Consider the following 142,014-nt stretch of genomic DNA (forward strand, 5'->3'; position numbering starts at 1 on the left):
TAGTGGTAATTGCTGCATCAAAACACTAGTTTCCAAAAAGCCAGCCTGGTTTTCATTCTTGTCTTGCTGGTTACCTATGAGAAACTTGACTGCTGGGTTCCTGAGTTTTTGAAGATGGGACTCAGCACATATAATTGTTAAGTCAGAAAACTCTCCAAGAGATTTATTTCTGCACTATCAAAGGATCTACTGTGCTGAACACAGCACGGAATAACAGAGCCATGCCTTGCCCTAAGAACATATAGGCTAAATAAACAAGTTGAGGGAGGAAAACAGGAGCCTAGAAAGGTGAAGGTTTCAAGGGGAGTGGTAGCATTTGTGTCTTCCAGGGCAGGGACTGGTGTCCCAAAACGCAGTACTCACTTGTTTCCTTATAAGCTATTTTACCAGCACTATCTGCAGCAAAGAACACACCGAAACCTAGATCTCGCAGACTAAATGAGGAAAGCATGGAAAGGGTCTATAACCCCACCAAGTAGTAAGAGAACCAAAAATACCCCCAAATCAACCACAGTGCCACTCACCAAAATACTCATCAGCAGAGAATATGGGTCTCTCAGTAACATTTGCCAGCCAGAAGACACAAGAGACAAGCAAAATGCACGATTTCCAAACAGGATGTCAGTTTAAATGGGCAAGCACTTTTGGCTTTGAATCTGAAGACTCAAACAAAACCATCCAGATAAAACTAACTTCTATCAATGGCCAGCTAGTGCCATGGGTAAGGCACAACTCTGCACATCCCTGGCTTTGAGCCAGCCCTTGCTGGTACCCGTAGAGTTCCATAAGGAACAGAACGCACTGCTCTTTGCAGGAATGGGACAACAGCTATCCAAATGCCTTTGATAACAAGCATCCTTCAGCGACTGAGACTAATGCAATAAAGAGAATTGAATTTTGGCATAAAAAACCCCAGAGGAATGACATGATGTATTGGCAAAATTTTAATTATATGATGCCAAAAAGGCAGCTTAAAAGAGTTAGGCCTTTATTAATCTGGTCACAGTGATGCTGCACTTCAAAACAGGCTTAACACCTGCTAATTTCATTTCAGTGCTGCTGAAGCTGAGTCAGCTCACAAAGTCTCTTCTCCATCAGGCACGTTCAGAGCACCAAAGATATTCCTTGTCTTCCTGAGAATGTTTTCCTCTTTAGTAAGGACACTAGGGAGGAAGGGGGGGGAGGGAGAAAGAATGACCCCCTCCCTCCTTTAAGCCTGTAAATAGCCTGTGCAGATAGAACTGACTGAGGGGAAAGAGGATAAGAACCATCACAGTATTCATGGAAATCCCTTAGATAAGGGCTATTATATTCGCGGCACTGGTGGAAGTAAAGGAGTATTTTCCTTCCCCTTACAAATGGGGATTTGAGACAGACTGAGCGAGTTTGCAGAGTCAGAGAAGGTCAGGGAGAATCAGAATAGACCCAGTCCCTGGTTTCTGCTGCTGCATCCTCTCATGGCCCTCTACCCCCTGTTAACCGGTTATCTCCTCCTTGTTTCTCCATATACCTTTGCCCTGCCCTTTACTCTGGGGAGGACAAAACTGATCTCTGGATTGCTGCAGTGAAAGCAAGCTCCTGCTATCCAGGAAGCTTAGCTAGAAACAGGGTAAAAGCTAGCATGTAAACTCAGCAGTGCTGAAGCATCCCAGCCAGTTGTTCCTACACAAAATTATCTCAGGAAGGCAACCTTTCCAGTGGGACTGGGCAACAAAGTCGATTCCTTTCTTGTGGATAAACTGGTGAATGGGAATTGAAAGTTCCATTCATTAATCTCTGATTTTACTGGAAACCCAAGCAGCCCAGCACACAGGAGTTCGTTTCCCTACCCATTTTGCATGCATATACTTCTCAATTGCATGTCTCTTTCATGTTCTTAACACAGTATATGCCAGTGTGCATGCGTGCCGTACAACACTGTCAGTGCTCTTATCCCAGGATGCATTATGTGACTTGCAGAACAACTGTGGCTCAGATGCAGAGCTGGCCTGGAGCTGCCTGGGCTCATTAGCAGAGGTACAGCATTGCTGGAACCTGACTCTATAGTTGGCCTTGCAAGACCATCCTGTCCCTGCAAGCAAGTCAGTAGTTCCTGCTCACTACTGAGAAGCCATTCTACATTAGCTCCGCTGCTTACAGAGTTCCAGTTATCCATGTTCATGAAAAGTTGAGGTGTCAGTAACTTGCCAAAGGACTTGAGGCAGATTCTACATTAAAAAGCCTGTGGCAGGCCAAATTCTTTATTTTCTTATTACTTTCATCCTGTTTCAAGACAATTTCCATCTAATGATGAGAACACAGTCACATTTTTATAACAGAAGCCATTCTGCATCCTCAATGACAACATTTGCTGTCAGTGGAAATTATAATCCTGAACCTGCGCAATAGCTCAATGGTTAATAACACAGCATACACCCCATTCTCCATGATAAAAAGGTGTACTAATAGAAAGAAGCACTGCAAACCAACCATAATATACTGAAACAGGACTGACTTTACCAGGATTGGCACTTACTACAGGCTTATATGGTTCATTTCCATGGTACAAAAGACAACTATGAAGTGAGTGGAAATGTAATATGGAAGAACATAACTGGGCTTGCTGGGTAGAGACAGGTGGTCATTGATGAAAAGTACCAGTAAGAAACAAAGCTTGGATTGAGTTCTGAGTGTCACCAAGGTAAAGCAGTGTGATTGTGAGAGCAAAGAAAACACTAGATGTTTACCATCCAAAGGGCTGACTTGAAGCAAGTGTGTCAAGGGATAACGTTTTTGGATCCTGCCACAATTCTTGCCAGGCAGGTGGAATTTTAACAGTCTCATGTCTAACTGAGGTCCAGAGTTTGCAAAGTACCTGATTCTGATTAATTACTTGTTTTTCTCCAGCCCAGCACCTTTGTGCTTATCACACATTGCTTTGTTCTTCAGAAACAGTTTGCTTCTGCCCCGAGTAGAGGAACCGACTGACCTTCTCATATCAGCACCATTTCAAGCATCAAACCAAGAAACTTCCATGTTCTAGGCAAAGACCTCCACTTTGTCTTTCTGGTGCCATTCCATTCAAACGAGTTAAGTGACAGTTCTCCACCCCTGCATGAATCCCCAGTTTACACCTCTGTGAGGCACAGAGCCCAAGGCAGTCTGCCTGGCTGCCAAGCACCTGGAGTATGCGGAGGAGACACACTGGGAATAAAGTCATTTCTATGAGTGAGACATTGAGTCCTTTGTCCTGGGGCTTGCAGATGCTCTTCTACCAGCCAGGGGCCCTAAGCTAGGGAAGGGTACTTACAGCAAATACTCAGGGCATCTGAAAGACACTAGCTACTATAGACCAAGCAACACTTCACTGCCAATTGCTCCCTACAAGAAACTCTCACGCAATCACAGCAAATCTGGGGAAAGATTTACTTCTCCCCAGTGTTTTCCCACCCCAAAGTCCTGCTCTTACACCAGTATAAACCACTACAGATTACTATGAACTCTACCAAGAGAAAACTACCATAAAGACAAACCTCAATATTTTAGAGGTGCAGAGTATTGGGAAAGACGCCACAAGAAATCCCTTTCTCATTTCAGGTGTAAAGCAAGTCCTTCATAAATGTGCCTCACTGCAGTGAGAGACAGCTTACAGTGACAGTGGGATGCAGCAGACACAAAAGGCCAAGCACTTTCATACCTCAGAATCAGACATCTCTCATCCTCCATTCAACATTTGTTATTTCGAGCACTCTCTGCTCAAGAGGCGGTGAACTCTTCCAAAACTCACTAGGTACCTGTTCACCAAGAGCTGCTAAGTACTGTTATAAGCTCACTCACACCCAGAGCAATCAGTATTTCATAAGCAGTGCATCAAAGTTCAAGAAGAATAATTATGGCAAAAACCCAGTAGAAGCATAACAAAAAATTTCCAGTAACAAATGAATCATCTTGATCGTTAAATATACATATATCACCATAAATCACTAAACTTCTTATGCCCAAAAGAACCCACAAGCACTAAGTTTTACAGAGAATGATATGCAATCATAACAAAAACCAAGCATACAGGTCTGCTGTTCTTAGCAATCCATAAAGAACAAGAGAGCCTCAGCCCACATTTACCTTTCCAAGGACACAGATTTGCTTCCCAGAGCGCTCACAGGAGCATAGGAGCAAACAGTGAGAAAAGAATCCCACTTGATCTCACCCACTTCAAAAGCCACACTGCCAGTGAAAACATTCAGCCCCAAATTAGCCCCAAGACTGCTGCTTACTTGTGACTGAGAAACCACTCACATTGCAGAAGAGCATCAAAAAAACCCATAATGCAGTAATAAGATAGGAAAACCCTGTCAAACACACATTAAGCTGCAGCCCCTTAACTAATAGCTCACTAGAGCACAGCTATGAAGCATCTGGAGGGGGTACACTGTAGGATGGAGGGGGCACTGCACAGCTGGCACTGATTCAGGGCTCTTCATCAGCTAAAAGGCTGTTCCCCATCTACCACCAGCTGCTGTGGAGGGAGATGGAGCAACCCAGGTGAGGGGCTATTTACACCTGGAGCAGCTTACCGAATTAGCAGCTCTAAGAGGCAAAACATAACCCCTCTTTAGATCCAGCAACGTGGAGAGGGGGTTTTGCTCCACAGGTGATGCTTCTGGGGTCTCTGCGTGTGTCTTGCTGTGCTATAGAGTAATTAGACAAGCTAAAACTGCGGCACAGCAGCTGACCTGATTTCCAACACCAGCTTGATCCTTGGTGTCTTATGAACAGCAGTGCGCCAGCCTGAGCTGCAGGACAGCACAGGCGAGGCGCAGAGATAAAGCACAAGCGCTATGGCAGCCGCATGCATTCCTTTGGGAGATTTTCCTTTAGTCTCTCTAAGAAAAGATGAGATGTGAATGAGTCTCCCTTCAGTGCTGTGGATCTGCCTGGGAGGATCCCTGGAAGAAGAACACTGATCTCTCTAGGGGAAGATTCCTATTTCCAAGTGACATTTAAAGACCACATGGCCCCTTTGTATTCTCCATACAACAGCTAAGCGATAATATTAACGCTTTGAATTTGCACTTCCCACCAGCAGTCTTAGCATCCTTGGCAAACATTTCAAGTGGGATTTTCCAGAGCAGCTGTAGGAATTGGAAGTGTAAATCACAGATCTGTAGTGCTTTAAAAGAAATTGCACTCTTTAACATTAACTTCCTCCTTGTGGTGCTTCTGTGCCTTTGGTGTTATCAGGGCCAGCATTCTCCACGGTGGTAAAAATGCGTGCCTAAAATTAGGAACCAGATTTAGGCACCTAAATCTATATCTAACTCAATAAAAGTGACTTGTTTGTTGGGGATTTCTTCATAGCATTGTTGTGTTCCAAGAGAAAATCCTTTTCTTTACAAGGTGATTTAAAATCTGCACCTTTTCAAGCCTGAGGGTGAGCTTTATCCGTCAGCAATAAGAAGAAACATCCCTAAATAAATCTGCTTTTTTGTTTCCAGAGCTACTCAAGGACACTTGGTGCCTCCATCAGCCCCTTTGCACTAACCATGACAGCTCTAAAATTAAAAGCACAAGTGGAGAAGCAAAGCTTGGTGCAGAAACCTGGAGCAAACCCAGCTAGGACTGGGTCTGTGTACAGAGCAGCAGGATGTGTTTTAAGCAGGTGGCTGTGCACTGAAAACTGAATCTATGATTTAGACCAGACAGTAGGGAAAAAATGTTCATTATGAGGGTACTGAGGCGCTGGCACAGGGTGCCCAGAGAAGCTGTGGCTGCCCCATCCCTGGCAGTGTTCAAGACCAGGTTGGACACAGGGGCTTGGAGCACCCTGCTCCAGTGGAAGGTGTCCCTGCCCGTGGCAGTTTGGAACTGGATGAGCTTTAAGGTCCCTTCCAAACCAATCTGTGATTCTATGAAGAGGTAAGAGCCTGAGCCCCAGCTCTTGCAGGCTGCTGGGTTAGGGAAAGGGCTACACAAGCACCAAGTGATGCTTTAGCTTGCACCAGGTTGTCTCCCCTACCCACTGGATCCTGACCACTGAATGACTGCTCAAGAGGAAACTGCTGGTACAGGGACATGAGTTTTGGTGCTCAGGTCTCCCTCTTAGAATGTGCTGTCAGTGCTATCGCCCTGAGGGGTGTTCTGCTCTGTCTCTTCCCGCTGTTACAATACCTAAGGTCACTGTGGACATCTCTCAGCCACCACTGTGGCTGGCAGGCACAGAGCAATGCTAATTCATCACTGAATTCAGAGGCAGTGAGCTGCTGGCTTCCTGCAGTCCTCCCTGCGATGACCACAGGTACAATCTTTGCTGGAGAAATGCTGATTCACCATGTACCAGAGGCAGCGGCTGCTCTGCTGCATGTGAGCTCTGCAGATCTCAGCTCATCAGAGCTGGGAGCTGTGGTGAGAGCCAGACCTTTGTCAGGCTAATTCATATATTTTGTCAGCATGCTGGAAGGGAGCCGTTGGATGTATTTGCAGCTCATGTCAAAACACCACACGTTATTCTGATCCCAGCACTTACGTTCTAAAACGCTTTAAATCTGCTTTCAGATTTGATAGGTTTAAATAAGAACTGTTTACATGTACAGCACCATGGCGACAGCAACATAGAAATACAGACCAGAGGGAAAACACCCACCAGTGCATCAAACTCTGTGTAGAATACACCCACCATTAACATAGCTGAATTAATCAGAAGAGTCTGGATGTCTTGTGACTACCGTTTCAGTCTATAACAGAAGACATGATGATATATTCCCATGACTAACACCTTACCCATTTTAAGTTCTCTGCCCAGTTCATCGACATCCACCATACAATTAACCCCAGAGAATGTGAATCAGTCTCTTCCTCCAGCACCAGTTCTCCAACATCATCCCCCCCCATGATAAGCACATCTCTGACCACTGGTGTTACAACCCGAACTAGAGCCCAGATGAGGGGATAATGCTTTCTCATGATGTGCTATTGAGACCACCAAGGAACCCCAATCTGCTGGCTGGCCCCACTTTGCTGGCTGTTCCCATTGCTCTTTACTGAGGTCTCTTGGCCCTCATTCAGGAATAGACTCTGGTCCAGATAAACCATTCCATCAACCCTGGTCCTCTTTCTTGAAGGACTGTTGACCATGCTTTCACATGAGTGGAGCTCTCTGTACTCCAGTAACACAAACAACACAAGTACATTCACTTTATAGCATGAACATTTGCAAAACATAAATAAATATCCTCAAGATTTTCCCAGGCATCAAAGCAAAAACTTACTTTCAGGAGAGTTCTATTTTAAAAGATGAGAAACCCAGGAAAACAAGTAAAGCAGAAAAGCATTGCTCCGCACAGACAATTTTTATTGAGCTCTGAAAGCAAATTGGCTGCTCTAGTACACTGCAATACTTTAATATTAAAGTCTGGTAAGAGGATCAAGAATGCAACATCCGTCTTTCTCCCACTACCATTTATTACCTCCGGGGCTGCAGACTACAGTTCTACTACTTGGATCTTAGCTATTGAAGTCACAGTCCCTGAGGGCTGTAAAAAGTTGCTGCTGTCAAATGTGAATCAGTCTTCTTCATAAAAATGACATGGTTTGACATGCAGGGATAATACTGTAAGGTAACTACCACGGAGGTTTCATGCTTGGATATGTTCAAAAAGATGTTTCTCTTTATCCCTGACCACAAATACTTGTTGATGGTTTTTTGTCAGCTGTTTGAAAGCCTTAAAGAACTGCTATTACTGCTGGGGTCTGCTCCTTGGCTGAACTTTTCATTAACCTTTGATCGTTCTCTGGAGCATTTTTTACTGAGAACTGAAGAGTTTCAAGTGCTACAATGCGTTTGTATGTGGAGGGGGAAGAAGAGGCGGTGGAGATTTTTATAGACATACATTACATCTTGCATAAATATAGACCCGAGCCTTATAGAACACAAACGAGTTCTTCTATTTTTAAGATTTTGCAAATTCAGATGTGAGAATAGAGAGGATTTATTGCCCCCTGTTAAATAACTTCTCATCTAGCCTGCTCAGGGAAAAAAACAGGTATAGTTTAAAGGGATTTGACATCCCTGTACTGAGGGCGGTGTGGAGGTATCCTATGCAGGCACCCTGGAGACATCACGGCCTCCCTGTGGTGGTGCACAGTGGGGTCTGAATAGAGCCTGGTATGAGAAGGTGGAGGTGCTGGATGACTTCAAGCACTGCTGCAGTCTATGGGGACTTCAGTGATGCAGCAGTCTGCTGGTTAGTTTGAAAGGGCATGGAGATACCAAAGGGGCTCCCCTGCTCCCTTTGGCTCCCAGGTAGTTTATCCTCTCTCACCATGGCAAGATGTTTTTCTTTCCCATGTCTTGCCTTGCTCTGCCTGCATGATTTCACCTCCAGCAAAAGCCTGTCCTGTCCATGCTGGACTTGCAGATAGAGAAGCTCAGGAAACAGCAGATTTGATGATGCCGCTTTCCAGCCTTAGCTGAACTTTGCAGATGCGACTGGTAATGCAAATATAACTTACCCAGGCTCTTGTTCTCTGCTGAGGTGATGAGCACCAGCAAGGCTTTGTTCCTCCACAAAATCACATGTTCTCAAACAGCTAAAGTTGCATACACACCTAAATAGCCACCAACCTGCGGTTTGGAAACCATGGGTGAGATGCACTTGCTGTGCCCTGTGGTTGGTAAGATGGGCCATGAGCTTCCCAGTGACCCTGTCTGACAGCAGCAGCACAAAACAGTGTCACAGACCTGCAGCTTTTTGGCATTAACCCCAGAACACTGGATGTGGGGTCATTTGTGGGGTGTAACAGCTCATCAGAGCACTGTGCATGCAAATACCCGTTGTGATAAGCGTTACCGTTTGTTCTGCTCCTTTGTAAGTTCCACTTAAAGTATTCTCTCCAAAGCAAACACACCCCACTAGCATTTGTTCAGGGGTGGTTTTATGCGTTTATTTCTTTTCCTGTGATATCCCAGTCTTCACCAAGCCCTCCACAAGTCATTTTTAGCATCCCTCTTCCTCCCAACAGCCATCCTGTCTAACAGCTTGCACATGTTCACTGGTTTAAAGGGAATGGTAAATTCACAAGCTGGCAGCTGCACCGAATTTTCAGGAATGCAGAGCAGCTGTGGTCATGATTCTTCCCACTCCCTCCTGTTTTGCCAAGGCAGGTTAATTGCTTCTTCATGCAAGCTGTCACCCTGCTTCCAGAAATACTGTGGCTTCAGTGGATGCTGGGAGCTGTAGTCTTTAGGGAGGTTTGTGTTTGCAAGGAGGATGCGAGACTGCAGCTCGGCTTTGAAGGCTCCCCCAGATTTGTATTTTAGATGCTCGTGTTTTGTTTCATTCAATGGGTTTCTCTGCACCAAGGATATAAATCTGTACATGTGGCTATGAGTACAGGAGCGTAATGAATTTAAAATGCCTGAAAATAAACATGGCTCTTCTGTTCACAGCAGCTCTGCTGTTTCCAAAGAGGATTAAATAAATAACAGCATGTTACTTAATCATAGCAAAATGTGGAAGCTGAATTGATTTGGGGATTTAAGGATGTTAATTTTGTTTGGGGAAATGCCTAAAGAGAGCACTATTAGAGATGAATAAATGGTTCTGGTTTCTGGCTGGCTGCTTGAGAAATGTATAAAGGTTTCAGGTCAGGTATTTCTCTGCTTGCTGTCTTTGATTTGGGCAGTCAGTATTCAGCAGAAATGGCCATTAACAGCATCTGAAGATGCAGTTACAAGGACACATTCCCCTTCTCTGTGCCAGGAGTTGATGCTCCCCTCTGCTATGCTGAGGCATTTGATTTTAGGGTGCTGGTTTTAATCTACATGGGTCAAATTCATGGGGCAGCCCCACACACAGGTACATGTGTGGGGCTGGGGGATGGAAACTGTAGATGTGGGAAGAAACAAGTCAGGAAAGTGGGAATGTCTTAGAGAGACTTGGATGCTAGAGAAAATGCTTGAGTAACTGCAGCCAAAGATTATTTTTGATGGGAAAAGGGATCTATTTTAATGATGTATTTGATATGAAAGGGCACGGTGCTTCAGTGCGTAGCTTGCAATAAGAGGAAAGCAGAAATGACAGCTGAGGCTTCGCAATGTTAGAAATAGGCTTTCAGACTCTAAGACAAGAAAAACCAACACTGAAGGACAAATTCATGGCTAGAATAATAGACGTGTGGGTTTGGGGGGACATGCTTGAAATAAGCTTCTCTTGACAGCTTCTATATTTGTCTCCTGCTGCCTACTTTTTATGCAGCATCCCCACCCCCACAAACTCCTCTGCTCAAGGTAGAGCTGGAGGTTTAACTAATTCCTCAAAGCCCAGCTAAATTGTCTCGGGAATTATCATTGCAAGTGCACACACCGTGCTGCAGAGCAAGAGACGGACACCGCGGTACAACTTGGGCTCGTTGCGGTAGGAAGAAGAGATTGTGGGGTGCTAAGGATGTTAAGAACTAAAATACAAAGAGAGTTGCTCACAAAAGGTAGAAAAGCTTTTTTGGTCACTGGCAAAAAAAAAAAACCAACTTGAATTCGGGGAAGGAATAGCAGAAATAGGAAACAAGTTCCAGAATCTGAGCTGGCTCTATCAGAACACTGTTACCTATATTTATATGTGGGAGGGAGAGGAAGACATATAATATATATGTGTGTGTTTATGTATGTATTTGGAGTTGCTTGGCTACTCAGACAGTTTGACAGCCAGGCACAGCTTGGCATCGTGTGCCTTTGGGAGGTAGGCAGGATGTGCAAAACAGGACAAGCATTTAGTGGCCATGGAAGAGGAGAATTTCTTCCCTGCCTGGCACTCTTCCACAGGTTCCCCCAAACATATGTCACGCTGCTCTGTGTCACCATGAACCCCAGAAATTAAGCGCTGGTAGCCCTTTGTAGTACACTCCATCTTCTATTTTCTTTGGTTATGCTTCTCTCTTCGTTTTATCCCATCACACCCTGGGGACATTGTTAGTGCTCAAAGCCACTTAACCTTCCCTGTCTTAGGAGTGACCTAGCTATATTTGAGCTCTCTTTTCTTTACACCTTGGCCAGTCTTGCCCATTTAACTCTCCCCTTACATAGATTAGAAGAAATTGCACCAGCATGGATTTCTTTCACTAAGCTTTTGGTTTCTTTGCAATGTATTTTCTCTCCAAGAGCTGTCCATCTGCCTTTACTTGCTGAACCCTTAGGTTCAGGTTACTGACTTTCTAGACGCATCTCTTCATGAACTAAATGATTTCCACAATTAAGTAGCATACCATTCCAGATTTAAACATACCAACACGTTCCTCGCATGTTGTGGCCTTTTTAAGGAATGAAGAGTTTAATTTCCATATAACCACACAAAACTTTGTAAAGAAACTGTCATTTCCTACAATTTCACAAAGTTGAAGGGGTAGAAAAACTACCAGCATGACTGCTGAATAAATGACTGTACAAATAAAACAACTCAAGCGTACGACACACTCGACTTTCATCTTCCTCTGGAATGTGATAGACAGATTTCCATTTATATTTCTTCACTCTCTGCACTCACTATAATATTTGCATACCTGTGCACAACATTTTCAGACTACCATATTTCTTCTCTTGCAAAGACTCACATTTATTTCTGATACTGTGAGACCTTTAGCTAGTTCGGGATCAAGGACTAAGTATTTCAAGCTATTTCTTTTGTCTAACATATGGATCAGAATACAAGAGAAAAACTCTAAAAATGCAAGGAACTCCACCGTAGTTGGAATTACTCGAGGTTTGCTTTCCTTTCCTACATATCCCAAGGACACAGAGCCAGTGAACCCAATGCAAATGCACTGTTTCTAACAAAAGGTTTTACTGTAGCAGTGGCTATTTACAGCCAGGAGAATATATTTGGCTGCTCTTTCTGCTGCCCCCTCTGGTTTCCTATGACTCCAAGGAGTCTGTCCACATTGTGTTGTCAAAGCAGAGACAGTGTTTGTGCACAGGCAGCCAAACTACTTAAGGTTCATTTTGGTCTTCCCACTCTCTAGGATTACCCATATGCTTGTGATGGGTTTTTATGTCAGACAAACGTGAACATGATGCTGCAGCCTGTGGCAGGAAGGAGACAGAAACTGCCTGAAACACCAGTGTCCTTTAAGGACAGCACGCTAGCAGGGAGCTGGGTATGCTGTGGTATCTTCCCAAGCAAAGAACTGTATGTGCAAGAAAACACTTCGCTTTCATAGTATTTAATTTGGGGTTTAGCTCTTCCTGTGTATGCTGCTCCATTTTCATGTTAGTGGAGATGAGTTAGTGCAATAGGCTCTGCTTCCAGAGCTGAGAACAAGGAGCTCTAAGCTGATGCTTCATTCCTGGGGGACACAACGAGCCCCTGGGGACACCTTACCCGTGTGGTGGAAAGCATGACTGTGCCTGAGGACGGGTGGTGTCAGCTGTAATCTTTGTGGCAGACCTTTGAGTGATGTCTTCCTTAAAACCAACCTAGGAAGTGAGTGTTTGAAGATGAAGCTTAGATACTTTCACAGGCTTGATGATGTAGGGCTATTTCTGTACACCTTTATGTTAGGAAACCCTGAAAATATCTCGTCTTCTAAAACAACCCTCTTTCTTATATAACTCCTGCTCCAAATATATTCTTGAGCCTTTCAAGAACAGCAACCTAACGGCAACCAAAGCTAATGGAAAGCAAGCACATCAGCTGAGCTTCTGCTGCGGTAGGTAATTTTATATATTGGCTCACTGAATAATAAAGTGAAATAAATTAGTTCCTATCAAATGTTTCCTGAATGCATTTCAGACGGAGCTTATTGTTATTTATTCTTCTGTTGGATTGCGTTTGTAAAAGCTTACGCTGTTTTGAGAGTGTGTTATGTGACTGGAATAGATTAAATGGCGAAGCCATGAATTGGGAACGAAGCCAGCAAGTCATTAATTAAGGAGCTGCATGGTTTGCAGTCAGAAGCACCTAAAATCAGTTACTGAATTCTTCCAGTGGCAGAGGTGTCACTGTTTGTATGTCACCAGATTAGGGTTGCCCTTGGAGCACAGGATGGCCTAGGGCAGTAAACCCCTGTGGTGGATGTGCAGCCCTTTGCACACGGGGTATAGGATCCAGAGCACCATTGCCACTGAGCAATACGGGGTACATGCAGGAGTGCTGCCACAGGGAAATGCCATGTCCAGGGCTACCTGCAGGATTCATTCTCCTGTTTGGTCTCAACTTCTCCCACCCCATGAGACTACAGGACACAGAGGAAAGCTACACTGCAAAGTATCAGCTTTCTGCTTCTATCTTGACATGACGTTATCTCCCTATAGGGCATGCAGTATTCTTTGCATTCTATCTGCAGTGCCAAGTCTGCATTCCTAGCCACATCTAATGGCCCCCACTGCAGAAATAGCTGATATGGAGATGGGGAAGAAAATGACACAGCAGCTGTACTTTAAAACTAAAAGCATTTCAGATGCTCTAGGTCTTATTTCATGATGGGACTTTTCTGGCCTCTCTAAAAAAGACTTGTGTAATGCAGTCAAGAGAAAGGTGCCTGCCTAGTACAGTTGGCTTTTTCTGTGTCACTACACTTGTAACCCTTTTGACTGCACTATCAAAGTGGGGCTTATATCATTTCAACGGCAATAGAATTATGTATTTAAATTATACTTCTTATTTCATTACCATTTGAAATATGTACAGTTACTCAGCCAATTTGCATTTGAAAATGATGGAGCTGAAGATTCACTGGAGAACAACAGCTGCTCAAACAAACGAAAAGCATTTTCTTCTTTTATTTACCCTGGAACAGTAAGTGCCGATACAACATCTGGTCCTCTATGAGATCTTTGCTTCTTACCCAGCTTCCAGCTGGAATGACTGAGAGTCACTGTGATCTATCGACCTTCCTTGAGGTCTCCAGCGATGCCACCCAAAACATAACAAAGCATCCTAGCTGGATGCCTTTCATGCTAACCTCTGAATCAATACACTTCCAAGATCTTTATTGGGCTTTCATGCACTGCCAAAAGACTGTGTTCCAGTGGTTCTCTCAGTCCTTGTGTTGCATATCCTTTGGAGCATTCTACATTATAAATCATTTTAGTTTTCATTCTATTTCATGTTCCCCTTGTGTAATAATCAGGAACGTGGGAAACCATTCCTTCATATCTTCCCAAACAGAGACTGGAAAGCTCTAAGATAAAGAAAGATGGAAGACAAAGTTGGAGCTAAAGTCCTTTTGTGTCCCTGAAGTGAGGGCAGTGTGTTTGGCGGATGCTACCGTGTCCTGTCAGGAAAAGTAAGGTTACTTTGACTGCCTGAAGGTTGCACAAAGGCACCTGGATGACAGCTTCCTATAGCTGGGATATTTATTGTATGTTAAAAAAACAAAACCAACTCAATGACATGCTGAGACTTCAACATCTTACAGCAAAGGAGTGCGTTGCAAACCTTCATCTGCTCACAGAATGGACAAATCCTCCACCCACAGCTCTGAACCTGCACCCTCGAGGCACCGGCTCTTGGCAAAACACCCATGGGAGGAACAATCCCATCTCACGGGGCAGCATGGAAAACAAATGGCCTGTTATTGTGAGTGAGAACAAAGTAGGCAGAGCAGCAGGCACCTTTGTCTGCTAATTAGCACCGATGGCTAAAGCTCTTTAGAGAAGGGACTTTCCCACTGTGTGTTTGCACAGAGGGAGCTGATCCAGTGAGGGCAGCTGAATGCTGCGGTATAAATAATGAACTACACAATAAGCACTAGGAGACTGGCTCAGTTGAGGGAGAAAAAACACAGCAAACAAAGGAATTCATCATGCTAGTTAGAAATCCCGTGTCAAGACCCAGCAAAGACTCTTACCCACTTCCTCAAAGAGTCCAGATTGCAGACATTATTCTGCAGGTATAAAAAATACACAAACTTTGCAGTGTCTAGCGTCTACCCAAGGGGCAAAAAAAGCAGATTTCCTTTTCTAGCTCTATTCAGTGTCTAATACAAGCCTGACCTTTTGAAGAATTGGCTTTGCATATTCTTTCCCAGTGGCACTGATGAGTTACTGCTTGATCTCTCCTCTAGCAAGAAAAAATTAACAAAATATTTATTTCAGCAATGGTTGTGTATTAGCCAACCAGGGAACCTTGAATGTGCAGGGAAAATACTTGTGCAATAAGCCACGATAAGGGCTGTGAATACTGCCAGTGCCGCAGAGCTCTGGGCTCAGAGCCACTCTCTCCTGGCTTAGTTTGGCTCTTGCTAATGATGTAATCTGTAGTAAGGTGATCACAGGAGACACTGCTTACATTATTTAGCTTTGATTTGGGGTCAGACAGGGATTTGGTTTGCTTTCTTTATTCTTTATTTCTGCTATTTTTAAATGTAACCCATTGTTACTGGATTTTGCAGGTAAATGGCTCTCAGCACTCATGGCGCATTATTAACAGAGAGGGATGGAAACGGTGCGTTGCTCCTACACTTGAGCTACATGACCAACCCCAAGCTGCAAACTGCCTGCAACGTAAGGCAGGGATGAGCCACAGCAGCACACAAGGGCACACACTGGCATTTTGTGGAGCAGGCAGCAACACAAGCAGGGTCTCCCAATTCCTGCATAGCTCTGAGCTGGGCAGAAGCCAATGTGCCTATTTCATGCAGACAGAGAAGCCAGAACCAGGGAGGGTATGAGAGATGTCAGCTGTCCAAGAGATTGATATCTGACAGGGGGGAAGAAAAAGCTCTAAACCATCCAGCTGAAGAAGATCTGACATTATGATGGTTTGCTTTCAGAGAGCTGCAATACTGGCCACCTGTTAGTCTACATGTGGGTGCTTCCCAGTCCTGAACTGGGAGTCTCAGCACACTGAACCTGTTCTTTGTGGATGGCATTCCTATCCCTCCTTCCCTCCAGTTCAATTTACTCAGTTTAGGCACTCTCAAGCGAGATTGTGGTGATAGATGCAATCATAGCATCATGGATGTAGGGAAGCAAGAAATTCCACAAGGATATTTCCAGGAGCAAAAGACGAAGTTCAGGCTCCAAGGATGTCCCTTGTGGCCAGGTTATTGAACCAGCAAGCAGCCCTCAACACTGCTCCATGGAAAGGGCAGGCTTTATTTTCTCATATGCTTCCAGGTAAAAGGGGGGATTGAGCAAGGAAGAGATGCACAACTGAGTTGCCACAGCTTAATGACTTATCACACCTCATCTATTGGGTATTTAGATGAGTTTAATGTCATTAGGGATGTACAGCATCCAGCTTTATAGGACTCTGGAAACAGTGGTGAATCTGTAATATGAAGGACACAAGGGGTACCCCACCTTCAGTGCTTTCTTTTGTTCTTATTTCCCCTTTTATCCAAACTAGAAGTTGCTCAGAACAGGAATAGCTGTTTGCCCTTTGTGGAAGGTCCTAACACATACCTGCATTGCCATACAACCTCCCCTGTGTGCACATGCACCCAAAATGTCAAACTCATCTCCTGAGGTTGTCAGAAATAGTTATCATCATAGCCTGAGCTTTTGCGGTTGCAAATGGTAATGTTGAACCATCCAAACAGGAGATGTCATCCTGTCACCATGAATGACGGATGATGATGACTCTTTCTAGATGCCTGTAATTAATGGTAGTTTTTAACTCTGATGTGAACACCCAGAAGCCCAGTAAATGGTGAAGTCCTTTGGAAGCTGTGGCTTTCTTTTCCTCTCCCCACATCTTTACCCTGCAGGTCTTTAAGTAAATTAAAGAGATCATCAGTTGTTCCCCATAAAGCATCATAGAAGGGAAGACAAAATTCAAAGTCCCACATAAATACATGGATAAATATCAGAGCTAAGCCACAAGTCAGGGATTGGGCACACACTGTCCTTCCCTGTCAGTGTTCAGACACGAACAATGTGGGGAATGGTGCCTCAGAGTCACGTTATCTTGACAATCAGGATTGACTGCTACCAATCTCTCTTTGCCCTATGCCTCTTAATATCCTCTGCCATTCCTGTCTTATCACCTTCCTGCATCTATTTGTTAACATTTTTGCTCCCAACCTGTGGCAGTAGGTTTTCTTAGGGCAATACAATTTAATCTGTGGTGGATGCGTTGTGTCAGCAGTGGGCTCAGGTACCTGAAGAGCATGGTTAAAAATAATAACTCCCTGCTGCATATCCTGTATCACTGTTTAACTGCATGACACCGAACATCAATCAAAGAAGGATTAGACTCTCCTATTAATAGCTAAAACAGCAAAATGAACAAGATTAAGCTCTTCCAACAAAATCACGTATTTTTACTCTATGGAAATTCAAACCCAGTCTCAGCCAGAGAACAGGACAAAGCAAACCAGAGATTACCAAAAGCTCATGTTTAAACAGTTTCAGCCCAAATATTTACTGATGACAAAAATAAATAATCATCTGGTTTGCAGTGAAGAACTAGAACCTTTCATTGCAGAGGAAGCCAGGTTTGGAGCATCAAAAGAGAGAACAAACATGTCCCCTGCAGAATTCACTGTAAAGCCTTTACGTTTATTTACACGCCCGTTTGTCTTTAACCTACATTCCCCCAACAGAGGGGTGGTTTTGGGTAATAATCCTTTTCATATAGGCCAAGTCTACAAGAAACCATTTGCAATTCATTTAAAATATGGATTTTGGAAGCTGCTGTAAATCCCTTTTGCTAAGATAAAAAAAGCCCAGAGAAGAAACAGCATGCTGTTTAATCTTGGGGCTCATCAAGTCCTGGAAGTTTATTTTGACAGTTAATTTGATGTGCTTCCAGCCTACTCTGCTCGAAAAGAGCCATCATTTCTGACTTAATGCCGTGTAGGAGCATCCCAGATAGCTGCAATATCTTTTGAAGAAATATTTACAGGAGGAAAGAGCATATATTAATGTTTCCTCACTGTTCAAGCAAGGTCCTTCCAAAATCCTCAGTGCCTCCTGTGTGCCTTTTACCTGGCTCATAAGAGCTCTATCTCACTTGGGGCAAAGGCAGCCTGGGATTGCTGGTGGAAGAGTAATGGTGAATACTAAAGGTCATCACAATTTGTAGTGTGGAAATAGCTTCATTCCTGTATGTCCTCAAAGCCACAACAGCTGATCTGCCCATGGGATGGCTGTGGCCATCAGCACATGGATATGCATGGCACAGGATGCTGGTGCTGGAAACCAGGACGAGCAGCGTGTTGTTGCCCTGGGCTGATGCACAATGAGCCTAGGGTCCAGCCAACAGAAGGAGCAGCCTCTGCACTTCCATTTCACCCCTTGTTTAACTGCAATACTGACATCAAGTGATGCAGCTCAGGGACTGAGTTCCGCTGCCCAGCACTGATGTGACCATCTCTATCCTCTCTGAAGCAGGTAGCAGCTGTGGCCACAGAAAGCATGATTCTGCAGGATTTCTTGCTGAGGGTTTGCACATTTGGGTTTGGGGAGCAGAAAGGCAGCTACCTCAGAGCCCTGCAGCCCCAACTGCAGGAAGAAAAGCTCTGAGCCTGGGTGTGAGGAGGAGATCAGAGTAGCAGGGCTGGGGACATGTCCTGGTCACCACATGTGCAGCTGGCATCAGCATCCCCAAAACCTGCTTGCCTTCCTTCCCTGGGGTGGCTTTTCTAAGGTGATGCCCATTGCCCTGCAAGACACCATGACTCTCTCCTGGGGCTGAGGATGGCTCCCAGGCACTGAGCCCTCCCTGCGGTATCTCGCTGGGAGTCAGAAAACAAGGGAGGCTTTTGTGTTACAAATAACCAGAAGTAGGTCAGATCCCACAAATGCAAACAGACAGGGAGGAAAGCGCTTACAGTCCTTTACACTCATCTTTAGGAACAGCTTTCTAACAAGGGCCAAAAGCCACTGAAGGCCTGCATCAAGACATGGTTAACTGGTCCGTACCAGGGTGCTCGCAGCCCAGCATCACTTGTGAGGGGCACGGTCTCCTTGCACATACAGGCTGCTCCATCGCACTTGTGTGAGAGTCCAAAAATAAACTGCATCAGACTGCAGGAGCCAAGGTCAGACCCTTCTCTTGGTTTAACAGAGCTGCCTGCTCATATGTGATGCAGCCCATTGAACAGCCCTTAAATACAGGCATTTCTGGGCATACAGAAACAAGGCACGCACAATCTGTGGCTCATTAGCATGGTTAAAATCCAGTCAATGGCATCTTATTATCTCTCTGCCACTTGGGTCTTGAAGCCTATGGAAAGCAGGGGATTGCCTTATGGTTTAACATGGTGTGGGCTGTACCTAGTACAGCTGCAGGGAAAGGACAGGCTACCACCAGCCTGGGCTGGTGACTGGAAGCCACCATGTCCCCTGCTCCCCATCTTACTGCAGCCTCACTATTTGCTATTTACACCCATAAACCACCCATTTTATAGACAAACATTCCATAGCCTCCAAGTGCAGGCAGTGCTGCCCAGGTGGGCAAAGATGTGCAGGACAGGAAGGCAATATCAGCTGCCTCCTGCAGCTCTGCTCTTTGCAAACCAACTTTTGGTTCATTTTCTCCCTTTACAGAGAAAAATAGATGCAGAGAACAAGGGGGGCTCAAAGAAGCAGCCAGCACTAGAACCAGGGCCATTCTCCTAAAGCCCAGCCGAATGCTCTATCCCTCTACTGTGTTTTGGGGTATTTTTGGTGAACACCACGAGGTTTTGACTAGACGTGTTCTTGTCTTTCCCTTTCCATGCACAATTTCGAGGAAATCAGCCAACCATTTTCCTAGGCAAGGTTAAAAACTGTAGCACCATTTAATTAAGCTGCTGTTTTAAATACCCTCTGGTGTTTTACCAGCCTGTTGAAGACCTAGGAGCTGACAAATACTTGTCTGCAACCTCTTTCTGTATTCTGAGAGCACATTTTAATTACCACCCTCCATTCCATTTGCAGCCAGTTTACAAGCTCTCTGCCACAGTCCAGGTGAACAACAGCACTTTCTTCCCTTCAGATGATGCCAGGCACCAGTCTGGGAAGAGGGGTGAACAAAGAAGGCTCCTGGAGAGGAATAATTGAGGGCACCAAACAATTTACAGGGCAGCATCCCACAGCTTGTCTGTTCACAACAGAATAAACCCATGAACGAGCCAGATCTCCCGATACAAGGAGCTGGCTTGGTTGTATTGAGCTAAGATAATAAATAGGAGCCAAGTAACCATGTGTTAATCATGTCCCCAAGATTCTTCTCCCTCTAAGCCTTGGGGCCAAATGGTTTTATTGCCAGACTTCGACCTCCTGTTCCCAAATCACAGCAAAGCTTGAAGCACAATTGGCTGCAATTTGCAGAAGCAACCCACAAACATGGAGGATCCCAGGAGCGTACTTCACACATGCACATCATTCCTCCAGACTCCGGAGTGTCAAAGAGTTAAAAGCTGGCAGTAGGCACAGTGGTACATGAACAAGTACCACTGATTGTAGTTTTCCTCCATATGAATATCCCCATTCCACAAGCCTGGTTGAAAGTCAGTAACTGCAGTGAGAGAAGCTGAAATTCATGAAGGCAACAAAGCAGCTGTCTCCAGAGCCAGATGGGGATGATGCGTTGGTGAGGTCTGGGTCACTCTGCCTGGCAAAAACCCCAGGACAAACCCCAGGCACTTTCCAGCCTTTCAGGATCATGGAGTGAGCATCCAAGAGAGTGCTGTGACAGCAAGAGCACCAGGGGTACCCGAGAGCCAGCGTGTTTGGGAATGAGCTCCTCTTGCTTCCTCCCTTTGTTTCTGACCTTACCCATCCGTGTGGCAGGCAGCTGGAAACTCCTGCAAGGAGATTTTGCAAGGGGTGTGACAGAGACAAACCCTTCACTGGGATTAAGGCAGGGATTTTCACAGGTGAATGCAGGGCTGGAGGCAGGGCAGGGGTGGGTTTAACACTCAGCACTTGCCCTCAGTTTGCTCCTGCAAGATCAGCAAGGGCTGACACCTGCTCATCCCACAGCACAGATGTTTGATGCATTTTGGAGTCCACCTGAGTCACAGCACTCTGCAAAAGGGGTCAAATACCAAGTCTTCCAATGGCAGTACAATTGTGCTCATTTTTTACTAGTACAACTGAGATCAGAGTCAGTCCTTCCATTTACTGGTTGACTGAGGACTGGTTAACATGCCACAGCACTAAGAGCCAACCAGGAGACTTGCACTTGCCAGCTGATCCAGGCTGGCTTTCATTTTGCATCACCAGACTGTCAGCAGGGCTGTGAATCCAGCTACTGACACAATCTGCTCTAAACCATCTCATCTTCCCTATTACCATCAGCTGAGTGACCCGAATCAGAACTTCAGTGTATTCTTAACATAATGGCAGTATATACCATTAAAAAAATTGCATTTTTTCCAGTTATCTTTATGACTTAACCACAATTGCCAAGTACTTGTCTGCATTTTGGCTATTATAAAACTGCATCAGCAAATGGGAGCTCATTTGCTGCAGTGATTTGCTTTGAGCCTGATCTAACCCCAGTAAAACATCTTTCTGCTGTATCGAGATAATTTTGGATCCAGCTTTGCTGGTACCAAGCACATGTGGAGCAAAGCAGGGACATGCAGAGGCCAAAATCACACCTGACAATTCCACTAATGCTCAAAGGTTAGTTCCAAAAAAGGATTGGGGTTTTTCAGTTTAACCTTCACCATGTGCATCCTTGGGAAATTCCAAATTGGTTAATCACAGAAGCACCAAGACAAGATTTCTCATGATAAATATTCCCAAGACCACAGGCAACCCAGCAAACCCTGTCCAAATGAAGGAAAATAATTTAGGAGAGACTCCTGGCTTGCTGATTAAAACTTAACCCACACTTCCCATGACAGGCTGACATTTTTGCCTGCTCTGCAGATACTGCAATCACAGACAGCCCCTCTGGCTGCCAGTGACATTAAAGGATGAAGCTCCTGTGATTTTAGGATGAACAGGTATAATGGGATCAGCAGTCTCTGGTGTTTAGCTCTGCACAGGGGAGAAGCCCTTTGCCATGCAGAGACAGTCCAACATCCCCTTGCCCCTTCCAATATACCTGGGAAAAGCTCTGGTCTCACCCTCACTGCTGAGGGATGTAGCTATAGGAGCACAAAGCACCTCACTCACTACAGGCCAGAGGAGGGTCAGAATTCAACTCATCTTGCATTTAAGCTTCCTCCATCCACGCTGCTGAGCCTGCCTAGGAAGGATGCAAAGCCCAAATTCAGGCAGGATCGCCCTGCCTGCACTGGGGCAAGGGAGAGCCTGCAGGCATGGACCACAGAGGCAACAGCTCAGGATTGCTTTGCTAATAGCAGAGCCCCGGAGCGCAGCACCATGCAGGGAGCGGACTTTGCTTCTGAAATTCATACCTGAGAAATCTCTTTAAATATTAATGATTCCTGGGCTTTAAAAAGCTTATGCACCTTGAAATCACCCCAAACCTTTGGTACACACCAAGACCTTTTCCTATGTCAATTAAAAGCCAACCTGTTGACAATCACTAGCTCCAAATTTGCTTCAAAGAGAGCAAACTAATAACACAGGAGGAAAAGGAGCACCCCTTGCGCTCCCTACTAAACCCTGATTAGTTTTTCTTTTAACCATTATTCTCCATGCAGCACTCAGGAGTTCAGGTAGTAACATTAAAGATTCCCTGTGCCCTCAGCTTTCCCTAATTAGAATTGACAACCCTCATTTTGAGCCACAAACATAATTACCCAGTCCTCCTCACCCACTTGATGGCTGAGGTTGTTCATTGATAATTTATGAGCATTGGAGAAGATGAATAACAAAGCTGAGGCTCTGAGAAACCTCTCAGTTCCTGCCTTTGAAGTCACTAACGTGGCAGCAGCAGATGAAACTGCTCAGAGGCTGTGTACGGCCCCATCCCAATGCTATGCCATGCCACTTGCCTGTGACAGTGACATCCACAGGACTCACGGTCCCACTCCAAATGTTGGGAGAGATCAGCCTGAGCTGCTTTTCTGAAGGGTTTGCAAAAATGTTAGGGCAGATCCTCCACCAAAGTTGCTTTAGGGTACGGAAACTGAGCAGGTTTTGGCTTGGGATACCCTGGGAGGTGAAGACATCACTTGTGTCCTACCTGTAACCCAAGCAGCCCTTTGCCTACAGGTTACAGTCCCTCCAGAAGCCCTGGTTGACAGGGCTCCAGCCAAGGAGCAGCAGCCACGGTGATCAACATCACTCAATTACACTTCATTAAGCAGCAATGTGCTTCAGATCTCACCTGTGTCTGCCTGATTTCCTATACTTGCCTCGTCAAGGTCTGCGGTGGGAGGTCAGGGAGAGATCCCACACCTGCAGACTCACTCAAAGTTGGGCAGCATCATATTGGCTTTGTAAATAGGATAAAGCAAGCTTTGAGATCTCATACACACTAGCTGTGGTAGCTAGTTCAAGTTTTTCCCTGCCAAGGGTCACAGATATGCCCAGGCACAGCAAAGCATCCATTGCTCCTGGAGCTGCAGGTGCAATATAGTGCTAACGGGTCCAGTGTGCGCAAGGAGCATCAATCATGTGTAGGTGATTGGCTGAATTACTATTTACATCAGATGTGAGGGGAAGGGAAGCAGTGAGAAAAGCAATGTATTTCAGTGACTGCTGTCAGGTCTATCTAGAGAAAGCTTTTCCCAGCCTTGCTCTTAGGGAAAAGGGTAGAAACTCATTTTGGGGATTTGGAGCTCAAGTGGTACTGGAGCAGAGAGGCAAAACCTTTTTTCCAGGAAAAGCCTCTCTCTTCCCTGTGTTTAAAGATGGTGAGAACATGGGGTTGTTTTGTCTATCAACTCTTGGACAGCACAGCCTAGTGCAACTGCCAGGAATGTGGAGGCTGGGGGGGAGGAAGAGAGAACTGGAGAAGAGACTGAAGCACAGAGAGAGGTTTATTAGAAATGCACGTATAAATGGAATAGCCTGCTGAGAGCTGGGCAACATCACTGAGCAATGCAAAGTGCAGAGCAAAGCTATACTGTTCCTTTAAGGTCAAAGCTTTCTATAAATTCACAGCAAAAACAATTCAAGTGCACTCTGTTCTTCCCTGGATTTCCCCCAGACTAAATGCTGTTGTATATCTGCATCTTTAAAGAAGCTCTAACTCTCTATCTGTAAAGGGCAAAATAATCCAACATGAATGATTTGGTTCCTTCTGCTGTTTATAGGAAATTTAATACGTTCCAGTGAATATGTGTACCTGCTCATCACTCCTCTCGACTGCAAATAGCACAGATTGCCACCGCTACAAAAGGAACATTGCCTCTCCAGTGGTTATCCTCCCTGCTAAACTGCAGGAGTTAATAAATGAACACCTAACCCAGCTATTTGAGACTCCCCTCCCCAGAGCTGGCCCAACATGACCATAATGATTTCAGTTGGATTCAGCACAGACTCAAGTACCATCATTTTTTCATCCAAGCTCTGTCCACGCTCAAGGATGTGCTGGGTCCAACACCAACAAACTCAATATTGCCGCTGAAACAGAGGAGTTTGTACCCAGCAGGGAAAATAACTGCATGATTATCATTATACTTTGCAATCCCCAGAAGAAAGCCGAGAGGCAGAGAAGAGAAGCTACAAAGTTGTCAGGAATCAAGCACAATGCTCCTCTCTGTTTAGGCTAAAATCACATTGCTCTGCTCTCCATCTGGGGCCGAATAAGAATTGGTTGTTGGGATTTCCCCCTCCAGATCTGCAGGTTTCATACTGAAAGGAACGTAAAGGGAGAGATTTGAAGACGAAAAGTGAAAATATCTCATTTTAGAGATGTTAAAATAATGTTTTGACTTTCAGAAGCATCTTTTCTACAATCAGCTTTGAGAGACCAAGAAAAATTCCTGAAATATTTGGATATTGGCAAACCTTCAAGGTAAATTTCCTCGTAAAACACATCCTATCTCTTCTTCCAGCCGATATGGGGATCTTAGTCTGACCTCAGCTTGTTCCCAACCTCTGTTTCTCTTCTGCTGCTTTTTCTGCTGTCATTTTATCAATAACTTACATGAAAAATGACAAACTGCCAGAGAGCGATTAATATCTATATCCATTTCCTTCTGCATTAACAAAACACTCCATTTACAAACCAACTCTGCGTGCTAAAATCTAGACAGGTGCTTTGACTGCACCCATTCGTCACCAACCCAATGCCTGCTCAGAGAGGGAGCAGGGATGGTGCCAGTCCCCAGGGGGTCTAATCCTGAACCAGGACAGAAATCTCAGCCCCTGGAAAGGTAACAGTGAGATTAGGGGAGCTCAGCACCACCCTGAACAAGGTCTGGATGAACCAGGGCTGAGTTTTCTCTGGAGGCTGGGAAGAGCAAAGGTGGTGCAAGCACCAGGGTGTAGCTCAACACCTGATATATCTGTGCTATTGATCCTGTGCAGGAGAAACTACTGAGATCTCTATCAGAGCTGCAGAAGAGTTTACTTCTCAGCCAAAAACTGAACACAGGTAGAAAGTCACTGCAGCAGCTTTGCTTTTCCCATCAGAGCAGGAGAGGTGCAAAGGGCATTGCAGAGGTTTAGAAGGTAAACACAGAAGGGTCCTGAGGGAGTCTTGGGAAAGAGGGCTTTTCATTCAATTAAAAAGGGCACAAATCCTTGTGTGCACAACTGCTGGCACAAACTTTCATCACAGGCTTGGCATCAACACAAAACCCAGCTTTTAAGAGCCTCCCATTAAGAGCAACATGGACCGGGATTTCACCAATGCACACAAACAAGTTGCACATCTCTGCTCCCACCACGTGTATGGGCAAGAGAGCTCCTTTCTGGGATTGTGCTGCTGCTCAAACATATATTACTATACGTTAATAAAAAGTAGATAAACCCCTGAACTTAAAGCACAGTGTGGAAAATAGACAACTGGGATGCAGACATCCCCACCAAGACATCCCCTCGCTCAGGCTGTGGTCCAGGCAGTGACCTCCCCACTGCTCCTGCTGCTCTGGGCACTGAGCCACACTCTGCCCACTCTGTCACTCAGAACTTGAACTGATTATTCTAAGAGCTGTCACTGGCAGAGTTGTTGGAAAACTCCTTTATTTTTAATTCATCCCATACAGCATCTTAACAGTGTGAAACCCAAGGGACTGCTGCCCCCAGACCTCAGGGGATTCAGCAAGGGGGTCTCAAAGAGAGCAAAGCTGCTGCCACTGAGGCAGGAGTGAAACCTCAGCATCTGTTGTTCATGGATGAAAATAAGTGGGTTTGTGCTAATTAAATACATGTATTTTGTTGTGGATGCTCTTAGTGATTTTTGACTATATTCTCTCATCAACTGTGGTTTACTTTATGCTGGCGAGATGGAAGAAATGCACTTCCTTGTTTTGATCTAGTATTTACATTGCTTTTATTGTTTAAGCAGAGTACCTTAGGGTTACTTATTACTTCTGTCTCTCCAGCCTCACCAGGAAATCCCTGTCCACAGAGAAGGGCAGCTCATGAGAGCACTGAAACTCAGTGGTTGGGCAGTCCTATGGGGGAAAACCAGGACAAAAAATACATTTGTTTCCCCATACCACCTACAGTGCAAGCCCTTTGCAAAGTACCTTCTGAATCAGTTTACAACCCCACAATGAAATAAAGCATCAGCAATTGTGCTGTTTCATCCACAGGGCCATGAACCTCATTCTCATAGCGCAAGACAAGGGTGGCTGGTGAGTCAGGGAAATGGGCACAAACACCCCTCAACCCTTCTCAGAGCTGCAGATGTGGAAGGTGTGGAGAGTCTGGGGCAGATCCACCTCCTGCTCTGCCCCTTCCCAGGGGGGGCTTTTTGATTCTCCTTCCTGTACAAACCTGTTTGAGCAACACATTCCCCCTGAGGACACATTGGGCAACCTCCTCCTGACTCATGGTCTGTAGGAGTGCCCCCAACAGCATCAATCACCATGTGCAAGTGAAACACTTGTGACCAGTGACATCTGGAAACCTCACTACCACAGGAGGACCCCAGCCCTCCTCCTGAGCTGGGGAGGCCAGGACAGGTTCCCCAGACCATGGTCCATGTCATGGTGTTTGTACAGCAGCTACAGCCGAGTGTTTTAACCCAGCCTGGTCTCATTGCTAACTGGCAATGATGAACCCATCCCTCCATTGCTAACAGTCCTAGTTCTGTCCCTTCTGGGGACCCAAGCAACCCTGCTCAGACCTCAGCCTTGGAAACCATCGGTTAACCAGACCTTGCTGCCAAAAGCAGAGCAACTCAACCCTCAATTTGCATAGAGCCTCAAGTTCATTGAATTAGCATCACCCAAGGACACCAGTCTTAGCAGAAGCCTCCCACACTGCCCCTGCACCTCCAGAGCCCGTAAGGTTTGTGTGGGGGAAGAAAGCCCCACAGCACATTGGTACTGGTGCTTCAAAGGACAAGTGCAATGAATCAACACGTGGGGGTTTTGGAGAGCAAAAACCTGTTGTAAATACCTGGCATGAAGTGTGGTGTGGGGGGGAAGCAGCCCGAAGGCCACCCATTGTGGACTCCGTATCAACAGGCTCAGCCTATGTACCCAAACCCACACACCCGCACATCCCAAGATGGGGATTTCAGAAGTTAGAAAAGAAAAGAAGTTGTTGAAACTCCAACCCCAAACTGCAGGACTCATATGGTAGTTGGCACTGACAGGGTAAGAGATCCCCATGCTCCTGCCCAGGGCAGGGGGAGGTCTAGTGTGTTCCTCCAGTGGGGAGCATGTCATGACCACCCCAGTGCTGTGTGGCAGCATGGACATTAGAGCAATTTGAAGCTGTCACTTTGATGCAGTTTTGCTTTGTGGTCATAGGCCTGTCTTTCAATAGATAAATAAAAGCTGAGACTGTTTCCCTTACCCAGTGGGATTTTTTGGGCTACAGTTAGCATCAGGGAAAACTTTAAAATGCAGGAGTGGAGATCTATAGACATGGCTGTCACAAAGGGAAAACAGCTCAACCCTTAAATTACCAGCATCTTTGGCTGTTCAGTGTCAATACGAAGCCACAGAAGACACAGTGCTGGCAGTGCAGTTGTCTGTGTCCTCATAACTAAAATGGGATAAAACATGTAACACAGGTAAAACTGAACATAATGCAATCTTCACAGTTGTACTTTCCTTTAAGATCTACACAGGTTAGACTTTCTATATAATTAAATCTATAGATTGCCTTTGAATGCTTACTTTGCAATTCCTGGAGCTCTGATGAAAAGTATGCAGTTTGCAATGACAAAATTTATTGCATCTAGCACTCTATATTACAGCTGCTCTGCTAACCACAATAAACAAGATATGAAAAGCAATCACAGAGATAATGTCATGGAGAAACAAGCACCAGCTTCATCTTTAACCCTTTCACTTGCCTTTATGCTGGAAACTACAGCACCACCCAGCCCTAGGGAATTAAGGATTTTGTTTGTACAGAATAGACTCAGGGCTTTGGTTTCTTTTCCTCCATCTCTAAAGCACCAGTTTTGCTGGGAGAGCCGAGTTTCTCTCGGTCACTATGAAAAGGCAGAGCCCATGGCTGGAGATAAAACAAGTAGAGCCAATCCAGCTGCTGTGGTGGGTGTTAGCAGGGGTGATGAGGCAGGACACAACTGTCCCTGGGGGAATTAAGCTTTGCAGCGCTTCAACCCACACTTAAAACCTCATAGCTTCTGGTTTTAAGCCTCTTTCCCCAAGGCTGGAAGTAGGCCCCAAGCAGGGCTGGGACACCCCATGGCTGCTCTGGGCTCAGCCCTGCTGACCAGCAAGATGCTGTCGGCTGAGGACACGGTGATTTCATTACCAGACATTTTGCATCACAGAAGCCCGGGTTTGACCCTGGAGACTTAGAAGCATTATTTATAAGGGTGAGTTTCCACATGAAGGTCAAGTGGGGCTGTATCAGCTTCATCAGTCACAAATGGAACAATCCTTCACTACCCACATGCCCGAGAATACTTTCCCAGTCCTGCCCCCCCTCAGTCTTCTCCAGATCCAGAAAGAAACCCCCCAGGGGCCAGAGCAGCAACCAAAGACAAGAGTAGCAATGATGAAAATCTATTTCTTGCCATTCCCATTCATGCAGTGTAAACAGTGAGTCCATATTCCTTGCACCTAAGCAAATAAATAAAGCCTTGCTAAATATTAGCACACAGGAGGACGAAGAAGCAAGCAGCTGCTTGTTTTCTGCCTTACACATGAAAATCATTGGCCATTTCAATGCAGGCATGAGAAATGCTCCACAAGTGGGAATTCTCTGCTCTATTACAGCATTTTCTGCCCAAAAGTCAGTTAACCATTTCCAAACAGGGCAGAAAGAGGTACGTTATTACTCCTTTGTATATGAACAACTGATTTCCCTTCTTTCCTCCCCACTTTTCTCCAGCTTTAAGTCTGTGTCCATCCAGCGGCAAGCACAGTCCTTGTCCACACACAGAAGTACCCCAGAATAATAAGCTCCTTGTAAATGATACTGAAACTGGGCAATGGCAGAAAAAGGGGCAGCAAGGTCTTGGGTTTAAGAACAGACCAAATTGTTCCACCCTGGGTAGAAAATATACTGGAAATAAATGTAAAAATAGACCAGGGTCTGCAGTCCAAACAGAGGGTATATTTAGTGGTTGTCAATGGGAAAGAGCAGAACATTCCTGGAAAGTGTTCAAAAAGCACCCATGGAAGATTAAAAGACTTCCAAGCAGAGAGTTTTAAGGCAGGTTGCTATGGATGCTGGAAGGGTGTCAATATCTCTGACCCTCGTAACAAGATGTGGAGCCCCAAAAGGCATTTTGTCCAGGAACTGAAAGGAGGACTCCAGTTCTGGACACCTTGGAGAAACAACCAACCTAACAGGTACACAGCCCCCTGACATAGCACGGGTCCTTCAGCGCTGATGACACATAACACTGGGCACAACCAGGAGAGGGGAGACAGCCCTTTCCTGTCACAGTCAGGGAAAACACTTCTGACAGACCTTATCCAGGCTGTTCTTGAGAGCTTCTTGAGATGTGCAGTCTCATCCACATCCTCAAAGCCATCAGCAGGAAAGTGGCCTTCTATGGCAAAGGTTTGCATGGATGGCCTTACCAGAGGTACTCTAAATACTTCAGAAAGCAGCTGATTTCTCAGAACAGCAGAGACAAAGTTTTCTTCATATAGCCCAAGCAATGAAGGATCACCCACTGTAGGAAACAGCAATGAAGCCAACGTCTATAGAAGCACAGATGCCTATTTGACTGAAGTGCATCTATCCAGCACAGGAAAGCTGGAATCACTGTCACCAGGTATAGTGTTTTAGTCTATTTGTAATGTAATAGAAAAATTTCACAGAGATTTCTGCCTTATTGATTTTGCCTAATGGAACACTAGGGACACTATGTACTTCAGTCTGTGCAACACAAAGGGTGGCAGAGATCCTCCGCTCCTATTCTAGTAGACTGTCAGCATTTAATTAATCCAGGAGCTGCAGGGCAGATTCTGAGTGCAACCAAATAAAAGCTAAAGACAAAACATCCATTTATGCTCTGAATGCCCCAGTGCATTATCATAGTACTCCTAGGGCATTCAAACTGGAGGCTACAAGGCTGCACTGCTAGAAGCACTTGAACTCCCGTCAGATTTCCCCCCTTTAAGGCCTTTTGCCACGTACTCTTCCTCCTTTATAACATCAAATGCTTTCAGTAGAAGATTCTCTTTGATGCCAATTTTCTGACTCCACAGACATAGATAAGTGGTTTCTTTTATATTTGGAAGTGTAATGAAAGCACATAGCATTTCATTACCTGTGTTCACGCACAGCACAATAGAGCAGGTTCTTTGGGAGCATCCCATCGCGTGCGGATCAAGCATTTCTGGTTGTCACCAGCTCCTCTATCACTGAATACCACCACCAGACGTACACATGCATATCATCATCCTGAGCCCAAATACAGCCTGCATGGATGACGGGGGGCAGAGGAGCATGAACTTATTTTGGCTTTGCACCTATCTCATAGAATGGTTTGGGTTGGAAAGGACCTTCAAGTTCATCCAGTTCCAGCCCTGTGCCATAGGCAAGGACACCTTCCACTAGAGCAGGTTGCTCCAAGCCTCATCTAAAGTTAAAACATCTACCTTTTTAAAACATTACTTTCCTTTGGTTTTGGTTACAGGTCTCAGTACCTGTCAGTGCTACATGTTGTCAACTGTTTTGCTGCTCCAGTCTCTCCTTTTCTTCCCACCCCTGCAAATAAGTCCCATCCACAGGGATGTCACTAGTAACTATCACCTGTTTGTCTCCCTGCAGGCGAACCAGCTAAACCCTAACTTCATAATGAAAATGCTTTATAAGTTGTAACAGCTTATGAATACCAAAAAAGCAAAGCCAACACCTCCATACACTGCCAGAACACCATACAGAAGATCAGGCCAACATTTCCTAAACTGACCAGGAATTTGAGGTCCCTGGAAACTCCCTCCCAGATGCACAGAGCTCTCAGCAAGTAGCATTGATCAGAAGAACTGGATGAGCAAAACCTTAACAGGGACACTGTGTTGCTCAGATCTCCCATTTCTCTGCCTGAGGACAGAGCATATGGAAAACCATGTAAACCAAAAAGGGAGAAAAGCCCCATCACAGTACAACTTTGTTTCCAATCTCCAAGACTTGACAAGGAATATGTAATTTAGGGCATGTTCATGGCACGCTCCCCATTTAGGTGACAACAAGCCTTTTTTGGCACAAGATGCACACCAGAATTTGACACTAGTACTTGATTCACTGTGAAAAATGGGTGTTGATTGACTTGGCTCCTTCCAAACACATTGCTACCCAGAGATTAAAAGACCACATGGCGAGGATGCACGAAACTGCTGAATTTTATGGGAGCATCTCTCAGCTGCCAAGCAAAAAAGAAAGAAAGTCACTGCCTTTGCTGTTTACAAACTTGCTTGCCCCTTTCTAGGCTTTTAGAACTGGGAGGTTGAAAGGGGTTCTGGGTTTTCAGCCTTCTTTAAAATGCGGTAGGAAAACCTAAACCTACACTGCTGAAGGGAGGTCAGAAGAGGGTTGTTTTGCTATCTGCAAGCTGAGTGCTCCCTTGTCTGAGACTTGATCATCACTACATGCTCTCCAGAGAGCCTCCATGCTTCCTTGGCATTGAAACAAATGGGTCAGAATGAAGGACTCTCATACAAGAAAAGGCAGAAAACCAACACACAAACAGAGTCATTAAGAGGCTTCTGCAGTTTAAGTCCTGGGTTTGTTTTCCTCCCATTCCAGGAGGATCTTAATGGGACTTTAAGGGCCTTGCTTGGTCTAAAACATCAGCCTAAATAGTGATCTATGTACAGCAAGAGAAACTATGCTAAGGTCATCAGATGTCAATAAGAGTTCCGCCAGCAGGGTTCAAGGATGGTTGCACAACTCCTTCAAGTTGTATGTTCATTGAATGCTTTTGTGTAGACAAAGCACCCCATAGCTATGCCCAAGACATCTTGGCCAAGAAGCAGCACAGATCTTTGGCACTGTGGGAGCATGAGCCATAAACAACTGGGCCTTTGTCTCCCCCTCATTGGCTTAGAAGAGGCTGCTTGGCTTTATGCTCTGTATGAGGACAGCAAGCACCAGCATGCTTCAGAGAAGTGGGTGGACAGCTGAGACACCTCTGTCAGAGCAGACACAATGCCCAACAGGGCTGCCACCATCCTAGTTATATCATGAAACGGCAAGTTCCTGGTGTACCAATAAACCTGACACACTTTGCTGTACAACTCCTGCTGCCCATCATCAACACTGGTGGAATAAATAATGGTTAAACCAAAGCATTGGGTGCCTGATCTTTAGTTCTTACTTTAAAAGTGGATGCATGTGGCAAGTGGGGAAGTGCGTAGGAAGGTGCCCTACCCCTTAGCAAATTCTTTGCCATCCATCTGCCTTCCCTCATGTTAAATCCTGGAGTCTCCACTGGCATGCAGATAACTGGATATTGGACTGCAGCCAGTGCTGCACAAGTAAAGGCACATTCAGGCCCAAGATGTTTTCTGGCATCAGTATCAAGCTTCTTTTCTAGCAGCTAAAGATGCTTAAGGGCATTATAATAGCTGCCTGAACATCAGAGACCCTCCCATTACTATTTGATTTCTTCGTGCAGTAAGGCATGGTCAGATTCACACAAGGTTTGCAAAGGATCAGACCTGCTCTTTTCAGAGGCAGCTGGGAATACCCCTGGAAAAATGTGAAAAACACAGCATGTGTTGGGACCAGTGCCTCTCCCTCATTATTCCATGTAAATACAAGCAATCTGACCCCTCCAAAGAGACTTTGCATATCTCAGAAAATGACCATCTGTCAGGCAACAAGGGGCACTCATTATTTAAATGAAGTCTCTATTCCCCGATGCCATTTTTGTTCACATCTTGTTATAGCCGAGTCTCTCAAACACCCCATTCCCCTAGCACAGTGAGCTGAGATCACGACTTTGCCCCGCTTTCCCCAGCAGCTATCACCCATACAAAGACAACTAAAGGATGCCTTAATCTGTGGGCGAAGAGAGATCTGGACCTGCCACCCTGGGGAGTCATGCAAATCAGAAAATACACACACAAAGCCCCATAAACTGTGATTGTGTCATAGTGACTTTTAAGCATCTTATTACGAAATCTAAGTTTCCTTGGGGGGTGTGGATATGAGCAGTGGGACCACACGGAAAGCCATGCACAGGTTTGGGCTTGTAGGAGATGTCCTTGCATGCTCTGTGGGCTCCTGCTCCTCAGTATTTCCAAATAACCTCCACTGTGCTGGGGGAAAGGAGATGAGGCCACCCAAACACTGCAAGTCATCATGTGTGAACCACAGCAACACCTTGTATGCAGCTGCAGGAACGTAGGGGCAGAGGAGTCTCAGCAGAGCCTTGACTCCCCTGCGCAGCTCTGCTGCTTTCACAAGTATTTGCTGGTGAAAAAGAGAGATCCGGGATAGTTTCTCTTTCTCATTCTTGTTAATCGAGAGGCTTCCCCACCCCCCCATTCAGGTCAAAAGAATCAAGTCAACAGCTCCTCAGCTGGGCAGGATTTGCTGAACATCACTTGTCACAGGGCTGCACAGCCCCGGGAAACACGAGCGAGGAGCCATAGCAGGGATGAGGCGGCGATGCTGGCAGACCTCTGTGGCTCTGCCTCGGGCTCTCTGCAGGCAGCCCCCTCCCTGTTCCAGTCCTCAATTCCCAGCTAGACAACAGGCAATATGGAAAAGATCAATTTCTCATGGGCTGTGAATTAAAGGCTCTAACACACCCAGAAACTTCAGTGGTGTAAGTGTGGTTTGTCTTAGGAACACCCAATTCCTGCCTAGATGGTCGAGTAGGTCCAGCTTTTAAGAGGCTGCTGACTCCATCACAAAACACCATGAGATTTAGGAGGTATGACTTCCTTATGGCTTGAAAGACAGCAGGGGGAAACTCATGCCAGCCACAATTAAAAAACACTGGGGCTTGGGTGTACAACTGCACATCACTGGGAGGTACTACACGACTTAAGAACTCTTTGCTAGAGGCAAGTTGCACGGCCAGGCACTGGAAAGGATTGCAAAGTGCTCATTCTCTGCTGGGAAGTGCCCTGGGCATGCAAGCTATTTATTAAACAATAAACCCCATCAAACTGCTTTGAATATTTTATGTGAGGGGAAATGCATCAATTTCTATTATTTTTAATGAGGCAAATTGTAAACCTCTTCAGAGGAAGAGGAAAGGATCTATCTGGAGTTAAGTGTAGATTCTCCACAAGCAATCCCAGCCTGTGTTTATTCTGGGTATTGCCACATTGCAAGATGCAAAAAATAGGAATCAACAAAGCACAGCCTGTGTCAAATTGCTTTATACTCTAAAAACAAAGCCAGCAGGGAGGGGGAGCTTTAGGAATGCTGAAATGACATCAACTCTTCTCTTGATCAAAATCAAGACTGAACAAGTAGAAGGGCGTGATCTTTCCAAGTGCTGAATGCCAAGTGACCCCATACCAGGAAATTCAGAGAGCTGCATTGTAGATTGAGCCTGACTTTTATCAAGGAGAAGCAAAGAAACATGTCATGAATGCAAGGGGGTTGGCAGGAGCTGGTAACGGGTGAACATGAAGACGACTGGTCAAATGCTAGTGAAATCCCATTAACTGACTAATCAAAGATCTGGAGGGGAATGGCCTTGTAACACCTGCTGTTTGCCTCTATGGCACAGCTTTTCCATGCTGCTGAATGCTTTTGATGCTCTGCATCCTGGTCATTTGTGTGTTCGGTGTCTGGCCACAAAAGCACCCTCTGCTTGAGCTTGTTCCTGCTGCTGCTATGTTCTGCAGGGAAACAGGCAAGCAAACAATCTCTGGTACAAATTTAGGAGAGCTGGACACAAACAAACCACAGAGCTCATCTCTGGAGCACTTTTCAAAAGAAATTAGTTGAAAGTAAATCAAAGACAAATCATCCAAGGACAGCAATGGAAAAACATCATAGAAACACCAGTTCAAGCAGTCACTTCAAGAGCTGGGCAAGTATTGATAGGGGAATCGTTGTGCTTTCCCTCCGGAAGGCTTCCTTTTATCACAAGATGCTTTGCCCCAGGGCCTGCCTCTAGGAACAGGCTGTGCAGGGTACCAAGAAGCCCCAGCTGCACACACAAACAAGGCATTAGCTGGTTCCTGATGGCCCAGACTGCCCACACACTGCTTTCTATTGCACAAACAGGAACAGAACTCTAAAAACCAGAATCTTCCTTCACTGTTTTTCACTGACAGAGCCTCAGCTTAATTACTGTGCCTAGCTGGGCATCACACAGCAAAGCCAGGCACAACAAGTCCAGAGGAAAACAAAAGCAGCCAGGGAAGCTGGTGGAAAACACTGAGTGAACTGGGACAAACTTTTTAGCTGGAAAGAGGGGAATATGATGAGCTTCAAATGCACAGAGGGCTTCCCTACCAAGCTGGACCTGATTTCCATGCTTGTGATGGATCAATTGGGAAGAAATGAGCTTGAACCAGAGCAAAGAGGATGCAGAGTATCTGCTGGGGGAGAAGGTCTTCCAGCAGCTAAGGAGACCAAAACACTGGATTAAATTAGAAGATGAGGTGTCCAGCCAGGACATCATTCACAGGGCACATACAGCCCTTCCAGATTGAAACAGAGCCCCGTGCCATGGTACCAGCATGACAGCCCAGCTCTGCAAATGGGGACAAGCAAGTTCTGACATCCCACAGCACAAGAGCCACATCCACCCATCTTATGATCACCATCTACTGAGTACAGCTCCTATGTTCCTTTGGGACTGGTGGGGAATATCTGGATCAATGCATTTTTGTGTCCCTTGGGACTTGTTGCTTTCTCTTGCTTTAGCTCACATTTTAAGCAGCAGCTCTTGCCATCCCTTCACTACCAAATTGCTGGTTAAATGGAAATTCAAAGGAACACTTAAAGATTTCATCAGTGCCATTTGGACATGTGCCTTCAGGCTGTTTATCTTTAAATGAGGTGTCACATGTAATTTAGCAGCTATATTAAGTATTGTTTGTCACTTTGGCCTGCAATGCTGTGGGCAGCCCTGTATCAGCACACACCTTCATTCTTCATTAGGAAAGATAAATGAAAATGGCACCATTTTTCTGCATTAAAGTCCCAATATCTGACATGTCCATACCATCTAATGGAACAAAGCACTACGGAGTCCTAGAGCAGGTGTTTAATTTGCATGTTATTAATGACAACCACGATGAATGCTTTGCTAAATACTTATGCTGCAATAACAAGAAAAGCGCAGGGGGGTTGCACTTAAAATAGCAAACAAGGACAAAATATTGTTAAGTTCCTTTTGCTCATCAAGTGCTTCTGTTTTTAGAACAGAACTGAAGTCTTGCAGCTCCGGTATTTCGTTTTAAATTGGCTTCCCTGACTCTGACAATGCAGGCTGTGGAATAAGGTCTGAGGACCAAACCACATCTCAAACCAGGCACAATGGAACAAGCCGCAGGGACTGGGGAAGCTCAGACCAAATAGGAGGCTCCGAGTTACCACCTACAAGAGTCCTGCCCCACTCCAAATGCTTCTCTATGCAGCCACCAAATCAGGGGGACACCCTGTTTACCCCTCCCACCCAGACCACCATTCACACAAGGTGGATACTCACCCCACACAGCACCCATTTATAAGCCTAGCACAAGAATGCAAGCACTGAAACACACTGAGCTCTCCTGCAGTTCATCCCATTAAAGAACTTTCAGTATAAAGAAATACTTCCTACCTGGTATCTCCTTTGGTCAGCTGAAGAGAGCAATGGCAGCTCCACAGTCACTGCTGTCCTTCAAAACCCCAAATGAAGGCAAAACTCTTTAGTATAATCACACAACACAAACTCAACCTGACTCCAACCTCAATCACACTGCAAAGCTCCAGGTCTGGGGGTTGCCCCTCATTTATACCTGCCCATCCCAGGGCCATTGGGTGGAAGACCAGCCTCTGTAACGAGCTCATTCCAACCTTCTGAGCAGCTGAGGGTAAATTAGGTGGATCATGGCCCTTGAAGTGATTAACACAGCTGGATGCACCACCTGGACCAGGGGTATGGGGAGGACCCAATCCCCAGCAGCTCCACTCTCCCTAATGTGTCCTAGGAAAGGCTTGTCCCTCGTGAGCAGCACCTTAACCCATCGTTAACATTGCCTTTATGACAAGCCAGCTTCCTGTTCCTAGGGAGAAAACTTCAGCTGCTCCTCTGTGACAGCCGGTGCACTGCAGCCTGCGGCTGGCTGGGAACTGTTGCATTCAAGTAATTAAATAAAGTGAAAGCCTGTGTTGCCCTGCTCCTGCTGCATCGCATGTTATAGGGAAAATGGAGAAAACCCCCAACATTAATTAGTGCTGATTTAAATGAGCGTGAGTATGTTTTCAGATGGCAGCAACAAATGGCCAGCGACATGGAAGCCACTTCTCAGAAGCTGCGTTGGTGGGTGCCAATGAATGGGACTGGAGGCTCTGCAGAAAGGATGAGAAATGGGGACTGCTCAGTCTCCTAGCTCTAATGAAAACAGATCTCGTTAACACGATCAAAACCTTTGGTGTCTCCAACCTGTTTCTACCTTCAATGCTTTCAGCAACTGCCTTAATGCTCGGGAGGGTAAAAAATACATCAGCAAAAGTCCTGCTGGGCTGCAGCAGCGGCCAGATCCTCTTCACCATCTCTCACTGAGCCCCCAGCCACACACGGTACATAAGTCCTGCCACACCAGGACAGTTTCATGCACCCTCACACCCACCTCATCCCCCAAAGCTGAATGCAAATCCCCCACTGCCAAATGTGGCCAATTTGTCTGGAGCTGATTTGGTTCTTTCCCGTTTGGGAGCTGCTGTTGCTGTCGTGTTTTGAGTCCTGACATGAAGGAAGCCCTTTGGTGGGGAGGAGCAGGGGAAGGCTCCTGGCATCTCCATAGGGGTGGTGGGTGGCAATTTGTTGTCTCCTGGATGCAGGCAGGACAGACCCACTACCAGCAAGCAAATGGGCTGATCTCCATTGGTGATGGGAAAGACCAAGCTCAAGGCACTGTAGGACACTTTGCTCCACTTCTGAGGCATAGAAATTAAAGGAATTACCAGCATGATGAATTGGGCCATAATGTTAATTTACAGGCCCAGCTGTGTCTGGGTCAATGCCTGAGCTGTTGTTAGCATAAAACCTGGCAATGTTCAATAGTTCGTGCATAGCAAGACTCTTGGTGCCTCTTGAACACGAGTTCAGATTTGTATGAGTAGCTTCCTCTTCTACTGGAAGAGTTGGATGATACCGCATTTAAAGGCGCCTTCCAACCCAAACCATTCTATGATCCATAGCAGCTTTTGAAAGTACTTGTAAATACCATGGCCACGGTCAATGCTTGCATTTTCAACTTAGGGTCAGACTTTTAACTTCTGGCCAATAGCTTTGATATGTGGCTGCCTTGGGTCCTGATTTCAGCAGTGCGATAGAAATACAAGCTGCACATCTTTAAATACCTGATAAGAGCCTGATCCAGACACAATTTATGTTGCCTAAACATTGGAGTTCCTTCCAGATAAAGTGTAGTTTCTCCTTGGAGCATGAGCTGTGGAACTGGTAGGTCCCAGCGCAGTGATGGAATTCACCAATGGGTTTCTCCCTGGAGCACTGGTGTCTGGATGCTGGTGGCTGCAAGAGGCATTGGGGTTATCATCAGTAATCCACGCTACTTGGTTATCCTGGAGGAGCAAAAATAGCCTGGTAATTAATTCCACTGCTTTGGTTGTGGTTTTGCTTTTATTTCTTAGCAATAATGGATTGAGAAAAATGGAAGATAGCGCATGGGCTCTATGTAAACAACTGCTTTGCCCACCACTGCACCCGTGCTGTAATCTGCAGGCCTGTCTGCACTCTCAGAGTAAACTCTTTAAAGATTTAATCAAACAAATTAATCCCTTAACTTGCCTGCTCCCTTATAGATGTCACTCACGAGGCAGCTTATTTTCTGATTTCCCAGAGCCTGGTTTCTGCCGAGCGCCATTTGAAATGCAAGAGGCCTTACAAAATGACCAGATAAAATATTTACTCTGAAAAATGCAGTTTATATCCTGACAGTTGCTGTATACAAAATTGAGATCCATTTAAATTCCACACCATGCCACCGAGCCCTGCTAAAGGCAGGGGCTGCTCGCAGCTATTAGAGGAAGTGACGGGATTGAGCAGGATGGGGCTCTCCACCCAGCCCCTCCGCTGTCTGCTGACCTTGGCCAAGTCATTTAAACACTCTGTGCTGTTTAGTCATCTGTAAAATTAGTATTTTACTATTTACCCACCATCAGGAGATACAAATGAAGGTCACCATTTGTGAAATGCTTGGAGACCTTCCTGGGGAACAGACTTTACTCATGTCCGCTGCCTTCCAAATGACACCTTGAGCTGGATCCTGCAAACCCTGTGTCTTTAGCTCAGCCTAAAGACCCCGGTGAGTGGCTTCTGGAGGAGGGCCAGCAGCTGAGATGGGTATTTTTCAGGTCTAGGAACAAAATGCTGTTTCTTGGAAATGAAGCTGAATCACCTCTGACGTTGGTTCTGTGGTTTTTAAGTCATGATTTGACCTATCTTCCACTGCAAATAACAAAACAAATAGGCAAAACTCCTCAATGTTCATCTTTTAAGTGCAATTGAAACTGGAAAACCTTCCATGGTTCCACCAGTCACTTCCTCTGGAATCATGCCCTGCCCACACAAGCTCTGCTTGAATCCCAGATGAAAATGCCCTTGAGATGCGATGGACATGGTGGCTGCTGAGCCCTGTCATAGCTCTTACTTTCTACCCAAGTGTTCAGGATCTTCTCTGCAAAGAGCTGCTGATACCTGCTAATGGGCAGATGCAACTTCAGCTTTATAGAGGAGATTTAAATACAAATTTTGGTGCCTCAGGCTCTTTCACCCTTTACGTTAGAGCTGCACAAGAAAATGATGCTCAAAGAGAGGAGCTGGAGGCAGATGACTTGGGTCTAATGCTGTGCCCAGTTCAGCCCTCTCACCCAGCATCTCACTAGTGGGTCAAGCAAGGACTCATCCGGGTCAGATTTAGGGGCTGAAGCACATGTGGCAAAAGGAAACAATTAGGATTAACCCAAATAGAAACAAGCGTACAATGGAAGTGAGCAGGCATATGATAAAGGAAGAAAAACCACCTTCACACGACAAAGATGGGGAATGCTTGGCACTGCGCTGAGCCCAGCCTGCTGAGCATTCATTTATCTCCAGCATACATGCATAGCAAACAGGCTACTGGAGAAGCAAGTTAATAGAGCCACTGCTGTGTTCTCATTTATTGCCCCTTCTTCCATGCTTTAAAGGCAGTTGTTCCCATGCTTAAATCCTGTTGAAAGAGGGTTACATGAATACATTTTCAACCCAGCATCTGCAGAACGTGGGCAAGAATGAGAAGACTTTCTAAGTGCAGCTATCCTGAGAAACTGGTTACAGCCAAGGACAGTGGCACTGGCAAATGCCCACCCGCAACTCTCCATCACTGGAGGAGCAACAGTACCCACTGAAAAGCCTCATCCAACAAGCCGCGTGTTTAAGACCTAACCCTACAAATAGGACAGCAGTGCTGGTACAAGCAGGGGTGAAACTACTGCCCAAAGCCTCAGACCTAAGCCCCATGATGAGGTCTAATGTGGTCTCCCTGCCCCATGGCATGGGGGAGAGCCTCAGCCCTCCTCCTCATGTCTTGCCATGGTGCTGTGCCTGCAGGACGGCTGCTGGAGGGGTGCTGGGAGCATCACCAGGTCCCAGCATGGGCACCCACGGTCCCACACTGCCAGGACCATGTCTGGCCCCATGGGGCTGTTTGCAGGACCTGCTTTATCAGCAGCACTGAGCTTCCCACAGAAAATGCCATCATTAACCTGAGCTTGGCTTTGAACCAGGGCTTTAAGAGTTTATACAAGTAGCAGCTAAAAGGCATTTAATAGCACGCTGCAGCCAATAAGCAATTAATTATTTAGAATATTTTACTAAGAATAATTGCTGTTTTTAAAGAGATTTTTTTATTCCCCCGTCCTCCCTGGGGCCTCTAAATGATCTCAAGCTAGTAATAGTGAGAAAGAAAAAAAACACCAAAACACAAAACCACCTAATAGCAGCTGCCTTGAATCAGCTAAACCATGATGGAGAGGAGAAAGAGTATCTTAAATGTGGCTTCAGTGTATGGTTATTAACTGAAGCAAATACACAGCCACAGACAATAATAGGTCAGGATGGATGGGGCTTGCAGCAACCTGCTCTAGTGGAAGGTGTCCCTGCCTGTGGCAGGGGCTGGAACCGGATGAGCTTTAAGGTCCCTTCCAATGCAAACCAGGCTGGGATTCTATGATTCTATGTCTGTGATAAATGATGCTTGCAGATGAGTAGACTGGAAGCTCCAAAACTGAATTCCAGCACAGAGGCACTTCCCAGTGGTCAGGGATGAGCAGCCAAAGGCCACAGCACCAATACTCCCATTCAATGGTGCCATGAGGTTTGGATGGTGGGATGCTACAGCCCTGGGGCAGCTGGGGTGGGCAGTACCTGGAGGTTTGATGCAAGTCAGTCCATTTGGATGGAAGTGAAGGGTGATGTTCAACCCACCCACCTGGTCCTGGCCCTGCTCAGGCCAGGGCTGAGGCTTCCAGCAGCATTCAGAGGATGCTCAGCCCTACTGGGGGGAAGGTTACAAGAGAGGAGGGCTGAGAGATTTACTGCCCAAAGATTTAAGAGAGGGGTTACACTCAAGCAGGACCATCCCTGGCTTTGCTTACTTGTCTTGGAAATTCACCCTTTCACAAAGACCCAGGTGAGAAAACTCTTCCTTCAAAACACAGGTGGGAAGGAGATAGAATTACAGAATCATAGAATAGCTTGGGTTGGAAAGGACCTTAAGATCATCCAGTTCCAACCCCCCTGCCATGGGCAGGGACACCTCACACTAAACCATCTCACCCAAGGCTCTGTCCAACCTGGCTTTGAATGCTGCCAGGGATGGAGCATTCACAACCTCCCTGGGCAACCCATTCCAGTGCCTCAGCACCCTAACAGGAAAGAATTTCCTCCTTATATCCAATCTAAACTTCCCCTGTTTCAGTTTTAACCCGTTATCCCTTGTCCTATCACTACAGTCCCTAATGAAGAGTCCCTCCCCAGCATCCCTATAGGCCCCCTTCAGATACTGGAAGGCTGCTCTGAGGTCTCCACGCAGCCTTCTCTTCTCCAGGCTGAACAGCCCCAACTTCCTCAGCCTGTCTTCATATGGGAGGTGCTCCAGCCCCTGATCATCCGAGATGCTTCTGGACACAGAGGAGTCCAGAAGAGACGGGAAAACAAACCCATCACCAAAGTCTCTGTTAAAAACCACCCAAGCATTATCCAGCTGCCAGTCATTTCGCCTGGATTGCAAATGTTTCCTCTAATTAATAGTACTCTGCTCCTTGAGCATCTACTAATGACAAGCCCAGGGCAAGAGACCCGGAGCAGGGAGCTCTCTATTGATTCCTGTATTGATTTTTTATCTTTTTCCCTGTTGTTATTGTACATGCAAATGGCTGGTAAGGACTCAACGTTAAGACCACTCTCTTTAAGTGACATTTAAGAAGAAGTGATTTAATCAGAGAGCTTAATACGCTGCTTTCCACCTCAGTTTGCCCCTGCTTTGGCCGGGGGCAGGCCTGTGGCACCAGAGCAGGACAGGGCTCACACACCATTTCGCTTTATTCTCCCCCAGATTCTGAACTGGGTGGGATGAACTGGGCACCCCGGGTCTGTCCCTCACCCGTGCAAAGCTTCCATGCATGGAGGGATGAGGGAAGCAGAAAGGACTGACCCCACAGGCAGGACCCAGAGCTGAAGAAGGGCAATTTAAACCCTTGCAATGAAGCACAGAGCCCCCAGCAGTTGATACAGGGAAAAGGAAATCATTTTCACAGGACAGTGATTAGACAGGAACAACTTTCAGTCAAGTACCTTCAAACCATCGTTGGGGCTTTTTTATGGCCATAGTTTTAAACCCTCTAAAGTTATCACTCGGTTCATTTTTAACATGCATTTTTCGAATGAGTTTGAATAAGTGCATGGATTTGTTCCTTCCACTGAGCTTATTGCTGTCAGCTTGCTTTGCCTCGATAAAATAAGTGATTAAATTATTATTATCTCCTTTCTTCCCCCTTTCTTCAGTATCTTTGCTTGGGACTGGTGAATTTTGTGCTGTATTCTCCATAATGCTAGCTAAGAAGTGCAACAAGCCTCCTGCTGCCTTTTCCCCCTGTAACATACAAACAAAGCAGCCACGTACCAGCTCAACACAGAATCACACAGAACCACAGAGAGGTTTGGGTTAAAGGGACCTTAAAGCTCATCTGGTTCCTACCCCCTGCCGTGGGCAGGGACACCTTCCACTAGAGCAGCTTGCTCCAAGCCCTGCCCAGCCTGGCCTTGAGCACTGCCACGGATGGGGCAGCCACATAATGCTACTACTACTACTACTACTACTATTAACACACCGCCCAAACGATTGTGTCAACACAAATGACAAGAAGAAACCCCCCAGAAGCACCAAGTAAATCTTGTTTGAATGTTGCTAAAAGAGAAAGAGCCCTGTAAGAAATAACCAGTGTGGGTGCTGGTGGGGAGGCAGGACACCCATGAGCACTGTGCTCCTCCATCCCACGCCGCTCTGGACAGGTCAGCTGGGAAGTCAAAGGCTATAGGTTTTCCTGGGGAATTCCTGGCATTTTCTCCTCCTGCCTGGCCAGAGGCCTTTGTGAGAGCAGTATTTCCCATGGTGTTTTGGTATTTCTCTTCTGGGAACCTCCTCAGTGAGGACAGGCCTAGCAGAGTCTTCCCTATGCTATTGCCCACTGCTCAGCTGGCCATAAGGCATGGCTCAAACCACGTGTTGATCCCTGGCTTTGCACTCCAGCAAGCAATGGAACTTGCCAAATAGAAAGAGATTGTGGGGATTTGGGCAAAGTTTCGCAATGTTTTACAAATGGACTTTGCAGCTGGGAGATGGGTTATTCTTGCCATGAAAAGCAGCCTGGCTCAAGAGGTGATGGCTACACTTGACTCAGAAATGGTCCTCAGCAAACCAAGCTGCTCCATTGTAGGGTACCCTGGTACAGTGGCTAACTGAGCAGGTTGTAGCTGAGGGGAATGATCAGAGCGGGGCCAGGCCGTCCCATCTCCACCACCCTCAGGAAAAAGCACAGGGAAGGGGACAGTGAAGCCATCCAGCCTCCAGATAGAGCCCATCCAAGCTCTGACAGCCCCCGGCCCATCTCCAGCTCCTGCAGCAGGGCTGGATGCTCAGCCAGAATGAAGCAACCAAATCCCTGCCCCAGGAGAGCTTGCAAAAAGCAATGGGGTTTCTGAGCAAGGCTGTCAGGAGGTTAGTGACATTGAAAGGTCATCATCGCATGCTTTATGTTGTGATTCACTGAAGAGGTGACCCATGAGACCAGATATGAGAGGAGGGAAAGAAATAATAGAAGAAGGGACAGAGGAAAGAGGGAGCCCTTTAGAGTTTACCAGTCCCTGGAGGAAAGCTCACTTTTCCCAACTCTCTTTAAGAGATGCAGAGCTGCAAATGCGGATCATACATCACGTTTATCTGATGGCTCTCCGCGATGTCTAGACTATTGCTGGAGCTGATAGGAAGCTGGCATCACCCGAGCTCTTTGAGCCTTTCTTGCTGGCTTCTTTTAACTGGTAATAAGATTCTTTCATATCCTGCACTGCTGGAAAGTCCCGTTTGCATGCAGACAGCTGCTGTGTTTACAGACACCATCCAGGATGCAGCTAAACACGACAGCTCGCTTGGAGAGGAGCAGCAGGCATTTGTTAAAATGATCATTTCCAGAGGGACCGAAAGAGCTCTCAATGTTTCTGCTATTTTAAAGTCAAAGCCTTGTCCTTATGCGAAGGCAAAAGTCCTGCATGGAAACATGCCTTGGGATGGGAGCCATCCTTAAGGCTGAGTGACAGCCTGAAAACCAGCGGCTCCCATTAATGATAACCAGGAATACAAACGCTGAACTAATCAGACCGTTCCCTGTGAGTGGCTGAGGGTCGCTTTGAAAGCACAAGTTTGCCTTTAGCCCTGAACAAACCGAGTATCTGAAACCTTTCCTCGAAGATCTGCAGAGCTAAAATAAAAATGAAGGAGGGAGTCACATTCAAACTGCCTCCAATTGAGAACAGAGTCCCTGAGAAAGGCAGTTTGGGAGGGTTTTTTCCAAGCAGTTTTTCCCTATTATAGCATGACAGGAGCTATTGCACAGAAGAAAATGAAGGATGAGCGAGTTAATTTGAGCACAAGTTTCAAATGAAACACCGTCCCCCCCCAGATGTATGCCCTACACCTAAAGCAAACAGGAAAACTATGTTTAAGACACAAAATAAAGATGAGGGGGGAGAAAATCTTGGATGAAAGCTATCTGCATATACTGAATGAGGATGCAGATATTGCCCATGCTGCAGCCCTGATTCATCTCTCCCCATGCTCCCTCTGCCTTCTCCCAGCCCTTTCCATCAACATCGCTCTACCCACTTTAACCCAGCATTAATGTCCAAAGCAGGTTTTAATCTAAAACCAGGGTGGGATGGGAAGAGGAGCAGAGAGCATCTCTGGGCTCACAAGCTCTTTCCTCGGGAGCCTTTCCCCATGGCACAGGGCCTGTATCACCACAACGGGAATGGGGTGGTCGGTCTGTGGCTGCACAGCATCCCACTTAAAATAAACTCATCCTAAGGCACATTCCTTGGATATAGCAAAGTGCGCAGTGCCCTCTCCTGCCAGGAGCCATTGATTTTTAACCATTCCCCCTCAACAGCCTTTTTGCCCTCGTTTAAGAGATGAAAATTAATTTACGGCTTGGTTTTTGTAAGATGCTGGTCACAAACTGACACCAAAATGAATAAATTGAGCGATTTTTCCTCTCAAGCCATTCGGGCTCAGGCAGCGCCGACCACAGCATCGCAAACCCAGACCCAACCGTGACACCTAGTGGGTAAGCGGATGAACGCTACCGTTCTTTGGAGAGAAAAGAAGGTCATTTTGCCTTCCCACTCGTTCCTGCTCTCTGGCAACAACAACCCCTTACATTTGACAGCATCTCCCGTCGGGAAGGACTCCAAAGCCCCCAGGCAGCTCTAGCCCCGGAGCGTTACAGCTGGGTAGTGGCTGCTTGCAGGGATATGACCTGGCTCTGGCAGGGATGGGGGTGATACCGCAGTCAGCTGCAGCCCTTTGCTGGGTCACAGTAAGGAGGCTTCAGCTCTGTTTTCCAAGCAGTTTCCTCGTCTTCTGTGCTGCAGTCCTGCTGCAGACCCCGTATTTATGCACAAAGCATTAGGGTATGCAGACAACATTCCCGATAAGCCCCAAAGCTTTTTAAGCTCAGGTTCTTAGGGCATCAAGCCATATGTGCCTCTTCCTTCTCTGCTGGGATGTGGCAACACCTTTGTATTAAGAACAAGTATCATAAAACGGCAAACAAAGACCAAAACTTTAATTAGCTCTCAAAATCAGGTTATGGAAGTTTGCTTTTTATGATTGTGTTGCTGTTTCGCTGTGCAAAGAGATTGCTATCAACCAACACAGGACTGCTGCCAGCAGTTTAAATGAGTTCAGACTCCTGCAGTCAGTAAGCACCTGGAACCAGAGCCTGTCCCAGCCAAGACTGAGGTATCCTGGGCCTCTTTCTGCAGGTGCAGAGAGAACATTTTCCTTGTTTCCATTTATTCACCGTACTTTGCGCAGTAAATGGGTCATTCGGAGTCAAAAAAACCCAAATGGGACTTGAAAATAGACAAGTAAAGGAAACTGATTTTATTTTTAATTCAAGTGCAAGAGGAAAACAAGAGCTGAGACTATGAGATTCATCATTTAACATCATGGAAATCCAGGCTGAAAGAAAAACAGCAAGGGGAAAACCTTTCAATTCATTAATAGCAAACCAAGCTAGCAATAAATTCAAGTTTAGATACACAACGCTGACTACAAGTAGTTTTGTTAATACAAAAACCACTTCATGCTTGTTTATTGGGTTCTGGCTTCCAAACATAGCTCAAGACAAATCGTTCTGTAAAAGGTCAGACCATGAGAACTGTTTCTTTCATTACAACAAAGAGGGAGCATGGAAATTCGGTCTGGATAAAGGCGTGCAAGCAAACAGCTCGTACAAATGTACGGGCCTAACCCAGCTCATTGTAACTATAAGCTACATCAAGTTTAGCAGGGACTCTTCAGGGTGAACGTGTCATTGTCAGCAAAGAGAATGAAGATATTTTCCCAAAGCACATCTGAAATGGTGAAACCCCAGACCCATAAGTGCTAGCATCACAGACACGGCTCCGACTGCTTCCTGCTGAGCAGGGCAGCATCCTCCCAGTGCTGCTTCCCCACGTCAGGACACAATCTCCAGCCCAACTGCACGAGGGGCTCAGCAAGAGCAGGGTGAGTGCTGGTTTTCAGGTGTTCCCCCACCCAACCATGTTGGCATACACCCCATAGTGCATTTTGGGCAGCACTTGGCTGCCTGCGCACACTACACGGAGCTACTTTAACACACTGAGGTTGAGGCTGGCTTGAGGAGATGCCCTGCAAGCTTGTGCAGTTCACTTTGCTTTCTCCCTTGCTGGCAGCTGAGCCTGTCTACCACCAGGTTGAAGAGATGAAAGCACTGATAAAACCTGGCTTACAAAGCCAGAGTCCAATCATCATCAGGTTTTGTGTAATGGAAGTTATGAGCTTTTATCTCAGCAGTACCCTCAAACACTCATGTCCCTGCGGCAAACTGACATCCCCCTTGGAACAGTCGCATCTCCTCTGTCCACAGCGCCACGGACACCCTACAAATGGTGAAGCGAGGGTACCCAGTGTCTCCTCTAGAGACGATGCAGGGGAGCAGGCAGCTGGCACAGGAGCAGAACCGAGGGAGGTTGAATCCCACAGCTCGGCTGGAGGAGCTATTTCAAGCATGTTAAATTTTAACCACACATGGCAGCATCTCTACGCTCGGGGGAGAGGTCATTGCAGAGGATCACAAGCTCCATCCCAAAACAGTCCAAAATAAGAAACCATTTCTCAAAACTTCCCAGCTCCCTGCAAGCTGAGAGCCTGCAACAGAGCTCTTCCTATGCCTCGGGGCAAGAAAATACACAGCTCTTTTCACTGCTGACCTTTAAAATGTCAGGACAGCAATACAAGCTATCTACCCTGGGAAGCCGTAGGGAAGGTGGAAGGAGAATGTGGCGTATGAATAAATGTAAATCCAGAAGGGGAGGGTGAATCAACATTATATGGTGCTGTGCCTGATCAAGGGTATCATTAGGGGAGGAAGCACAGAGGAGATGAGAGTCCAGCTGTCATACACTGTTGATGTTGCTTTGATGCACTTCAAGTTCCCAACCTGGAGCTTGGTGGCCACCCTAGGAAAGAGGTTATGGGACTGTCCAAGAACCTTCGGGATGTGATTTCTGATACATCACCTGTTGTCAGTACTGGCCATGCCATAGAAAGCTACCTGAGCTGCACAAACCCTTCTGTACCTGGGTCTGCAGGACACACACCGCAGTCTCCTGCTTGAAGAAGCAGTTTTCTGTGGCAGGACCCTCTGCATCACCTTCCACTAGACTAGGTTACTCCAAGCCCCATCCAGCCTGGCCTTGAATACTTGCTAGGGACGGAGTATTCACAGCTACCTCAGGCAGTCTGTTCCAGTGCCTCACCACCCTCACAGTAAACATTTCCTTCCTTATATCTAACCTAAATCTCCCATCTCCTCAATACATTTGCTTGGTGGCTATGACCAGAGGTCTCCAATTTTCCTACATCCCACTGACATCCTTAATTTCACCCACATCATGTTGATGCAGCACTGTAACTGCCAAGGGGACCAAGAAGGTCAGGTCCTCCTATCTGCCTGCCCTCAAATGGGGACCCCTCAGCTGTCCCATTCCTTATCCTGACTTAGGGACAACAGAGCAGCTCCCTACCAGCCTCCTGCTGGGCAGCGATGCCTGCATGGATTCCTACAATAGCAGCTGCAGGTCAGCACAGCTGCTGCCTCCCTCCTTTGGGGTGGGGAGAAAACAGATTAATCAATGAAACCAAATCTGATTCATCAGAAACTACAGCCATCTGTTAGCTTATTAATAGACACAGAACCCACGTAAAGCACGGCCATTAATACTCCAGGAATATCTTTTTCTGCAGGAAAAATCTAGGTTAAGAGCAACTGCAGGGTTGGGGGTGGTGTTGGGGGTGTTTAAATCAGTTTATGACTTTACTTCTGCAAAACCAGATTTGTGGCTTTCTGCCCACCTCCCTCCAGCACAGCATCTCACCCGCAGAAGTCTGAAGCCTTATGCACTGTTTAAACATAGTCCTCACCCCAGACTTTCTTTAGAAGCTCATTTTCACTCTCGTACCATGAGACTGAACAGGTGGGGGGCGGGGAGAGGAAACAATTTTGCAGCTTATTTTAAACCATCTCCATAATTTTTAAGATATGCATTTACACTGCGTGCATCGCTTGCTCTTCCTTACTTATAATCAAGCTATTTCTGTGCCGCGCTTGATTCTCTTGTGAGAGCAGGCAGCTAAAATAAACACTCTGTATTTATCCACATCAAATAGTTTTTTCCCAAGAGGAACTGAAGTACCGCTGATGTGGCCTATTTTTCCTTAACCTCCAGCTTTTTGTCCTTGAAGGATCGTGACCAGAGGAGCCGGCCTCCCTCGCCTGCAGCGCTGCGATTTGCTCTCCAGAGCAGACACAGAGGATGCACAAGGCACACAGTCAGCCATTTCACATTCATGTCATTTTTCTCACGCCTGACCAGCTCGATGTAGGGCAGCCAAACCAGCTGGAACACGTCTCGTTGTTAATGCGTGCGAAGGAGAACACAGGGAGCCCTGTCCTTGCAGCCAAAGTGGGTGCCGTGTGCCCCCAGGACAGGGCTGCAGGATTCACTGCCCCAGCCCAGGAATGAAAGCAGTCAGGCTATCAAATGGGCCACCTACAGAGGTCAGGCAAACTACACTGAACAGCCCGGGTGCAGGAAAGCAATAGTAGCTCCCAGAGATGAGAACCCAGCCATGACGATAGAGGCGAGCGGGCAGCAGAGGGGAGCAGCAGCTCAAGACCTCAACCTGCTGTGTACAGAAAGCAAAGCTGGAGGCTGAAACAAGATCCGGGCTCCAGCAAAATGGACGATTTCCAAGTATTTGGAAAGCTTCAAGCAGCTGTGGGGAGGAAGAACGCTCTCATAGCCCGTGAGCAGGCTGAGCGAGACGGACACGAAAACAAGGTCTCCTCCAGAACACAAAAGGCATCGAGGCTTTGACAGAGCCTGGAGGGCACGGGTGGCACTGGCCGGGCACGCTCTGCAGGCTCCCACTGCTAAACATGTTTGAGGAAAGTCCTCCTTCAAGATACCTAACAAGCCTTGCCCACCCAGAAGACTCCCAAGGCACCACCGCAGCTGTAAGTCATGTTTTGCGGGATCAGGAAAACACAGGACACGTCCCCATGGACAACAGCCACAGTGACCTGCCAGCAAACCCAACCTCCCTACAGCAGCACCTGGCAAAGCTGAAGATGCTGATGTCCACGCAGAAGGCCGAGTATGAATCCAAGATTGCAAGGTAAAGGATCTGTAAAACTATGAGCCTTCAGGGGAGGCATCTCTTCCTGTCGAGTGCGGGGTCCTTAGCCACAAGCAGGGGGTGTGGATGCTGCTGCAGTCAAAGCCTCCATATAACACTGTGAATGTCACTGGAATCCAGCGTTACCGGATTAGATTAGCAGTTACTCAGTTATTTGAATTCATTTTCATGTGAAGTGCTTGAGAAACTCCAGAGCATCTATGAGAGGTTTTTTCTGCAGGGCAGAGCAAAGTGCCTTGAAAAGCCTCTGGTCTGTTGTGTGTTCTTCCCTTTTGCCTTAATCCAATACTGAGCATTTCTCTAGGGCAGAACACGCAGGCTGCTCAGCAGCGTTCGCACTAAGTCATTATTCTTTCCAAATTGCAAGTCATGAATTTAAACAGCTCTGAGGAAAGCGCTCATAAGTATTCTCCCACTTTCTAATCTTAGCAATTGAACAGAGATTTAGCCATTGCGTGTTACCGAAGCAAAAAGGGCAGCAATGTTTCCGAGCTCCACTTTCCTAATAGCGCTGCTTTTTTAGTGTGCAATTAAAAGGAATGAACATTATAATATTGTTCATTAGCTGCAAGTTACAAATACGTCATGCGAATTGACATAAAGCAAGATACATCAACATGCATCGCTAAAACAGATGGCAAGTGGGTACTGTTGAATTACACTTCGCCATGAATATTGTGTAAAGAAAAAAAGATCCATTTTAGCTTTAATTACTTGAAGTATTCCTCAATTTCTTCTTAGTAAAGGAACTCAAGGAACTTTTCCCAGGTTTTTAGTCTTTCTATTGTCTATTTGCCGTATTCTGCTTATATTTTCCATTGCAGTTCAAGGGGACTGCAATATAAGCAATATCCTAAGTGTTCCCTAAAATATGTTGCGTTGCCTTTGCCTTTTGACTACTGTAGTATTCCACTACAAAAACAACCAACCCCGAAACTGACTCCTTTGGCTATATGGTATTTATATATATTATAAATCAGGATAACTAAAAAAGGCAGCTTTTATTTTAATACATAACACCATAAACTGGAAAAGAACCAGGGATGCCAACGTTTGTATTTATGGGAACGTATGTTAAAAAGGACTGCTTTAAAAAAGCTTTATTAAGAAAGAGGAGGGGGAAAGAGCCTGTAATTTACAGTGTGTGTCTTCCCAACAGCCTGGAGCAGCGGAACAGGGAGCTGCAGTCAGAGATTAAGGGTATGCATTCGAAACTGGGACAGCAGCGCAAGTGGTACAGTCTTGTGGAGATGAAAATGCGAAATGCGGAGAGAGCAAAGGAAGATGCAGAGAAAAGAAATGAAATGCTCCAGAAAGAGATGGAAGAGTTTTTTGAAACCTTCGGGGAAATCAACAGGTGGAAATGAGCAGGGGTGTGCTCAGTTTGACGTGGAGCTGAGCTGTAGAGAGGCCACCTCCTGATTTCAGCAGACTCCCCCGTTCCAAAGGCGATATAAGAAACCCAACAGCAAAAACTAGGCTGCCGATTATAAAGTGAGCAGTTGATACAAACTCATTCGGATCCTGACTCCCTCTGCTCCACCCTGCTAATGCCAGGGATCCTTTCTCTTAGCACTGGAAAAATCTTTCAGATGCTTCGCACTACCAGCTCTCAAGCCAGCCCATGTCTTGTGCTGGGGAAGGACTCATCATAGATGTTTTTCATCTAGCCTCAAGCCTTGTACTCGTGCGCTCAATGCCCAAGCGACTGAGTGGTTTTAATCAAGGGATGTTGTGCCTGCTGGAGTATGTTCTATCAGCTGCCTCAAGGTCCCATAGGTAATACGTGGGCTACAATAATGCTGAGCTCATACCTGCATCCTTAAGTCAGCTGGTTTAGAGACAAGTACAGAGGAACAATGGGACACCACAGCTGCATCTCCCCCTTGCACTTTGACGTGGTCCTGTGCCCATGATGCAGAGCTGTTGTGCCATTCCTGTGCTCTCACTGAAGGGATGTTAATTTACGGATGAGAAGGGCTCTTACAAAGCCATTTGTTCCTCTGGATTATAATAAGCTTCCTACAGGACTCCCATAGGAACACATTAGTTTTAAAACTGCCACTGGCAGGCTCCCTCCCTCCCATCCCCCAGAGGTACCTTTCTCCACATGAGAAACATGTTAACTATTTTGATACCAGCATTAATGACACATATACAGGTAAATATTAATCAAATAACCACTGTTCTTTTATGCCACTGCAGAACTTTAACATGAGCCATGGTACCAGTACACTTTAACCTGTCTTGTAGTTAAAATTGGACTTTATATGAGAATAATGCATGGTTCATTATTTGCTCTTCATTCAGATTAAATGCAAGAGTGGCCATGTACTTGATAACTCAGTGTATCACTAAAACAGCTCATGATGAATAAGCAGAAACCACACAGATGTGTTTCTTCTTCCACAGAGAAGAGCAAGCAGCTTGTTTTAAGATCAAATAGGAGTGAATCAAAAGGCCAGGCTTACCCCAGGAGGCTCCTGGAGGGAAGCAGCGCTTCCCTATTCCATGCCCAGGGCAATGCTGCAGCTCCTTCACTCAGAAAGACATGCTGGCCAACCACTTCCATGCACTGCGGGGTTTCCACACGTGCATCACTGAACCATAATGTGTTTCTTTGCCACCTTACCTTCACACCAAGTAATGGAGAATTCTAGGCACTCATATTCTTCCCATTTCTTTTTTTCCCCCCACTTTTTTAATTCATCTAATTAATGAAAAAAGTCTGTCTTCATGAGTCCCACTTGCCTCAAAAATTATTTGAGGTCTTGTTTAATCAGTTCCATCCCTCCTTACCTTTTTTCACCTGTCCTGTCAACTCCAAGTACTATACATAATATATATATATAGGAAATTTATATAGGAAATCCAAAGAAAAGGTATGGCTTAAGGCAAGAAATGTACTTGGATAATGCTTTGTAAAGTACTTTCCTGCACACACGTCATCATCCTGCTTCTTTGTTCTTTTTTGTTCACTATTTAATGAATCAAATCTTCCTCTCCAGCTGAAGAAGCAACCTGAAAGCCACCCTATCAATCACCAAATACAGGGGAGCTTTGCGATCTCCTAGGCATCCCTGCTCCATCCAGCTCATCTGTTGCAATGCCCCATACAAAGAGAGAAAACTTCCACATTCTCCACACAAGAAATACCAATGCTGCTGCAAAAACTTTATCAGACTGTCACAGGTGAGGCTTTTACAATGCCAAAGGCTGGCTGAGAGCCTTCACCCTGCATCTAGACAGGCAGCTATGTGACCCCTTCCTTTAATGGTACAAAACCTCCCTCAAAAGCAATTTGATCAAAGCTTTGTAAAGGGCCTGGAAACCTCATCACTGTCTCTGCAAGAGTATTCACCTCTTCCTCAAAGTGAGTACAATGGAACTATGTTTTCCAAGTTACACATACTCCTGCCGTGTTCACTGAGAATGAAATGAAACACAACATTGTCTGAGCAGAAGGTGAAGAGAAAATTCTTCCAAAGTATGTGTGTATGTGTGTGTACATATATATATATATATGTATGTGTGTGTGTGTGTGTGTATATACATACATATATAGCCAGTAGCTCACCTGAAACTTGCAACAAGTCTGACAATCTGATGCTGACGCTATTGAAGCACATGGATGGGAATACTGATCTGCCAGTATTACCAAGCAAGCTTCTGTCACTTAAAACCCCCAAAATTTCAAAACACACTTGCCAGTAAACCCAGATGCTGTTCATGTCTCCAGATGTTCCAGGAGAAAGCAGCTTCAACCACCTCTTAAAGCTGTTCTTCATTCCCTTGTCATACCGATGCTTACTTTATGGTTAAATGGAAGCTAAAGTGGTAACTGAGACTTTATGGTTTAGGATAACAACGAGCACACACCATTTTGGGTAGAGAAAGCATTCCAATTCAACACAGGAAGAATCAAGAAAAAGAGAACATAACTACAGTAAATAAGAGAGACTGCTCACGTTTTTGAAGTGTACATATTTATTTGTCATTTTACAGTGGCTTTAGTACGGTTTTACGATAAGGTTTTTGGAGGAAAAAAAACCCACAAAGCTTCAGAATGAGGCTGAAGTAGAACTTCAGAACTAGTTATTGACAGTTTTCCTGAAGAAATTCTAGTTTCCTTGAAGAAAATCAATCAAAAAAACCAAGGAAGCACAAAACTGCTGTTGATAAAAATAAAAACCAACTCAAAACACTTTCTAGTCATCCTGAAAATAAAATCCAGCATCAGACAAAATAGCCACTGCATTGAAAGGAACATGTTCCTATTGCACAAGCATCAAGAATGAGATATGACAATCAAAGCCTAATTTCATAGGCAAAAGAGGCCACATGTATCTATATAATTAGACTTCAAAGCACATCTTTCTTCTGAAATTATATACCATACTGTAACTTATATTAAGGCCATAAAATCAGAACACTGTAATAAGTGATAGGGCTTGATGCTACTTTTTGTGACATTTGGTAAACAGAACGTGGGAAAGGGAGGCCAAAACGAGCCATAGAAAGCATTCCAAAGGGACTTAAAACTTGAAGGCATCTCAAAAGAAACTCTCAAAGAACTGATTTTTGGAGGGGGGGGGTATTTTGAATCATTAGATAAAACTGGATTTCATAACAAATGACTCAAGGAGCCTATTCTACTCTTTAATAGCATGTGTTCTGGAGTACACTATAGAATCATAGAATATATTCTCTGGAATTAACATTTGGATTCGTATGAAAACAGGTAATTATTTCTATTTGTTATTCCCTCTTCAAAATAGATGAAAATTTATATAATCTTTATACATTATCTTAATGACCTGGTAAGGCTTCACTGCACTGAGTTAACTGCACACAGGTATCTGTGACTTGCTTTTAATTAGGTATCTTGATTACACTAAGCTACTAAAACCACATGGGGAACCCAACACATCATGTAACTTCAAGAAAAGGACAGTGATGCTTTGCTATCTTTTCTGTGTTCATTTTATTAGTGTACACAACACTTGAAAGCAATAGCTCCAAAGAAGCAGCAACTACCATGGACGTTTAAACATTTTACTTGAGGAAAATCTGGGAATCTGATGAAGCTGAAAATGCACATTGGTTCGTTTTTATAAAGTTTGGCTTGCCACCACTTAAGAAAATATAGGTATCAAAAATGGACAAATACACTGCTAGCCATCTGTTACATCTTCTTTTAAAAAATTAGCACCGATTTAAGCATCTGAATTCATAGAAAAACTATGTGACAAGCTTGGGTTCTCAAAAAAGATCTTCCCCATTAGAAGACAACACATTAGCATATGCTCACAGGTATTAAATTCACTTTGTTATCAGTAACAAATAGGACTGTTTCAGGTAGCGAACATAAAATGCTGCTCTTACCCGATTACATTCTTCTCTGCTTTTGTTACCCTAAGAAACTACAGAGTGCTGAGCTACAGAAACAAATACACAGGGATTTGCTTAAGTACACCCTAGAAAGCATCAGGGTTTTGGACTAGCATTTCAAAGCAGGGACAATGTCTTTCTGTGGTATATTCATACAGCATCTACTGCAGTGGAGTCCTAATAAACAGCTGTTCTGGTCTCACCACAGCAGATACAACTACCTTATGATGTGTAGCTATAGGTAATAAAAAGCTTTTTGTTGAGGAAAAGAATCCCAGTGCTCATAGCTATAGGAACTCGCTATAGGAACACACACTGTTGTAACTTTGTTGTTTCTTTATCTAACAAATGGTTAGGTAGTCACATTGCAATTCAAGTCACCTACGGGCGTTTGAGTCCAAGATGTTTCTCAAATGATCTCTTCCTGTGTGTTAAATTTTGGACCATTAAAAAGATTTCTCATTTCAAATCTCTGAAAACAGATTTATATTTAAAGGAACACACTGATCAAATCCATCAGAATAGCAAAGATGGCAACCAAAATTTAAACACATGAAACTTTCATGTCATTCCTTTTTACATTATAAACTGGCTGTATTTAGAAGAATCCTAAAGTGCTTCAAACCCAGCAATTAATAGAAGTTGATTTCTTCTGTGCAAAACTGCAAGCACCTTTCCATAAAACAAACAGCAGCATCAAGGAATAAAAACCTTAAAGAGTTACATGGATTTTCTCTATTTTGTTTTGAAGTCCTGGACCAAAATAATTTGCCATATTTTCAATAACAAATTGCAGAAGAGTGCATTTTATTAGTTTAATTTCATACTGGACTTGTTATACACATACTGTTTGAAATAGCGGACCCAGGGAAATTTATAGCCACAAAGCAACATTGTGTGGGATTGAAATCCCGCAACTAAACTTTTAGCTACAAAAATAGTCATTTTATAGAACACAAACAGATACGATGGTTATCTCCCCACTTTCCTCCAACACGAATATGAGAAAAGATGGTTTGCTTAAAACATTAGTTTAGCTCCAGACATTCTTAGCATGCAGAGTGGGCAAAAAATAAAACTGATCTGAGAAGTCGTGTAATAAGCTTTTAGAACATCACTATCACTCATGGAATAGACAATCTAAAATATATGTAAAATAATAAGCCAGAATACATTTTTTCTGTCATATTTCAACATCTTAAAAAAAAATAAAACCAAAAGACACTCTGGAAAAGCAAAGAAATCACTAGATTCATCTATAGGAACTCAAGTCCAAATTCTGCATCTGGGTGCTGGCATCCCTAGATCAAAGCCAGTTTTGAGCAGGAATTCCACAATACACCTCCCAGGAAAGAATTTGGTTCCCAGTATATGGTATCACTAAGTTTAGCATCAAGCCCTGATAGAATCCATATGACATATGTAGAATATACAGACAAAGGCTGTTCAGCATTTACCCCCCACCATGCTTAAACTTCCACTTCAAGTGTCACAGTTCAAATGAAACACTCCACACAAACTGTATTGCTGCAAGACTGAACCCGTACTCCAAACCAGGATTATGTTCAGGAAAGATTTGTCTGCACTTTAACATCTCAACTTCCAGCACACGTGAAAATAGAGGACTGCACTTCTGCCAATAGAAGGGTCATCCACTCTCTTCTTGGAGACTTGGGATGTCAGCTGTATTTTGAACGTCTAAATGCTACTTAATTGATAAAATCAGGATTTAAAGCCAAATAAATCTAAAAAGGAAACCAACTTTCCTTTAGGAAAGGAAAATTGAACATATGGAATCACTTTGGTTTTCCTTAATTAATTTTGAATAAACACATATGCTCTGTTAGGTCTTAAAAAAGAGACAACGAAAACCTCCAGAGCCCTCTGGTTCCTTACAGCTTTTGAAACTTACCAACTAACTAGTTGATTTCTAGTTAAGGTTGAGTTTATTTTGACAAGGAAATGCAAACGGAAACATTACAAAACTTCCAAGGCTGTTTGCAAACAGTAGTTTCCAGTCACTGACTAGTTTATTTTGTGTGATTCATGCAGACAAAGCCTTAATTTTAACATTCACTTCTCACCTTTTTCAATATAAAACTGAATTTGCCATATCACAGTATTTCCTCAAATCACACTTACAGGCTGCTTATCAGAGTTCAAAATGCCAAGCTTTTCTTTCTAAAGGTCGTAGGTTTTTGAGGAAAAATGATATGAGCACAGATGAAACGAACTGTTTAAAACATACTCCATTTCTGCAATGCCATTCAGCTACTCAGTGTTCAGACATCTAACAATGTTTCTGGTAACTAATCTGATTGATAGCCATAGATCCCTCTTTCTTTCAGGTGAGCAGTTAAGATTACAGATTGTATCTATTTTGACCACCACTTATTTTTGGTCTGATTTCATCAACTGTTTATGTATACCGCAGTAGTGTTAACACTATACAAAGTCTCTCAAAGAAAAGTAACATTCATTTTTACGAAACTGAGCAGGTGTCTTTATATATATATGCATACACACACTCACATAGTCTTAATCTTTAAATACATATAAATATTTATAAATGCCAAAGTGCAAAAAAAATGGTCAATTGCATCACTTAACATACATGATTTTAGTATTAGGAATAAAAGTGATTCTATTGCACACCAAACTCTCATCTTTTAAACCCTTGTCAAGTTACACGTGCACTTTGCTCTCCATCAATGAAGCTCTCACGGCATTGACGACCATATCACAAACGTGGCACTGAACTTAATCTGCAGTCAGGAATACAACTAGATGCATATAATCGGCATGCAGTGCATTCAGAATCTATATGTGCACACTGAAATAGCATGGGAGCTTTAGCTTGCATCTATTCTGCATGCGTTTTTCCGAATATAACCTGCATATGTGTCTTCTTGAGATCAGTGTTCATACAGGTATTAGCAATTTGATGTTGGTTTATATTGGAATCAAAATCCACAATATTCACAGACATTTCATGCATACTCTGAAGGCAGCAACATTTTTGTAAAACTTGGAAGCTTCAATGTATGCCATAGCAAGATGATGTTAAAAAAATAAGGTATGAGACAGCTTATCTACAAGAAGATTTACAAAGAAACTCAGTTAATCTCTGGGGTCTTCTTTTTCAAGAGCACATATACTAACAGTATGCTCTAGGAGGTCAGATACCAGTTCAAATCATGGAGATAGGGCAGTTGTGTTAAACATTAAATGACATTTTGAATCACAGAATAATTTAGGTTGGAAGAGTCCTGGAGGTCATCTGGTCCAACCCTCATAGTTTTGAGCAGACCAAAGCCAATAGAAAAAATTCAACCCTAAATATCTACAATCTTTGTTGCGTTAAGCCTTCTAAAGCAGTAACTGTTAAAATGAACATAGCACAGTGCAACTTCAGTTGAAAAAGATAAGAATGTGGAAAAATGAAATCCAAGGAAGTTACTTGCATAGTGGATCACTACTGTTCATTTTGAATTGGTCTTTAGTAATTTTAACTAACACAAATAACAAGGATTAAAAAGATGCTAAAGAACAGCAACCTGTACTGTTCTGTTATATGGTAAATAGCTATTTTTAAATGTAGGTTGTTTTTCTTCCAGTGACAAAAGTGCACTAAAAATATTTCACATATATTGTCAGTATCCAAAAATAAAAGTATCCATAGGTTTAAAACCAAACAACAAGGAAAAAACCCAAGCCCTAATATCCTGCAACTCATTTAAATAGAATTTTAAAAATCCAAGATTCCAGATGACAATTCTGAATTTAATGTTAAGAAATGTTGGTTCATTTTGGGTTTTTTTTTTTAACCTTCTGGGACAGTAAAACCTTAATATTTTTGCTAGAGCAAATTTAGCTATTAAAAAGTGGTACAATTTTAACATAAAAGTAATATTGCATAAAGAGAAATCGATGCTTTTCAAATTATAAGGTCAGAAACAACAGCGAGTTTTCTTTTACAAGAGAAATATGCCAGTAATGCAGTGGCTGGCTGGGCCAGTATATTTTATAAGTCCTATTTATATATTCAAGTCAAGAGTATCTTGATCAACAGCTAAATATAGTGCCTTTAAGAAAGTGGTGTTTTACCTCATCTTGTACATCTCTATTACTCTTATAGCGATATAGTTTAGTCTCACATGCATGCACACACACACACGATCCTTTAGCAAAGTTTCACACCTGTGCACTCCCAAGTGAACGTGCACAGATTCACAGGAGTGCAGTATAAAGCAATTTAAGCCCTAGTCTACTACAAATACATTTTCTAATTCAACATATTATGCAGTGTAACAGGCAACATTTGTATTATCTGGTTCTGAAAACTGTACTGATAAGCCTGTATTGAAGCAGCAAATACTCTCAATCTCCTCTTCTCTGACACTGTATTTAGAAAATATGTACTAAATATGTTTTCATCTCCCAGTACAAACAGAAAGTTGTTCCTAAGGCCAGAATAGAGCTAAACTCTGTTAACTAAATACTTAATTTACAAGTGACTCAAAACTACTGCATTTTTTTCTTTAATTACTTACTAGACAGAATGGACCCATTAAAAAAATGGAACACATTTATGCAGCTCTTTTTGAGGCTGCAAGTCTCTCCAATTCATCTGTCCTTTTATCAGTTTGCAGTGAATGAAGAGCATCACAGATAAAATTTCCTTTTCTGTTTGTTTTTGGTAAAGGACCAGTATCACAATCTAGAAAATACAGAACATTTTAGCACTCTCTCCTCTTCTAAACAGGCACTGCTTCACAGATAAGTCACTCATCCTTCCTTAACGTTTAATTAAGCCACTGTATCTTCCACCCATATTTAAAGAACTGAAAAGTTAGACACACATGCTCACAGGTGAAATACAAAGTAATGGCTATATTCTTTACACTTCACGTTTATCTCTTCTACAAGAAGATAGACAGAATTGGAAAGTGAAGCTAGAAAGGGCTCAATAAAATAAAAAGTGCTACGTGGAAGAATATCTACCCTTTAAACACGGAACTGACAGCATTCAATGTGTGAGATCACACTTACATACAACGCTCCAGTCGTTAAATAAAGCAAACTGCCACAGTCACACGTTAAAACAAACTTCATCGAGACTATACATTCAAAAAACCTCTAATGAGCAATACTGTACTAAAATGTAAACAACCATTGTGTCACAGAAGCCTGCTGGTTGGGACTGAAGATTCATGAATCCACTTAGGAGGAGTTATTGGCTAAAAGTCTATTATAACTGCTCACCTGAAATAGGCTGAAACAAACAAAAGCCTATAATAGAGTCTAAATTTAAAATCTTTTGTTCTTTAAACATTGATTTGCTTTCATTCTACAACATTAAGCAGGCAATTTCATAACAACTGAGTAAAAAAAAAAACAGGCATTACTTTAGCAGAACATGCAGAACATGGAGTTTTTCTACTTGGTTCCATTAACTTACAAGCAATTCAGGCCCAATGGAAGCAAGAGATCTTTTCCAAAGTCAAGTCTGCAATCCTGGCTGATCATCGACATCCTTCGAGGGGTCCTGTCAAGGCATCGAGGCTGCTGTCTGTATCGGAGGCCAATGTTTGCTCTGTTGACATGGATGAAATGTCATTGATAGATGATGACTGGGAAGGACTGGTGTTGCTATTCACTGCTGCATCTGTGCTAAGTAAACCAAACATAATAAAATCTGAGGCAAGACAATATTGCAGACACAAATAACATCACTTTCTCCACAGAAATCCTTAGAAAAAGAAAGAAAGCGTAGAAAAGAAAGCATTTAGTAGTCAAAACTAAAAGTGAGCATTAAGAGAAGAGATATTTATGCTTCTCCCTTTCTGGAGAGGAAGGCAGGGGTAGGTGGGGGGCGGCAATGTATAACATGAACAGCAGCAAACATCAAGGATTCAATCATGAGCATAAATACTTTGCACTATCAATTATTTTAAAGGAGCCCCAGTGACGTTTAAGCCTGCATGAAAGGGATTTATTCATGCAGAGCCATAGAATAAGCATTCAGTGTAAAAGGTATCTATGCTGCAACAAGTGACGTAGCATGGTATTGATTATTTCATTTGATGACGGCCCTCTGGGGAGAAAGCAGCTCAGGGTCTTGGGACACAGGACTCCTTAAAGTTTTCCTGTAACTTACTTCGTAACAATGGAAAACTACTGCACATGGAACTCCAAAGGATCTCAAAGAATCTTGAGCAATGAAACTTTTGCCTACCTGGATTATTAAGCAGGATATCTTCATTCACTAGTGCAACAGATCAGCACTATGCATGATAGTTACGGGAGAACTACAGAAACAATGACTAACCTGAGGGCTGATCTTTTACCACACCATTCTTGCTCCTTTCTTCCCAATCCATTACTTCTTTGTATATTAATTCTTACATGAGAAGGGTGGGAAGAATGAGAGAAAAAGAGAGAAAACATACTGTAAGGTCACGGAGGATTTGTACACAATTCACATATGTACAAAGGTCAATGAAATGGTTAAGGGTCAGTCTGAAAGGACAACTGTGCAAGTATTTATTTTCACTTTTGTTTTTTTAAAGGCCTACAGCATCAGATAATTCTATGGATTTTCTTTATGCATGACAGAAAGACATTAAGCATGTACCAAAAATCAACATATTTTATAAACAGCTGTCCACTTAAAAATAGGTACCATCCCACCCCAATACTTTAGGTGTATCTATGATGCACTGATATTAAGTGGGGCAAAAAAAAGTCATATTTGGATTTTCAAAAGTCCATACAGACTTCCTTAATTTGCAGTAACATGATTTACAAATGGATTCAATCAGAGTTAAAGAAACATTTTAATTTTCCACGTTGCATTAACCCAAATAATCTGAAGTATACCTGCACAGACATGCTCTAAAGAAAATATAAGCCAGAATCAATACTGAGATTTATAATGCTATTTCACAAAATCAAGCAGCTTTCAAAGTAGTCAAAGATATCTATTGCTTTTGGTCCTCTGATGGTAGCTGCTTAAAATTTAAACTGCCTCACCACTTAATGTATTTGACTACCACTATAAGGTGAATTGATTTCAATGCCACAATGCCGTGTGTTCTTTTGTTAAAGTCAACAGTTTAACCTATTTGATCAATAAATATGCATTGAGAGAAAAAAAGAAATCAAACAAAGCCACACACACCAAAAAAGCTCTTCTATTTAAGACTTCTAAAACAAATGAATTTGTAAATACTGTCAAGAGATACGGCTTAAATAATGCAGTGAGAAGAGAAGCATGTTGCTATCACAGGATTTTCTATCAAGGAAAAAGAAGTGTTGAGATTACAAATGAGAAGCATAAAAGATGAAAACTGTGGCATTTTATTGAGCACATGTACTGCAAGCCATGCACTGATAATACAACTTCTTACAATAAATGTAATTTGACATAGTTTTTTTTTACCTTTCCATTCTTCAATTGCATGTTCTCTTTCTTCCAATTGCGCATCATAAATTTGAGGTGGAGGCTACAAAGAGAAGAAAGTCTATAGAGTATCTACCACATGAGGTTAACACAACCAATCATAAATAAAACAGCTAAAAATGACAGCTTTCTTAGCATTTTGTTACCTTCATCTCTGGCAGTCTAGACTCTATACCTCACATTCATTTTGAGAGTCCAGAATTTGCTTTTATGTCCTGCTGCCACTGAAAGGCTGCTTAAAAGCACAACTAAAACTACACTCATTTTAACGCTTTATGGGGCCTTAGAGAAAGACCCCTTTTTGAAAAGCCTAGATTGCCATCACATAGGCAACTCCTTCTGTAAAGTAAAAGGAACTATAAACAACCGCTTTCAAAATGAAATCAGCTGCACTCCAGCAGCTGTTCTTAAGGTGATTCTGCCCCTAATGTTGATCTGAAGGCTTTATGTGCGGCTTCTGCTAGCCAAAGAATGAGTTCAAAGCATGCACCTAACTAAAACTAAACTTCAAAGTTATTAAACCGGTATCTTAAAAGTTATTTTAAATGGAAACTTACAGCTTCTGCTTCAGCTGGATCATACCAGACAGTAATATAAGGATGACGTAAGGCTTCATCTACGGAAATTCTCTTGTCTGGATCTACTACAAGCATTTTTGATAATAAATCTCTAGCTTGGCTGGCTAGAAAGTAAAAATGAAAAGAACATACACATAAAAGAGCTGTAGAGTTTAACATCTGCCATAGGAAATGAATACTAGGAACATAAGACATGCATGTCAGATTTCACTGTGAAAGTAGACCCACAAATCCTAACTTCCTTATACAGCTATGTATTTTTTGCTATTATCCAAAATAAACCCAGCAACTGAGACCAACTAAATTCAATTTTGAACAGTTCTGCTGTTACACGGGTCACAGTTTATTTAGCACTAATTACTGAACATAAACCACACTAAATGTATTTTTTTTTAAAGCTTATTAAAAATATCGTGGTACAGAAATGATCTGATCAGATTTCTGTATCAAATTAGTTTTTCTTTTAGAAGTGTTACTGAGGGATAACTGGCTACTCATTGTCGGAGTGGCACTTCACTGATGTGTCTTTGTTGTTTGAATGACCACTGTACTAATAAAATAGGCTATAACAAGTTATTTTATGTATAAATAAATATTTGACCATCTAGAAAATATAAGGTGTTTTTTTCTCATTGTATCAGTAATCATCTGAAGTCAAAGTATAGCCAAACTAACTTATACATACACATCAACTAGAAAAAGATAGTTACAAATAATCTCCATAATAGAGGACATTTAAGCAACGGATGTTTTTCAATAGACTAGAATTAAGAGAATTAAACAGAATACTGAGAACAGGGAATAGTTCTGTATTTAACAACTACTACTAAGATTTCAGGACACGTCATAGGGAACAGAAGTAATGGAGCTTCTTATATTGACACCTATTGCAATAAACATTTTATATTAGTTTTGGTTGTTTATTAAGTGTACTGCAGAGATTTTAAATTAACATCTTAAAAAGAAAAAGTTACAAAAAATCTTGCCTTACTTTTCAACTTATCACGATCAGATTCTGATGGAAATATCCAGTCTGGGAAGAGCTCTTCAAATTTAATACCGGGATATTTTGGCCTGTTTTCCACATAATTCCTCACTGTAGGCTGTAGTTTTTTCATAAAGTCTGCTGATGGTGTGCCTAATTGTTCAATAACTTTATTCCATTGATCAATATCTGCACCATATCTTTAGGAAAATCAGCTGAAGAATTTGAAGTCTGCACTATACAAAAATATCACTTACAGAAATCTGAAAAGTTAATGGAAACTCGAACAAAGGACACAAACATGAACTTCATTCTAGCATCAACAGTATTCCGAGCTGCCATGCAAAAAGCTAGATTGACATTAAAAAAAGTTAAGATTCGCATTTCATAATATTAAGGACAAGCCAGAAATGCTGCACAACGCATTATGCCCAAGTATCTTTTCCTCATTATTATCTATTGGCTAGTATTGAAAGCAATACTTTCTTTGAGTCTAAAATCAGCTTTACTTGGCAATTGTATCCATAGCAAAGGAGAAGGACAGGAAAGAAAGGCTGCTCTGAATCTTCAAAGTACAACATGATACCATCAACAGTGAAGATTCTTGAAAGTATGGAAAAATACATGAAAAAGACCCTAAAGCAAACAAATACATCCCATTCAAAGTAAGGAATTTTGTGCTCGTCTCCTAAGGAAATGAGGCTTCGGGTACTAGCAGTTTTGGGGCTTTGGTTGGATGCTTGAGGAATTGTGCCTTATGTTTCTTCTGGACTGCCCCTTCTCCTGCTTTCAAGTGAGGGCATTTCTCCTAGACACAGTGACATGGGTTACAGAGATACCACAGGCTGCTCTGAATAAGCCTCATTGAGGTAACAAAGCTCATTTATCACACTCAGAAGACACTGCAGTTAATATTCCTGATACTGAAGTTTACTCAGATTTACATTTTTTCCTGATAAAAAGAATGTGCAATTCCAGCAGAGTCTAACCATCTAACCGCCGACCTTGCAAAATGTCCTAGCTAAATTCATGATCAACCCATCCATTCTCACAGACAGATTTTGTAATGAAACAGTAAGTTTGCTGCACTTTGAATTAAGATGTATTATAAAAACACCGAGGTACTTTTATTTCAGTTAGTGTGCCAAGAATTCAGCTAGAAATATACATAGACTCAATGCCTCTGGTTAAGACTTTAGGCTTCTGATATGAAGATTGAAAATTTGCTATTGAATACATTCCAATGGAAAAACTGTATTCAAATAAAAATTAAGAAGTCAATACTGTTAACTCACATGCTAAAACAAAGCACATACAAAGGAAATTTTAACATACAACAGGAAATTTTGTTCCTAGCTGGAAAAATGGTTTCTGCAAGATCTCCACCAATCTAGATTCAAGAAGCTGCTTTTTCTTTGAGTAACAGCACTCAAACTGAGTCTACTCTACTGTAGCCTCAGGGCACAGAAGGGAGGGAAGGAAAACTTAATGACCTATCCCACTTCAGTAATAAAAACAGGGGAAAAAATGTCTCAGTTGGATTGCTTAAAATGCTTTACAGATATTGAGAGCTGAAATAAAATAAAATAAAAACAAACCCTCAATGTAGGATTGGACTTGAAATAAGTTAAGCCTTTTATCAGAAACTCAAATGGGAGAAAACGTAATTTCCATGTAAAGCAGGCAGCACATGCTGTATGAATAACCTTACAACCTGCAGACAAACTGTCCTAGTGACCTCGGGGTCAAAGGTAAAGAGAATTTTAGCCCATGCCAAGTATATCTGCCTACTTTCAGGGACTCTGGAAGAAAAGTTGAAAACAGAGACCTTGTTACAATCACAATAAAACATGATCGTCCTCAAGTAAGCATGAGTACCCCCTCAAGCTTTTTGCATGAGTCAAGCAAATAGTTTCCTTCACCATCTGGTCAGAAAGAGCATTAAAACCACACTGGTGCTGCTAGGTTTCCATTATTTCATCCTAGGTAACTACATTGCCTGGTTTTCTGTTTGTTATTTCTAGTGCAACAGCCACTGCCAGTAACCGAGGTCCCCACACTACCAGTCAGGAGCAGTTCCAGTGCATCCATCATGCTGGCTATGCAGAGCACTTCACTCCACCCAGAGCACTGCTCTAAGTACCTTGACAATCCTGTAGACCCTATGGGAAAATACATGCTGAACTTGATTCCCTGCTGTAAATCCCCAAATACTAAGTCAGTTTTCAATTGAAGCTTAACAAGAATACACACACCCACAAAAAGCAACGCTTCATGGCTGTTTACACCAGCATTGCCCACAAACCACTCCGTCAACAAAACCCTGCAGCTGAAGGTAAAAGAAAATGACAATCTGACTGAAGCAGTTATCATTCAGGAGAAGTTTCAACAACAGTTATCAGTATTTCACATTAAAGAGAACTGAAAGTCTTACAAGAAGTAAAAACCACTGTAAGCACAGCTATGCACTTTGATAAGATACCAGGGGAGAAGACTCCTTGAAACACAGACTGGTGGAACTTCAGTGACCTCTGGAAAACCACAGATATAACTTGCTTAGTCAACAAGTATGGACAAAATTTCCTTCATTTATTCATGAATAACTCAAAATAGCTCATGCTGACATGCAGGTGACAGACATATAACATCCATGAAGAATTGTGTTAGGTTGGTCTGAAGGCTTCAAAAGGTAAAACAATAAGTATAGAAAGGAAGAAAGGTGGAAAACAAAAAAGACTTATTTAACAATTAATCATTTGTATTACTAAATAATGCATGATCAGCTGCTGAAGATTAGTGTCATGAAATTTAGCATTGAAATTGAAAGCCCTCCTCTATAAGATACACTGATACCTGTGAACACATACTTGGTATCTTTAGTGATGGACTCAACTTCTTGCTGATGAGCAAAAATACAGTGTCCTCAAAATCTTGGACCACAAGGAGCTGTAGCGTTGTATGACCTACAGGCATAACTGGCAGTCGTGCTTTAATTATATCATCTGGATTCTATTTATTTGCTCATCAATTCAGAACATCTAGTCCTACCACACTACTACTTTGTAAGACAGTATTTATAAAAGATGAAATCGGTTTTACTCCAAGTTTTAGAATTGGAATTTTAGAATGAGTCAAATGTTTGTAATGTTTCTAGGGAAAGATTTTGAAATATATCAAAACTTTCAAAGAACATTTACTTTAGTAAATGATCACTTCTGTTTACTTAAATCAGAGTATAGACTTGTCTGAGATACCGAATCTCTAAGGCATGAAAACATAGATGTGAGGGGTTTGTTTTTAATACAGTAAAATTTCCTACTATTACTATCATACAAGAAAGCAGATTTTGTTGAGATAGATCTGGGTCAAAAATATCGGAGGCAGAAATGGAGGAATAACAATCTTATACAAAAAGTAAGTCCAAAATAAGATTTTCATAGAATGAAAAAACTTTTAAAAGAAAAAGGTTTTCTTTTTATATGAAATAAGAGTAATAAAAGATTTCTCATGCAGTGTGATTGCAGTTAGGACACTCTTGCCCAGCAAGTGCTAATAAGCAAGAGAAAAATTTGACAAACTGAATTGTACTATAAAAATGAGTCTATTGTTCAAATAAATATCAAAATCCATGCACAGTAAAAAGTCACTTTGTAGTCTTTTGCTTGTAATACTTATTATCTACAAAGAAGAAAATATACTTACTGCTATTTATTTTTTAAACCTAACAGTATCCTTTCTTAAGTTATAAAAGCTGAAGCTCTTAATATGAATTCCATGGATTCAACCAGTTCAAATTACATTAAATACAGTCTACTAAGAAAATAAAATGGAAAGCTCTACAATTTGGTTAATGACACTAATTTCAAATAGTACAGTAGATCTATTAAAACATATTCTTGAAAATATTGTTTATGCTTTTATACTTATACAGATTAAAAGAATAGTGTTTCTGTTGAAAGTGGAAGGGGATTCAAGGATGACTAGGGAAGGATACGATCAGTGCCTTGGAATATCACACAACCTTTCACCAATTCTCCCATGATGCACCCAACTGACCAGATATCAACTGAAAGTAAAAATGAAATGGTCAAATTATGAAGTATCATGAACAAAAGTGAGGAAAACAAACAAAAACATCTAGCATCTACAATAAAACACAACAATGTGGAAAACCAAACTGCTAACATGAATTTTCAATCATATCAACACCAACTGACTGTTGTTGTTTTGCTATTAGCATTCTGTGAAACACAACCAGTGTTTACTGAAACAACCATGAAGAAGGATACAATCTCTTCCTGGGAACAGGACTTTATGGAGGACCATTTCTGCCATAATGCACCCAACAGACCAGATATCCACTATCATATGTTAGGTGCAACAAGGACAAAAGATTAAAGAGGGTTTTTAAATACCACAGTTAGTTATTTGTAAGCTCATACTGTATTCCTACAGTCCTGCAGATTATTTTTTGTCCTATCCAGACCAGCCTCTACTAAAGTTCTGATCCACATCTGCACTTGCTGCACAATAAGCTGCCTGGCGCATTACACGTTTTTCATTTTCATTATCAGTAGCCCAGCAAGGCCCTGAGTCCCTTCTTTTACACAACCAAAGTGACATGTATAAAAAAAGCATGATATCCCCAAGCCCATGTGATAAAGCAAGAAGATGTACTGGCATAGAAGTCAACAAGACAACAGGACAACACATCAAAAGATATATCAATAGAAGGGGAGAGGGAATAAAATGCACACAGAGCAGAAAACTGTTATATTCACCAAAATAATTACAGTGTAATTTTTGTTATTTCCACTGCTATGATTAACATACTTTAACAACAGACATGGCAGGGGGAAACCAGCCCTCCCTCCTCCTTTCAAAACTGTTAAGTTCTGAGACAGCTACACTTCAGACAAAGGATTTAAAGTGTTATTGCAGCAACTTACCATTCTCTTTATATCCCATTCCGAGGATAACTTCTGGTGCTCTGTAATACCGTGTTACTACATATGGAGTCATCATAAAATTAGTACATGCTGTTCTTGCCAGTCCAAAATCGAGGATTTTGAGCGTACAATCTGATTTTACTACTATGTTGCTGGGTTTCAAATCCTAACAAGAAATTACTGCAGTTAGGGAAGGATCAACATACACAATAATACATCACCACCACCCCCAGACAGCACGCACCAATTCAGTAACAATTGTCTATTCCTGTTCTATCTGCTTATTTATACACAGACTAAAGACAAGTTAAATGGTGCACAGATCAGCACTCAGAAAAAATCAGGGGAAACCAGAATCAAAGTTGTCTGCAGAGCATATTTTACCCAGTTGTGCTCTGGTAGGATAGTTACACACATTTCTTTCCTTAAAACACATTAAGTGGACCTATTTTACACATGAATAGTATACTAGGTTCCAAATACTGTCATTATTAGGGCACAGATCCTAAAGACATCGTCATCAATTAGGCATTTATGCGCAGGAAAAGGAGTATCCCAACACACAAAGCATTAATCAGTTGTAGCTGTTAATAACATATAAGCCACGTGCATTATAGTGATTAGAAAATTTGACAGAATTAGGATATAGTGCAAACACTAAGTAACTCATGAGTGAGGAAAAAAACAGATTACTTTAGGAGATGTGTTTAATGGGGACAGTCATTACTGTGCCAAAAGGAACGCACAGCTAGTGAAAATAAAGCGTGTTCTCAGGTACAGAACTTCCTTTTCTTGAAGGAGATGGGGACATGCAAATAGTTCACATGGTTCTGCACATTTCAGGCAGCAACTGTTCTGCAGAACACTACTGAACTGACTCCAGTCACAGAGTCTGAGTAATTTCTCGATGCAATTCCTACTATTCCATTACTTCTGAACTATCCCAGCTCTGTTCCTTCCTTGGCCTGGTTTCTTTTCAAAACCAGATCTCTCATCAAGAGTTTCGCCTGCAGAAAGTTCATTTTATTTTGGTCCTAAACTAACCCAACCTAACGCTCACCACTTCAGCTTCTCCATTCAAATAACTTTATGCCTCTGGTTAGCTATTCACTGTGCAGTTCCTCTCATTGCCCATTTTGTTGTTCAGCCAGTATCAGCTCTGTTGATCACTATGTTAGACCTTATGAGCTCAAATTTCTCAGCAAATATTGTCTTCCTTTTAGCTTCAAATCACATTCACCATGTCGGGCGGAATTCAGCTGGAGTTCCAGTACCCCTTGCTTCAGGCTCTTACACACCTCACTACATTACTTTAGGAACACCCATTGCCAAGACTACCTGGATACACATAAGCCAACTATATATAAACTTCCTTGCTCATACCACAGGATTTTCATGCCTGATTTTTTTTCAGTAAAGATCTATAGGAAGTAGATCTGTTGTAATTTACACAGCCTCTCAATCATGTTTATGGATTGAACATAAAGGAAAAATTATATTAAACTATAACTGGATAGAGTTTTTAGCCACCAGGCAAAAGACAGACATTTAAGACAAGTATGTCCAGGAAGTAGGGGAAGAAAAGGAAAGGAACAGAAAAGAAGTTGAACTGTCAAACAGACTAGTAATGAAATAAATAGATAAAAGCAGCAGCAAAAAATAGAAGGCAGTGGCCCAGGCCCATGTCCAAGCTTTTGAGCATCTTTAAGGATAGAGATGTTTAAGAGGTAAACATTACTTTTTAACACTCATTCTTTTGTAGTTTGAAAGGTCCACAGATACTCATGTTTTATCTTTTAATCAGTTCAGATAACCTGATTTAAGATCTATTTACAATAGTTTTTATCTTTGAACTAAACAGATCTTCAGATTTAATAATATTCTTATGAATGAAAGAAACACACGTTTAGCAAACAGCAACCCCTTGCCTTACCCCCCCTGTTTCCTGAGAACATATATTCATAAAAGTATTGTTAATGATCTAATACTACCTACTCTGTGGATGATACCAGCTGAATGGAGGTGTTTGATACCACACAGCATTTGGTAAAGAAGATAAGACATTCTTTCATGATCCAATTCCATATGAATAACCTGGCACAAATTTGCATCCATCAGCTCCATGACCAAATATCTATAGCACAAGAAAGAAAGCATTAAGAAAACTCAAGTCTTACTTTTCATATCAGGTTTAAGCTTAGTGTGAGAGGTGTTTAATAAAAGTCAACCATTCTGCCAACATAAGTGTTAAAAAGTTTATGATTAAAAGAACCATGTATGACCAGTTTCAAAATTGAGTTATCTATTCAAATTAGTCTCACTATTAAAAATTAAGTGTTCAGTAATCCATCTCAGGCTAGAATTCCTCTAGTTTTATACAAAGTAATACAGAAGAATAATTCTGAATTTAGGCAGCATGGAAAATTAAGACTGACTGAAGCTGATGCAGCAATTGCAGATACTGCAATGTATCAAAAACTGATGCTTCCTTTCACTGTATTCTAATTTTAAAATAAGAAAGACATAACAAGAACTAAGAAGATATAATGAATTTTCAAGTTTAAATACCCTCTGCTTATCCACTTCAGACACACACACACTCCCCTGTTTACCCAAGTAGCCAATACACAAACCACAACAGCGCATTCACTGGAATCTATGAATACTCCACCAATTAAACTGCCATGAATCCTTTCTAGACCAACTGACATTGCTTGCATCAAAAAGAAATATCTTCAGTTCTTAATTGAGGCCAAAAATACTGCTGTGCCAATGTGACTGGCATGGCAAAAAAATGATATCAGGTTATGAAGACTGAGCTATTATCCTGCAGTGACCCATTTAGCTAAAGGACAATGCACGCAAATCAGATGCATACGCAATCAGCAAAGTATGGCAGGCAGATGACTAAAAGGTGAATAACACTTTTATTTCCCACTTCCATGTTATGCATGGAGTGAAACAACTTTCTTGGTCTTTCATAAAAAAATCTAGAAATAACAACTAATTAAAGGCTAAATTCAGCTTTCAGCTACCCTTTATTTTCTAAGTGTGAATTCTGTAGGATACTGGAAAGAGAGCGCCAGGGCTTAGGCAGCATTTGTCAGAAAAATTAAAACAAAAAAATTAATACTTACACGTCCTGAAATTCTTCTAGTGACTTCTGTGGTGTAAATACATTTAATAAACTTATTATCTGTAAAATAAAAATTAGGAGAAAATTCCACATAAAAATTCACATAAAAATCCATTATCTCATTAGTTCCTATACAAAATCAAATGCACACTGTTACTATATACACTTTGAATATTACTTGGCTTCACTGAACTGACATGTGCTGAAAACCTGCCAATTCAGAAATAGTTCAGAACTGCAGCATGTATGCCAAAGGAACTAAGACAGGGCAAAACCACTTTTTTCTTTTTAAAGTTACATGACACCTCCTATCTTGGCTCCCCAGTGACTGAAATATATCCAATTTTTTGCCCATAAATAATAACCTCTGATTTTAAAAACACATGTGAAGCAAGGAATTTCAACCAAGGCTGTCAAACAACGTGTACACAGAGGTGCCCCACACCATCCCATTAAACTTGAATTATGATGTATGGTTTCCAGAAGAACTACTAAAATTACTGTACTGCCATCCTTAATAACCAACTTGCTTTTATTTTGCTACTTCTGGACTTCAACAAAAGCTTGCTTTGAAATCAGTCCCAAAAGGCTGATTGACTCCAGGAAGTTTCAGTCCTGAGGGGTACAACTTCCAACGATCAACAATGTTTCTAGCTCACGCTAGTATCAGAAAACAGCTGTCACGTAAACCATATAATCTTGTACTCGAACATTAAGGTATTGACATTAAAGCTTGTTATTTTAGAAGGTTCCAGACTTCAATATATGCATTGTCCACAGTATTTCACTTCTGTTTGCCAATAAACTGTTAGACAGTGCTGCAGCCCTGCAGACCCCACCACTTAAACACTGTATTTAATGACAATCTTATCTAAGCTCAGAACATTTCACTACAGCGCAGTTACAAGAGCCAAACTCACAAACAAACACACTGCCAGACAGATTTTGTTGCAGTATGGTTTAAAAAGGCAAATGTAACACAGCAAGGCCAGCACTATAAAGCTGAAACTAATAGTAAACCTATACCAACAATATAGCAAAAACCTCCTCATCTTGGCACTTCACACTCCAAACAGCTCTCCCAAGAGCTAAAACATCCATTGTGGAGAAGCGCACTACCAAAAGCAAGTCTTTCCAGTCTTTCTCTCACTATTTTTCCATTACTTTGGTTACAAAAGCTGAGCTTTTTTGACAACTGACAGTAACAAGGGAGAGAAACACAAAGCCAAACTTACATTTTTGTGATTGACGCATTTTAAAAGAACAAGCTCTCTGTAAGCCCTTTTTGCGTGGGTTTGATTCTGAAAAGGACGACTCAGCTTCTTTACAGCAACATTTATTCCAAGGACTGTATCAAACGCAGCACTAGAAGTTTGCAAAGACAAACAACATAAGTTGAAGTCTGTTTGAGGGAGAGAAAAAGTGAGGAGTGAGGAAGGAAATCAAGATTTGTGAAAAAGCCTATTCACTACCTTCATATAATTTTCATTTAGAAAACAAGCATCCTTTAAAATCTACACATCCTTTAATAGACACACATAGGTTAAACAGAAGGCACTAACACTCATCAGATGTCTTCCTGCCCTCCTTTCTGTCTTAAGACCAAATCTGCTGACTCAAAACTCACATTCAAAATTGCAAGATCTAAAAATATTTGAAGCTAATTAAAAATCAAGCAGCATTTCAGTTGCCTCATCGGTATTGCTGAGTATTTTTGACAGTGTTGCTGACTGACAACCACTTAGTATGTGCAACAGAAATTTATCTTTGCTAAAGGAGAGTCACAACCACATCTCTTTGATCCGTCCTGCAGCACCAGTACTCTCCTGTACGCAGATAATAGTTATGGACAATTGCAGCGTGTAGCATAAAATTACATTCCTCAACTGGTTTTGGGAAAAAAAGTCCATAGAATGGAGAAATACGAAAAACTGATTGCAGGGAGGTATACAAGAGTTTAAGAAAGTGAACAGAACTGTTATTTTTATCTCTATGGTTTAAGGTCAAGGTGTAATCTTGTTTTAATAGCTGTAAGAATATAAACCTAAATTATCTGCATATGAAGAACAAGACTGAAGGGGGAATATTCTTCATTAGTAACCCACAGACTGTTTGGCAAAATATATGTGAATTCATACTACAAACTCCTCAAGAGTTCCAATCTTTGTATAATTCCAGTTTTAAATAAGGATTCCCGCATTACTCTATTTCCATTTAATGTTACTTTCATAAGGTAGGAAAGAATTCTTATTCACATATATTTTCCAAGCATATTTAAGCTCTTTATGAGCTCCTTTCCTACCTCATCAAGATATGTATCATACTAGGCTTAAAAGAGCCATCAAATTATAGAACTCTTAGAAACAGTACAGCTCCCCTGTGATAACAACAATACTCATGAAGTTTATCAGCATCAAGTCACTGCTTTCCCTACTGGGAAAAGCAACACCAGGGATCACCCATGAGATGTTTTCTTGGAAGCATGTCCCAAATTTGAATCAATGTGCCACTTGCACAAAAAGCTTGCTAGCATTTATTTCAGCTTAGTTCTGTCAAATACATATGCTGTAATTCAATGATATGATCACTCTCTGATTTAAAACCTTTACGTCTGTGCAAAACAAAACACAAAATGGGAGGAAGGCAACTGGCCAGACAGAGAAATTATTTTCCTCCCAAATATGAAAGCCCTGATGTTTCAGTATTCACTTCCCCCAGAAGACATACATAAATGACAAGTTTTGCATATGTTAATGACTAACTACACCTGGGAGCTGGTATAAAATCAATAACTAACAGGGTCCACATGAATTAGCTGTTCAAGTCAATCACAGGTCTCACCAAAAAATAAAACCCACACAGAAAACTCTAGAAATACCTTTCCTTGTATTTATGTTAAACATTGGATGATTAATGACAATTTTTCCAGCAAAATACAACAAGATAGTCATCTTACAGGGACTTTTCCACATTTTACATCCTAGTATTTCATACCTTGCCTTTGAATATTATAAGGAGTTCCAGGAGAAATTAGGGTTTTGCACCTTCTTCAACTTGGACTTAGTTTTCAGATATTTCACATGAAGAAGAGTTTATGCAGTGCTTCATTCTGCTGTTCCATAAATCAAGTATTCTCAAAACAAGTCAATAAATCAAATCTTTCTCCCCCAAAAACAGTGACTCTGACACTACCTGAACTTCATTTTGAAGCAGACACTTAGTTTAAGTCATATAGTTTAGAAATGCACTACCTGTAATGAAAGGAGGAATGCTTACAGCCGCCCTAAATTTCTGCATGTCATCTAAAACAAGCATAACTTTAAGAATATTTATACCTGGGAGATGTTAGCACTACACTAAATCTTACCCAAACACTAATAACCAAGATCTAGTATGCCTATCCCCTCACCATTCAACCAGCTAAAGAATGAAATACGATGTTCTCATCTTGCTTATTTTTCACCTATTAGCAGGACAACAGAGGTATCTAAGTAACTTAAAGACATGTTCTCACAAAAATGCATTCCATTCCTACATATATAATTTATTACACTTATGTGAAGGCCAAAAAGACATGGGCAGGTGCTGTATAAGGAGTTTGCTCACAAGACATGAGTCATCACACTTATTCTGCAGAATTTATAGATGAAGAGAAACCACAGACAGGACTTAATGCATGAACAGCCCACCATGTGTTGTGATCAAGTCTAATATTAGAGAATTCCTGAGCATATATTAGAATGGCTTGAGTTAGAAAAGGACCTTAAAAATCATTTAGCTCCCTGCCATGAGCAGGTACATCCTTCACCAGAGCAGGTTGCTCCAAGCCCCATCCAACCTGGCCTTGAACACTGTCAGGGATGGGACAGCCACAGTTTCTCTGTGCAACCTGTGCCAGTGTCCCGCCACCCTCATAGGAAAGAATTTCTTCCTAACATCTAGCCTAAATCTCCCGTATCAGTTTAAAGCCATTCCTCCTTGTCCTATCACTACTTGCCCTTGTGAAAAGTCCCTCTCCAGCTTTGGCCCTTTAGATACTGGGAGGCTGCTTGCTCAGTTAGTGCATCAATAAACATTTCTGTTGTTACCAAGTAAGTTTTGCCCAACAAAACACGGGCTGGCACTAAGTCGTGTAGAATGGATTGCTGCAGTCTAAAAAACATTTGAAAATGTTTACCTTTAGCTGGCCCAGAGGTGTGGTGCCATACAAGAGACTAAGGTTCAGGATCAGACTACTGACTCTCCCGTCCTGGGCCAGTGGAGGCTGGACATATAGCTGAGGTGACACACCAAGGAAGAGCCGGCCAGCCCAGCCCCTCACACAGCATCCCTTTCTGGTTAATCCATGGAGTGACAATGACACTGATTTGTCTCATCCTGCCAGTTAATGGCAAGGCACTGCATTGATGGCTCCTAGAAATGGATAGGAGTGATCGGGAATAAAAGGGGGGGAAGAAAGGGGGCCATGATGAAGAAACGAGTAAAACCCAGAATCTCTCATTGTCATACCTTACACTGCAATATCATAACTACATGGGGAATGTGAGAACTAGAAACAGAAATAAAGTGGTTAATGAGAAGGAAATTTGCTGACCATTTTATTATATGCAGTTAGGCAAACATTAATCTTACCCTAAAACCAAAACAAAATAGGTTTACACATGAGCTACAGCAAGCAGGTGTTTTAGAATTTATTTAGTCCACAACCCTGTAGCAAGAAACAGAAATTATCGTCAGTATTTTACATTCTGGCACATACATTCAATCTCTGTTTTACAGTTTTTATATTTGAATGAAGCATTTATTACTCACCAAACAATGCCCTGTGCCCCTGATCCTATAGGCTTCAATTGCTGGTAACGTTTTAGTACAGTGAATGTTGAATCTGCAACTTGAACACTGTAAAACTGACTATCACATTTACTGTCACTCATGGTGTAGTGTCATGTAGTTTTCTCTCTCAAGGACCCAGTAAAGTTTTCAAGATCTTAAAGAAAAAGAAAGAAAACAAATGTTCAATCTCTCACTGATTTCTGGTAGACAAGATGGAAAATATATTATACATATTTTAATACATATTAATTTTTCAATAGCACACCATTAAATAAGCATCCTTTCAACTTCGTGTATTGCCACTGCTAATGAAAAATACTTGCAGACAGACAGCAAATAATTACAGCCTTCACTGCTTTAAGTAACTGCATGTTTCTATTCCAATTGCTAAAACAAAAAGCAGCTAAGTAAACAACTGCAAAAGCAAACAAAACCACCCAAATCCAATAACTCTCTACTCCTTGAAGGCTACTCCTTAACTTAGAATTACTACTATGTGCTAGGACTGTAGTAATGTCTGTACTACGGGGTGGGGGGGAAAGAGGTGTTTCAAACACTGGTAACACAGATAAAAGCAACGGCAGAAACCCACCAAGTCCACAGACACAGAAGAAACAGGATTATAATGAAAAACTTGATTACAACTGCAAAACAGGCTTGAAACAAAACAACTGCCCCCAAAATTCTCATGGCAGTTTCTCCAACATCCCTTTCACCTTAGTCCAGTAGGAAATTTCGAGCAGGGCTCTGCCTCCTTATCTTTGCCAGGCAACTCTTGCCAGATCCATACCTATTGCTACCCATCCTCCCTCCCATTTTAAACACACCATAACATACTATGCTGTCAGTTGGCATAGGTACAGTCCTACCAGAATTAGTTTTGTGCTACAGTTTGAGGGACTTCCACTCTATTATAGAGAGTAAGTTACATTCATCTGTCAAGAATGAATTAGAGGTAGGTGATTACATTGGCGAGCAAGGTAATGGACTAAACATCTTTAGCTCTGAAGTGCCACAGTAATGAGTACAGACCTGCAGTATTTCTGGCCCTCCATCCCTCTTCAAACCTTACAAGAAATGTACCTCAGTAATTACTGAAGAGGTCTCCAACAAATGCTCCCATTTCTAATTTCACATTCACTATGACGGGCAGTGTCATTACAGCCCAAAGTAAATCACACAGCCAAGTGTTCCTTGAAACAGGAAATGAAAGCAGATCACCTTCCCCCAGAGCAGCTGTCCTAACCATCAGCCTGCACAGTGCCTGGTTTAGCTAAGGGAAGAGCAGCTAGTCTCTCTCTTCACTGGCCTACAAAACATTGGTGAGCCAATGCAAAAGAGAAAAGCCTCAAAAGAAACCCAGAAGCCCATCCTAGAAGGACACACAGCCACATGAATAGCTTTTGGTTGCTTCAGGAATCAGAATGCGGACCTCTCCCTTCCTAGGTGCACGAAGGAGGGAGCAGCCTCTTTTCCACAGCTTACACCAGCAGATGAACTCCAACAAATCTGCAAGTAAAACAGGTGGAAGACCTATAAATCCTAATAAAGACTGGGTTTAAACTGAACTGGTCATGGGTAGCCTTAAAGAATTCTCGAGAAATGTCTAGAGTCCCTTTTACCTTCTAGGTTCTCAAAACCGAATCATTTTAAGAAGTAGATCAACTTGGTCATTTGCAGCACCAATTTAGGAAGTAAGTTTACTTGCTATTTCCTCTTAGAAGCTTAAGAAAAACAAACAAAGAAACAAACAAACCAGGATCAGCTAGGAGGAAACGTATGAAAATGAACAAAGGCATGGCTGGAAGGTTAAGATCCTGTCTCTGAAAAAGACTTAGAGAACAAAACCAGAATAGCAAAGAATTTGTGTAAACTGGATATCAAGCTAAAGACCTGTTATGCTAGAACTACCCTGTATCTCCTCATGGGTTAACGAAACATTTTTCTATAACGGAGATAAATAAGTATGGGAAAATGAAGTTATCCTGAACCAGAGAAACCCTTCCTTTAAAGAACCTTTTCTGCATAAAGCCATCTTTAAAAAATCATTTAGATACCAGGATAAGCTCTTTAGACAAGACCAAGGGCGGAAATGAGGGATCACAACACAGGTTTTACGTATTCTGACATCCTCTGCAATTCTTTGTATACATAACCATCCTGTCCATAAGCTGAACCCTAATTTTCACTTGGGCTGCAAGCTGCTCATATGCATCAGGACATATGTACAGTTAGGGGTCTACGGATGGTCGCTGCTCATAGGACTTCAGACAAACAGCCTATTTGAGGGCAAGATCCCTCAAATAACAACAGATTTCCTGTTGTTCAAAGGAAAAGTATACCTAGCAAGTGAGTTTCTTAATCCTGAGCTGTTACTCTCCTACCTGAAGTAATCTGATTCATCACTCCAGCTAACATACTCCACACTTCTCCTCTAGAGGAATTTTTGGAAGTAGGCATTCTTTCCATTTCTGAAATGTAAATTTAATTTATGGCTTCTTAGCTGCAGCAAGCAGGACCAGCAGCAAATGTAAAAGTCGAGATGGTCAGCAAACACACTCCTACTCACCAATAACAACACATTACCGCATCCCAAAGTTTCAAGATGTTTTTCTATTTTACAGCATGCACAAGATGCGTATGAATTGAATGTTGTGGGGTGTTTTTAATACAACTTTAATATAACAAAGCTGACTGAGCACACCACATACAGGGAACTTACAGGTTTTCAACCTGTTGCTCATGAAAGATACCTAGAAAATTAACCACCCACCAAACCTACCATCAGTAGGCTTACGAGTTGTTATATGGAACTCCACTGAGGAATGTTAAAAAGTTGAAAGCAACTGCACTATAACATACATCCTGTATTGAACAGTCACCTCCCTAAAAGGCAACTCCCCTTAAAATGGCAACTTATCATTAATCAAATCTGTCCTCTGGATATCTTCAAGTCAAAAGCTTATAAACAAACAGGTTGTAGCAGTTGGGAACACATTCCCAGGGTTGTTTTGGTTACAGCAATGTTGTTACTGACAATGAAGCATAAGAACATCAAGAAATTTAGCTTGACTTTTAAGCCTCAAGATAAACATTCTACTGCTGACAGAACAAATAGGCTATGAACATAAATATATATGTATGAAAAGATACGCAAATTCCATTACTATCTTCCTCCCATTCTCTTATTCACCCTTGCAAATGCACTTCAAATTCAGATGTGCCCTTTTAAGGACTATTATCCGACAGTGTTGGGGCTTTTTTTTAAATCTTTACTGCAATATATATCAACAGGTGTAAGTCCAACTACAAAGTGACAGCGAGTTACCTCCCGTCCCTTCACTCACAGCCCTTGAACAGCCTGTTACAGAAGGAAAGTGTAGCAAAGCAGTACCTGAGTAACGCCAATCTGTTACAGCAGAGTTTAGAGGCACTGTGTATCTGGTCAGCTCTTTGAAAAGTCCCCCTTTTTCCTGAGGCAACCCAAAGTACTCCTGACCAAAGATTTTACCAACAACCTGCTCTAGCATCACCCAGCTGTTAAACACGCACCGCAGACAAACAGTGCACGCAGCTCAGCACCTCTGCGAAGGTAAACTGGAGGGTGAAAGGGAAAAAGTTTAAACGTGTATATGCTGTAACCAGTTACGGTATTGTAGGATTATGTAACGCCGTACAACCGGGCAAGAGCGCTGCTTACACCTCTTCTGAAACTTCTGCCGAGCAGCCGCCTGTGCTCAGGAAAGCTCCGGGTCGCTCTCACTGCGCTGAGAGGGGCGCGCACGCCACGGGCCTGCCCCTTCCCTCCGCTCGGCAGGGCTCCCTTCTCTCCCTCGGTGCACAGGGGGGCACCGCCGGGGCGGCACCACGGCCCCCGGCTGCTCGGGGACGCGCTGCCCTCCCCAGCGGGCGCGGAGCAAGGGGCGATCCCGCCCTGGGTTGGACACGAAGCAGGAGGGGAGAAAGCGGAGAACAGGCGGGTCCCGGCGGGCGCGGAGCGGGCCGGGGCCGGTGGCGGCACTGCGGCACGGGGAAGGGCGGGGGGCTCGGCCAGGGCAGCCCCGCAGAAGGAAGGACCCGAACCCCGGCCCTGCGGCCTCGTCCCCCCCCCGCCTCCTTCCCACTCGGCTGGGGCAGCAGCACGCACAGAACCGCAGCTCTGCCCGCGCCTCGGCGGGCGGGGCCCGCGGGAGAAGCGGGGGGACTCCGGTCGCCCCGGGGCCGGCCCCCGGCCAGGATCTCGCCCCACTCCAGTCCCGGCCCCGCCGCCCGCAGGGGCCCCCCTCACCGCGGCCTCCCTCACCGTGTCCTCCCTCGGACGGGCTCCGGCGGGACCGTGCGCGGCGCTCGCGGGCCGCGACCGCCTCCTCCTCCAACCAATCACAGCCCTCCCCCTGCGGAACTCAGCCAATCAGGCTTTGGAGGTGGGACCTAATAGCCGCTATATAAGGGAGGGCCCCGAAGGACTGCAGTGGAGATGGGGACGTTTGGGCCAATCTGGGTGCAGCCCCCTTCCCCTGGCGTGATGTCATTATAACGTCAAGCTGCAGCTATGATGTCATTATCAACGTCAAGCTGCAGCTATGATGTCATTATCAAAGTCAAGCTGCAGCTATGATGTCATTATCAACGTCAAGCTGCAGCTTTGATGTCATTATCAACGTCAAGCTGCAGCTATGATGTCATTATCAACGTCAAGCTGCAGCTATGATGTCACTATCAACGTCAAGCTGCAGCTATGATGTCATTATCAACGTCAAGCTGCAGCTATGATGTCATTATCAACGTCAAGCTGCAGCTATGATGTCATTATCAACGTCAAGCTGCAGCTATGATGTCATTATCAACGTCAAGCTGCAGCTATGATGTCATCTTCCCAGTAATACCCCTTCACGAGTTGCTGTGGCTACAGCACAATGACATCAAGCGTTGTCAGCCTGACACAGCACACTGTGATCACACCATGGCCATCTCGTACCCATGCTTTGGGATGACAGCAGTGTGCCCAGCCCCAAAACACACGGTGATGCAGCTGCAAGCCCTGACCTGTTGCCTCTGCGGTGATCACTGGGGCATGAACTCCCCATGGTTCTTCCAGAGTGAATGGTTCAGAAGGGAAGGGATTTATTCCCCCCCAGGGTAGCCCAGCTATTTTTGACCCCACTCAAAACTCGTAAGCTTTCTATACATTACCGTAGCATCTGCCTTGATGTTAGGAGCGCTTGTTTTTCAAAACAGGTGCTGACTAAAAATAAAGTCCATGTATTTTTCCACTTCTCCCGTGACTAACGAGCTTTCTTTTCTGTGATCTTGGTTCTCATAGAGGATTTTAGGAAAATAAATTGATTTATTAAAAAATTACAGTGTAATGTATCACACAGACTAGATAACATCAGTTACTAATTCTAGACAGCCAGTAAAAGAGGGCTTTGCATCGCTTACCAAAACATGTTGGGTACCCAGTTACATATTCTTGGCATCTAGGTCAGATTATCACTATCCTTTTCGTTATGATTTAGGTTCTTTCATGTGGTTATAAAAAGTACTAGAGCAGTTTCCAGTAAGAAGCTCCTGTTACAACAAGCTAGTATAACACTTTCAAGTTATTAACCTACATAAGCATTCAAACATTTCCAGTGAGAAGCAAGCCTGTAGACGAACATCATAAATAAAGCTTTAGTAGCCAATGATTTAGTTCATAAAATGCCAAATATTACAATTTCTGACTGTTCCAATATAACAAATGAGCAGAGATCCTTGTGTAACAGCCTTATTTCATTAAGGTTCATAAATGCTTCCTGTTGGTAGTTAGTTCATAACCAGCAAAGTGTGCATTTGTAAATATATAAGTTAATCAAATAAGGCTTTAGTCCTAGCTTAAAGATGTATTTTGCATTCTCTTATTTGCTGGTAGAGGGTGGTGAGTTTTCTTATATATGTTCCTGTGTCTGTAGTTTAAATACTACATCAAATATAAATTTATGGCATTTTTTTCTTGGCCAAAGAGGCAACTTTCTGACCATAAACAGCATATGTAATTATACAGACACAGCTTCTATTTTTACTTGCAGAAAATTTCTTCCTCCATTCATCTACCTTAGCAGAGGGAAAAAGACAAAGGTTTAATCAGTAGCTGGTGTCAACCACAGTAGGAGCTACAATCCGAGATTACACTATTGTTTCAACACATCTGGCAAAACAAAACATCAATGAACAGTCACCACACTGAGTTCTCCTGTACTCCTGTGCAAGCTACCCAAACCTGACACACTATTTTGCAACACATCTGCTGGATAAGGAAAAGTGAGGTGTTTCTACATGGGAGACCTGTGTGACACACAAGAACTAGCCCAAGAAACAAAGAACTCTGATATCATATCAGGATTTAGGCAAGACTAGGGGAGAACACTGTCACTTGTAACAGAGTACTAAGGTGCTGTACTTCTGTCCAGACCCTAGATAAGGAGGCATCAAGTTCAAAAAAAAAAAAAACAAAACAAAAGAAACATAAAAAAGAAGAATTTATATAATCTTTTAATTGCATTGTAATCTCATTGTACACTCTTCAAACAGAAACACCACTTGAAAGACATCCAGTTCCCTTATTTTGTTGTACTGTACATGTTATGCAAATAAGAGCTGGGGTGGCATACAAAACAAAACGTTGCTCTGGCTTTTCAAATAATTAGTTGAAAGAAGCAGAAATTTAAAACATTGTGGGGAACTGACAGCCACAGAAGAGCCTTGCAAATGATTGGTTGAATATGAAACACAGATGCAAAGGTCGGGGGGGAAGCTGGGGAGGAAGAGGGACAAGTTTCCAGTTTGAAGCTGAAGTAAGAAAAAAAAAAACCCTAACAACTGTACACAAATGTCAACATGCTCAGTATTTACATTCTGAGCCTTACCAATGCTACAGATAAGCAATGTACTAAAAAAATAACTTAAAGAAAGCTATACAATTGTAGTTATAAATACTATATCTTTAAAACTAGTTAAGTAGTGTAGGCTAAAAAAATGTTCACAGTTACTCTGAAGAGAGCTGTATATATATATTGCACAGTAAAAAAGTTCATTCAGTATACCATGTGTAAACAATTTTTATCTTCTTTGGCAATTTCAGGACTTAGAGGAATAGCAAAAGCACTTGGATACAAGGCACGTCAAAAGCTTTTAAAGCTGCAAGATAAATCCTTGTGACACTTTCCAGTTAGCACTGTCATTCTCTTTAGAAAAACGTGTACTTATCAATTCAGAACAACACATTTCTACAAGTATAACTCAGAGGTCTGATGAGAAAAACATCAGCTGTTCATGGCTGTTATTCTACAGTAACAGATTTGGCCAAGTTTCTTGGAAAGTCCACCTAGAATGAAGAGACAGACTTTCAGTATCTGACAGTAACACTGACATTCTGCATTTCACAGTTCATTTAGTGTGCTTTTTTAGACTTCCTAATGAGTTCTGCTTTGTTCTAGACATATTAACACACACAAGAGACTGCAGATAATGACTCACTGTTGAATTCAGCCTTGCTTCCAAAGCCCTCCTAACAAATGCATATTTGTTTTGCACAGGGTACCTTCCCAACGCAGTCATCATTATCAAACTGACACACCTAGCCAGTGTCAAACTAAGCTGTACAAAGCACTGACCTATTTCATGTTAAAGTGCAATATCACAGTTTTATTTCTCTGAAAAAGTTCTATCTGTACTCTTAACTAGAAGGATACTAATTAGAAAATATACAGCTGAAGAATTAGCACTGAAATGACACCTCTACTACCCCAGCCGCTATAAGCTCCACTATTACCATGGTTCCTTAGATATGCCATATAACTGAGTCTTTCACTTTACACTGATAGGAGGTTTAAAACTGCACTAACTGGAGGGCTAAACACAGAAAGCACTTACATCATATCCTCTGAGAACAGCCAGGTGGAATGAAAGCAACTGGAGAGGAATAACACTCAAGACTCCTTGAAGGCAGTCAACTGTATGAGGCAGCTCAATGGTTTTATAGGCAAATTTTGAGCTTTCTGTGTCTTCTTTAGAACACAGAATGATTGGACGACCCTGAAAACAAAATTTTGCAGTGTTAAGTGAAGAGGTGGCTTAGGACTGCTTTGAAGTATCCATTCACAGCACGCTTGTATGTTTGAAGGCACTCAGGTAGTTAAAAGACAACGCTGGTCTTGCATTAAGCAGTTTTTCATTCACTGGTTTGTGAGACTGCAATATTTTCAACCTATGGAGTTTTAACATTATTCCATGTACTTCAAAAACAAACCAAAAACCTCAAACCACCCACATGCAATCACTTTTCACTAGTGTCCGTAACCTATAATAGCTACCTACAATGCAGATACAGTGTTTTATTTATAACAGTTTAAAAAAAACACCAATACATCCTTTTTCTGAGGCACAGCCAGCAGTAATACATCATACACAACCTCCTTCTCTGTTACACTCTGTTAGTTAAACAGTTTACCTGTCGAGCAGTGACCTGTTGCAGAGCATTCTGGCATTTGGTGAAACAAGGATCCTTCATTATCACCATGATAACAGGCATTTGTTTATCTATGAGGGCCAATGGCCCATGTTTCAGCTCACCAGCCAGGATACCTTCAGAGTGCATATAGGTGATTTCTTTAATTTTCTAAAAAAAAAAAAAAAAAAATCATCAAGTTACCAGTAAATCAGATGGGAAATAAAAGCCACAAGAAGCAAAACAGGAAGGTGTACATCTGCCACTTAAATACAGACTCATGGTTCTAAGTTGGTATTTTTAAAGGTCAGCTGGAGGAAGCAGAGCTTGCCCCTTGACATGCATTTGCAGATAAAGAAATGGAGTAGTCAACAGGAGCTTTAAGAAACAAACACCCAGCAAAACCTTGGCTAATGCAGTCTACCTTTAACATTTCAAACTTCTGCAGGAGGTGGATGCGTGTCCATGCTACCAGAACGTTCATAACAATTCATGTTTCCTGCATGACCATCTCATCAACATCAGCACACTGTGCTTTTATATATATTTAATAGATTCATTGAACACTATTTATTATGTGAAAGAAACAAGAAACTGATTATTGTATCCAGCTTCACCTTATGTGTTCAGTCCAACAGGACTAAATACTCTTAGTTACAGATAGCAGGTTCTACTGCAGTACAATTTACTGCAGCACAATTAAGTTGAAATATTAGAAATAAACTATGTTGTAGAAACCACAAAAGCTCATTTTAAACAACATCTAACAATATATTGAGAAGTTCTTACCAGAGCTCCTTCCAGACAAGTGGCATAATTATACCCACGACCCATAACCAGCAGTGACCTTTGTTTGTACAGTTCAAGAGCTAAGTCGTGTATCTTCTCATCCAAGGACAAGACTTCTTTAATCATCTCTATTGGGACACATAAAAAGCACCTATTAAAAATCTTTTTAACTGGAAAAGGTAGTTTGCTTGCAGTAGGATGTTCTAATGACCCACTGTCAAACATTCACTTTGCATCTTTGACTGCAGTTTAAGGTAATTTCCCTCCAGCCTTATTTAACAGTAACAAATTTAAAGCAACTATTGGTTTAAGCAGTGCTCGCACATCCCATTTGTATTTCTAAAGGAAGCTGCGAATATCCATTTTAAATCACCAGTTTAGGAGATCAAGTAATGTGTCTCATACAAAACTAATTTACTGTAATTAGAAAACCCAACCCATGAAAACTGTGATCTTCCTGCCAACTTTCTTGGAAGGGCACTTGTAAAATTGGCCGTTAGTGCAGAAAGTAATAGTCCATTTTTCTTGCATTGTCAGGAGGAGGGGGAGAGTGAAACTTCAATGAGAAAGAAGCATCCCCAGTAGTATTTTATATTGCCCATTAAACAACATCCCCTATCCCTCCTAAACCCCAAAATATCAATATACCTGGCAATGATTTCAGTCCACTAATGATTTCCTGTCGCCTTTTCTGCAAGGAAATTCTGTCTTCAGACATCATTAAGCCAAACATTACAAGAGACACGAACTGGCTGGTATAAGCCTGCAGACAAAACAAAACATTTAGCGTTAAGTCTGCAGAGAGTTCGTATGAGCTCAGTTTGAAGTGCTACAATTAAAATTTTAATTGGATTCCACAGGGCTGAAGTATGAAAGTCAGACCGTGAACAGCAATTACCTTTGTGCTTGCCACACCTATCTCAGGTCCTGCATTGATATGTACACCACAGTCAGTTTCTCTGGATATTGAGCTTCCAACTGTGTTTGTGATGCCAACTGTTAGAGCACGACGGTCCTTACAATACCTCAAGGCCATAAGCGTATCTGCAGTTTCACCTGGAAAACATTTACATCTTGACTTCAGGTTGACAGAGGATAATATTAATTCCTGAAAAGCATGATTCCTGAAAAGCATTAAAATTCTACACAGGGTGTTCTAAGTAACTGCAGCCACAATGCAAAATGCAACTGAAAACAACCCTTCATCACTCACTCATTGTCTATGTATTTGAATCAAGCTGGAAAGAAACTTGAATTCAAGCCAGATCTGGCCCATTAGCCATCACCCTCCTTTGCAGCATGCAGAAAGTAATAAATCATTGGCTCTTTATTCTAGAGTTTGCACTCAAGTGAAGACAAACAGTAAACACAGCTTACCTGACTGACTTATAAAAAAGCACACATCATCTCTGAATACAGGTGTGTTTCTATCCAAGAAGTCACTAGCAAGTTCCACCATCACTGGTAACTCAGTTAATTCTTCCAGTACTTGTCGAGTCTGTATTCAAGCAGCACACGATATTTGTTACTACTGCCACCCATAAAAGCCTTGATATCTTAAAAGTCAGAGATAATCTGAATGGATTCTTATTATAATAACTGGTAACTACAGCATACCAGAGCTTTAAAAAACAAGGTGAAAAAAGTGAATTTCTAGCATGGTGCATAACAGCATCAGAGCATTAATAAGTACTGTTGCACAAAGGAAAACTAAAGGGTGAGATCCCTCAATTAAAGCCAAAGTTTGAGATACAGAAGAAAAAGCAGATGAAAAACTAGTGTCTATAAACCCAGCAACCATGAGTTAATATATGCATTTAGCTAAGGCTGTACGTACAGCAACTGCAGCATGGTAACTGGTCCCACAGCCAATAATGATCAGTCTTCGGCATCTTCTGATTTCTTTGAGGTGATCCTTCAGCCCCCCCAGGAGAACTGTAAACAAACAAGCAAGAATATATCAGCGGTGTATTTTATGTTCTAGCTAACATGTTCCAAATGTGCAGGCTTAGTGCAGCCTGAGTGGCTGCTCTCAGTTACCTGTGCTGCTCTCAAAATTCACCCTGCCTCTCATCGTGTTCACAACTGATTCCGGTTGCTCAAAAATTTCCTTTTGCATGAATGCACTGAAGTTCCCTGTTTAGAAAAACATTACATGGTTAAGGTTCTGTTTGTTATTTGAAGTCTATTACAGTTAAAAAGAGTCAATTTTTAAGATAACCTGCAGTAGCAAACTAATTTGACTAGGTTAGCTTAAACACAAGCTTAGGAACAGGCGAGAAGAAGGGAGGGATCGGTAGTTCCTCTATTTGGTTGGTTTCATTTCTTAACTCTGACAAGGTAACTGAATTCCTTTATAAGTAAACTTCTGTATTACACTTCAGTTCTCCATTTACAGTGAAAGTAACTATAACATGTTAACATTAGTTAACACTAAATATTGAGAACTTTTCCAAGGCTAAAAATGTGTAAGGTCCCGTACCACCCATCTTCCCCTGGTCTTAAAGCTTGAAATTGTCAACTCCCAGCACAAAAAGCCTTAATATCAGGTCATTTTCCCAACAAATTAGCAGTTTTTTCCCTTATCTACTACACAGTCAATATCAGCCTGTGATGATACTTGCTTACAGATGTTCAACCCACCCTTCATGATTTGCTGCAATTCCATCTGCAAGGTCTGGATGACCCGGGAAGGATCACCACTAGCTGAACGCTCAAGACGGTGAATTGAAAGCTTCCCATCAGTTACTGCTGCAATGTCATCATCTTCTAAGAAAATTACTCTGTTGGTATGTTCAATGATAGCACTACAGGAAAAAGCAGAAGCAAAACAAACCTGACATGTCAGTAAGAGCTGGTAGCAGGATTCAAAGCAATTAAATATGCCATACAGCACTTCCAGCTCCCCTTCCATCTTCATTTCGGACATCACTACAGATAGAGCAATCTTAAAGGAAATGGCTCCATCTGCTGCTCCTCCTGCACTCTCACAGGAACCTGGAGCAGAAGGCTCAAGAACCACAGCATCTTGCATCAGCAAGTTCCTGCTAATCTGACCTTGCCAACCTGATGGACCCCTAATAAGGCCACAATCTTGTTTCTGAGACAAATGCATACCTGATGTCCAGATTCCTGCTGAGCTATTTCATCCTCTGATAGATTAAAATACCAAAACCTAGACTAACCTATAGTTTGCCCAAATACTCAGGTGATGGTGTCTATTTGTACCTAACTTATCTTCATATGCTGGATGTACTTTATACAGAGGTTAACAACTGGCAGATATTGCAGATGTTTAACACTGATGTTAAACCTTCACATTTTACATTCTTAGCCTGGGGGCTTTATGAAGTTGCCTGGATTAGAAGCTATTCTGTCAGAAAACAATTGTACAGCATGAGATTTCCAGAACTATCTTATTTCTAAAGAAAAACAGTATTTTGAGAAACACTTAAGGACTTGTACTACCTTGCATCTGAAGCAAAGAAGAATTCTACTGCCTTATCCCCAACAGCATGAAGGCAGGTAGAGCTGTCCAGTCTTTTCATTCGTGAATTGCACATGTTCTTCACATTCTCAATGTTGCCTGTGAAGGAAATGAGACACTTTAAATGCAAAGCCAGATTTGTTCAAGTTAAAAAATTACAGACTATACAGGTTCAAGGTATCAGAGTTACACAAGTATTTTGAGGAGATGGGATTTTTACATGAACTACACATTTATCAGTATAAAAATATAATACGCTCAGCTAAAAAGCTATTTGGGATATCAGATGGTAGTTTTATAGTAGAAAGACCAATTAACCTAATTTCTAATTGTAAAGTAACAACAATTTTAATTCTTAAAAATAATGTAATTGGATTTCTCAACTTACATGTTCTATATAAAACAGGAATCTGGTCAGTGGAGAGCTTGTACTTGCTTCTAACCCCAATGAGCAAAGGACTCCCTCTCCTACAAAGGGAAAACACACAAGTTTAAAAGGAGAAAAGTGCATACAAAACAGTCAAAGGACATCTGTGAAGTTGAAAGACAATATCCCATCTAGCTTCCTAAAGAGGAAGATTCTCTTCAACCCTCATCCTAATGCCATTATGTGGCAGGAATTATATAAGCTTGGCTTGTTTCTGTAAGATTTGCCAAATATAATGATGTGAATAAGTACCACAATGCCTCGGTCTTTCCCCATGAACTACACCTTGGTAGAGGAAAACATATATGAACTAGTTATTTTCCTTCCAGTAATCACAAAAGAGCTTAGCGCAGGCCTCAGTTTGAATACCTTTATTTAAATAAAGCTTACTCTTCTTTAGTGAGCCAGCACTAAACTCCTGTGCTCTTTACTATAGAAATTCTGTTTCAAACTTTAACCTTTTAAATTCAGAAATGTCAACCATCACTACTACACCTCTGAAACTATAGAATATTCAGGTCATTTTGAAATTATAAGGCTCACATGCCACACTGAAGAGATTAAAATAAAATTAAAGAAACCCCACAGTAATAAAAGAGTAATTCATGCACACACAGAGCCTCAAGTTACAAGTTTAGCTTCTCTTAATCCCCTCACTCCTGAAAACCCTACCCTGAACCACGTATAGAATAGATCATTTCAGAAGATGTTCTCCAGTTAGAGTGATGGTACAGCTGGCTTTTCCACAATTTTAATATAGACCCATTTTAGGGCACAGAAGCAATAGGCTTTTTGGTGGTTGTATAAAACAGTCTTTATTCCCGCTGCTAATTCACTTGCTACTTTAATATCTTCACATTTCCTGAAAGGTGTTTTCCAAGTCACAAATAAAAGCAGAACTTATACAGAAAAAAAAACCCCTCATAAATTCTACAACCATTATAGAACACTATTTGTATAACCTGTTTGTATGATGTCACTTTAGCCAACCTGAACATGCTTATCTCAGTTTTTATTCAATGTGAAGTAAACTTGAACGATACTCTTCCCCCTTTTTTTGATATACAAGTGTTTACACACTCTCAATACAACTGCAGCAACATAAGATACACTGAGTTTCTTTATTGACACACTGTAACAGGTACCAGAACACACTATGGGTGGTATGTTCCAAGCGGGTCGTTTGAATGAGCTCTAACCCAATGTGTATTTGCATGAAGCAAGAGAACATCATCTGATTACTTTTCACTATTGTCTTTGCATCCTCCAAAAGTGAATAGCCACAGCTACTTTATTAAACAAAATAATGTTAAAGACTATAGAGAATCAAAAGAAGCCTCTGGAAATTTGGTGACCTGCAGTTAGCACAGCTCAAGTTATATTTAATAGTCAGTTGAAGAGTTGCTCAGCAGAATTTTGCTGCATTTCAAAAGGATTCCATTAGGGCAGTTGCCTTCTGAGTTTTGGTTAATTAAGCACTTTAAACATCAGTATTTTAGTATCTTTAAGAGATGACACAGTTATTTTTTACCACCTAAAAAGCTTAAATTATGGATAAAATGGACTTTTACTAACCTGGTAGCAACAGCTTCACCTGGGTAATGGATGCTCTTGAAAACCAATGCAAAAGCACCTTCCTGGAAACCATGCAAACAAAAGAGAAACAAAAAAGCTTTAAACAACTTATCTCGATTAGTTGCATCTCATTGAACTGGGGCCCCTCTTCCTGAGGTGGCTGTGAAGGAAAGCTCTTTACTACTATCAGGAATCTCTTCCTGGAGGGCAGACTGCACCTTTAAAGGAATTGGTTATGGAGCAGAACAAGCTAAAATGCACGTACCACTGCAACAGCTGATAGATCAGGCTGTGAGCACTCAGCCTCTCTTCAGAAATAAAACCAATACGTCCTAATGCAACGGTTAAGAAAATCTCCGAGATGTCTAACAGACTTCATGTTGATTAAGAGTAACATTTACTTTCAGAAAGATTTGTAATATGAATGTGCATGTAGCTGCATTTTATCATGCATTTTCAGCTAAGATTCTGGAGTTACTACTTCTAGTTTAAGAAGAAAATTCTCATTAATGTATTTTAAAAATAAATAAGAAAACCTCCACCAAAAAACACCCAAGCAAAATCAACAGTGAAAGCGTTAAAATCCAGGAACACACAACCAACCACTCTATAGTATTACCACAGCTTGCAAGCTTTAAGAGTATTCCAAAAGCAGGAGCAAACCCTCCAATGTGCAAACAGAAGAGAGATGGTAACAACCACTTCTCCCACAGGGACTCCAGTCCTGTGGTCAGGTGAAGTCACCCTTTCCCTGAAAAAGGTGGTTGCTATTCCCTCTTGCCCCTCAGAGGTCTTTACTTCATGTGTATTCCAGCCCTGCTCTAGGGGAATCTTACAGAGCTGCTTCAGAGAGGAGAAAGGGGAGGTGAAAAGAGCATAAGAAACTGCAGGAAGGGGAGGGAAAACATCTGCCCGGAGACTGGGGGAGGAAACAAAGCAAGCTTTCTCCAAGTCTGTAATGCATCTATCAAGCATTCACAGACTAAGTAACAGTAGATTCCCACTTCACAGTTTGGAAACTTGCTACACGGTGAATCGGTACAACTTGTTAGATCTATTTCCAAATAGGGGAGCCAAGGCATTAGACAAACTTGAATCACAGCAGTGTTTTAACATGATCAGAGTAGCTTTTAAGAACACACTGCCCTTCATTAGAGATTTCAACCCCCAGAGACTCCTATGACTTTTTTTTAATGAAACTGCTTCATTAAGAAACTGTGACACCCTCTTGCTTAAAAAAACAACCCCAAACAACCAATCAAACAAACAAAAGAAACCCAAACCCACCAAACAAAAGAACACTACTAATGCCATTTAAAGATTTACCATTGAAAAGCCTCTGAAATTTCCAAAGTTTTAATCTCACTTCTTGGTCTATCAGGCATTGTTTAGAGGCAAAAAAAAAGTGTTACATGCAGCACCTTCTAAGGACTCCTGCAGAGGATCTAGATGCATCAGTGCATCCAGGTATACTAAGAAATACTAAGAAACTCTACAAATAGCTTATATTATAGTACAAGAAAGGAACTTCCCACTTACCAACTGCTGAATAACTCTTTCTACCAAGGCTGAAAAACTGGTGTCCTCACTCTCTCTGTTGTCATACATGTATTTGATCAATTTAGGGATGGTTTCTGTATCCGTTTCAGACTCAAATTCATAACCTTTGCTCTCCTGAAATATCATATAAACAAGGAAAAAAGGTTTTCATCCTCAGGCAAGAAACACTGAAGAGCTTCTTGGCTGCCATCCACCAGAAACTGCACAGTAAGACAGACTTCATGGAGCACTACACTGGACTGGTAGATATATATCGTTATAGACAAAATATAAAGACTTATTTTGCCATAGCTACTTTCAGAAATACTACAATAAAACATGTAGTAAAACTTGCTTAGCATCTGCCAAGCAACAGGAGACAGGAGAGAGCTGAGTCCACACACCCTCTCAAAGAATTTGAGTGCAAATTGTTACTTTAAGTACTCTGCATTTAGGATTACAATAAGTTTACCAGCACCTGAGTAATTTTTGTTAGGTACACTCCTTCACACTACTATTTGATAGATGAAACCAAGAAACTTGATTTCAGATTCCAACAAATTCATGAAAAATCTGATGACGGTTGAGCAGTTGTAGAAACAAGTTGTCACAGACTCACCAGAAACTTTCTCAGGTCCTTATAATTTGTGATGATTCCATTATGGATAACAACAAACTCTAAAATGAAATATATACATATTCATCAGTAATGAATAATTAAGATATTTAACTTAGAATACAAAATTATGGGGTAAAAAAAGCAGCTCAGAAGTACACTAGAAACTACCTCCTATAGCTTTCAGACCTACAGTTTATCACAACATGGACAAAAGAAAGTGGAAGCTTACAAATTCTAGAGGCATACAAAGGTTGCTCCAAATCATTAAGACAGTTTTAAACTACACCCAGTAAAATGGCACCAAGCCATCTCACATGAAAAATGATACATCTCCTTTTTCCAGCCCAGACAATATCAATGTGTTTACATTTTCAGTCTTACCTTTTAAAACAAGAATGTTGTAGTTTGACTAACTTGCATTAGTTTTCAGAGAACAGATTTCATTAACCTTTTATAGTGCCACTTTAGCCTCAGAAGAGGTTATTTGGTTGTGAAAGCATCTAACCTAGGTGTAATGGCAACAGCTTAGCCTTAATATACAAACCAGACACCGTAACACTAGTAAGAACAGAGAACATATGTACTATGTGGATTGAACCATTTCAAATTCATACAGTTTCATAGTGCTGCAGAGATTACATACCATTCCTTTTATCAGATCTCTGAGGGTGACTGTTTATTGCACTTGGTACTCCATGGGTTGCCCAGCGAGTATGAGCAATTCCAAAATGTGTTTCAAAATCTGTTTTTGAATCCAGATCATCTTGTTCTATACAAAAAAAACCCATCAGTTTACTGAATATTCATATTCAGTATATAGAATATAGAGTCTCTCTCACACACACACGCACACAACACTAGTAAAACACTAAGAGAATTCCTACAGGCAAATATCTAAAAGTTATCTTCTGCCTTGCTTTTAAACCATTTGCTTTCTTGACGTTACACTTCAGATAGTTCAAGCTACTGTGATTAAAACTTTGTTTGCCAAGACTCAAGCCTTTTCAGCCAATACTAACAGCTAGGCTAACAGACCACATTACTACAAATTATAATGTAAACGTATTAAAACACAACTTCAGCTTTTCACAGATGGGAGCACTGCATAAAGCAGATTGTGGTGACAGCCAGCTACTTAAATGGTCGTAAATTCTGTCAGAGTCCGTGTTTCAGTGTTTCACAGGAATGTCTGAGTAAAGCACCAAGGGAGCCCAGGTCTTGAACAAAGAAGCAGCCAAAAGAGGGGAGAGTAGACTGATAATGTCACAGCACCATACTCAAAGATCAGCTTGCTTTTCCAGTATAGATTTGGGGGAACAAGCAATTTATCTGCCATTGGATTACACAATGCAGTTATTTCTGGTACAAAACCATAACTGTAATCTCATGGTCTGACTTTCTGCTGAAATGCAGATGATAGCTGACTGGGAGGCCAAAGTAAAGGGGTAATATTTAAGACACTTACTGTACAACTCTTCTTCCAAGGCCTTTACTTTTCCTCTTTTCTTAACTAGTTTGATGAACCTTTCTTTATCCTCATTATTATTTCCATCAATTGCCACTCCTACAGTATAGGACACAGTCACAAGAGTTATTTAAAGCATGAAATACAGTGGATGAAGAAAAGGCTGAGAAAATACAGACAAACACATATTAGTGAAACAATTATTTTTAAATCATCCTTCAAATTGAAATAGTTGAAGTCTGTTGCTAGACCTGTGTATGTTCAAATCAAATTAGACGAAGTCTATATCCACTTGCACAGATGAAAATACAAATGTGTCATCTCCAATTTTGCTTGAGGACAGACTGATATATTTTGCCTGATGAAATCAGCCAACTGAAAGCTAAAGAGAAGTTTAATCTTCCTCATCCTTTCACTGGGACTCACATGCACAAAAAAGGCTGAGGCACAACCTACACGACCCAGTATGGAGGCCCGCTTCCTTGCACCCTGTTTGCTTTGTGTACTAAACCTCAACCTCCATCTGATCAGAGCGCTAAATACCCAGTTTAAAGTCAGGAGGAAAGCTGAAGAAGGAACTCCAAGAATTAAGGTAATTAGTTCTTGTCTTTTAATCTGCAGGATAAAAAGGAAAGAAAAATCCAACATGCAGAAGTTGAAAGTACCCAAAAAGTCACGCAAGAAGCCATAGATTGCCAAAATTGATTTGTTGAGTTAGCTCACATACCTGCGGAGTCATATCCTCTGTATTCCAGCCTCTGTAATCCTTTTATCAGGGTTTCAAAAATTTCCTTCCGAGTCCGAGGCACTCTGTAGTTTAGATAAGCAAAAATTCCTGTTTAAAGAAAAGAGGGGAAGGGGGCAGAGGGGGAAAGAAGCAAAGATTTATTTTAGAGTTTGCATCCCTTCAGACTCAATTTAAGACCCTTTAAAACTAGCACCACAAAGAGGTCCTAGGGGAACGCAACCTCCAATTTAGTACAATTCTTCCTACTGGGTTTTTAAATGGAAGGATCTCAAATACAGTAAATGAATCAGGTGCCTCATTTTTGCTACACAGCACATACATTTTCCCGGCCAGATTTACTCTCCTCATGTTACCCACCAAGAGTTAAACAGTTGAGAGAGCTTAAAAAATTTCTGCTTTCCATGAAAACCACCACCGCTGAAAATGGGAACATTGTGATCTATTTCATATCCAGACATTCAAAGAAGGAATATATTCACCAGTACTAACACAAGGAGACTTTTGTAATCAAAGTCATGGCCTTAAATACCCATGGGTAGGTACTAGGCACAACATCTATTTCTGAAAGGCTCCAGCTTAATCCTTTATACAACAGTCACTTCAGCGGGAAAAGAATAGAGAATAAAACAGAAAGAAAGGGCAGAAGTCAAAAGGATAGGACAACAAAGGAAAGAAAGAGAAGACACAAAAACAGGGTCACCCAAAACCCAAGCCTTCACCCTTCACGCTGCCTCAACACAACACTGCCTGCCAAACCAAACTCAACAGAGACACAAGATCCCTTTGCTTGCCCCGTGTTACTCAGGTCAACTCTTACACAGGCATCATAAAGATGTGAACTCGCTCCTTGCCTACTTGGCAAACAGAGTCTGGAAGAGTCTGAAAGTCTGATCCCTCATCTCTTGAACAGACCAGTCATCAACCAAGAAGTGGCTTTTTTAGTTTTGGGGTAGGTTCCCCCACCCTGTCCCTGCACATTATTCTCCTCTTTTTCACAGCAAAAGTACACAAAGATTCTTTTCATTAGGGGGAGTTTGGGGGATGTTGTTTTAGCTTTAGAAAAGGTGCAATCAAAAGGTCACCTGCAAAGGAAAAAACAGCCATTCATTTTCTCTGCTCTCCCTGGAACTTTGTAGGATCGATCAGACCTTTTTATTAACTTTTGCAAACCTGTACCCCAATAAAACAGAAACATTTCATTCACCATTTCAAACGTTTCTCCAAGCAACAAGTCAGGAGTGGAGACTACAGTTAGCAAAAACCAGACTTCAGGAGCTCAAAAGATAAGCAGTTCAGACAATCAAGTGTTTTAAACAGAGAAAGCCTTTGTTTGAAATTTAACACCCTCTTCCCCTTCAATTAAGGCTTTTGAACTGTAAATGGCTGGAGTGAAGCAGCTGTTATAATGATACACCAATAAATCTCCCTTATAAATATGGTCCTGAATTCAGTTGCTCCACTGGTTTTAAGCCATTAATACTGTTGGTTTGAAAGTGAGGCTAAGGGACTATTACATCGGTCTCCGGATTTTTCTTGGAAGGATTAAAGGGTGCAAAATGCTTTCCTGCTACAGAAGTGAGATTTATGAGGAGCTCACCCTAATTATTTCTAGAGTGTCCAGCATTAATGGAGATAGTAAAACAATAGTTGCATTTAAAGAGGTATTTGGGAATTTGAGCAGCTAAATACTGTTCTTCAGGGTTGCTTTGAAAAATAATGCCTCTGGTTATATACAGGCACTTCAGGCTGAGAGCCTGCTGATCTTTTTTCCCCAGCAGATGTTTACCGTTCTCTGGCACTAACCATGAAGCTCAATCAAGAGCAGCATTCTTCAATTTCTTCAATACAAATGTCTCAACATCATTCCAAAGCATTGCTACACACCTCATTTCAGATCCAGCTCTATTTTCTAGGCCAGATTTCACAACGTATTTAAGACACAGCAGCCTTGTATGTTCCATGTGGCAAATCTGACTACACTGAGCTCCAGGAAGACCTTTCCTTCGGGACAGTCCATACAATGGTACCAGTGTGCTGCAATTGTTATAAAGATCCTTGTTTCCAAGGAACTGTAGCTGCGCTTCCACATATGTGACTTAGAAGACACAGAAGTCACCAGAGGCCATTGACAATGAAAGCAATAGCTGCAGCCTGACCTCTCAAGAAACATATTATAAACTCTTCCAGTTAAAGGAAGTAAATCTTTATCTCAGCACCATTTCTCTAGTAATTTTCTGTTTCGGGATTTATCCACTTGCATATTTTATCCCCTACTTAGTCATTATTTTGGCTAGAATTAAAGCACATTGCTCAATTCTTGTAGAAACAACTGCTGATAAAGTCTTCTTCTAGCTTAATTCCCTCTGGAAGGAAACTAGTATGACTGAATCTTAGTTGAATCACTCTCATGATAAGAGCTTTGTGATGCTCACAAGTTACGTGATATTGGCCTCCCCAAGGTATTAGATGTCATTTCCAGAGTTTGCATCTCTCCTCCCCAGTGAAACCCAAGCACATTGTAAGCTAATACAATAAAGTATGTATCAAGAAAGCCAGTGTTTAGTTGTCAGCACAACAGAAGCAGTGAAATACTTTCTTAAGTCATACAGACAAGCACAGAATCCAGTGAAAGCATTTAAGTGTTTCACCAGGGCATTGCTCTCTTGATCTAGATGCTAAATCTAGCTTATAACTTTCCATAACTACAGAGTTTTCACAGAGCATGAAGTAGGTCAACCATGTACAGCTTACCTTTAGAATCGGACACTCAGAGGTTGTTAAAACATTCCTAAAACCAGCTTTGATCATGTGCAGACACTGGAAGCAAGGCTCTCCCTTCATATGCCTATCAAGACTTTTAGAGTGTCCTCTTTCCCTTTCAGGACTGCAAGCAACATGTCAAGAAGAGGAAAAGTTCACGGAGTATTTTTTTGGGAGAAAAAGCGCAGGAACTCTTGCAATTGCAAGACTTCACCAAAATCAAGAAGGGGGCAGCCTATACTTGAAGTTTGAACAAAATTAATTCTTTTTCTTTTTTTCTTTTAAATAAAAGGATGCCTCTACTGGGGTAGGCACATTGCTGATACCAGAAACTTGGCTTTGAGAAAGCCCCAGTCTCAACTTTATATCCTGGTGAAACTAATTTTGATTTAAAATAGGTAGATCATCAATTTATGAGATCTTACCTGGGTTTAAAACCCTGCATACTTTTGTTACTCTATCTTCTTAACATATGAATGTGATAACATCTCAGCTTTGTTTCCTAAAGAGCATGCTTATGGCAATATTTAATGACCCCACATTTTCAAAGCAGAAAACAATGGGTTTAAATCTTATTGTGTTACCTGAAGCCAGAGAAAACACAACAGGACATATTTTCAACACTTAAACCTGGAAAGATATGCAAAAATAAACCCAATAAAAGGAAGTAATTTAGAAACTGTCGGTTGCAACCTCAAGAACTCCTGCACTTCCTACAGCAGATCAGCATAGCAAAGACATAGGACATCTTTCACTATAACAAACGTAATGTAAAAGGTCTCCAAATGTTGCTAGGAAGAATACCAGCACCATTCTCACTGCACTTTATGAACTGCTGCACTCTCTGCCATAAGTCAGCTACTCCACCCCAAGCTAGACGTTTTACCAAAGTCATTTAACACTGTTAATACCCTCATTTTCCAATCAATATACAGCCCAGATACGCTAAGGTTTTGATATTACAATCACGTATCTCACTGCCCAGCGCTTGCTACCAATACCTTTGCTTTGCTTAGGCACTGAGCCAAGTCTCTCACCTGAAAGGGTTTTGTTTAGAAGACACATTTGTCCCATCTATAATTACCTGAGAGCTCAAACAGGAACACCTCGTGTCCCTAAGCGAGTGAAAGACATTTTCTAGGCTCCTTGCTCTTTCTGAGGTTACAATTAAAGAGGATGTGGAGGCAGGAAAAAGATATCCAGCTCAGAAAGCACGTTTTTAGGAGCAGTAACTCAACTCACTTTCAGTCTGCCCCTCACAAAAGAGGTTTTGTTCATAATGGCTGAGAAGTACTAGCACAAACTTTTCTTCTCCCGATGAAAGTATCCTTCCAGACCCGAGAGGGGGCTTCAGTCAAAGGATAGGTGAAGTTTCACTAACACTTCCTCCATAACTAAAATACATCGCATTAGCAGCTGCTGAACCTGCACTTTGATTTTAATCCAACCTAAAGCATATCCAGGCAATTGTATAAAGGTTGCAGATATTATCTCCACCATCTCATCTTTATTAGATAAAGGAAGTTGAATAAACTCTCAGCAGCTATGAATTAAGCTCCTTCTCAGTCTTTTGTTTGAAAACCACAAAATCTTTCTATCGCCGCAGTTGGGAAGTGGCTCACAACTAATCCTTGGATTCGCAACGCCAGGGCCAAGCGCATCCAGCAGCCCGTGAGCCGGCCGAGGCGGTGATGCACTGAGGCACCTGGCCCAGGAGGGGCAATGGTTAACAGCGAGCCCTGATACCCCAGAGGAACCGGGAACGGGACGGTTGTCCTTCTCAAGACCTCGGGACAAGCCGCCGGGCACGGAGAATACGGAAAGAAAAGGCTGTGGGGAGCAGCAATGCAATCTCCTCTCCTCGGGAGAGGGGAGCTGACAGAGAAGCTTTACCTTTACCTGCCGTCGCCCCAAGGCCAGGTCGTCTTTCCTTCCCAACCCACACAAAGGATGCGGCGCGGCCAGTCCCGACCGACCCCGCTGTGGATTCCCGCAGCCCCGGAACCCGCTGTCACTCCGGGGCAGCCGGACACCTCTCGGTTCAGGGACAAAGCAGCTCTAGTCCCGCAGCCCGGCACAAGAGGCGGACAGCCCCGGGCACAGCCCGCTTTGTCAGCTCCTACCAGCGACCCCCCCGCTCCGTCCCGCCAGGACGGCAGAGCCTCACGGCGGCCCCGTCACTCACCGCACATGGTGGCACCACCCGGTCCTTCCCGCTGACAGGAAACGCGGCTCCCACCCGACGGCCTCGGCCGGGGACTGCCGCCGCCCCCGGCTCTTATAGCGCGGCCGGGCCGGCCCCTGCCTCCCTGCTCATTGGCCGGGGAGCGGGCGCTGGGGCCGCTCCGCCGGGGCCCTCAACGGGTGCACGGCGAGAGCAGAGCCCCGGCGAGGAGGGGGCCGAGGCTTCTCCGCTTGATTCTCCCAGGGGCCGCGGCGAGGCCTCCCGGGCTGCCCACACTGCGAAGGGGGTGAAGCAGCCCGGGAGCCCTCGCCGCGGCCCCGGAGGGCATGGGCAGCCATTTCCGGGGTTGGATTTTCCAGCCACAAGCGTTTATTAGAGCCATGGGTTCAACAGCCAACTTCATCGGCACAGGGGGGACCCAGGGAACCTGTGTTAGCGAGCAGCTGAACAGTGGCCAAAGGCGAGGGTCATCACCTTCTGCCTGAAGGAGAGCCCTTCTCCACAGTGGTCAGCCTCTGTGGGCTCTTCCATTTACTTGGCAAGAAAGAAACTGCTGATGGGCTCCAGGAATCTCTTCTTCCCGGGCTGGGGACACTGTGGGGGAGAGGAAGGCCACAGGACCTGGCCCAGCCATTACTGTCCACAGGGCACAGCACAGGTTCAGTTCTGCAGGCACGGCCCATGCAGCAGGCTCGGGCTTTGTCTCCTACAGAAACTTGCAATTTCATCTCTTTGGGAGCCTCCTCCAAGCAAAGGGAATGGTGACTTATAAAGCCAGTGCCATGCTTAGGCTGCAAGCATGCACAGAAGTAGCTCAAGCTGCGCTTTGAACAAGCATGATTTGTTAAAAACACATGAAGTACCATGATTCTTCAGCCTGCTTTTGGTTTCTTCTTCCTTATTAAAAAGTACCAAACTATTTCAGAGATGATCTTTGTTGTCTCATATGTAATGACTGAAATCCAAGCAAAAGGTGTCTCATTTAAGCTAGAATTTAAGGTCTCATTCTCACTTATATTCATCTTTGTAGGTTGTTGTTTACATGAAGTAGTGGTTCCTTCAAACTTGTCACTTTTTCTTTTGATGGAGAGGTTGAATGGAGGGTAAAGATGGGAACATCAGCATTTCATCTACAAAAGAACTCCGATGTTATTTTCTGGTCAACTTTTGTTCTACTTTAAGGAAGGAAACTATGCCTCAATTTTAAGGCAAAAAAACCTTGATTGAAATTATTTTTGAGTCATAACATTAAAGAGAACAGTGTTACAATTTCTGCTTTAAATTAGTTTAAAAGAACGACTAAATTAAGCGTATCTTTTCTGCCTGAGTCAAACAGCTATGCACACCATGCTCTGTGAAAACCAGTTTTGTTTTCCTTCCCCCTGTTCCCCTGGATAAGGCCAAACAAGCCCATGATTTGTCGCTGTTGCAGCCCCAGCTCTGTCACCGAGCTGCTGTGTGACATCGGGCAGGTCATTCCGACACTTCCATTCCAGTTTCTTGTCTGTTCAGGTTGCTTTGCTCCTCCTCTGAAGCAGTCTCTGATCTTGTTCCCCCCAGTGCAGCCCAAGCCAAGGGGGAGGTTCCTAATCTCAGCTGCACATGTTAAGTAAAACTGCTACTTACAATAAATTATATGCAATAAAGAAACAGTGTTTTGCTCCCTGTGCAACATGCATTTTAACTAATGAGTGGTGTAGACGATAGGAAAGAAACACCCTTTTTTGTCCTCTTTTAACATCACTGCAATACTAACTGCCAAAGATCACGAGTCAGAGCCCAAAATTCCACTCACACAAGACATTTCATGTTTCCATGTGACATTCTCAGGGAGAAAACTAAACAAAAATGAGACTCAACTGCAAGTATGAACTGCATTAATCAGTGGTTGACTTCAGTAACTTATCAGTCAGCACCCCCCAGACTCATCTGTCTGATGCCATTTGGCTTTTTCACTCTTTGGAAGAGTGTTAGAGAATACACTGATTGTGTTTACTGATGGGTGGGTTTGGCTTGAAGGGGCAAGTTGTACAGATTTCAAGGAGACGATCAAACTGATCCCATCTTACCTTAAAACTTGTTAAAGTCTAGAAGCCAAAATACATGGAAGTATCATCTCCTGATCAAAAGCGATCAAAAAATACAAGTAGGAAATAGTAGGGTACAGTATGGAGACTACTGTACCACTGCTTTAGCATTAAGTAACAAGGAAGTTGCCTAGGGCACCATTAGGAGGAACAAGGAAAATCATTCAGGATGTGGTTAGAAAGAAGAGAGATTTATCCTCAGGCTCTCTCTGAGCCTAATGCGGATATGGGTTCTTACAGCGTTTATGATCTGCCCTGAAAAGCAGCCAGGAGGATTTGAAAGACAGGTATTTCAAAGTGCGATTGCATGTTCAGGTACATATCTAAATAAAGAGATTCAGATACGTATCTAAGCATCTAGTTCTGTTCCATGCCAGACACCAAAGGGGACCGAATTTCCTCCTGAGGAGTTTCAGTAAATTCAGCTGTCACAGGGAATAAAAGGACCAAAACACTCTCATTAGTAAAGAGGGACAGGAAGTTAAAAAGTAGTAGTGAATGTGAACTGCAAAAAGGAAGAACTGTGATAAATATCAGGGAACAATTCATAGGAACAGTTACTCAATAGAACAGGTTGGGAAGGCTGGTGCATGGCCTTGGTGACACTGCTGGAGTAAACCCTGTCCTGTGAGGTGTCACTGAAGTGAGTGATCTGTGTATGGTGCAAAGGATGGTGGGTGACCAAATGGAAATCCCTTCCCACTCCAGCACTTCTATGATTATAGCTGTGTTATAAAACTCCTTTTAAATTACCTTTTTTGTTTGATTGCTGGTTGAGCGGCTACTACATTTTCTGAGAACTGATAGCTCTTGGTTATCAGTTCTCAGAAATAAAGCAATAACAAACTGAAGAAAGGGAACAATAGGAAGAATTCCCCTGAAGTCATTTCCTTCAGACTGTGAAAGTTGAGAGCCCAAAAGCAGCTACTGTACACTGCATCATTATCCTCCTAACCAGACTCCTGAACTTCTGCAATTTTTACGTATTACTCCCAATAAAAATAATTAAAACAGTGAGAAAACCGGTGCACTCCCATTACCATCCCTTTAACAAAAGGGGACAGAGTTATTCCCTACCAAGACCCTCAAGAATATTTGGGCTGCCAGCTTGATCTGGATTTCTCTCTGACAGAACAAGGGGAATGGCTTTAACCTGACAGAGGGGAGATTATAGTGAGCTCTTAGGCAGAAGTGCTTCCCTGTGAGGGTGCTGAGGCGCTGGCACAGGGTGCCCAGAGAAGCTGTGGCTGCCCCATCCCTGGCAGTGTTCAAGGCCAGGTTGGACACAGGGGTTTGGAGCAAGCTGCTCTAGTGGAAGGGGTCCCTGCCCATGGCAGGCGTTTGGAATTAGATGAGCTTTAAGGTTCCTTCCAAACCATTCTATGATTCAGTGATTCTTCCCAGTCCAATAACGGTGAAGTGACTGCTGTTAACCAGGAGTGACTCCAGTGAATCTGAATTTCACAATAGGAAAAAAGATAAGAGGCTAACCTTGATGGCATTTGAAGGAGGTGCATAGTGCCTGCTTGCTCTGGGACAGGACACAGCTGCATAGGAAAGGCTGGCTGCCCTCTGCGTCCACCTCAGCTCCACAGTAAGTTTTGCAGATACTCAGGAAGCGCCTTTGAAGTGAAGACAGCAACACCTTTCTTCTGCTGAGAAGTTCAAAGGAGAGGAGAACATGTTTGTTACAGTGATGGTTCTCTCCATGGAGGTGTCAACTAGCTGTTCACTTAGGATCTGTCTAGGACTAAGGAGTTGGCATTTTCAGCTTAAAAGTACATAACAGTAATGAAGAGCGTTTCATTTGAGAACAGGGGAGAGTTAATCATCATTCGTCACTGTCAGACAGCTGTCTTTGAAATGCTAAAAATGCATTTTAGGAGGAGTTATGCATAAATGTGAATCGAGGTCATACCTATGATTGAGAATTAAGTAACCACGATTTAATTCAATGACAGTTTTCAGCAGAATTGTCGTGACGAACATGTGTAATGCAAAACCAGTCCAGCCTATTTAACTAGATTTGAAATATCTGAAAAACACAAAGGTGCATTTAGTAAGAATTCAGCTAAACCATTCTGGGTTTAAACAGCACTAAGTGGTTTCCTGAGCATTTGATGCAAATTCCTCGTAACAGGAGCTGCAAATAATTTAATGGGAAGTGTCAGGGAAAAGAAAGAAGTGTTTGGAAACACAGATTTTTTCAAGCAAGCTAGCCTTTGGTGCTGGATTAATTTTCTCAGCCTGTTGTGTGGTCCTACAGGTCAAGAGTCAGAAATGCTGACAGAACAATCTGTATACCTGCCCTCCCCTGCCCCATTTCTGGGGATCAGGACCTTCTAGTCACTATTTTTCATACATACAGGATTCTCACAGATTACAAAGGGTTGGAGGGAGCAAAGTTTGCTCCTTTTAGTAGCAGGGGGAAGCATGCCCATGTAACAAGTTAAAAAGCTCAAATTCCAAAGATTAAAAAGAAACCCTCAAAACATTAAAAGAAATCAGTTTTTTCCAGTATACATCAAATTATGACTTCACTGAAAGTGGTTGAACAAGGAGCTGATTGTAGGATCAAAGAGGTACCACAGCTAGTCCACATAGCTCATACAGCCGCACCACACCGCAGGACTGGCCACGGCATCACCTCTTTCTTCTCCACTAAAGGAAAGCCTTACACTCCTTCCCCAGTTCCCATAGAGCCCTCCTGGCACAGTAATTCTGCACTTCCCAAGCTGCACTGTCCCACTGCACACCACAGAGCGGGGTGAAGTGCAACTTCTGCACTGCTCTGCTGAATTTTGCTTCTAAACATATGAACTTGGTCTGCTATTTTGGTAGGAACAATTTCATTCCATTCTTCTCTTGATTTGTTTTCACAGCTTTAATACTTCAAGGATTTAAACTCGCCTTTGAAAGGGACACCTTTGAAGCTAGAAAATAGTTTTGCTGCTGGCTGCCTTCCGGTTTGCCCTTTAGACAGTTCTCTGGCAAGAAGCTTCTGATTTTACAAATCGAAACCTTCTGTTTTGCACAGCTCATACCTGTGCTCTCCACGCAGGAAAGGGATGCTAAGTACAGTCCAGTTTTCTCCACCGTCTCACCCCACAGCATTGCTTCTGCCACCACTGCCCAGCAAGAAGCTGCCACAGCAGTAACTGGAAGGAGCTGGAGGGAAGGTCCTGGGAATATGAGCTGCTTCCATACAGCTCTTTATCAGCAGCTCTAGACTAAAAGAAAACAAATCCCAATTCTAAAAGCAGCCCGTATAACAAGATGCATCTGGCTTCACCTCACACATTCAAATCTGCTGTCCCTATCACTTCCTTCTACAAGCAAGATAAACATCAAAAGATTACACACTGGGAACTTAAACACTGCCCCTTTCCCCCCTGTTTGTAATTAAAATAAATAAATGGTGGGAGCCAGATTGAAGATACAGCAGTGATTTTTAAGCTGGTCTATTTAACATTGCAGCTGCAGTGCCACTATTTATTTATAAGAGAGGCTGAAAGTAAAGATCCTCATGCTTGAACACCGCTAAACACCCACAGGTGACCAGACCTTCCTCAGCTTTAATAAATACATTAATAGTTATGATAGATATGTGATGCTGTTGGCTAGCAACTGATAAATGACTGAAGGAAACTCATCTCACCAATGGGTTATTTTCAGTCCTGAAATCACAGCTACAGCACTCATAGTTTCTTGCTCTTGCCCACAGTTTCTATATTTTTCCCTTTTTCAGTTCTTGACACAAATCACAGCTACAGCTTAAGTTGTTTTTGTAATGGCTTATGTTCTTGTTCTTTTGGCAGCTTATTCAAAGGAAAATGGCATAAACTATGCTTAAATAGAAGCATTCATTTTCTTTCACTGCAAATTAATGACCCCTCTCTATCTCCATTTCTGGAGTTTGAGGGTTATTAAGTCTGCCATAATCTTGCATTGCTAGAAGTAAAGACATTGCACAATGGGATTTCAAGATGACATTTCTAGCACCAGCTGTATGCAAAACCAGTTCAGTTCTCATGCAGTTCCTCCATACTAGGAATTAGGAAGTACCTAAGAAGCAGTAATGCAGGGCATCAATTTGTTTACTACACACATAGCGTTGCTATGGGACAGGATGATAGAGCCTGCTGAGCAGAAGTTACATGTTGATAAATTAGCTGAAACAGGGTGCTGTACAACCTACAAGAAGGGTGCAGGATGTTAACCTGGAAATGAGGCAAAGTTGTGCAGTGATACGGAAGCTCCCCCATTGCATCACCTCGAGTGCATGCTCCACACCAACACCCTGCTGCTACCAACCCTCAGCCAGGCTCATGTCCAGCCATGAATTCATCCCCTGACAACTTCTGCAATCTACACAGTTACACAGCTGTTACAACCAAGCTATGAATTGCACTGGTTTATTGCCAGTAATAATTCCTTGTATTTTCCCTTATTTATATTAAAAAATAATAAATATACTTTTCCCTCCTATTAAGCATAGATTTGTGTTACAGTAAAATAAATAATCCCCTTTGGCATTCACCCACTCAGATGGATTCTATCTACTCCTAATAGCACCAACTACTAAATGGATTTAGAACTTCATATATAGGGTATCCCATGAGATGCATGAAAGGATGACACCCTCATGGGGATGTTTATGCTGTTGCACTGTAAAGTCACCTTTGTCAACCAAAGCTGCCTGTGTTATTGTCACTGGGCTGTGATTCTTTTGGGGTGAACATACCAGATGAGGTAAGCTGTAGGTTGACTGAGAGCAGGAAATGCAGTTTTGAAGCAAAACATTGTCCTCAGCTTACCCCAACCATTGTATTTAGGCAAGTAGGAGGCAACATGATGGATTTTTTCCCCTGGAAGTTTTTTTTTCCCCAGGTACCTCCTTTGATTGTAGAAGTATTGTTTCCACTTTTAACGGTGCTCCTTTAACTTGTGTGCTGAAAATGAGCACCCACATCTGAAATGCTTCCTACTGCTTCTGCAATTTAAAGGGACAAAAATACACTAAATCACTATAACCTGGACAAAATTCAGGTAAGAATTTGGGGGTGTAGCGAGAGGAGTTGCCAGAAAACCAAAGAGGAGTAGATATTTCTCTTTTCTGTATTTTAGTTATAATGAAGTTGGTTTACTCTTAAGGAATACTTTCCCCCAATCATAACGTTTCACTTTAAGTCAGATCCAAAACCTTTTTTATATGCTGTACATTTTGACAGCAAAGGCAGGCAGTTTTCAATTCAGTTGACCAAAACTGGCCAGCAAACTAAACCAAACCAGCTAAATCCCTTATTTGTACAGCTGTGTGCACCAGGCCTTCCTCCACCCCCCATAAAGGATCATGCCACAGGACATCAACTCTACATCAAGGCAGTTACCACTGGGTCCTGCAGCAGGCAGACAGGATGATCACAAGTCTCTTCTGGCTTTATGAGCTGTGAAGGTTCTGCTTGTGTTCTGGAGGGAAGTAGTACTGAAGTCTTCTAACCATAGTGATGTTTAAACTGGTGCTTGCACAGCTACACATGTGGTATTACCATAGCCCAAGAGAGCATCTGAAAGCAAAGCAGTCAGTTCAAGTTCAGAGCTTGGCCTCAGCTATGTTGCTCTAATAAGTTGGATTACATTTTAAATTATCTCAAACACAGATAGGTGTTGAATGAAGGGCATGAAATGGACAGCAGGAATAAGTGTATTTATAAACCCAGTTGACACAAAGAACTGAAATTCCTTCTAAGCAGCCTAAAGAAATGCAGTTTTAACTTGTATGTGCTGAAAACATTGTAAGTTCATGAGAAATTTTCAAGTTAAGGAACCATTCTGTTTTCTATCACATATCTTCTGAGTTCATTTACATCAAGTAGCACTAAAAAGAAGGCCGAAGGAACAGCTTGACTGCCTTGCATCTGCCACTGGAGTTGAGACAAGAATTTCCATGCTGCGAACCCATGGGAAGAGCATCATTTCACAAGCAAGCACCAGCACCCTTGGAGCTAAGGAGCAACTGTGCAGTGTTGTTTGCTTTTTGAACTGGGTCATGCTAAGGAAACCCCAGCTAAGGAACTCTGCCTTTTCCAAGTAATGGAGGATTATCATCTGCCATAATTAAACACTTCGGTTTACATAAAAGATTCCCATTGGGTTTTCTTTTAGTCACACCATTTACTGGCTGACCCAGTAGTCAGTCATCAATGGATGAAAAACCCACAAGGAGGAAGAAACGGAGATGAGACACTGAGAAGGGTGAGCTCAGAGCAGAGCCTGGCTAAGAGCTCTGTGCTGGGGCAGTGGGGCTGGTGCCTGGCTCCCAAGGCCCACAGGATTTCTATACTTGTACTCATGTGAAGCATTTTTCCACCTCCAGGCTTCCTCCCGGCAGTCACGCTATTGCAGTGCTGCAGTCTGCACTAAGTGCCTAGAAAACAAGCTCATACAATAAAAAGTGCCAGCACAAAGCTCCTCCTTTCCAAGGCACAGCACCTCATTATCAAAGAGCTTCGCTCCCATCTGGAGTCAGGATGTCACAGGTTAACATTGGCTGTGCAGTTCTTATTTCTAAGTGGGGTTCCTGTGTAGAAGAAAAAGATCCTTGTTGGAAAAACTCCACAGTTTGAACTCTTTGAATTCACATCACTTCTGCCATCTCCTCCCCTTTCCTTTACAAGGTCAGCACAACTGCAGTCTTTAGTAGCGAGTATTGTGTTGGGGTTCTCCAAATAAACCCGAATTCCAGAGAAGCTCTTAAGAGCTCCTCTTCTCAGTAAAGTTTTGCCATCACAGAGAAAGCAAACCAGGAAACAGAAATTCACAAGTGTTTGATTTCTCTTCCCAGTCACTTCTTTGGTGAAAGAGAGCAAAGAAACTCTTCACACCCCTCGCTATGGATTTTCAGCTCTGTTTGCTTTGACTTCTTGTAACTAAGCCAAGGAATTAGAAAATAAAAAAGTAGGAAAAAAAAAAACAAAACAAAAAACCAACCCAAACCCAACAAACCAACCCATGTCTGAAAATTTCCACTAATGAATTCCAGACTTCTGGACTGCAAAACCATCTGCTTTCTCCCAAGTCCTGTTGTCAACAACTGAGCACAGCTGTATGAAGGGCAACAAAAGATTGTACAGTTACTCGTGTTCTTGCACTCCCCAATTTGCAGGCTTATTGAAGTACAGTAAAGAACCCCACTAGGCTCAGCGCAAAGCTTCATCATTACTTTCACCTTTGCAAAACCCAGCAATATTACTCTGATCACATTGGGCACACAGGTTACATAGGTGGCCTACCTTCCTTGTTTCTGTGAAGTCTTATCATAAAAAGCCAGTGGATGGCAAATCATATTACCAGGGCTTTCATCTGGAGGCAGGAGTTGGGATGCTGGACATTAATGATGTTAAACAACTCAGAATTTCTCCTGTTGTACCTGGGCAGCTCAGCAGCTCTAAAGGAAACCATATGCATGTAAACAAGAGAGTCCATTCAGCTTATAGTGTCTCTCAAACCAAATCATTGCATTAACATTGCAAACAACAGGACAAATTCTATCCAGCTCTGAGGCTATTGGTGACATCCATGTCCAAGTCTGCTAACGGCTGTGCAGTGTAAGGGCAATAATCTTGGTTTGCTATTTGAATGTGCTACTGACACCATGGAACATCCTCTGCAGGAACAGTAACCATCACCCCCATCACACCAATTTTATGCGGAGAACCAGATTAAAGCATCAACAGAAAACCCTATTCTCTTTTGAAATACAGGATCTTCAGTGATTTTGAGGGGATCAGGGCCACCTTCCTGCACCTTACCTGCAGACACCAGCTCCAGCAGCAGAGGGTCCCTGGTCACAGGTTGGGCATTGTTTCCAGGCAAGGGCATCATCATTAAGACTTGACAGTAAAGGCACCAGCCTGAGCCAGTCTGCTGTCAGTAATACATGCCTCCCCACCACAAATCACACCAGGCAGCCTAATGCTCTTCTTGAATAGGGCAGGGATTTTTTATCTTTTTCCTCTAGAAGGTGGTTTCTAAGCAAACTTCCTTCAGACACATACAGCTGAAGTGATTGCTTCTTACCTTCAGCCCTGTAAAACACATCCTCATCAGCTGTGGGCCAAGTATTACAAGGCAAATGAAGCCTTAGCCTGATTTGATTCTGGTGTCTTTGAGAGCTCTATCCCCAAGTGCAACTTCTTCCTTAAAAAGTCCTAGAGGCATTTACAGTGTTTAAAGAATCACAAACTAATTAATCAATAGAATTAACATAGCAATTTCAATGAGAGAGCTGATACTATGGAAGGCTTCCTGTGCTCTCTGAGCAAACCCCTTGAATACATTTAACTTTCAAGTTTCCTCACTTCCTTTCTTAAAGCCTTTCTTTTAACAAGGCAGAAGGGAGAGGCTTGGAGATAGGCATTTAGAAACCCAACCCACAGATTTAACATAGAGCCTGTCAAATATTTCAACATGGAAATACCCAACAGCACATAAATAGCTCATGCTTCAGTTGTTACAACCTGCCTGAGTATATTTTTTCCAAATAGGCTGGGAAAAAGCACAACTCAGAACAGAGCTCATCTTTCCTCCCAGGGACAGAGCTCCTATAAATTTCAGTGAGCAGGAATAAATACTATTTCAGTTATTTTACTGACTAACAAAATCCCAAACCCAGTCCTTCCTCACCCTACTCCGTGCAACAGTACAAAGCTTATTGAAAGCTTTGAACCTGGTAGGTCTCCATCTGGCTGCTAATATTGAACCAACTTCAGCTTCCTCCTTACCATTTGAATTGATGGATCCAAATGTACCAGAAAATAAATCACTTTTTCTCACAGCTATGCATAATCAATGAGATGCAAAGGGGGGTGAAGACTACAGCCCTTAAATACAGCCAAGAGTCACTCGTGAGTAAGAAAAGTTCAGCCACACAACATAGTAATTTACCTGATCTACACCAGCTGAGAGCAGCTGAGTTCATTCACAGATGGAGACTACAAGCTTTTAAAGGAAAAACCCCAAATGCACGGCTGCTTTGGGAGCCTTCGCTCCGTTTTCCATAGAGATGGCTTGCAGAGTTAGGATGGGATCTGAGCTTTCTGATGCATAAGTTACATTAGTGCATATTGCATACATCAGGCTCATCTGAAAACCACTCTTCTGTAACCTGGCTCAAAATTGAGCAGCTCTCATGGAAACATTCAAGACAAACAGTGGCATATGCTGTACACTCCTGCACCAGCTACCTGGGTTTGCCTTGCAGCTAGTGCAGCCTGGCCCCCAGGGTTATCCTGTGCATCATCCCTGGAGTTAAAATAGATGAGAGTAAAGATGAAGCCTATTTCTTTCTTGTTCAGACTTGTGGTTTCGAGGGGTTTATTGCTTCTTATCAGCTCCAAGTTAGATGGCCGTTTAAGTGTAACTGCTGCCCCCAGGGAGCCCCTTCCCACTGATAATTTGCATCCAGTACCTGTCTGTCTGCTCACGCTCATATCTGTTTTCCTTAGATAGGCAATCAGCTGGTAGGAAAATTCCTAAGCAAGCAGGTCTTTCAAAGCACAGAGGTATAATGGCTGGGGGCAGTAAGTACACTTAGGCTGGGGCAACGGCTGTCTTTTATAGTCTGTGATCTCAGACCTGTGCACATGGCTTTTAATGAGCAGAGATGTATATAGGACAGATTATTCACAGCACCTACAATTCAGCATTTGTATTTTGTTTTCATAGGGCAAAGCATCTATAAAAGAGATAAATGTATAACAGAAGGTGATGAAATATTTCACTTTTCCATATAAGAGATCTCTCAGATGATCTAGACAGGTAGGACCTGCCCTTTACAAATGAAGCATCTGAAGACTCTTTTTACGTTGCAATTCTTACTTATCAGTGTGTTACTTGACACTTGAGAAAAAATATCCAAGAGGAGATTGAATGCTTTTGTTGCAGCCAACAAAAACAGAGGAGGAATTCCAGTCCCCTTCTCTTTACCTGTTCTTACTGTCCTGTGATATGCATTTCTGGTGAAAGAGTACCAAAATGAAATGAAAACCTTTCTTTCTTTGATACACTCTTGGCAACAGAAAGAACTAAGAGGTGTCCCCTGAGTAAACCGCATCCAAGTCTTGTTCCCCTTTAATAAAAGGACCACCTCTAATAAATAGCTTTTAGCGACAACTCAGAGGTGGTTTCAGTAACGTCTTGTAAGGGATCTGAGCTCAGTTCACTGGGCAAAAAATTAAAAGGCATGTCCTCAAAATTGACAGGAAATACATCCTTTTCTGGCATGCAAAAATACAATTCCTTTCTACCAAATTTGGCTTAGGTTTAACAAAACATGTTACACAGATGGAGATCTTTTCAAAAACAAATTAGCCATCCTAAGCTAAGCAAGCTGTAAGAGTGCCAGTAGGACAACAAGATACAAAATAAGCTAACCACCAGTATTAGTTACGTTTTCCCTTTTCTGTCATGTATTGTTTGCTGGTTGATTGTGTTTTATATGGACATAACAGAGTAATAACACTGTAAGTCAAAGTTCAGCCTATGAGTTCTGAAAATGTTCATTTCCACTACTTGTGGCACAATACTTGGGGCAAATGGATTCCATGGAATAAATTTCAAAGTGTTGGAATACAGAATCAGGAATATTCTTTTTCCCATGGGAGTTTTCTGATGAAATATTGTTTGTACCTCTTTGAGGAGTCATAACTTTTCCAGAAATCAATGTTCAGCCATTCCAGCACTCAGCCAATTAATGGTCTTTCTTGTGCTAATAGCAACTGAGTGAATTCATCTTTTCTATTTGATAAGATTTAGTTGGGTTCATTCAGCTCTAGCCTCATGTGTATGGAAATAGTTAGGTTCCTCTGCTTTCCATATTTTGATTCAGGAGAAGAAAGAAGCTGGTCTTTTGATCCTGGACTGCTCAGGATGAAACTAAACCCACAGGACGTTTTGCCAGATCTTTTGCGGTAAAGCAGATATCCTCACTGCTCACAACAAGCCTTTCTGCTTCCTTCCACAAAGTGAGACATCAGAAGGATGCCGTTGGGAGAGGAAGCTGACAAAAGGAAGGTATCTTCAGTGGAAATCATTTTCCTCCTCAGGCTGTATTTAGATATGCAAAAAAAGTCCCAAAGAAAATGGCTTAGCACATGCAGTATTTCCCCAGCCTCCCAGCTGTTAGCAGCTGGATGCAGCGTTTCAGCTGTCAGTCTTGTAGGAAATAAAACAGCAATTTGTAATAACAGACAATAAGTATCTATGGATGTAAAGTAGGAGCCTAATTTTACAATACAACCCACCCCCCAACTTTCCTTTGAAGCACAATCCCAGTAGGCAATATACTAAAGCTCCCAGTCTGCAAACTGTTTAGAACAGGCTTCAAGCAGCTGATTTTCTGACCTTCAGAAAGTGCTGTAAAAGCAGAATGTACCTCTCAAGGGACACGAAATACCCATCAAGTCTGCTTTCTACATAAAGGTGTCTCCAAGGTGGACCCAAGAACTAAGCTTGTAGCATTTTTCTTTAGCTCCAAATCCCCAGTTAGACCAGGGGAAGATGATTCGGGGGGTTATATAGGCTTTAGCAGATCCTACTTCAAGCTCATGATCTATCACTGATTTATTTTATTGAAATGTAGGTAAGTCACTTAAATCCATACCTCGAAAAACAGCTGGGTACCATTTTGCTTGCTTTCACAATGTCTTGTGCCTAGGCAACTTGGGAATTTAAATCCTGTGCATCTAAAAGCAGTTCAGCAGCACTACAGCCCTCAGTAACCATGCTTTCAAATTACACGTGGGAAGAGACCAATTAATGAGGGAAGGATGTCCTTGGGGATTTGGGAAATCAACCTCACTGAAACATCAAAGGTACCCACAAATGACCTGGTATGAAATCTGTTCAGAAGATAAAGCAGATGTCCGATACATCTGTCTGACCTGATGCTCGTATCTGACACAACTCCCTGATCCCCACCAGTGATTCTTTCCCTGACACACTCTGCATGAGCCACATGAGTTCAGATAATAAGGATCTGCCAAAATGTGTGGGGCTTTATTCCACTCTGCTAGGAGTTACTTCAGCTCTAAAGCAAGGCTGAATTACTCTGTTCTTCACGAAATCATCTCAATATTAGATTTATGTCCCTAAGCTCTTTTTGAAGTCTTTTGATGAAATCTAGTCTGGAAAGCCCTTCACATGACTATGCCAATAACATCTCTAAACGTTCTCTCTGGTGAAAGTACTGACAGAAAGCATTTAATTCCTTCCTAACCACTCACTCTGCTGTCTGCCTCTCCCCTTGTGCGTAGAAACACAGTCAAGTGATGGGATCATGTGCGTCTTGGTGACACATACAACTGAGCTAATGCAGGAAGAGGTTTTATTCAAGATGGAAATGACCCATTGAAGTTGTAGGGTCAGGCCTTGCACTGTTGGGATTTGCAGCTCAATCTTTTGCAGTAAATATGAGCTCAGGAGTGGAGTCACCTAAGCAAGAGGCAGGGAAATGATGACCTACAGGAAGTCCAAACCATCTTGTAGCTAACCAGTTTACATTAAAATTGGCAGATTTGAACTTATGAGTAGGATCAACCAGGTGGAAAGTGTGCAGCTACCAAAGGCTTGTAAAAGAACCACAGAAATATGCGGTCTCCTATGTATGTTTGCTCTAAAATGACTGGTAGATGTGTTGCTGAACTGCTTGTAGATCCTCAAGGCAGAATCCAGGTGATTACACAGAAAGGGTGAACTGTCTGGTGGCATCCTCCTGACTTCACTGGTAGTGACTTTGCTGTCTCTGTGCTGTCTACAACCATACTTTGGGGAACCTGGCTCATCTTCTGCATCTTCCTTTTTACTGGGTTACAAACCTGCCTAAACAGACAAACTGAAAGTGTAGCTGGGCTAAACTAGCAGCCTAGGTTGAGCTTTTCATTTAAAGGAAGGACCTGCAAGGAAAAGCATTGAATAGCATAATTTGGGAAAGAGCTGAAGCTGCACGTTGTGTTTTGTTCTTGGTGTTCCCCAGTGAAGGCCAATAGTAGAAGACTTAGAATCATTTTTATCATCTCAGTAGGGAAGGATTCTGCAGCAGAAATTGATCCTAGAACATTGCTGGAGAGGTGATTTCAAGTACCACCACCTTTAAATGTTAGGTTTGAATCACTATCCAGAGAACACCTCTGTAACATCTGGTGTTTTGCTGTAACTCCAGCTCTGTAAGATCATCACTGCCTTTGCAGAACAAGGTCTTTAAGATAACAATGAGGATCAACTTTTTAAAGATAGCAGGCAATAGCACTAGGGCTGAAGAGCTTCCCACACAGACACCGGGTTTACCGCAGGATGAGCCATTCCAGACACTGACTGTAGCAGATAATGACCTCTTCAGTCGCATTGTACACAGAGCTAGACTTTGGGGGTGGGAGAGGTTGCATTATGACAGCTCAATAGCCTTCATTTGCAATGCAAAATAAATCAGAATTGTTTTAATGTGACACTGCAGATTACACAGCAGTTTTGACCCTCCTAAAACCAATTTTCTTCTTGATCTTCACAATTTGACTGAGCCAGTCTTCAGCTTTCCCGGCAGGGCATGCTGATGAAAACAGGATGCGATAGTAGGTTCTGCTTTCTGTACAAATCCAGACTTGCGCATCAGCTGAACCATATTTGCTGCAGGCGAAGACTTGCTCATTTCTTTCTCTCCTTCTTCTTCTTTCCCATCTGTTTTTCTTTTCTCCAGGGCATCCATCCTAACATCTAATCCTAACAGTCTGAGCAACAACAGTACTGCAGACATGACACCGGGAGTGAGAGAGGGTACTTATCAGGAACATCAGCAGCAGCCAGTACTTTAGCCTCTGAGCACAGTTACTCAGTGGCCATCTAAACATATACTTGGGATGTTTTCATCCTTGATTTCCACCAAAGGGTGTTTGTTTGTTTCTATCCACTCCTTTTATTTCCTCAGTAGCAGCAGGGACGTTTTGAATAAAGCAAGGAGGATACTTCTGATAGTTTAGATTCTGTTCAAGAGGAACGGATTTATATGTTTACCCTGGGAATGACTTATTGAATCATACTTGTGAGCAGAGCCAGGGAGCCCCCTTGCCTCCACCTCCCCCAGCCAGTCCTCAGGGCTCTGCCACAATGTGGTTTTCATTATAAGCAGGAGCTGCTGCAGCATTTTCTTCCTTACTACAGTATTTTTCATTATGAAAGCAGGAGAACAACGAGGAAAACCAACCTCTGTTGGGAAAAGGATTGATCAAATCTATTGGGGTTCAAACACGCTTTTAGACTCGTGTGTGTGTAGTTGCGTTAAAGATAAGGTGATGCGGCGTGAGTGGAGCCTTATCCTGTATCTCTAGTACAGCAATGTGATATAATAAGGATTCACTGAGAATGGATCTCATGACTCAGTTTGGATCTTGGTGTGCCCACGTTGTTGCCTGCAGTTCAGGCGTATTTCTTCAGTTTGGTTACTTTGGTTTGTCCTTGCCATCTCAGCACCTTGGTCCTGCCCCATGCCAGGCCAGCTGAGTGAAAATGATGAACTGCTTCTAGAAAGATGAAGATGTTGAGTAAATTCCACTTCAGTTCAGTTTCAGCTTTCCCCGGGCTTTATTTCTTCGTGCCTTCAGTACACGAGGGTTAATCAAATCCAAAACATCTCTCTTGTTTCTGTCATGTCACTGTAATACACTCTGGAGGAATACCAGAGCTTCTCCTGCCTGGAGGAGGAGAAGACAGAGATCCCATGGGTGAAGAAATAATTGCCACTTTTTGGTGACAAAAATATTCAACCCAGTAAATTGCTTTCGCAAAGCTTTTTTTGCCAGCTTCATTTGCTCTGCCTTGAGAGATTAGAGCCCAGCTGCCCCCTCAGCAAACCATTCCTGTAGTTCTATTACCTGCAAAAACACTGCGACACCAACAGAGACCAATCTTGTGCATGTCAGCCCCATTCACTCCAATTCCCTCCTCTGCTGGGAGCCCAAAGGACCTGCAGACCCCAGGGGCTGTGCGTTGCTGTGAGCATTTCAGCACTGTCTTTTGCCCCATGGAAGTGTCTTAATAAATCCTCAAAATGGTATCAAAGCTTGGAGGGATTTCTACCTCCACAGCTCCTCAGTTTCAGAGGCGGATATATATGGAATTACCAGCGTTAGCATCATGATAGGATGACAGAAAGATCTCCTGTTACCCTCCTAAGGGGAGAAAAAGAGAAGGCTGTAGGGCAGAGCTGCTCTTTGACATCACGTTACAGCCATGAGGGGTTATCCGAAACATGCACTGTCGATTTACATGACCCTGGGAGCAGGCACGTTTCACAGCAGCTTTGCTTGTGCAGTTACTTGTGCCTTTCTTCAGCTTTCTCCTTTTTCATCTCTCACTCCTTCAGTGCGACTTTAATCAGAGGCAGCTTTACTGCGCTACATCCTGGTTTATATGGTATTTTTGCTTTAATGAGGACGCGAGATGATGAAACTGGGCAGTGAACAAATCTATCCAAACTTTTGTGGTTTCCATGGGGATTCCTGGTTCGGCGCTCATGCAGCCTTCCCACAGCAGTCAGTCATGAGGCGGCCTGATGCGTGAGACATGGCAAAGTCACCTTAGACAAAATGAGACATTCCCAAATTCATATATTTTCTTTTCTGGTACTTCCTTTTCAGCTGTGGCTTTGCATGAGATAACCCAAGTCTGGTTTTAAAGAGAACACAAAAACTAATGGATATAATGACTTAGGATATTGAGCAAGGAACCACTTGCCCCATTATAACCACTTGAATCATTCTCCAGATGTACCTAGAACATCCCTACCATGTTACATGAAATCTTGTGGGGCACAGCAGACCAGCTGGCATGTCCCTGACAGAAACAGCACTGCAGCAGCTCTGCTAGAGGCACATTTTCAGTCCAAGAGCAAAGCCTGGAGCAGTGTGACATTTCTTGTATTGGGTGGGACGAGTGATATTTCATTAATCATTGCTTGTTTTGGAGTTACATCACTGTGTACGAAACTGAAAAACAGAGTATGTTGTGTAGCTTCAATAGGTTTGACCCTCAAGTTACGCAAACCATCAGTAGCAGAGGAGTGGAACAGGCCACCCTTGGGGATCATAAATGCCCAGTGTGGTTTTTTGTCCTACCTAACGTCTTGTTCAGCTGAAAGTGGCTGTGCCTAAATCACACTGAAAATGACAGCACTGAAAAATCATGTCATTGACTTCAGTTTTACCAGTGACGGTGTCGATGTGCAGTCAGTCCCAGCAAAAAGGCTTCTGTTTTGCATGTGTTAAAACTCAGGAATAGAACTGCTCGAGTGAGGCTGTTAATATTTGACAGTGATATTTTAAATAGTTGACATTAGAGGGGTTTGAAACTTGCTGTATTTGTGAATAGGAAATCAAATCTGTGATCAATGCTCTTCAAATCACCATCAGCTTTCAGCACGCCAAGGCAAGACTGGCTCAAGTACAGTCAAATGAATACCAAAAGAACAGAGGAATTCTTTGAGGGATCTAAGCTGTGCACCGCTGGGTACCCGGATCCAGCTGGCTGCCCTTTGAAGCAGGGGCTCTTCGTAGATGTGGGCTATTGTGGAAGGAGCAATTCTGTATACACAGCAGAAGACAGGATCCTGCAGCAGATGCTGGAAGTTTCTTGCCAACCCTGGAGAAGCTGGATGAGCACTTGGAGATTTGGCCAGCTCTTGCTCCTGTTGAAGTGAACAGATTTTGGCATCATTCTCAATGGGCAACATAATCAATCTTCTAGGGGCTTTTTTCCCACATGTGATTAATTCTATGTACAAGCTTCTGAGTCAATATTTCATTGGTCATTGCTTTAATTGAGTTTGTACTTTTCAGACATACAGAATAAACATTGATTTCCTTTGTTAAATGGAGAGCAATAAACTGGGGTTGCATACTTTCGTTATCAGGAAATAGTATAATGCTCGAAAGCCAAAAGCGTGCAGTTTAGTATGCTGTGCGTCTAACCCTGGGATGAAAACATCCCATCATTGGTATCAGGAAAAGACTTTGCACAATAGTGTTCATTTACATATGTATTTAAATTCATACATGAGGCAAGATGTGGCTAACCCATAAAAATGTAGAGAATGATAAAGCAAGAGAAACAATACATAAAATGATAATCTCCTCCATTTACAATATTCAACTACATCTGTGTTGGATCAGAGTTTGGCTGCTGAGGATGAACTTTCAGGATATGTTTTTCCCATTTTTGGGTCTTTGGGGAATTGGGGAGCTTTTCCTCTGAATTTTTATAAGCTCTTCTTTTCATACTGCAAACTCTCAGCAATTACAGAGTTACAATGCGGTACTTAGGCAGGAGAAAATGCTATACAGCATTTTCTTTTCCACATAGTTGTAAAGTTCATGTGCCCACAAAGACTTGGGCAGAAGGCTCCTCAGCACATACCATTGGATGGCTGGGAGGCAGATGCCCTGCAGTTTATAAAGTGGAAGGAGTCAAGATGTTAGAATCCAATATGCCACCGCAGCAGCCAAAATCATCATTAGCGAATAATTCCAACCCTGAGCCTCCAAAATCCAAACACAGACAGTCTGAGTCTCTACTGTCACAACAGGAATGGAGCTTGGCAGCCCCTGTAGTAGCTTGCAGCAGAAATGTCTATTGAGAGGCAAGGTTTGAAGTAAATAAAGAATATATAAAAGCAAAAGGACACATAGCTGGCTACATTTTGAGAGTTTAAGACCCAGTACTCAGAATACATCATTTGTTGTAAGATGCTTCATAACAGATTCCTATATAGGCCAGTTCTTATCTTATTTGAAGACCTATCATTTACCAGGTGCAGTGTCAGAGAGCTCACCAACATTTGGTTTCCATTGACATGACTTCATGTCCAACAGCTAATCACGTCCACTCTCAAGGAGTGAATGGAGAGGTGGCCAAATTCTGCATGCTGCAGGGCCCACTTCATTTGTAGTCACACATACACATGGCAGTTCATGTAACCTCATAGCCCCTGCCCAAACCTGCAGCAGGAAATGTTCCCAGTGGCCAAATTAAAAGCTATGGGCTTTTAAATCCCAGATCTAGCTCCTTCTCCTATGACCAGCGCTATATGGTTTATTAGAAATCTGGATTTTAGTGCAGTGCAGTGCACTGAAGACCATCTCTAGGAGACCTCACTTTGTGCAGTGTAATCAGCATGCGGTAAGCACAGTATCACAGCAGCTGGAAGTACCATGCTGTAGTGCCATTAGTGATAGGGTCAGAGTGGAAGTGGTTTAATCAGTAAATGTTTTCATCATTACACTGAGGGATTCTGGCTGTGATTGTGCCACCCAGGTAACATCTGCCCTGTCCTTCTCTCCCTGTTCCTTTTCTTTCGGTGCTGTGGGAGGTCTGCCTGGGATATTCCTGATTTTAGAGATCAGTGCTTTGCATCATTTCCCTTCGAAGGCAGATTTGCTCTCTCTGTTGTGGTAAGCAGTGAGACATTATAGGAGCTCACATTTGTTTAGGTTTGTGGATTTTTTTCGTGGTAACTACTTACACATCCCATTTTGTAGCAGCTGTTTTTCTGTAACTTGCATCTGTGGCACGATTTTGAGGCCAGCAGATAACAGATTTGTTGCTGAATGCAGACATACTGTACGTTGTCAAAACTCATACGCAGTGAAAATCTGCATCCCTTCAGAATGCACTAGGATTCATTTGGGGTTTTTTTACAGTTTAAACATCCCTTGGTGATTTCTGGCTGGAGTTTGGCACAAATTCTGTGTCAGGATCAAGGGAGCTGATAGCTCCAGAATATTTGAACCACTAAGTCAGTTTTGGGGGCTGAGGGGGGTCATTTTAGTTCTTTTTTTAAGACAATAAATTAGAGAATTGTAACAGGCTGCTATTGAGTTTCTTATGATATTTTTTACGTTCAGTCTTAGCTGGTAAACTGCAGCACAGTTTGACCCATAAAACAGGGGTTTGGATACACTCATATGGCAAAGCCACAGACAACCACCACTTCAGAACTGCCTTCCCCTACACCTCTGACAAAGAGTGACAGCCAACCCTGACACCTGGGCAGTTCCTGCTGTTCATTCATAGAATCATAGAATAGAATCATTCTATTAGTTCCAGGTGACTTCTTGTAGCGTATGTCCTAAGTGACTGGCACGGAAAGCAGCATCCAAGAGAGACAGAACACATTCCCATGTAACTTACACTATTTGACCCACTATGAGTTTGGATATCCAGGTGATGAGCTCCTGAAGTCCTGCATTGAAACCCAGGGTAGTTCCTGGGGGCTTGGATCTGGGTATCTCCCATCTCTTTGGCACAAGGCAGGTCTGATCAGGGATGGGCAGATCAAGTCCCTCCCACCCCTAAAGTCTCATCATACATGGGCAGAGTCTCCTGCTGCTTATTTTAGTGTTCTGAAATAAGATCATTCATGTTCTTCATTGAAGAGGCCTTCTTCGCTTTCCACCAGCTGGTACCAAACTCCCCCCTGCTTGGCAGCTCATGAGAGAGAGGAAGAAAAGGTGACCAGAAAGTATGAGAAAGGCCGAAATAATGGATTTCCGGGGAAGGTCTCCTTCACTAGAGCTACAGTTTCATTTACCCTGTCAAGACCTGAAGTCTTCCAAGTGTCATGCATCAAAAGGAAACCTAACAGGAGAAACACAGATTTCTTGGGTTTTTTTGCTTGTCCCAAATCCAACAGAATGGAATTTTTTCTGAACCTGAAGCATTTTCATTTTGCTCCAAACCTGATTTGCTGATGTTTTATCTCTCTTCTGGAAGATGACCATATCTATCTCCTTAAAATGTCTCCTTTGACTTTAATCACTGAATTTCATACATAAAATAACCATTATAGCACCTGCGTGTGCCTGAAGTCTCATTCCCTATTCAGCTGTAGAAAAACAGGATAAACCCATACGGCAAGTTCTCAAGGGTAACACTCATTATACTAACAGAATCTTTCCTTGATATGTGGTTTTCTAAACAGAGGAATGTGGTAGATGTCAGTTACCAAGGCCTCAGTAAAGCCTTTGGTTAGGTATCGTCAGGAAAACCAAATAAAGCAAATGAAATGGGAATTAATGAGGAACTGTCAATTAAGAAATTTCCCCACCTGAAGACAAAACACTGGTTTTGCATTGAAAAGGGAAATACCAAATCAGCAGCAGCAGAAGGAACTCTCCTGCCTGTCCACATCACATAAGGAGCTCCTCAAAGACGGATTCTGAGTCTGTCAGTCTGCATAAGTGAGAATGGACACCAGTTGCTTTCTATAAGCGCTTGGAAAGATAATGCCTGTGAGAGGGAAGAGCTGATTAAGAGTAATTTTGGCAGGGGAACAGATGAGGTTAACTGACCAGAGACCAGCTCAGGCTGGCTTCCTCACTGTCTAAGCAGCATGGTTCTGGAATAGGTTCTAACAGGCAAAACCCCCAGGTAACTGCACCCCATACTGGGGCAGTCACCAGGAGGTGAGTTATTTATTCCCAGGTTTATGCCACTGCAAACCCTTGCAGCATGTGCCACAAAGGTGGAAGCTGTGCCTGGGAATGGTGGCTGCTGTTTGAAAGGGCAGGAGGAAGGAGAATTCCTCAGCTTCTGCACAAGGGTCACAATACGACCCTTAAAACCAAGGAATGTGAAGCCGGCGTGCGAGGGTCACAGATGTTGGGATTTGGGAATCTATTGGGTTTGCTCTGCTTTAAAAACCCCACAAGCGTGGAGGGAAATAAAGTGCACCCAGAGCAGTCTGAAGCTCTTCTGGCTCCCAGCTCGGCTCGGGATGACTGTGGCACAATCGGTTCCAGATGCCGGGTTTCCGGCAGCGGCTCACACACTCGCACACTCACACACACTTCCTCAGCTCCGCAGGCTCACATGTAATCCCAGACTACTACAGAGGGCAGAGACTGGCAGCACGAGGGAGGGAGACATTACGAAGCCCCAAACTCATTCCCCGTGGACCTGACTAGCGCACAGGATGGTCAGGATTCGGGGTATTTTAGGAGTGCATTAGCAGGATGATGTCCCCTGCCTGTGATCGCCACAGTGGAGCCCAACACACTGCACCAGGAGCACCAGGTCACAGAGTTCGGCACATCATTTCTAATCCCATGGGATTGCAAACGGGATCAGGATCAGGCCTCCAGAGGTGTAGCTCAATGATAAAAGAGGCTGATTAACCTATTGCTGGTTGTAGGAAGAAAACTAATGATCTGATTCCAATTATAAATATTCCAGAGCGGGCTAATGATGATTAATCTGTTGTTACAGAGTTAGTCTTTTATGACTTGTTATTTATTGCTCGTATGACTGTACTCACTCGTGACACCTGTTCCTCATGGAGACATCCATCACCTATTAAATCTCTGTAAGTAATTTAGGAGGGTAACCGTCATGTATAAATAATACTTATGTCACTTTTTAATATGATGAGTGACACTAGGGATCAGTTGACAACGCATAACTGAAACGTACAGGATCAAAAACCCCAGATACATTTTACATCTTGCATTTCACAAGGCTGCTGCCCAGTATCAGTAACAAGAAGCAATTAAACTGTAGCATCTCTCTGGCATGAGGGAGACCCATGCAACACAAATCAGAGCCTTTGCTGCAGACAACAGACTCCAGGAATACCCACAGGCAAAGGCTCTGGCTGGGACTCAGCACAAGGTCAGAGGAAAGCTGATTTTATTAAGAATTTTTACTATCAACATATAAACTTGCAATAAAATGTTAGAAACTGCTTTAGGCTGGGATTTTCCAGAAACATAAAGGGCAGTGGGTCCCCAAATCCCACCGAAGTGGTACCCGGCTCTTACAGGCGTCTCTGAACATCCCAACCTTCTCTCTGACTCATTACCCATTCCTCTGCCATTATTTCCTCATAAGCTTTTGTTTAAGTTATTGTGTTCTTAATTTCCTGTTTCACAATCCTTTAGTGATGCCAGCAAAATATATTCATTCAGATTTCTGGATTTGCATTTGAACATTTAAAGGATTAAAATTAATCACAGCTTCTCATTGGCTCAAGGCAATCCGAGGTTTAGGATGCACATTTCGCATTAATATTTCTCCTGACTGTCATTTAACAAAGCCCAAGTCAAAAGAAAAGGCCCCTGGATCTTTACCAGACATCTAAATACTAGGGCAAACCCAAGCCTAGCACAAGCAGGTGAACCTCCATTAAGACACACTGGCTGTGTAGTTGTTCAACTTGATCCTAAGCAAGGAAGTGTGCTGACAAAAGTAAGGCTGTACTCACCGTGAGTAATTAACTTGCATGGCTCAGGTCTCTGACTAAGGGATGCTTCATCAGCACCATCATTATTTCATCATACATGACCCTCTTTTTTGGCCAGCAAGAAACCATTTATCCCAGTGGATGTATAGGAGCAGGTTTAGTGGGCGTAAAACTGGGCATGAGCGAAAGATCTGTCAGCAGCAGTATCAGGTTTGCAGGAAAGGCTTGGGGACGCTCCGACATCAGGGTTTGCTGCTGACTTGACTGAGCCTCCAGAGTCTCTGTTATGCAAGATTCCTCTATAGAGTGCCCAGGAATGTGAAGGAACAAAACCCAATAGCTGTGAAGCATCTGGACTGCCAGGAACATCGAATTGCAGAGTAATTCAAGTGTCTCCAATGAGCCACACAGAGCAAAGGTGACTTGCCCACATCACCCAGCGGGCCCATGGCCAAACTGCAGTGAGGATCCAGTCTCCCAAGCCCCAGCCAGCTGAGTGTATCTCTAGAAGAAAGATTTCTGTGGGCAAGATGGATTTATCTAGAGGAGTGCAAGCAGATTCTTGCCCCTGATTTATGCTCAGTCCACACCACCAGGGCAGCAATGAAATCTGGCCCTTTCAGTCTCATTTCCATTGCAGATTAGCAAACATCTTGGAAAAGAGTCTGGTGTCAAGATGTTTGTTGGGGTTGGTGGGTTGGTCAGATGGGAATAGGGGAAGTTAATTCTCTAGGGGGATATGTGTGTAGTCCTAATTCTTTCTTCTAACCATGTGTCCGGCCAGACAAACCCACAAACATGCAAGATGGTAAAAACTGCAGCCAACAGAATTCCTCTAATTATCTTTCTGTGCATAAGATCTGGTGTCTCTGGAGCTCATATCCCATCCTAAATGTTTTGAAGTTGGTGGAAAGACTCCCATTGGCTGCAGCGGGCTCTGGGTCAGGGCTGCAGGACAAGAGGCAGAGCAGTGGCTCCCTTTTCCTTGGAAATTCCACCCGTGAGTGCAATCCTTGTTGGAGGAGTCCCATTCCTTCAACATGAAACAGCTCTCAGTGTTCTGGTCCGTTGTTCCAATCACTGCTCCAGACAGCAACGTTTTGGGTACATAAATAATTATCCTTTGGGCTCTGGAGGCATCGCTTTCCCTGCCAGCCATCTCCTGCCTCCTTCCCTCGCGTCTAGCACCGTTCTACAGACCTTTTGTGAGCTTCAGGTGTGAAAAACAGGCCAGTTCCAAGGCCTGAAGTGGAAACTGGAAAACAAACCAAGCTAAATAAAACATCCAAGCCAGGCATTTTGTGCCTATGCAGCAATATGTGCTGCTATCCAGAAAGTCTGAAGCCTCTTCTAGACTCTAGACGATGAGCATCCTTACTGATGGTGGGTGCTGTTTGCCCAGCACTGAAGAATGGGGGTCAAACACAAAAGAACCACTTGTTTTACAAGTTTGTCAATATTTATAACCTCTGTTTTCTTAGCAATGGTGCATGTCTTTTTCTCCATTTTGGGACATGCCCTGGAAGGTGGTCACTGCTTTGTTCCTGAAGAGAGAAAAGAGATCTTAGCTACAGCAGTTTGATAAAACCAGCATTGCTGGAAGCTCTGAGTAAATCCAGGAAGGATAGTTAATATCTATCAAGCTTATAGCAGGCACCATCCAGTATAGATAGTCCAGGCAGCTTGTGGTGAGTCAGGTCTCGTACTGGAAACAGTTGGCTGCAGGGGAGAAGGATGGGAGGGAGGGGCAGACGGATGCAGAGGTGAGGCCGTGATTCTGCCAAGGGATGTGGGAACTCATCCTGCACCACCTGATGCTGTGGTACAGCTTGAGGCCCTCCTGCCCACCACACTGGATCAGTGGCAGTGTTACGGCCAAGCTCCAGGCAGCCTAACTCGTGTTGCTTAGATACTGAAATGGTGATGCTGAGCTCTGCAGCGTGCAGATGTAGCCTCAGACCTGAGACCTGCCTGCATTCAATCTGGTTGCATTCCAGGCAGGTGGCCTGGGGACTGCTTTGGGTTGCACTTGCCTTCAGCAAAGCAACAGGGAGGAAAGCGGATGATGGTAGTACAGGTTTGTGGAAGCTGATAAACCTGTGGATGGGAAGGAAGGGATGGCCTGGCCAGCCTGGTTTAGGTCCAGGTGGCAGCAGGGAACAGACATTATTTGGAGTAAGAAATGAGAGTTAAAAGTGGGAAAAGCTGATTCCAGAGAAGTCAATTGCAAAACTTCCAGTGCACTGCATTTCATAAAGATTTCACTGCATTTCATAAAGACTTCTCTTCTGTGGCTTATATGCGTGGTTGTTAAAATCCAGGTGTACTGCTCATTTGGAATAAAACATGGTGAATATTTAAACTGATACAATTTGTTGCATTTATAGTATTAATAAAGCTAAAGCCTATAAAAAGGAGGCATTTGGGGGAAATAACTCCTTCTGAATGTTTAGTTAACACAGGACAGATGTTTCTTCTCCTACTGACAGTCAGCAGTTCATAATAATGGAATTTGCTCCCTTCTTAATTAAAATGGCTGGAGTTTGTTGAGAGGTGAACAAGAATAGATGTTTGGCAAAGGATCTTAAAGGATATTTTGAAAGAGGTCTGCTTCATTTCCACCCTCACAGTTGCTCATAAGTAAATCTCTGAGGTGACTCTGCCGCTTTCGCCATCAAACGCGATATATCCCCTTATCTTCTCACTCTAAAATTGCTCAGGGTTGAAGGCTCCATTACGCAACTTCATCTGCTCACAGACGGGTGAATATGGGTGATACGGGCTGGCTTGGGATGGGTTCATTTCACTTGTTGGAAAGCAACTGGGAACAATTTTCTAGCACTATGCTTTGCCATTTGACAGCAGGCCGAATGATGCCACTTTCCCTTCGAAACGGCACCCAACAAATGAGACTGATACTTGCTGCCTTCAGACTGAAAGAGTGTTCACTGCCGCCTTCTAAAGCCGATCTGCGTCCATGGGTAGGAGTGAAGGCAGGGGGTTTCTCAATGTGTGTGGTCGCATTTCTCATGTGCTGGAGTCAAAGGAGCATCTTGGAAGTTTGAATAACAAGAAGCCAAGGCAGGCTGGGCCAGTGCAGGGGGAGAGGAGAGAGCAGAGAGGGCTGAGAGGGTCAATGCAGGAGGAAATCAATCCCCCAACCCTGCGTGAAGACGCTTGGCCATTAAATGCTCCAACAACCAAGGGGGAACCAGTCCCTTGACATAGAGGACAGGAGCTAAAGGGCTTGCTGAAGGGGCAGGCTGGGGACTGAGAGCCTGGATTACTGTTTGGATAAAGGGAAGGGATCCAGGGCTTAAGGGCCTTCCACCAAGTGTTCCTAGAGAGGGAAATATCTCTCCAGAAATCCTACTCTGACCTTTCCCTGCTCTCCTGCACCCCACTGGAGCACACTGGTCTCTTACCCAGGTCAGGGAGGATTTTCCTTGGTACCCAAGACTGGGCCATGTTAGTTTTTGTTTGATCTTTTTTAGACTTAGGGTTGGCTGGAAAACAGCAAAAAAAAAAAAAAAATGGAGGGTTCAGCATTTATTTTCTTTCAGCTCAGAAACGAAATTCAACCAGTCAAGAAAACCTGGTTCCTCCAATTCACCCTAATGACTCTTTCAGCCAACTTGAGCTGAGGGCTTTGCTTGCTCAGTTGGAGTTTGGTTTTGATCAAAAAATTCCCAGTCTTTTTTCTCTTATGGAAGCAGGGGGGAATGATGCTGAACTGGTGTTCTCAGGCTTCTGAAACCACCTCTAAAGTACTCGGAGGTCTGGAAGTTAACACATTTCCTTGGTGAGGGTCAGCTTTCAGCGCAGCCGGAACCAGCTGTGACTGCAGCTAGTAACAACAGATTGTAATAGAAATGCCCGTGACAGATGGCCCATATATATATATATAAATATATATATATGTGTGTGTGTATCTATATCTGTATGTATACATACCAACCCTTACATTCATCCACCTTTGCAAAACGTTTGCAGACAAATGCTGCTGTTTTAAGGGCAAAATAGTATCATTGCTGCGCTGTGGCAGGAAAAGAGCTTTCCATCCTGAGAGCTTTATTAGCCAATGTGGAACACAAACCATTTAACTGCTTGCTTGAAATGCAGAAATTAATTGCACTCAATTCCATTGAATTCCTAGGAAAAGTATTTGGGTATTTTAACAGCTTTTAAATAAATGGACTGCCAACTGCAAACAGCTGAGCTCCAGAGCAGAGGCCTTGGCTCAAGTGGGAACCAGCCCAGGGCTAACTGCTGATGTGGCTTTTATTCATTGCCTTTTTCCAGGTACGGCTGTCATCCAGGAAGAGGATAAACTCCAACACCTTATAATTATTTCAGCAAAACCAACTTGGAACAATGCATCTGAAATTAAAGGGTACCGGAAAGGTGGAACGTGGTGAATGTGCTTTCAGTACTTCTTCCTATTGTTCTTCGAGGATAAAATTCTCTCTTCTCTGCAATTTAGATGAAGCGAGAACAAATCTGACAACGCCCAAAGCTACCGGACACCCCGTGTGTCAGCAGCCATTCTGCTGGGATGTGCAGAACAGACTCTGAACCGTTCTCCCTCCAGGCTTATCACTGGAGCCGGGTTAGGTCTCCAGAAAACATTCTATCTATGCCTCAGTCCTCAACTGCACACCAGAGAGCCTCTCACCAGGTCTGGGTTCCAGCAACTGCAGCCCATCGAATGCATTTAAGAATGCAAACCGGTAAAAGATAAGAAAAGCTGTGGATGAGATGCTGGGAGTTAGGAGGCTTCAGGGATGTTCCCTGCCAGGCAGGGTGGGAAGCACTCCCCACTGCCCCACGCTCCCCTTCCACTCTTGGCTTCATCTGTTTAGAGCATGAAGCCTTTTGGGAAAGCAGTGTGTGTGCAAGGCCATGGAGCACTAAGCAGCTACACTCGCATCAGGCTTTAAAGCACTAGTGAGATATCAACAAGAATGAATTGGCTTAGCCAACAACACTCCTCTCCTCTTCATTGCCACGAGCCATAAAGCAAATGCAACCCAAACCCACAGCAGCACCTTCCCAGACCCAGAAGTCCCCCTGAGCCCCTCGGGAGCTGGCTCAGGCAGAAGGGCTCTGCAGCTGCACGGGAGGCCAGCAAATTCTGACATTTGGTCAAGTAAAGGCTCAAATTCATGTGACTGCTGGAGTCTGTTATGGCTCCTGACAGTGTGGAGGGGGTTGCTATGTGCATGTGTGTGTGTCCATGAAATCATGCTGATAAAAAGCCATACAACATGCCTGTGTTGGGTAGGAGGGTGTTTGGTGTGAGTACTCCTCCTCAAGGAGCTGCTGTGCTGCAGCCGGGGAGAGCAAGGGATTGAGACTGAGGAATTTCCGAGATACCCCTGTTCATGTGTGAAAGAGGAAAAGAATTAGGATATGAAATGAAAGCTGAAGGCAGGATTAGGGCAGATGGCAATAAAGGGTGAGCACGTTGAGTCGAGTGCCTTATTCCTAAAACCTCCTCTGTTATTTTGAAAGCAAAGTCAATGAAAATTGTTCCTGCCATAATTCTCCTCAGATCTGTGTTTGATTCCCCCATTAATCACAGCACACCCCATGGAAGACCTTGCTGGTTTCAAGAAAAGTGAAGGCAAAGGGATATATGTGCATTAGGAGCACTAAACCTCAAACCTTTACAAGACTCTTCTTGTAGAACCTCAGAACATCTGTTTATTTTATCACGTCCAATTGCCATGGAGATGTGAACACCCTGTGTTATTCACAGGAAGATGACATAGCTATTCTTCTGCAAAACAGAAATTGCTTTTTAAGTATTTCCAATCATAAATCAGGAAAACACCCAAAAATCCACATTCCACCCATGGCCCAGAATACCACACCCTGTTCTGTCCATTTAAGAGACATGCCTATGATAACCTTCAGCTCGATTAGGACATGTCCTGCACTGAGGACGTCAACAGGGCAGCTTGTCTTCAGACCTCTGCGGCTGTCACAGCCTTCCTCTGAGTAATGAAAGGGTTTGCTTGGCAGCCTTGCTGCAGAAGTGATGCTCATCGTGGCAGAAAGCATTTCTCTGCCTGAATTCCAGGTATCAGCTGTTCACAGCGAATACACCAGAGTGACCCACCAGACCGTGACTCTTCTTGTTCAACGTGTCTGGGAGACAATTAATGAGTTTTAAGGAAGAAGACCATTATGATTGCTCTCCAAGCAGAGAGCCGCTAATGGAACAAAATACATGTGGTTATACGAGCCAGCCTCTAGGCTCTACCCTGCATTAAATCTTCTGACTGATTATTTTAGCAATAATGTCAGAGGCCCTGGGATTTAGCCCCGAAGTGCAGTCAGTGAGCAACCCCAGTGCAGACCTGCCCATGTGTGGCTGTCCTGTGGTTTCCCTTTCCTTTTTCATCCACCTACCAGCATTTTCCCTCTGCTCTGCTGGCAGGAATATCAGTCCTCTGACACCTGCGTGTGCATCCAACACCAACAGGCAGGTGGGCTCTGCCTTCTCCCCTGGACACAAACTATTGGCTTTGTTCTTTAGGAATGTAGCTCCTTCAAAATACATGGAAGACTGGCTAAAGATTGGAAGTTCCTCTGCAGAAACCTCATTTTTATGGTTTCCTTTCACACCCCACTCTGTTATCGCAGCGTGAGTTCTGTCCTTCTATTTGCATTATCTAAAGAAGTGAATGTCCATCTCTAAAACCAGCAAAACCAAGCATCACTTTGTGTGTCATTGAAGAACGAGATCATGTTGACGGAAGTACCACCAGTGATGGCTGCGCACACATCAGCCTCTAAGGGAACACCAACACACTGCTTTGAAGTGGCTTTGTGAGCATCAGTGGGGGTGTATCGCTGCTGGGTCCCCTCATCTATTTGGATAATTAGAACTCAGCTGTATCGGGAATTAATTCAATGCCTCCGGCTCTTGCAACGTTACAAGGACAATTGCCAGGCACAAGGCTTTCCTTTATAAAACATAGCTTTAGTTCTCATAATCCCAGCCTAATAATTCACCCTCCGGCTATTTCCCACATTTTATGATCAAACCAGGCTTTCAATTAACTTGTCTTATGGATCAGATGCCACCTGCAGATACAAATACAAACATAAAGAATGGAAGGCTGCTCAGAGGCTAGAAAAAATCTCACACTTTGTCACTTGTTTAAATGGAGCCAGCTTGATGGAGAATGGAGGCTGTCGCTGAAGGCTCTGGAGGGGGTGATGTTTAGCTTTCTGTGCATCCACCATTTAGCACATCTCCATAAGCACTGGCACTGCTGACTTCTATAGTACTATGGGACACAAAAGGGATTATCCTATGGACAAGTGATTTGTTTAATGGGAGAAGACTATAAACATGTATGATCATTCATTCTAAAATATTTTAATGAATAACTTCAAATCCTTTTCAGATTTTTCTTCTATGGGATCTTAGCAATCATTGCCCTTCTTGTGCTGCTGGTGAATAAGAGGGAGCTCCACTCTCTTACTCCTTCACACCATTGGGAAATCTAAAATGACTAATATTATTAGTATAAAACTACACATTGCAGAAATTCTAGCTGATACGAAATGCAGCTGACTTATCTTGCTGCAATTTCCACTGGGGGAACCTCACTGAGATACAAGGGGTTTGCACAGCATCAGCTGCTCCTCTGGCAGACCCGGCTGGGGGCATTGCCAACTGAGCTCATTAGGGCCCTCAGTGGTAGTGCAGGAGGAGAATTGCATAAGTCTATGAGATAACTTGTCTATTCTTCTGGGAGGGAGAGCAGCAAGAGGTTTCAGAGGATTTCCAACATGCAACGTTGTATTTTCTATTGGAGTTCAGTCAGCGGCTCACAGATGTTTAAGGTTCTATAGACTACTACGAAGTGGCCTGGAGCATGTCATTGTAAGTGTCCGCATTCTCCTTTGAAAGCTACATATGCAGAATGTGTATAAAGAGCCATGTTTCCAGCAGAAAAAAATGTAGGGGGTCTGCAAGTTAAAAAGGGTTGAAACCCATCTCTCTGTGCTGTAACTGCAGGTCACTACCACAATGCAAAGGACCACTCGGATTTTAACCCTTGTCTGCAGCTATGCCAAATAACCTGCCATGAAAAGATGACTGCAGTCAAATCACAGAATCACAGAATGAGGGAGCTGTGCATGAGGGAGAATTCAAGTCATTCTCAGTGGGATTCTTGAAGTAGAGATAGACCCAAATTAGCCCAGAACTACCTTCACACACAAGGTTTCAAGCTATTTAGAAGGTAGCTGAGCCTTTAGTCTTGTAATGTTCTGGCACAGTCTGCAGTAATTTCCCTTTAAGACAATTGCGGGGATGATTTTCATGCCTTGCTTGGCTTTCCTTTCCACCATTCCCAAGAAGCAGCAGAAAAAGAATACAGGCCCTCAGGGGTGATGAGGGTGCTTGCTGAGCCCTGCACTGCACCAGCCAGGCTGCTTTTGGCACAGGAGATGGCCAACATGGGACACCTCCAGGGCCACTCGAGGACCTTACACCCACTCATGTCCACAGGGACTTGGGGGAAAGTTTTCTGCGTACAAAAAGGGGTTTGCAGGTGACAGGAGCTGCCTGGCAGCCTCCAGTGGCACCGCTGGGTCCCTGCAGAGCTTTGCTTGGCTTTGTCCTGAGTATTACCCAGCAAAACTTGGCTTTCTCAGCTCTTAGTTTTGTACACAGGGAGGTCTGGCGCCTGCGTGCCCCTGCCCTCCGTCTGTGGGTAAATCCAGGTACAGCGTGGGGCAGGAAGGTGATGGCTGCCAGATAATCCAGTTATTTGTCTCAGGCTCACCTCCCCTTGCTGCTGCTCACACATGTGAGGTTTGCTTACAAACAGTGTACCCAGGCCCAGCAGTCACAATTATGACCAACTCAGGATCCCGCTGTGCTAAGCAGTGTGTTCTTCTGTAGAGCTGTAAATTTATAAATGATGAGAGGCAGGAGGATGGATAGCACAAAACACAACAATGTTTGTAAAACCTCTAAGATTTGTGGGTTTTTTTCCCCAAATAAACACTAACTCTGCTTCTTTGGCTTTATGCTAGATAACCACTGGTTGGTTAAGTAGCACTGCAGCAAAAATAAACATGAAAATGGGATCTGAGGGTAAGGAGTCTTCCGAGTGAAGGGCAGGGGATCGAGATACTAAAGCCAGGAAAGAGGCAGAGGAAGCAGCTGCCACGTTGACAGCAAAGGGCTGCATCGCTTTCAGGGCAGGCACAGTGCAGGGGAGGAGGAGGTACAAGACAAAGGTGACAGAAGAGGGAGGTCCTGGTTTACAAAAGCCCTGGCAGGTGGGTTCACATGTGCATGAATCAAAACACCTCCAAAGATTTATTAGGAACTCAAGGAAAGGCTGTTGGTTGAAAAGCAAGTATTTATCCCCAAATCATCTTACTTTTAAATGAGATGGAAAAAAAAAAAAAAAAAGGACTTAGGAATTACTATTCGTAATAAAATGCTTGTAACAGGGTCATAAAATCCACCCAGTTTCCCTACAAAGGCAGCTGTGATAACAAGTTGCTTTTCCTTTCCATTTCTTACAAGAGACTGAATGACTGTAGAGAATCGAGCGTTCTGTGTAGGGCTCTGCTGCGTGACTGGCACAGCCGAGCTGAACTTTTTAAGGAGCGTAATGTCCTCTGTGGGGAAGCTCTGCATTGCTTCACCATGAGTAGAGCCAAACCACAGGGCACGCCGGCCTGGTTCCTGCTGGCGGTGGTTATTGGAAATGAGACTCCAGGATCATCAGGACACTGCATGATGCATCACACTGCGCTTCTATCCTGTACCACTTTGCAAAAAGCACAGGAAAACTGCTTTCTAAAAGGCAAACAGTGCAAATAGTTTTATACCGTTTCTTTTTTAAATGCTTGTTCTCTGATTCAGCTTCCTCACTGTCTTCCAGAGATGAGCATCCAGGATACTTTCTTATAGATGCTTGCAAGTGAGGAGTTGTCTCTTGGAGTTACAATAGCTATCTGAGGGAACGTTGCCAAAGAGAGACAGCACATTAAAGTGCCCTTTCTAATATTGTTAAGTGCACAAGGACCACCTGTAACGGAGTTATCACCATTTCAATCAATTGAAATGATGCTATAAGGGCAGCTATCGATTAGAGGGAAGAAACAGATTTAAATGAGCAAAGGCAAAACCAGTGATGACTTTGAGCTGGTGTTCAGTGTGGGTCTTTGTTCAAACCAGACCTCTTCCACCCCTGGGTGCACCCAACCCTCCTCCTATTTTCTGGGTGCAGTTGTGCCTACTGAAGTTCTTTACCCCACAGTTGGTAGCTGGATTAGAGCACCTGTGCTGATACAGAAACCTCCCGATGAATTTTATGGTTCAGGCTACAAAGCAGGCAAAAATGACAATTACTTAGTTCCCTCTAATGTTTTCAAACCTACTTTCTGTATATTACTAAGCTACATATGAGGCAACTGACCAGTTCAGACTGTGAAAGGCTGGGATTTGTGTGTTCAGCTGTTACTTGTGATGTAGGAAGGAAAACATCTGCATCAATTCAGCCACCTCTGTGAGCAAAAGCGTAGATCAGACACTATGGAACGGGCAGAACTTGTATTAAAAATCTGAGGATTAGGTCATTTCTTATACAACCCTTTTTATCCTTTAAAAATATGAAGCAATCCTTTTAATCACTAATAGTTCAGAAAATAACCCAAACAAATAAAAGTAAATCTTTTACATCTGCCTACACTGGTAATCAGAGCTAAAACCAGAAATGCCTTTAAAACACTACTTGGTTATATGAAACATCGCTTCTCCTGTGCATTGAGGTACAGCAGCTGCAAAACAAAGGTCCTTTATGGACAAGCTACAGGCCCTTGAAAATACTGTCAAATGTTTCTCCTGCCAAATAAGAACAGTTTTATACCACATAACAGTGTCGTGTACCCAACACACCCTATGATGCATGAAGCAATACTGTGTTGCTAACGAAGTTACTGGAGGCGATGCTTGAAGAAGTAATTTCTTCTAAATATGCCTTTTTACCCTGCATTATCTGCTTTTATATCTGACCTGAAGAGGTGGTCTGACAAATTTCATTTGCTTTCAGCCAGTCCAGCACGAAGGAGTTTCTTTTAGAGAAGCACTTCAGTGTTTCCATGAAATGGCTTTTTTTTTTCTTTCCTAGAGGCCTTTATAACCATGCAAAGCACTCCATCACCTAATTTTAAATACACCAGCAGTTTCAGTGAGACCAATGAAATTATTCACATTCATTGCATAAGCATCAAAATGCTTTGTAGGGCCATGATGAGCAGCTACAAAGTAAGTATGAAGCAGACCCTTTGATCTGAAACTACACATCCTTACGCTTGGAAAAGAGCGGGATTGAGGCTGAAGTCTGCTTTTCAGTGATAACTGACAGAATTCCTGAAATCTCCCATCAAATAAAAAGGTATTTTTGCAGCTTTGCTTTATTACTGCTGGGGTCTGGAGCACATCTCCCCTCTGCATTCCTGCATGCTAATTGCCTCCACTCCCCCTTGCCATCTCCAGCCGGGGCTGCTCCTCCATCGCTTCCAACTCTTTCATGGTGTTGAGCCAGAAGGTTACTTCACCTGCTGCGTTGGATTCTGATTTTCTTCATTCAGTTCAGCATTGGTGACATGCGGTTTGCAGCAGGGCCAGTGTGTTCCTTTGGGCTGTACAAGCCCCCAGGGATGTACACTAGAAGAATGCATGGGATACAATCCCTTGAACCATTCTGACCTCCATGAGCATCACCTCAGCACCACAAACATATAAGTAAAAGCTATTTAATATGAGAAAAACAAGGCATGGTCTGAATCTCTTTGGGCAAATCTTCAGCTGAGAAGGCTTTCTTCTAACAGAACAAGTCTCACAGGATCTGGCTTCTGTGGAGTAAATAGCAACAGAATCCTTTCATAGAAAAGAAAACATTTTCCTTCTGGCTGAAACATACTAACTCCACAAATCTATAATGAAAGCTTTAAATACATTTTCAGTTTTCCCTTGTCCAGATCCACTTGGGAACACATCAGATTTACTGTTTCCTTGGGAGCTAAACATTTTTCAGCTGAAACCTGCAGACATCAAAGGTCAGTTGATGGATTCTTATCAGGTTTACTGGAGTTTTCCACGAGACTCTCCAAGCAGGGTACTGTATCTCCACCGTATAGGGTGGAGTTGCTCTAATTACTAATGTTCTCCTCAGCTCCCATCTATATCTAAGAGCAGACACTGTTAGATACGGGCTGCCTTGGCCAACAGCCAGAGAACTGAACCTGTGACATCCATAGTGAAAAGCCAGAGCCACAGGAGCCAAAGCTGATGTACAGCTTTGCTAAGCTAGTGAAGCAGACAGCCTTTAACCTGCTCACCCATCAATAATGGTATAAGCACCATGTTCCTTGCCAAAATTAAGTGAAGCATCCCTTCACTCCCTAGGCATGCACACTTTCTCACTTTGGCTAGAAAACAATGTCAAACGGCAGTCAAGGGACACGTTTAAGTATCGTACCATGTGGACAACCACCAAGGGGAGTTGAATGGCAGAGCTTCCCAAATCAGGGAAAAACACATGATCTCAGCTGAACTTTCAGAGTGAAGTCCCTGAATGAAGCTCTGTGACTTGTATCTGAGCAATTTTATTTTTTTTCTTAAAGACACAGCTTAGAAACTAAGTTAAAACCATTTACACCACCAAGAAAGATTGTCCCAGTCCCACCTTAATGGTAGTGGTTATTCACAACCCAGGTTCTTCTGATATGAGCCATAAAAGAGACACCTTACGAGAGAATGAGTTTGTTTAGTAGACCATAGTCCAGCCCACCATGCCGTCAGCCTCAAGGATGAGAAGATGGAGGGGACATTCAGGTGTTAGATCCTCTTTACAGATCTGGGCACCATCCTGCACATCCACATCCTTTCTACAATTAATAGCATGCTCCCCGTGGTACTGAAATTAATAAGAAAGAGCTGAGCAGCCTGTCGGGGACATCTCTAATAGCGTGAGCCATCTGCACTCCTACAACGGGTGGTTCCTCACACGTCATGCAGTGAAGGTTACTGGCAGGACACCCAGTCTACGTTAGGACTTGTTCCCAAAGCTTCCCTATCATCAGGTCCTGAAGGGAATTCTACTTACAAACACTGATATTTCTGCAAGCACCACCCTTCAGAAGCAGCATGTCGCAATTACACGTCAGAACCTGGCTGAGTTTTACCAGTAACTTTATATCAGATACTTCTACATCCACTTTCTTAAGAACAAATAAGTAATCATTGGCAATCCCCCTTCTCTTCCACTTTAACTGTGTCCTTCATAGGATGGTTTCCTACCTAGTCAGTATTTTTTCTGTAAACTTTACAAAAAGTAACTTAGAATCTTGCAACCTCATTGAGGAACCGTTCCTGCTATTAACATTTACCCTGTGATTTATCAGCTGACTGGGACACAAAATGAATATATCCACTTTTCTGGAAGAACTGGAGTTTGGCTCAACTACAGCTCTGGAAAACAAGACTGCAGTGATAATGCATCTTCTAGGTTATCCAGAAGAGAATTAATGAGGTTTTACTGGTAAAAGTTTAATCAAAGAAGGTGATATTGCCACATATTGTAATAAGCACCTGAGAGAGCTTTGCACTGAAAAACAGACATTTTGACTACAGTGCACTGAGAACTAATTTAAACTACATGGAACAAACTTCTGGAGGATGTAGAGGTCTGGCCAGTTCCTTGGAGAACTGTTACCTGTTCTACATTGAAGCTGGGAACAGGATCCCAGCCTGCTGCTGCAGAAGCAAAGTTCTGGCTTGTCAGAATCATGACATAAAACCTCAAACACAATCTAATTACTGCAGGCTTATAGCTCAGTCCTGACAAAAACCTAAACAATTTAGAATAAGCAGGGTCAAGTCGGATCACATATTCCTGGGACAGCATCCATTTCCTATCATGGAAAATGCTGGCATTTCTGCTCTCACAACTATAAATATATATAAATAGATTAGATTTAAATCCATCTACAACCAGCTACACCTGAAAACACATGCCATGTAGGATGGTTAAAGGGTTAAGCCTCCCAGTACACATCAGCTGTGCTCTGGCCCAGGTCTGAGGAGGAAAGAACTCAGTCATTATCCCAGTGTCCAAACTGCAGATGTTGTTGTCCAGATGTGGGCGCTTTTAAGGTCAGTCTGAAAGCAATTATAAACCCAGTCAAATGAGAAACCTGAGGTTAGATCGCCTTAATTTCATTTAAGATGTTTCATTGAAGCTCTGCTTTTCAGGCCACAGCAAACTGTCATAACATGTCAGTTAATTATGAAGCCTAGTTATTAAAAAAATAAAACAAGTTTGCTCCTTTATTGGGGCTGAAATAAGTGAGCAGTAATCAAAGTGCCTACTAAATAGGTTGCAGGATGAATGTATTCTGGACATACGGAGTAAGTGGGCTGAATGCTTCAAAACCACATCTGCTTCTTTGTCCAGTCCCATGTAGACATTCTCACCAAGCCAATCAAAGCACCATCTTAACACACACTTACAGGAATATGTGTCCCAAATAGCCTACATTGCTCCTGTTGATGCACAGCTCGTAGGGAAGAGGGCTCTGTCCATTTTATCTGCCATCTGGAGGGCAGACTCAACCAAGTGGCCAGACTCTGTTTGAACCAGTGTCCTGGCTATCATCACACCTCTAGGGTGAATTCTGGGCTGGAAGGGGCTGTTTCCTTCCAGCAGTGCTGCTAGCTGGTACAACCAGTTTAATTTGGTTTTCCATGCACAGTCTGAGCTCGCTGCTGTTCCCAGCCCCAGTGCTCTGCTGGCTCAGCACTACCTGCATGCTTCTGCAGCAAAATTATCCCACACGGCATTATAGAGTCAAGCCAAGACAAGCTCTTTTGGTAACAGCAAAGGAGCTCACAGTGGAAAAGTGTCTCTAGAAATGCCAGAGAGGAAGGGAGGGACTTTAGCTTTCGTGGAAAACCAGGAAAACTTGGGAGCAAGCCAGGTGCTCATCCTCCTTTGCAAGCAGCCTTTCCGACTCCTACCCCTTTTTATCACTTAAGATGAAGCTTTGCAAAGCCTAATTCTTTACAAAAACTGAAAAGTGATGAAATGAACATGTGCTA

The 142,014-nt window shown here is 42.9% G+C and overlaps 3 protein-coding genes and 1 long non-coding RNA gene across 19 annotated transcripts; 1 reads left to right on the top strand and 3 right to left on the bottom strand.

Annotated features, from left to right (window-relative positions):
* Positions 1-50,505: 50,505 nt before the first annotated feature.
* Positions 50,506-52,665, top strand: LOC130599209 (rho GTPase-activating protein 24-like). Its single transcript, XM_057409498.1, has 2 exons — positions 50,506-51,057; positions 52,238-52,665. Exons 1-2 carry the CDS (start codon positions 50,819-50,821, stop codon positions 52,443-52,445), a joined length of 447 nt encoding a protein of 148 aa, XP_057265481.1. The 5' UTR covers positions 50,506-50,818; the 3' UTR covers positions 52,446-52,665.
* Positions 52,666-55,047: 2,382 nt separating this feature from the next.
* On the bottom strand, positions 55,048-82,792 carry MAPK9 (mitogen-activated protein kinase 9). Of its 16 annotated transcripts, none has more exons than XM_057409486.1 (12): positions 82,719-82,792; positions 78,395-78,569; positions 74,818-74,947; positions 73,584-73,642; positions 72,442-72,580; positions 70,447-70,612; positions 69,492-69,563; positions 65,504-65,686; positions 64,492-64,616; positions 63,914-63,977; positions 62,801-62,872; positions 55,048-62,137 (listed from the first exon to the last, which is right to left on the bottom strand). In XM_057409486.1, exons 2-12 carry the CDS (start codon positions 78,514-78,516, stop codon positions 61,995-61,997), a joined length of 1,275 nt encoding a protein of 424 aa, XP_057265469.1. In that variant the 5' UTR covers positions 78,517-78,569; positions 82,719-82,792; the 3' UTR covers positions 55,048-61,994. The 16 variants fall into 16 exon arrangements, 12 of the variants coding, with proteins under 12 accessions (XP_057265469.1, XP_057265470.1, XP_057265468.1 ...); XM_057409487.1 differs by having other exon boundaries at positions 82,704-82,762; XM_057409485.1 differs by lacking the exons at positions 69,492-69,563; positions 82,719-82,792 and adding exons at positions 69,787-69,858; positions 79,410-79,729.
* Positions 82,793-84,930: 2,138 nt separating this feature from the next.
* Positions 84,931-102,681, bottom strand: GFPT2 (glutamine-fructose-6-phosphate transaminase 2). Its single transcript, XM_057409499.1, has 19 exons — positions 102,498-102,681; positions 97,532-97,639; positions 96,805-96,903; positions 95,983-96,108; positions 95,340-95,398; positions 94,721-94,855; positions 93,182-93,243; positions 91,568-91,647; positions 91,161-91,278; positions 90,336-90,499; positions 89,733-89,828; positions 89,530-89,627; positions 89,070-89,190; positions 88,591-88,748; positions 88,341-88,455; positions 87,693-87,820; positions 86,907-87,074; positions 86,330-86,491; positions 84,931-85,781 (listed from the first exon to the last, which is right to left on the bottom strand). The coding sequence occupies exons 1-19, from the start codon at positions 102,502-102,504 to the stop codon at positions 85,737-85,739; spliced, it is 2,049 nt and encodes a 682-aa protein (XP_057265482.1). The 5' UTR covers positions 102,505-102,681; the 3' UTR covers positions 84,931-85,736.
* A 6,782-nt stretch (positions 102,682-109,463) lies between these two features.
* On the bottom strand, positions 109,464-112,872 carry LOC130599153 (uncharacterized). The gene is made up of 3 exons (XR_008972172.1): positions 112,396-112,872; positions 109,975-110,151; positions 109,464-109,577 (listed from the first exon to the last, which is right to left on the bottom strand). It is a non-coding gene; the product is annotated as an uncharacterized LOC130599153 (long non-coding RNA).
* Positions 112,873-142,014: the final 29,142 nt, after the last annotated feature.

The sequence above is a fragment of the Pezoporus wallicus genome, unplaced genomic scaffold (genome assembly GCF_028554395.1).
Source record: "Pezoporus wallicus isolate ANWC-B61680 ecotype Strahan unplaced genomic scaffold, APGP_CSIRO_Pwel_v1 contig_8166, whole genome shotgun sequence".
In the NCBI taxonomy this organism is placed as follows: domain Eukaryota; kingdom Metazoa; phylum Chordata; class Aves; order Psittaciformes; family Psittacidae; genus Pezoporus; species Pezoporus wallicus.

Coding starts and splice junctions, on each gene's coding strand:
- GFPT2 (XM_057409499.1), bottom strand. Junction 88,749..89,069: donor CTTTTTTATAAGTCAGTCAG/GTAAGCTGTGTT, acceptor AATGTTTTCCAG/GTGAAACTGCAGATACGCTT. Junction 85,782..86,329: donor CTGTTCTCAGAGGATATGAT/GTAAGTGCTTTC, acceptor TCTTCATTCTAG/GTGGACTTTCCAAGAAACTT.
- MAPK9 (XM_057409486.1), bottom strand. CDS start 78,516: ATGAGTGACAGTAAATGTGATAGTCAGTTTTACAGTGTTCAAGTTGCA. Junction 73,643..74,817: donor AATGCGTCAATCACAAAAAT/GTAAGTTTGGCT, acceptor TTTATTTTACAG/ATAATAAGTTTATTAAATGT. Junction 63,978..64,491: donor ATCCAGCTGAAGCAGAAGCT/GTAAGTTTCCAT, acceptor TTCTCTTTGTAG/CCTCCACCTCAAATTTATGA.
- LOC130599209 (XM_057409498.1), top strand. CDS start 50,819: ATGTTTGAGGAAAGTCCTCCTTCAAGATACCTAACAAGCCTTGCCCAC. Junction 51,058..52,237: donor TATGAATCCAAGATTGCAAG/GTAAAGGATCTG, acceptor TCTTCCCAACAG/CCTGGAGCAGCGGAACAGGG.